The sequence below is a fragment of the Polyodon spathula genome, chromosome 4 (assembly GCF_017654505.1).
Source record: "Polyodon spathula isolate WHYD16114869_AA chromosome 4, ASM1765450v1, whole genome shotgun sequence".
NCBI classification, from domain to species: domain Eukaryota; kingdom Metazoa; phylum Chordata; class Actinopteri; order Acipenseriformes; family Polyodontidae; genus Polyodon; species Polyodon spathula.
The window spans coordinates 64213521-64357699 of NC_054537.1; the positions used below are offsets into that span (position 1 = coordinate 64213521).

The 144179-nt window shown below is 38.2% G+C and overlaps 2 protein-coding genes across 4 annotated transcripts; one reads left to right on the plus strand and one right to left on the minus strand.

Moving 5' to 3' along the window:
* Positions 1-16678: 16678 nt before the first annotated feature.
* LOC121314735 (F-box/LRR-repeat protein 2-like) lies at positions 16679-90694 on the plus strand. The gene is made up of 16 exons (XM_041248327.1): positions 16679-17116; positions 34425-34486; positions 49359-49413; positions 64795-64869; positions 71580-71674; positions 73994-74062; positions 74160-74239; positions 76357-76375; positions 76799-76925; positions 79981-80055; positions 81239-81369; positions 82562-82622; positions 82714-82758; positions 87693-87749; positions 88983-89195; positions 89368-90694. The coding sequence occupies exons 1-16, from the start codon at positions 17087-17089 to the stop codon at positions 89473-89475; spliced, it is 1302 nt and encodes a 433-aa protein (XP_041104261.1). The 5' UTR covers positions 16679-17086; the 3' UTR covers positions 89476-90694.
* A 12525-nt stretch (positions 90695-103219) lies between these two features.
* Positions 103220-134377, minus strand: LOC121314736 (transcription factor CP2-like). 3 transcript variants are annotated; one of them, XM_041248329.1, is made up of 19 exons: positions 134150-134377; positions 131318-131383; positions 131085-131215; positions 130576-130729; positions 127607-127758; positions 126996-127072; positions 126567-126672; positions 124474-124580; positions 121901-122053; positions 121411-121521; positions 115158-115255; positions 113249-113284; positions 113082-113133; positions 111898-111991; positions 108957-109047; positions 108381-108502; positions 104944-105086; positions 104495-104546; positions 103220-104262 (listed from the first exon to the last, which is right to left on the minus strand). In XM_041248329.1, the coding sequence occupies exons 2-19, from the start codon at positions 131359-131361 to the stop codon at positions 104225-104227; spliced, it is 1761 nt and encodes a 586-aa protein (XP_041104263.1). In that variant the 5' UTR covers positions 131362-131383; positions 134150-134377; the 3' UTR covers positions 103220-104224. The 3 variants fall into 3 exon arrangements, with proteins under 3 accessions (XP_041104263.1, XP_041104262.1, XP_041104264.1); XM_041248328.1 differs by having other exon boundaries at positions 113082-113136; XM_041248330.1 differs by lacking the exon at positions 113249-113284 and having other exon boundaries at positions 113082-113136.
* Positions 134378-144179: the final 9802 nt, after the last annotated feature.

Here is a 144179-nt window from a genome sequence, read left to right on the forward strand (position 1 = left end):
GAACATTTTAAAATATATTTTACTTAAAATATAAATTGTGAATAGCACTCCAGGTTTCCTCCAGGTTTTAGCTGTTACTTCTAAATATTTAGCCAATGATTTAAGAAACTATTGCAATCTAGCTATTTAAATAATCCACTAGCCATACTGATAAAAATGTGTCCTTTGTTAAAGTTTGTTATTCAGTTCCAAATTTGCTAGATTTTAAGGTAATCTTAAATTAACTTTAATATGACAGTTTAATTGGTGATGGTGTTTCTGTTTCATGATGAAACGTTAAATAAACTATTGGGTAGATAATCAGAAGTTACAAAAAGTATAGGGGGAAAAAAGGGAAAGTTGGAAAACTTTGGTGTAGGTGAAATGGACAAGGGAGGCTTTTTAACAGTGTTCGCTTGCTAGCCAAACCCCCAAGTCTCTTGTTATAAACTGCACTTCCGTTCTTCAGAAATCCAAGCACCCAGGGGCCCCTGAGTGGCACATCCGGTAAAGGCGCTCCATGCGGAATGCAGGATGCGCCCTATAGCCTGGACATCACCAGTTCCAGTCCAGGCTATTCCACTGCCAACCGTGGACGGGCGCTCCCAGTACACAATTGGCTGAGAGTCGCCCTGGGTAGGACTTAGGTCAGCCGGGATGTCCTCGGCTCACCGCACGCCAGTGACCTCTGTGGTCTGGTCGGGTGCCTGAAGGGCTTGCCTGTAAGCTGCCCAGAACTGCACTTTGTTTTCTGTACAAATTTACTTTCACGCATACAGCTGTTCTCCAGAACTGTTCCGACACACAGGCTTTCAGGACCAATGTGCCGATTACACAGGTCTTACAACAATGTTCCCTAAATATTGAAACAACAGGGCAGTTGAGCCTGAAGATTATGGGTTTTATGTTGGACCATGGGAAGGGTAGGAGTACTCATGTAAATTATAAATGTTATCTTTGTTAATGTGTGTTAATTGACCTGCATGAATGGAATGTGCTGTGTTAAAGCTAATGTTTCTCTCTCTCTCTCGAGCAGCACGCTCTGTGTAGCTGTGCTGCTAACTCTTTCTCTTTTTAGTGTGTGTGCCGACTTTGCATGCTAGTTCTCTCTCTCTCTCTTTCTCTCTCTCTCCTCTCTTCATTTACCCACTCGGTGAGGCTGCGTTGTGTTCTGATTGGTTGTTTGATTATTGTAACTGTAAAAATGGCCAATCAAGAGTGAGTTAGGGCTATAAAAAGCCACTATGAGTACAGAGCGGACGACAGTGTGAGTGGTGTTTAAGAGTTCCAGGCTAAAAGATCATCCAGAAATAAACCAATAGCAATTTTCATTTCCATTAAAAGAAAGATGCTGTTGTAGCATCTTCATTTCTTCTGCCGCTGAGAACCCTACCTGCCCTGTTACAAATTTTATAAGGTGAAATCACATGTACATGAAGAAAGTGCAAGTATTAGATGATTTAGCCCCATCCACACTGACTATACATTACAAGACCGGCCTCAAATAATAAATAACAATGACAGATGGCTTTCATCCGCTCACACACAAACACACTATATATATAAATACTACTACTACTACTACTAATACTACTAATAATAATAATAATAATAATAATAATAATAATAATAATAATAATAATAATAATAATAATAATAACAGCAGCAATTGAATACATACATAAATAAAATATACACAAGGGGTGGGCACCCCGTCACAATGGCTCAGCATTTATTGTGAAAATGACTCTCCGTTATTTGTGTGGTGCAACAATAAGCCTACTATATATTTTATTTATTTATTTGTTTATTTATTTATCTATTTGTTTATTTGGAATTTAAGTGTGCCAAGGTCCGACTGGAAATGACATTAGTAGATTCACGCGACAAATGTGTAAGGGAGGCAGCACCTGTGTTGAAAACTGGAAGAAAGTGGGCGGCAAAGAAAGCCGTGGAAGATGCAAAGGCTGTCTTTCGAATCATTGATATTATGGGGCAAGTGCAGCAGAGAAGAAGGGGTCTTGGTCTCAGTTCTGCTCCTCCTACATGGCACAAGGTAACCCCAGCTCAATGGAGGAAGCTGGTATTCAACGAGGTGCAAAAGCAGAGGATGAGGTGTGTAAAGGACGTTTCCCAGGCCAAGCAAGGAGAATGGATGAGATGGGAGAGTTAGGAACAATGCAAGATAAGCTGTCGAGATCTGTGGATAATGGAACAAAGCAGGATCAGTTTCCTCATCAGATCAGCATATGATGTTCTCCCATCACCACAGAACATAAATCTCTAGGTGGGTGAGGACCCCTTATGTCTTTTTTGTTCATCACCTGCAACATTAAGGCACATTTTGACAGGATGTAAGGTGGGTCTTAGCCAAGGACAGTTTACTTTGCACCATGAAAAGGTGCTGTGCTTGGCCTTAGCATTGAAATGCAAGCATAACATGGCCAATAAGACAATATTCCTCTGTCCAGGAGAGCAACCACCAAGAAAAGGTGTTAAAACCAAGTCTTATCCAGGACAACTGGAAGCTGCTAGAGTCTGGAAAATGCTGGCTATGTTGGTCAACGGTTTATTTTTTTCCAGCTGAGATTGCCACCACTAACCTTTGACCAGACATTGTCTTGTGGTCTGGATCAGCACGCCTTGTTTATCTGGTAGAGTTAAGAGTGCCATGGTAGGTTGTTGTGGATGAAGTGTATGAGAGGGAGAAACTTAAGTGCTCAAATAGCTGCTGAAGCGGAACAGTGAGGATGGAGAGTCCAGGTTAACCCAGTGGAGGTGGGTTGTCGAGGATGGGCTAGTCAATGAAACACACTCCACTTGAAGACCCCAACCCTACTTGAAGCTGGGACATGCCAGAACCGCACTGTCCCGAGCCCTCTTGATGTGTCGAGGGCTAGTCAATGAAACACAGAGGATGGAAGGTGCCCACTTGAAGACCCCAGAGATGTACCCTACTGTAAAGCTATGTCCAGTTGGTTGTCATGCTGATGCGCTAGAGAGACCGCACTGTGTAATTGAAATCAAATATAAGTCCCCTGTTGAATGTAAAAATCGTCATAATACTGTACCTGGGACACAAAGGGTGGTCACTCCAGTACCACTGAATGCCAATGTATTCCAGGTAGTGTGAAACAGTACATGTCTTCTCCGTTAACAAAAAAACGGTCGAAATTATCTCGTTCCATTTTTAATCTTGCTGGTTTTATGGTTTGTTTTGTATTGTTGCAACTTAGAATCAGTTAATACTTCGACAGTCCAAAAGTACGGACCAACCCCGCATTAATGTGAACCCGGTCTTTATAGGAAGTACGACAAATTTACTTACATAACTGGAAAATGCCATCAAATGCTAAAAGTCGACAGGATCATCCAGTCTCTTGTCCTTTACTAGTGCTATTGATACTCCTGGGTTCCAGCACAGGACCCAACAACCAAAAAAAAAAAAATACGACTCGAATACATTTTCCAATACAATTTCATGTTTTTTTAGGATTAAAAGAGACAACTAAATAACAATTGTATCTAAACCTCCCACTTATCCCTATGGTTCGTTATTATGTTTATGACGGTCGATATCGAACTTGGACTCAAACTGGGGTATCTTACAGTCGAGACCAATGCTGCGACCAGAATCACTTCGTTAGTGAGAGTATAGACATGACTATTTTATGACACCTTTATCTACAAGGAAGAAAGAGTTAATGTAAACCTTGTCAGATATAAGTTTCATTAAACATCAGTTTAGCCACTCATGTAACTTCTTACGTGTTACCCGGTCTAAAGGGTTTCGATAAATGAGGTCAGTTAATGTTCTCATACAACACTTCATTTATCTAAACTCTTCGTCCGGGTTATCATTTATGAAGTTTGGGACCCGAAGACGAAGAATCCTGGAGGGTTGTACTCGACACGAAGTAACCAGTGCTGAAGTAAAAAATAACCAGTTTGAGTAATGAATGAGTCAGTTGGTATTTGAATGTCTGTCCCTTTTTTTTATCGTACACTGAGCGTGAGAGAGACCTTGAACTACTTTTGAGAGGAAGTGCACTTTCTCGATGTACACAATAAACCCTTCACATAGGAACAAAGGCTTACAAACTTGTGGTCAGAAAAATAATGATCATCTTACTCTAGTCTTTACTCGTCGTCGCAGACCTAATAGTACCTTGTTCTAGTCAAAACACATAGTCGTAAAAGTTCTGTTTAATGGTTTTTAAATTCAGTCTACCCTTTTCCGGCTTATCTATGCCTTTGGCACTTTCTTTAGTTTATTAACTGTCAACAACTAGCTTATAACAAATAGTTTATGCTTATAACTAGTGCAGCAGAATAGCATCAGGAACGAGACTTTGAGTTAGGAAGCTGCAGTTAAAGCACTGTTGAGCATGTTTATTTACAAATATTGAATACACAAAACAAACAAAAAAAAAACAAAGGCACAGGGGACAAAATAAAAGGTTAAACAAAACAATACTTGCTTTTCTTTAAATTTAATGATTCTGCTTGTCCAAGCTGAGCTATGCCTTCACTGGACTTGTACATTCCAGTCCTTCCAAACTCCTCTCCCAAACAAAGGGTCTGGCTACCTTTATATACCATCTGGCTGGGGCTTGATTGACCACCAGTTATTCAATCAAGCCCCAGCCGATTTCTGCACATGGATTCTGGCAGGGATGGAATTAAACCCATCCCTGCCAAACTTAAATTCTAAACAATCTTTTTTTGCCCATATATATATATATATATATATGGGCAAAAAAAGATTGTTTAGAATATATATATACTATTTACAAGGTGGGCTTCTGCCTGTCACATTAACTTATTAACAAATTATGTTATTTTTTTTGTTAATGGTTTTCATAACATGTTTATGAACTAACAAAAAAGGTCAACTAAAACTATTCAGCAAACATCATTTTGCTACTTTGAGATATATTAATTGTTTAAGAAGTTTTCTTTTTTTGCAATGCATCTCTGGAGTAGACATTGCTACCATGTATTGTATATTACACAGCTGTCTGTCACTTCTCCACCAAAAATGGAGAATGTCATTGACTGTTTTATTATAGCATATTCATTATATTACTTGAAAAACTCTATGTTCTGTTTGCTTCTCTGAGAAACAGCCAAATACAATCTGTACATTTTATTACAAAAAAAAATCTGATACACCCTGTGCATTTGTTGCAAATATCACTTCACAATATGATGAATTGGTGCTGACCAACATGTAGTGGACTGTTTCCCTAAACCCTATGTCCCTGAACTCCCTATTGTAAAAGCACGTCAATATATAGATTTATAAATTCAGTACTCATAATCTAAAACCAGGGAACTATTGCAGCCTCTTCTGTAGACCAAGCCAAAAAGTGTGAATAATGTGCCGGGGTCTTTAATTCGATGGATTGTGCATCCAATGTAACTTTGAATTTACTCTCTTTTTTTCTCTTTGAGCCCAAGTGTGAAGCAAATTTCCAATGAGGAAAAGAGATAATGCTGTTTCAAATAGAGCCTTTATCATTGGCTTGAGACAGAGGACCTTTGTGACTTTGTCATTTTGCCATGTGACAATACCATAGACTTTGTCACAAAGGTGATTTATTTTTCTCACTTATAAAAAAGACCTCAACATTGCCAGACTTTTGTCTTTTCCTGAGTTCTTCTGATGTAGACTCTGAGGTCAAGTCAACACCATCACCTAAATAGAGCCCTTTGTGTGTCCATGTTATGAAAACTAATATAACAGTGCATAGTGTATGTTTGTCTGCTTAAGAACAGAGGCTTGTGGATAATTAATAAGCCATTAATTCTTTTCACTCCCGGCTCACAACTAAAATTAATAAGGTGTCATTTGTTCACATCTCAAAACCACCACACAATGGGCAGGATTTTCCAGTCGTAACTCAAGGGTTAATCAACAAATCGGTATGTAGCATTGATTTTGGCATTTTCAAGCAGTCGTTATGCCTATTTCATTATTAAATAATCGTGCTAATGTGATTTCTGAAATAATGTTGATTTACGAAATAATGTTAATATCTTAACAAGCAGTGCTTCTTGCGACTATTTCTTTGGTTTGTGTGGGAATTTAAAAGGAAATCCATGTTAATTGTCAGGAGTTAATTTCTACTTTGAAAAGGAAGGTTTTAATTAACACAGTTTTTCGTTAATTAAAACTCACGTGCTAGCTATGTCCCTGAAAACCCACATGCTAGATAATCGTAAATCAATATTTTATATGTGAAGTTCTAAATGAATGTACATTCTTGATGACAAAATGTACAGTTTTAAATTTTTATAAATTTATTATAAATTATACACAAAATAGATATTCCCATTATTTTTTATTTCCATTTGGCTGCTGCTCACTGATAGGGGAGCTGTCTCGCAGTATGCTAGAAGTTTCCATAGCTGCGAATTATGCTTCCATTCATTTCTCTTGATTTCGTTAACATGCATTTTGATTAATTCCCCTTATCTAGTCATTGAGAAAGGAAGTGATGTACGTGACCTGCGACAATTAAACTTTTTAACGAGAAATGCATTAATTAACTTCAAATTTCAAAGCATTAACAGATTGTTTATTAATAAATTTAGTTTGAAAATCAATTGCTACTAAAACTTTCGTAACTACAGCGAGTTTGATACAGTAACACTGTTTTTTGAAAATCTCCCCTAATTTGTCATTAGTTGGTACAATTGTCAGTGTCAGTTTGAGAAAGGTTTTGACTGAACAGCTGGTCTGAACTGAGTGCCTGTAGAGCTAGGGGGGAAGTTCTCCCAGCACCCATGCTAGTGCCACTGCCCTTCACTTTTCAGGATAAGTAAATTCACAGGCACCAACATTTAAAATAGTACATAACAAGATAAACAAATACATGTAAAATGCCAGGGATGTGGGGATATCTTTACCCATTGCTGTTTAGATTTATTAAATAGACCCCTCTTTCTCCAATCAAATTAACTTGCAACAAGATTGCATTTTAATCATGGAACTAACCCAAGGGCCATGTATGACTCCACAGTTGCAGTGGGCTGTATTTGATGGATTAACCCACCTGCAGCCCCTGTGGCAGTAATGAACCAGTTTCTTCTCATCTACATTCATCTGATGAAGGGAACTGCTTGCTGTGCAGTATTTAAAAAAAGCTTTTTTTTATGTAGTTTGTCAATAAAGAAAGTATTATTATTCTTTGAACATTTTTGTTATGTAGAACGAGAGTTTGACCTCGAAGATCATACAGTTTAACACAAACTGTCTAAAAATGTTGCACCAGAGGCACATTTTATGAATTTTAGCACTTTAATGAGACCATTAGCTGTAGTTTTTGTGGAGCCACTTTAAGGCTTTGACTCCAATGCATTTTGAACATCCCTGAAATGCTTCAAGACTCAGTTTACGGGAATGTGTTTACTGATAAACTCCTTCTGTTCAGATCAGAGCAACTGTCATCCAGATCAACACTGGGGTCAAACTCTTCTCTCTGCTATTTAACAGAACAATCAATCTATTACCCAATCTCATCTCTTTCTCTGACTGACTCACTTTGTGACCCTGAGCCAGTCACTTAACTTCCTTGTGCTCCATCCTGCAGATGAGATGTTAAATCAGTGTCCTATTGTAAGTGACTCTGCATATAATGCACAGTTCACAGCCCACCTCTGTAAAGAATTTTGTGATGGTGGTCGCTATGGAAGGCACTATATAAAAATATTATTATAATGTTAATCTGGTACTTTTCATCCTTATTAAAATGTACTGTGGTATACTAATGGAGGCCAGTGATAAGGCTACTCATGCTGAGAGGAAATAAGAAAATAGATTTATTTTTATGTCACATCTTTTGTGGCAGACCCACTTTTCCCAATTGTTTCTCAAATAACCCACCTTTAAAAAAAAAAAGAAATAAAAAGTTTTTTTCTCTTTTTGTCTTGTGAAACATTTTATATAGATATGAATCATCTTTATATAGCAGTTATTGGTACTGTCCACTTATTCAGTTAATCAAACTGATGCTTATATTAAAAAAAGCTATTAAAGTTGTATGACATATTGTAGGTCTAATTAAGTTTGAACTCTTTTTTAGCAGGGCACTCTGTCTCCATGCTAGCTCAGTACTGGCCCTGATTATGCACCATATGTCTGAATATTTGTTAGCTGACAAAAAAATATTTGCTTAAGCCTAACATAGCTGAAGACAAAGTCCAATTTTTCTTTGGTTCAGTGCACCGCCCATATACAGAGCCTGGCCAGTCTAATGTTAACGCTTTAGTTACGATACAACACTGGCATTAATGGAGTGCCAACAAAGACATTCCTTGTTAAAGGTGTTGATGCTAAAGTTTTAAAATTAATGTTCTTACCTCTGCCATTTTCACTGCTCCCCTTCTCATTGAATGCTACCCTGCCCATCACGTCTCAATATCTATGCTAAAAGTCTAACCAGGCTGCAGCTGGGTGGTGTGACATTTCCTGACTTTTATAGCTTCAGGCTGCACCATTGAACTTCATTTAATTTAGATTTTTTTTGTAAGGAATTTGCTTCATTGTGGTGGCTTCAAATTTCAACCATAATATTTTTTTTTCTAAACAAAGTTTTTTGTAATTAATTTCCTTACCTTGGTAAAACAGTACCCTGGTGAGACACAAGGTCCCTTCAACCACTTTACAGTTCTAAATTGTTCTTATTGTAACTTACATTTTTTATATTACAAATTCGTCATTTGAAGTGAACATTTAATCAACACAAAAAAATGTAAATTTGATTGTCTGTGTAACAAGATCCTCGCAACTCTCATGGTTTGTTGCCCCTTTAAAAGCAGACCCAGGAAACAGAAATGGATTTTTATGGTGCTGACGCGCACCTTTAATCAACACAAAATAAAAATAAACAAAACAAACAAACACCTAGCTCCTTCTTGGAGCACTAACTAATGCAAGCCGTTATATACCTTACACAGGACGGCTAAGCCATTTACCTGTCACCAAAACACACACAAGGTCTTCACACACTCTACCTTGTACTACGATTGTGCACACCAACAATCAGGCTCCTCACACACCAGCAGCCCCGAACAGCCTGGCTGCTCTCTATAAATACCCTGCACCTGGCTCGAATTTACAATTAACACCAGGAGCAGGGGATAACTAATAATTAAACAATACACCATCCGCATTCTCTCATGTTTTTAGCAGGGAGGATATTAACCCCCTCCCTGCTGTATTACAACTGTTAAAATATGTATTCATCGTTATGTAAATCAAATTGGTTTTCTCAATATGGGAGCCAAATTCCATATAATGGTAGCAATTTATGTACCATTGCATTAACATAGCAACAATTAATGTGTTCTGAAAAGAGCTGCAGGAGATCTTCTGCAGCCGATCACTCCCACCGGCAGAGGTGGAGAATAGGGGGCCAGTGAAATGTTCTGTCTGTGCCAGCTGCTGCGCTCCTCAAGCAAAAACAACAACAACAAAAAAACTTTATCGTTAAAAGAAAAATTGCAACAGAGGATAAATCAGATATCTTGGTACGTAATATCATTACCATACAGTACAATGAGCATGCTCATTCTTTTCTTTCTAAAGTGTAATAGTCTGAGAAAACTTTTCCAGTATGAGAAATGTCATACGGATATAATTATGATAAAGAGCAGCCACACGAAATCAATGGGATATATCTGCTGATGTCCGAATTGCAACTGTTCGGATAAAAAAAAAAATCGCTGTGTGGCACGCAAGGCATTTTGACGCCTGTATCGCTGCTATTATTTTCATGTGGAGAACTGGCATCCTCAGACGATAGAGAACTAGTACCCCCAGGCGATGGACCCTCGGGACGCGACGGCGGAGCAGGCGAAGGCGACAGGGGCTCCTCCCCTTCTGGCGGCGAAGGCGGCAATGGCTCCTCCCCTTCTGGCTGGGAAGGCAGCAGAGGCTCCTCCCCTGCTGGTGGTAAGTCGGGCTGTGGACGCACCGACTCCCCCCTCTTGGGCTGTGGACGCACTGACGCCCCCCTCTTGGGCTGTGAACACTCCTCGCTGTGAGAAAGAGGGTAAGTATCTTTATGTGTAACTGTGTTTAATTTCCGATAGTATACACAAACGAAGAGAGCCATAATTTTTTCTTACCAGGACATTGGGGGCTGCCCATAGGCTGCTGCTCTTCCTTGTAATAGTGCCTTCATCTCCTTATACATGGTTGGTGGGACAGACCGGTTCCGCTCCCGCGTTGGAGTTGCATTGCCAGTCGGGATTCGGTTCTGCACAGCACTGGTCTGACCGTAGTCCTCTTCATGTGCTGCAAAGACATGGCACCACTTACCCAGCAATACGTCCAGCTGTTGTTGCTGGTCTTCAGTCAGCCTGATAACTCCCAGCATCTGGCAGGCAGAAGCAACAACCCCAGCTAATGGTTCCACCTGATTCGAGTGCACGTCCACTTCAATTACACCAGGCCTACTTAGAGTCAGACACAACTCTTTCGCCCCCTTTATGCTAGTAGGATCTACAAAGAAAGCAGCTGCCAGGTTTTGATATCTTTTAAGCTAAACTGGGTAGCTATTTACATTCCTTACCCTCATTAGTACATGCACTTGGTTGACTAACCCTACAGTTCTGACCAGCCCCAGCTGACACCAGGAGACAAGGTAATGCTGCTGCTTCCCTCCTTAGAATTGAAACTATATGCTAAATGGCAGGAGCCATATGAAGTGATTCAGACTATAGGAAAGGTGAATTATGACAGGCAAGGGAGGCTTTATTTATAGCCCCAGGCGAAGTAAAGAATGATTTAGGCCCCTGTCCAGAGACCCCTAGCACTAAAATAATTTCGATGGGGGAACAGTTCAGATCAGCAACAAGAGCTGCGGAAGCTTATTGAGGAGCTCAGCAATGTTTTTTCTGATGTGCCTGATAGAACTAATCTTGCTGAATATGACTGTGGCAGAGCAAAGCTCTGCTCTTTAGAAATTGGCAGGGATGGGGTTAACTTCCCCTACCTGCCTGGGTTTATTATGTTCAGGTGGCTGGGGTTGATTAGTTGATTAGGTTGATTAACGATCAATCAGCGCCCAGCCACCTGATATAAAAGGAGGCCTCTGCTTCTCATTTGGGGAGAGGGAGCTGAGGAAGCAGGTTGGTTTTTTTTTGGTTGTTTGGAGAGCTTGAATCCAGTGAAGGCATTGCCCAGCCTGGAGATTGTCATTTTTGTACATTTTGCTTTTTGTCTTTCTTTGTGTTTAAATTGTTTTGTTTTGGCCCTTGTGCCCTTTCATTTTGTGTTTATTTATAATAAAATAGTTATTTTTTTGAACTGCAGTCTGTCTCTGGGCCTCTATCTACTCGCCAGCCTGCCACAATGACATTATCTCTCCCTCAGATGTCACAGTATGAGAGAGGCCTTACCAGATCCCAGAAAGTCAATGAAGTGACGTTCGCAAAGAGTTGCGGGCAATAATCGAACCTGGGGTGATTGAGCCTTCCAGGAATGAGAGGTGCAGACCAATTCTGATAGTCGCCAAAAAGGATGGAACCAATCGCTTCTGCGTTGATTATAATAAGGTAAACGCTATTGCCAAGTTTGATGCCTACCCCATGCCCTAGTCGACGTGTTTCTTGACAGACTGGGAATGGCAAGGTTCATCTCAACTTTGGACCTGACGAAGGAATACTGGCAGATACCACTGATGGTTTGTTTCACTTCATAACCATGCCAGTTGGGCTAAATGGTGTGTCTGCTGCCTTTCTGAGACTAATGGACCAGGTCTTATGCCCACATCATGAGTATGCAGCAGTGTATATTAACAACGTGGTTATTTGCAGCTCCACCTAGCGAGAGCATATGGCTAGGCTCACGGTCATCCTGCAGTCTCTAGGGGCAGCTCAGCTGACAGCCAACTTGGGAAAATGTGCACTTGCCAAATTTGAAACACAATATTTGGGATTTATTATGGGACATGGGCATGTGAAACCCGTCGCCACTAAAGTCCAGGCTTTGATGGACTTGGCAATCCCAAAAACCAAGTCCCAGGTGAGGTCTCTCTTGGGGTTGACCAGTTATTACCAAAGATTTGTCCCCAAATATGACACAGATGTCAACCCTTTAGTAAACCTCACTAAAAAGAGCAAACCAAATGTAATTAAATGGACAGGAGATGTCAGGGGGCATTTGATACCATTATGCAGAGACCCTGCCAAGTCCCTACCCTTATCACACCAGATTTTGATAAGGAATTTATCCTCTACACTAATGCTTCAGATGTTGGTCTGGGGGCAGTCTTGTCCCAGCAGTTTGACGGAATAGAATAGACATTTTAACATCACATCTTCTTACTAACAACGGTCAGAATCCTTAGCAGCAGTGAAACACATAACACTGCTATACTACAACCTGTGTGTTGCAGTGCTGTGGGCAATATGTGTTTATGTCATGCATTGTAATTCATTGATGTTGTCTATTACTTATTCTGTTAGGATCTCTTAAAGGTGGTAAACTGGTTTTATAATGGTATCCATTTTAGCTGCCCTTAGCTGCAACTGTTGTCCCTTCAGGAGGCTGTGTGGTCCAGTGGTTAAAGAGCAGGCTTGTAATCAGGTGGTACCGTGTTCAAATCCCAGCTCATTGTGTGACCCTGAGTGAGTCACTTAACCTTGTGCTCTGTCTTTGTGGTGAGACATTGTTGTAATTGACTGCTGCTGATGCATAGTTCACACACCCTAGTCTCATATCTTATAAAGCGCTTTGTGATGGTGGTCCACTATAAACAAATATATAAAGATTATTATTATTCAGACCATGTTGCACTGTCACTGAAATGCCTTTGGATATAATTTTGATGTACAGTAATTGTTAACACCCAATATGTCATGTAACCTTACATACTGTATAGCTACACTGAACAAAAATATAAACGCAACATGTAAAGTGTTGGTCCCATGTTTCATGAGATGAAATAAAAGATCCCAGAAATTTTCCATACCCACAGAAAGCTTATTTCCCTCAAATTTTGTGCACAAATTTGTTTACATCCCTGTTATTGAGCATTTCTCCTTTGCCAAGATACTCCATCCACCTGACAGGTGTGGCATATCAAGAAGCTGATTAAACAGCATGATCATTACACGGGTGCACCTTGTGCTGGGGACAATAAAAGGCCACTGTCACAGAGACGGCCGAAGTGGGCGGTGTCAGAACCAGGAAAAGGAATGAAATACACAAAACAGGACGGGTGAAATGAAATGATGATGGCGTTTGCTTGCGCCAGTGTATTGTAAAATAAAACAGTACAAAAACAGACAGAAAAACAGGACGCAGCACTTGAAGCCAAAATAAATAGACAAACAAAACGGACTAACACTTACACAAAACACGGCGAGCAGATTGACAAACAAGTATCGTGCTGGTCCCACCAGCACGCAATAGCAATTGTAATTCTAACTCTCCTACTCTCTCTCCCGTTCTCCACTCACTGAACACCCAACCGCGAGTATGTGAAAACGTGCATCTATATATACTGTTGTGCTGGGATTCAATTACTAATTAATTATTCACTTGAATCCCAGCACATGAATTAATTATGTGCAACCTCGTGCTCACATTTTAACTATGTACAATCCCGTGCCTAAATACAAATATACATTTTAAACACTCGTGTTACAGACCCATTTATATCCCGTGTACCAATGACTATACACCAACATTTAACAAACCACACGCAACATAACAGATAATATACACAGGGGCGGGCACTTTGTCACAGCCACTCTAAAATGTGTAGTTTTGTCACACAACACAATGCCACAGATGTCTCAAGTTTTGAGGGAGCGTGCAATTGGCATGCTGACTGCAGGAATGTCCACCAGAGCTGTTGCCAGAAAATTGAATGTTCATTTCTCAACCATAAGCCCCCTCCAATGTCATTTTAGAGAATTTGGCAGTACGTCCAACCGGCCTCACAACTGCAGACCACGTATAACCACGCCAGCCCAAGACTTCCACATCCGGCTTCTTTACCTGTGGGATCATCTGAGATCAGTCACTTGGACAGCTGATGAAACGATGGGTTTGCACAACAGAAGAATTTCTGCACAAACTGTCAGAAACCATCTCAGGGAAGCTCATCTGCATGCTCGTTGTCCTCACCAGGGTCTTGACCTGACTGCAGTTCGGCATCGTAACCGACTTCAGTGGGCAAATGCTCACCTTTGATGGCCACTGGCACGCTGGAGAAGTGTGCTCTTCACGGATGAATCCTGGTTTCAACTGTAACGGGCAGATGGCAGACAGCGTGTATGGCGTCGTGTGGGAGAGCAGTTTGCTGATGTAAACGTTGTGCCCCATGGTGGCAGTGGGGTTATGGTATGGGCAGGCATAAGCTACGGACAACTAACACAATTGCATTTTATCGATGGCAATTTGAATGCACAGAGATACCGTGACGAGATCTTGAGGCCCATTGTCGTGTCATTCATCTGCTGCCATCACCTCATGTTTCAGCATGATAATGCACAGCCCCATGTCGCAAGGATTTGTACACAATTCCTGGAAGCTGAAAATGTCCCAGTTCTTCCATGGCCTGCATACTCACCAGACATGTCACCCATTGAGCATGTTTGGGATGCTCTGGATCGACGTGTACGACAGTGTGTTCCAGTTCCCGACAATATCCAACAACTTCTCACAGCCATTGAAGAGGAGTGGGACAACATTCCACAGGCCACAATCAATAGCCAGATACTGGTTTTCTGATCCACGCCCCTACCTTTTTTTAAGGTATCTGTGACCAACAGATGCATATCTGTATTCCCAGTCATGTGAAATCCATAGATTAGGGCCTAATGAATGAATTTAAATTGACTGATTTCCTTATATGAACTGTAACTCAGTAAAATCTTTGAAATTGTTGCATGTTGCATTTATATTTTTGTTCAGTGTATATGCCATGACATACTGTATAGTTCAGTATACAAGAAAAAAAAGTATTATATGCAATGTAATAGTAAAATAGAAACAGCTTGTATAATAGCCAAGCAAGTTATTAGTCCATTCAACAGGAAAGCTATAAAAATATTATTTTTGGAAACCACTCAAAACATTAATGTGTCTGCCACATATAATTATCCCCTGCCTGTCTTGAGTAATGAAAGCATGCATTACAAGCCTGGTGAGTTAGATGTGTCAGGAATTTGCTGCAGACATTGGCAGCATTATTGTCTTGCTCGGGAGAAAACATAATGAGCATTATGGTAGGGTAAGAGCTATAATCGTTTCACTCTTTTTTATTTCCACATTAGTTTTTATTTAAAAAAAAGAAAGAGACTGGTACTAAAGAAAATAAAACCCCAGTGTTTTAACTGGAATACCGTTAGTTTTAATTGGACCAGTGACGATCTTTGAGGCCAGAATTGCCCTGTTTTAGACTCTTTCCCACGTCATTAAGGAGGGCAATTAAACTTCAAATCACAAACATTGCAGAGCAGAAACACTCCAGAGTCAAAGTATATTGCCATTTCAAAATCATGGATTTTTAAGAGCTTTCAATGCCTAAATTGGAGTTCAGCCAGATTGTCTGTCTGTGCTGTATGTGCAGTGTGAGATGTTTTGTGGTACTGGTATGTTAACACTGGGACATGCAGCACCATTTCCAGTCTGTCAATATGTAGGATAGCAATAAAACCTGTGCTAACATTTTAGAATTTTAAGGCAGCTGAATACCCCATGCCTAGTACTTGCATAATAATAATAATAATAATAATAATAAATAATAATAATAATAATAAATCATAGCAGTGCTACTGTGTGAATGTCTTGCTTATGAAAGAATCATCTGTAACTTCAGGCACTTAGTCTTATAAGAATAACTGAAGGAAAGACAAACGTATCTTCTAAAAATTATTTCATTAGTCTTAATGCAGATGGAAATTCCATCAATAACAACTGATGTATGCTAGTCAGAGCCAGTGGTTTGCTGGTTTTCAACTGGTCCTGCTGGTTCAGGAAACTTGAGCCCGGTTAAGGAGCTAGTTAAGCTGGTCCATGAATAAATAGGTCCATTAAAAATGAACTATTTGTTGTTTACATAAATTAATATATTGGCTGTAAACATTATATCAGATTTTATATACCTGTCAGTAATAGTAAACATTGTTTGCTTTCCCAGACAATTGTTTACTATTGCACTTTCACATTTAATTACATTTGAAAGTTCTAATACACAATGATAAGAGTAGATCAATTATACAAAACGTTATAAAGATGATACATCTCAGGTTCTACAGTCTGATTGATTCTGTAAGTAGTCTTTAAATAAATGACCAAATAAACCTTCGTGAGTATGGCCTACAATGCAAGTTATAAAACGTGTGTGTAACAAACAACAAAAAACATATATACTGAAAGCAAATTCATGTGAATGTGTACAAAACTTATTCGGTGCGAGTTTGTGTTCTTCTGAGCGCCCTTTCTTCCCTCGTGGGGACTCATCTCTAAACTCTGCCGCTTTTTGCGTATCTGTTGTCTTACATTCCGGCCTCTGCTGCACAGACTGGATCATGCTGCTGGACTAAATCAAAACAAAGCGGCCACGCGCACGTTTCCCGCAGCAATGACATCACCGCACCCCCTCCTTCTAGTCCTGCGAAACCAAAGCGAAAAGACCTGCAGCACGGCAGGGGAAGCGACGCGTCATTTGGTACTGGGCGTTGCTTATTTGTAGGGCTATGTCGCTATGCAATAGCCGCAGAAAGCACATATGCGCTAATATTTGTGTGATAAATTGAAGCAAAAGAAAAGTGTAGAGCCCGTCGCTCTTCTGCAAAATACAATAGTCTTGTGATCAGATTAGAGTAGGCGGAAGTGAGGTCAGGCAGGCAGTCTGTCTCCTCCATGTTATTGTTTTTGTGTTGTGTGATGATATAGACGGGAGACCAGAGACCCTCCTGAGTTCAAGAGCAGGCTGGGATTACATTGTTGTGTACGAGAGACAAACGGGACACACGCATAATCTGTCATTAGCGTGTGTAATTCTGTAAACTACGGAGTTCCACTAGCCTGCGAGATACGTAGAGTTGTAATTGTGCTCGTGTTCAAATAATATTCGCCATGAACGGCATCAGCAAGGGCAGGTTTGAGGTAAGTAGTGCAGTTCCTGCTCTGTATGATATTGATTGAATCACGTGTGATATGTGAATGGGGAAACTGGTGATTTTATATATATAGATAATATATATATATATATATTATATATATATATATATATATATATAGATATATAACACCACACACAATGTTCCCCCAACACCCAATCCAAAGACCACAATGTTACAGGATGCACAATGTCCTACGTATGAATGTTATAATAATAATATTATATAATAATAAATAATAAAGATTTGCGGTTCAAATTTTGAAACGCCAAGTTTAAAACTTTGGTGTGTTTTCCGCATCAAACCCACAAAAGCAAATATGTGTCCGTGTTTATAGCTGGCAGCGATAGCACTAAGTGTTACATTCGCGTTTAAGGGCTATCGCGTAAATGTAAACTCACATTTGATTATGTGCTTAATACATGACCTTATTGTGATCGAAAAAAATGTAACATCAGAAGCAATATATATATATATATATATATATATATATATATATATAGTATATATATATATATATATTCCTAAGATTACTTGTTTCGCTCCCGGATCGTTAATAAGAACAAACTAGTGAAGACATTTAGTCAATGGGTGTAGAGGCTAATTCCCAGAATTACTGAGGAAACCGAGTTTGCCAAGGCGTAGTTATGGCATGGTTAATTTGTGAGAAATTTACATCAATGGGCTAATCCCTAATAATAACAATAATCCAACCTATGTTGGTTTGGTAGCTGTACCCTTTCATCCTGTAAAGCCTAAGATATAGCTAGAGGAAATGTAACAAGCAGTCAGAGCTCAGCTTGCATGCTTTCTAACTGTGTCCAGTACCACTTTTGAATTAGGATAACTGAGTTGTCAGCTCTTTGACACTTGTCACCCTTTTAACCAGGCCCTGGCACAGAGAAGAATAATGTTGTTACAGTATTACTACTACTGAGTGTGACTAACAAAAACCAGCCTGGGCCTGCTGAGTTGAGTTTTGTTGGTTTCACCAGTTACACTCTGTGTGTATAGTTCTGAAACCTCCCCTGATCGCAGTGAACTCTGTTTGGCAGCTAAAGCAGTGTAACCAGGGTACAGAGTGCTCGCAAGCTTTTTGAAAATAGGGAGTAACCATTTAAGCCTATAGCAGGCATCAAAATTATGTGATGTTTGGGTATCCATGGTAGTGGTGTTGTTCATGAGCCTTAGATCTTCCAAAAAGAAAAATCAGAAGAGAGAAGATAAAGCAGAAAGTGAAGGCTTTGGTCAGCCAAATATGAGGCTTGTGTGGATTGTGTTTTGATTATTGTTATCAAGGACTTGGGGGGGAAAAGGGAAGTTGTCATTTTGTCATTTGTATTCCTGGTACTGTATAGTATGCGAAATACAGTATATGCCTGTTTTAAAATATTTATTGATTATACTTTTTTCAATTATTAACAAATAGTTTATGAACACATCAGGGATACATTAAGATTATCAGTTTATATAAACAAGTTCATTCAATATAAAGATTACATTTTTCAAGGTCTGGCTTTGCAGAGCAATTAAGGGACTCATTTTTGTTTTGATTGCTTAGCTATCAGCAGAGCTTTTCCAATAACACGAAGAAACGCCTTCTGCTGCAGGTTTTAGTAGGAGAATGCTGGTAATAAAGTAAGAAGGCTTCAAGGAGGGAGCATGCTTGTGTGCACACAAGCTACACGTTATTCATAGAATATAAACAAAATGGAAAACCAGTAAGGTCTGATTTCAGATAAAATACGTTGCACAAAAGGCTAAACTCATAGTATTCATGTTTTAATGTAACACTGAATCAGTTTTATGGACAACACCGCAGTTTAAACGTGTGCAGGATTTTCTGATAGTAAAACTGCCATACTAAGAAACTACTTTCTGTAGGTGTGCATAGGGTTCCTAATTAGGTTAGTTGTGCAATCAGGTCCATGCTAAATGGTTAAACTAAGGTTTTACCTCCATGGTAACCTGGATCTCCTCCAGCAGGTAATGACCTAAATGCTCAGGTGAGACTTAGTACTGTTTGGATAAACTCCTGTAATAAATCACTGCAGATCAGATTGAGCTGCCACTTGATTGCTCACTGCTGGCAACAGATTGTTTTAGTAACAAATCGTAAAAACTTTTTGGATACAGAGCAAGTAGATTTTTTTTAAAGATGCAAAAAGTAATAGATTATTGTTCCCCGTGGCTTTTATTGTGCAAGCCTCAATTAAACATTCATTAATCAATTAATTGCCCAGGTGCCATAAGCTGAACCTTAAATGATAAGCACATGCATGTTTTCAGTTGTAATTTAAAGGCTTTTATAAAGACTCACACACTTTTTTTTTTCTTTTTTTTTTTTAGTAATAAAATGTTGCATTGAATCAGTTCCTGCCTGATTGCTCTGGAAGAGTGATGGGTAACCCTGGCCTGATTTCATGAGAAGTATTTGTTGTTTTCCCAGTCCTGGTGTAGGGTCAAGGCCTTATTTGGAAGCAAGGGTTGAAAGGGTGCAGTACACTACATTATTGTTTTTAGTACACGGTGTATTAGGTAGGGGTCTTCCACTCCTCTTCATGGGAAAGGAAAACAGTCCTCCCTTTCCAAACAGTCACAGTTTGCTGACTATGCCAGCCTTGCATTTGTGGGTGCAGTATTTATAAATGTCACAGACCAGAGTTTCACCTGATCCATTGTTCAGATAGTTGTCCTGTTCTCCAACTACTGGAAAAGAGTTCAGGTTTTTTTTGTATATAATAATGCTAATACTTTTTGACACTGGGAGCGGGGTTTGCGACTACAAAAGCCTTTCATGTTTGGTACAGTATTTGTCAGTTTGTCTTCTGAAACGGCTTTGGTTTGCATTGGGAAAGCCCGTTTCAGACTGCTGGTGTGAACTGTTGATTGGATCAACCGATGTCTTCAATGTGCTGTTAACCTGTCAGCTCCAGGTACCTATACAGAGGCAGTTTTAACCTGCAGCCTGTTTTGTGCCGATTTACCTGCAGTGTAAGTAGGGGTTCCATTTTTCTGCATTTTAGAAGTACAAAGTAAAAATCAGCAACCACCTTACTAACAGTTTACAAAAAAAAGTAATAAAACACATCAAGTCCAAACGCTGCTTGAATTAAGTTATTATTATTATTGTTGTTGTTTTTATTTTTTATTTATTTATTTATTTCTTAGCAGACACCCTTATCCAGGGCGACTTACAGTTGTTACGATATGTCACAGTACAAAAAGTATCACATTATAAAATATCACATTAAAAGTTATCACATTATAAAATATCAGATTGCAGAATATTATAATGCAGATAAGAGCAATTGTGAAAGTACAATAAGACCAAATTTAAGTAAGAGCAAAATAAAGAATACATTAAAGTATAAGTAAGAGCAGTTATAACTTATAGTAAATATTTGCTGTAAGTTATAACTGAAATGCTCCATAGTCATGTGTAAATTGTATGTCAGTGCAGTTTCACTGTCAAGGCCATTCTTAGAAAAACTAACTTAGTGATGTATAATTTTATATTAATGACTTTTATTGGCAGAACTGCTGAGGTAGCCTCTGAAATCTTAGAACAGAAGCAGCTGGGATCAGGGTGGGTGGTGTGGATTAATGAACTGACCGTTCACCTCTGGGGCATATAGGTCGAATTGGTCTGGTGCACTCATTCACCATATTGCCACACAGATTTCTGCACAATCAGTCAAGACTGAAACAGAATAAGTGGTTGTTAATTCAGGGCTGAAATGTCCCTTTCAAAGTATAGTGACTTGTGAAAGATTCAAGACTGATTTTAATTCGGTTTAATTCTTCACCTATATGTTCTGCGGTTTGTAAAATTAGCAAGTAGTTCTAAAATGTTGCAGCTGAATTTTTTCTCCCATTTTAAATGTTTTGCATCAAGGTTTTTCATGCAGCTGGCAACCCCCCCCCCCCCCAGCCATGTCCTAAGAACGTACCTTGAGAGTGCCGTCACTGCGTTGCTTCAACTTTGATCTGGAGCACTCACTTCTTGCATACTAAATTACAACTGGAAACTGCAGGGTAATGCTAGCCGTCAGCCTTCTTTAGATTTACAACATGCATAAAAAAGGAAAATCAGACATTTTAAGGAAGAGGGAACCGAAAAGAATGTTGATGTAATATTTTCAATGACAGTAGCTGTGTGGGATGGTGGTTGGAATTTAAAGAATAAGGTGCTAGGAGGTTTCAAGTCCAGTATAACTATGGCAGTGGCTTGCTGGCTGTCCCTGCCACCCAGCTAAACACATTCTGATAACTTTGTTGATAGGGTTCCTAATGTTTTACAGTGGTAATAGCTAACATGATAACACTATGTAACACAATTTTTGTTCCTGGGTAGTAAGTGTTATTTCCTAATTGCTTATGCCTCAAAAGTATTGAAAATGGCTATTATTCCCCACAAACTTTGCTTTTGTGACCAGGACAGTGATATTTCAAAATATCACTATTTCCAATGGGAAAATGGGCAAATATGTGTCTTTTCGTTCACATAAAGTCAGAAAAAAACAACATATGAATCCAAACTAACATGTATTTATACTAAAGTAATACAAAAATGACTACAAAAGATTTAGAAGTGAGAAAGTTTTTTCAACAATTTCAAAGCAAGGCCTGTTAACAAGTTTCTAGTGTACAGTACATGTTTTAAAATGGAAAAATAGGTTTGGTAAAAAATACTGTAAGTTTCTTTCAAAACTCTGCATTTGAGAAGTTCTGTTGTAGCCCAAGAACCAAAATGTTATGGGGCTGTACTGTACAGTTTAAAAGGCTTCTATTGGACCTTAACACATCTTGTAATATATATATATATATCCACTCTGAAGGATGCCTCATACCTTTATGGATGTGTTATGTGAAACACCTGGTAGCTCATCCAGGTGCTGGAGCTAACGAGAATATTTCGGCAGAATGGCATCTGAAAATACTGTAAAATCATGAAGACTTTAAAACGCCTTCAGAAGTCTGTCTGGTGCCTTTTCAACTTGTTAAAGAACAGTAGCCAACCTTGATGTATTTTTGTCAGGTTTGCGTCAGGACAGTCACATGACATTAAAAAAGAAAAATAAATTACAGAAGTTGTCTTCATCGCTTTCTCACTCGGGACTAATGTAATGTGTGCATTTGCTGGTTCTCTGATTGGACTCCATTCAATGTTTAGTATCCATAGCCTGTAAAGATGTTAACAAGTGTTGTGAAACCTTACAAAGGCCACTTGCAGATCAAACATGTAAGATTCAATGTGCTTTAAAAGAAACCTGTACAGGCATTATTTTACTTTCAAATCCTAGCCTGTTAATGAGTCAGTCTGGTAGCCTCTACAGTAGCTGTGTGCTGATGCAGTATTGTGTAGTACAGAGTGCAGGGTTTGCATACTCCATTGACCCTGGTTGCAGAGAAGCTAGAATTTGTACAGCAGTCTACAAGCTTGAAATGGGTGATTGTTACAAGCTGCAACGTATCAATACCTGTCTGCTGCATCTCAGATAAACCTGCTTAAAACTGCCCTGGGAGTAATCTGCTGAAGGAGCTAGGGTTAAGCATGGAAGAAAACAGAAATACCTAAAAAATTAGCTTAGGTGTAACCAATCACCTTCAAAATCACACACCAAGTTAAGTGGTCTCCTCCTGTGTTAAATTGTAGTGATTCACATGATTTCAGGATAAATTCAGCAGTTCCTGTAGGTTCCCTCTGCTAGGTAGTGCATTTCAAAGCAGACTCAATCATGAGCACCAAGGTGCTTTCAAAAGAAAAGGGACAAAGTTGTTGAAAGGCATAGATCAAGGGGTGGGTATAAAAAAATATCAAAGGCCTTAAATATCCCTTGGAGCATGGTCAAGATGATTATTAAGAAGTGGAAGGTGTTTGGCACCACTAAGACCCTGCCTAGATCAGGCCGTCCCTCCAAGCTGGATGACCGAGCAAGAAGGAGCCTGATCACAGAGGCTACCAAGAGGCCAATGGCAACTTTGCAAGAGCTACAGGCTTTTATGTCCAAGACTTGTCAAAGTGTGCATGTGACAACAATATCCCAAGCACTCCACAAATCTGGCCTGTATGGTAGGGTGGCAAGAAGGAAGCCATTACTCAAGAAAGCCCTTGAATCCCATTTGAAGTATGCAAAAGAACAGTCGAAGCACATTTTCCATTAGGAACATTATTATAAATCGGGTTTACGTTCCTGACTCTTTTGCTAGATAATATATCTATCTACCTTTACAAAAATTAGCTGTTGTATTGTACTCATGCAAATATTTAATTCTTTACACTTAGCCCGGTGGGTACGCGCATATTACTCAGGCATCTATATGATGTGTTTAAAAATACAGACTAGGGGCTTTCCAGTGACGTATTCAGTGTGTGTATGCGGTACTACTAGCAGGAAATACGATCGCCTGAAGTTAAGCCCCTCATCATGTGACAGAGTTCACAGCTTAGGCTTCGTTTTGAGTCCATTGCTCTTATCAGACATTGTTAAGGGCAAATCAATTCGATAAAAAAAAAAAAAAGACTGAGACAGGGAGACGACGACAGGTACTGCGGTTCGGACACCTTGCATGCGCACATGACGCATCGCTCAAGTCTCGCTGTGTCATAAATGCCGTATCGATATCGTATCGAAGTCGAAGCAGAGTAGTAATGCATAAGAGTCGCAAGTGCCATGCGTCCTAACTCGAGGATCGCCTGTATATATTGTAGCGTGCATGGGGAAAGGCAGCAGCAGGGCTCTTTTGTAAAGCGGTATCGGCGTGATGCTTTAGTGCGAGAGGTGCCCTCCACCTGTGTGTGGATTGCCACGCCCTGTGTGATGCTCCTGCCTGCGGGGAACCTGGATCGAATCCTACATCCGTACGTCCATTTTAATACGTCCCTCCAAGTGTGCAGTTCTTTAAGTAAAAGACACAAATTCAGTATTGAATGTAACTGTGTACAGATTTAAAAAACAAGAACACGTTTTATGAACAATGTCACAGCTCTCAACTCCCTAAATTACTGGTGGCGCACGCACTAAACACACGCAGCTGCTGCATGCAAGCACAAGCATACTCCAGTATGCAACAGCACATTTTTCATGGAGTAAAGTTATGTAGTAAACCTGTAATATATAGTAACGGTAAACTGTTGTAGACTTTTGTGCTTTGTTTCTTTGTCTGTCAGACGTGTTCTAGAGATCATACTGAGATTTAAAAAAAATATCGGTGCACAGAAATTTACATTTTTTGTAACTACAATTGTCAGATGTGCAAGACGTTGAACAATATATGCTTTAGTAAACTAAGTTTTACGTTATTGCAATGTGCCAATAGAAGTTTAACCATTTTGTGGGTTACTGCTGTGTTTTATTAAAATATTTTTAAACTACCTACCTACCTACCCTATTTTGTTTTCCAGCTTATCCCGAACCACACAATTTTTTATTTGGCCTTTGGCATAGAGAAAACACGGGTTGTTTTTTTTTGTAATGCTATTTTGCCAAATACTGTATTACAGTACTATGTTTTACTTTCATTTTCACATTTTTCTTTGACTAGTATACATGCAGTACCATTCTTTGGTGTTTTAGACACACTTATGTTCCTGACATTATTAACATCAGGGCATTATAAATTAAGGTAATTACAAGGTAATATAACGACTCCCTCTTAGATAGGATATTTGTACCCATCCGATGGACCCCTGGAACCAATTAAATCGTATAAGACAGGCTCCAGCAGCTTTATTTATTTATTTATGTATGTATTTATTTATTTATTTGTCTGTCTTGTAAAAGTGCAGTAAATTTACATTTCAGTATCCTCTAGTACCTTTCATTTTTATTTATTTTTTTGCTGATTTGTCTACGAGGCAGTGGACACATTAAATGCATCCTGGCAAAAGTCAGAATCAAGAAAAAGAAAGTCAATGACAATTATGCATAACATAGACTTCAATTTTCAACACCCAGATTACATAGCAAGATGTGTGCTACTGCCATCTTAACACTAGATAAACTGTTGTTCTTTCAATTTTCCACATTTCATGCATGTAGTAACAAATAACAGGACTGTATAATAGTTTGATTCGGTGTAGTGAATCGTTGTAGTTGATTGTACCAGATTTAATGCCTGTTGGTTTGCCCCTGCAGCATCACTTACCCACAGGTGACTGTAAAAGAGCAGTCAGTGAAGTATGATTTCATTTTATTTATATTCAGGGTAGACTGTCTTTTATAATTCAGTGTTATATTATTTGTTTTTGTGCTTATAAAAAATAAATCATAAGCTACAATTTTACAGTTATTATAGGTAAACCTGGACGCCTTCTTAGTAGTGACTCCTAATTGGGTAAGCTAATAAATGCTGTATTTGGCAACCGATCGCATGGGGTTTTACAACCATTTGTTGCTATTCCACTTCTACAGTATGAATGGCCATTTTAATTTAACTGTAATGACACCTTAATTGTACATGTTGCTTCTCTCACTCATCATTTTTGAGTAACTTCATTAAAACTATCAGTCATCCACTTACCTTCCATGACAAAGGCGTGCAGCCAGCTTGCTTACCCTGGAGTATTTAATATTGTATCTCCCACTATTGATCTAATCCATGACTTTTCAGTCCTTAGGCACACTGCTGGTGTGTCATTTTTATACTTGGTAAGTGTCCTACTGATTTCTGGGTTATCTATGCTTGAAATGCAGTCCTGATCGCATACCACTGCAGTTATAGACAAATGCATACCAGTTACCCTGTGGAGAGCTGAGCTGTAATGTTTCCTAGAACAGCAGACAGAGAGTTAAAGCCATAAAGCCTCTCTGGGAAGTGGAGAGTTAATCTCACAAATTATTTCATTATTATTTGTATTATTTCATGTATTTTGTTAGTGGTTAGTGTTCTTAAAATCATTCTGCACATTGTCAAACACTGTTCACTTAACTTAACTACCATACTACTATGAAAGCAACACTTTATTGTTGCTGAGGCTGATTCTCTGTGCAGTATTTAGAAAGTAATTGAAACGTCTAGGCAGTTTCACGCAGTGTAGTTTTAGTTGTTGGTTTCCAGAGGTCGTAAGCATTTATTTACTGTTAGAACTGATTTAGTAGGAGACATAAATGAAGGCTTTGTTGCTGGAGCTGGCCACCCCATAGTTTTTATGATTTAAAATTACAGTAATATTACAGTTAAGTCTTTCCTCTTGGGGTTAAAGTCTTTACAATTTGGGGAATCGCCCAAAAAGCTAAAACAAATCCAAGATAAACAGCCAAGGTTCAAGAAAGATTTAGAACCACCAGGTGGTGCATGAAAAACTGTTCAAAGGCACCTGAACACAGAAGAGTTTTATGCACGTAGCCCTCGCTGCAAACCACTTTTAAAATAAAATTCATAAAACAAACTCTTCAATATGCAAAAAAATATGAACAGGAATCTGAGGTCGCCTTCAACAAAATTCTCTGGTCTGATGAGAGTCCAATGAGGGACCACAGTATGTTTGGAGGAAAAAGGGGAAAGACTTCAATGAAGAAAACTGTGTACCTACAGTTAAATATGGAGGTGGTTTGATCCTGATTTATAGGGGTGTTTTAGCAGTTCAGGGACTATTTCCAGACACATCCTCGGCTTCATAATCACACAATCAAGGCTCATTTAGTTGTAATGCATTTGTCTGCATACAAATAGTTTGGCATTGTGAATGTGAGGCTGGCAATCTAACCCAAAGTCTACTGGCTAATGGTTCCGTTGCATTTTTCAATAATGTTCAGTAGGTGTATTTTTATTTTTACTTGATTTTTTTTTAAAACTGCTTCTTACACATAAAATATAATAATGAAGCAGCGGAAATCACCCAGACTGAAGAGCCCCACAGTGATTCCAGGGTTTTGGTTTTATTCCAGGTCACATGCAGTTCGTGTGGCACTGTACAGGCAGCCTCACTGTTCAGTGCTGCTGTGCACAAAGGCACTCTCTTCAGAGTGCTCAGAAGTGGCATTTACCTGTACTAAGCAATCAGAGCTAATCAGTAGCTCTTTGACTCATAGATGATACTGTGGGTGCTTTTTCTTTTAGTTCACTGTGAAGAAAAGTAGCCTGTAAATCACACATCTAGAAGACTGCCACAACTAGGATGTGAGAAGTTATTACAAAATAACTTCAGATAACATGTTCTTGGCTTTAACTTGAAGTCATCAATGCAAGAAATGTTTGTCATGTTTGGGTTTAGCAACAGTTTCATGTGTGAAACAGCAAGTACCAATTAATTCCCCTTACGGTATGTCTGGATTTTAAAAAACGTGACCTGTCAAGTACCAATCAAAATGGTACTTCAAGTAACAGTACAGGAAGTTAGGGGTTCAAGTATGTTTTAAATTAAATTACAGTTGGCTGATTTGCCTCTGTTACGACAAGGATCTTAAAACAAAGCACCTTTTAAAGTGATTTACAGACCTACGGAAACAATGTCTTACTTGTGCTTCCCAGTCCTATTGTCTCCAGGCCATTCAATCGCACTACAAATTCTCACAGCAGCAGTGGAACAAAACTCTGCAGTTAAGGAAATCAGTCCTGAACAAGAACATGAGTATCACGATTTAGCCAACCTGCAGTAAAAGTATGACATGTCTGCTCGAGCTGAAATCTTGGAAAGGTGAAAAGGTTCTTATAAATGTAACCCATAGCTGCTCTTTCCATCACTCAGTACATACTGATATGGAGTTAGTTTGTCCACCCGACTGTCTTTCTGTGTGTTATTTTCTGCCTATACTGTATCTAGCGAACCGCTTGTCCAATTGTAATGGGGCATAAAACAAGGTACTGTGTCAATCATAATCATTCATAATCCTGGGTTCTGTCGAATCTGGCTGTCTATCTAACTGCCTTGTCAGAATTGAATGTAACTTGCTAAAGACAATCTTTTGCCCAAGTTACATTCTCGGGAAGGGGTGTAATTCTCTACATAAAAGTACAGGTACTCTGGCTCCAGAGTGGCACATCCGGTCTTGGCTCTCTACATGGAGTGTAGGATGCACCCTGTAGCTTGGACTTCGCTGGTTCAGGCTATTCCACTGCTGACCGTGGACTGGAGCTCCCAGGGGGCGTCAGACAATTGGCTGAGCGCCGCCTGAGGTGGGGGGGCTTAGGTCCGACAGGGTGTCCCCGGCTCGCCGCGCACCAGCGACCCCCGTTGTCTGGCCGAGCGCCTGCGGACTTGCCTTATAAGTCGTCTGACGCTGTAGCTCTGAGGTGGCTGCATGGTAAGTCTGCAGTGTGAAAATAAGCGGTCTGCTGACAGCACACGCTTTGGACGACAGCTTGTGTTCGTCCTCACCCTCCTGAGGCAGCGCGGGGGTGGTAGCAGTGAGCTGAGCCTAAAAATAATTGGCTATTCTAAATTGGGAAATAATAATAATAATAATAATAATAATAATAATAATAATAAAAAAAACAAAAAAAAAAGCAAAGTGCAGCCGTTACACATTGCATTTATGAATATTTTGCAGACCCTGGGTGCTCACCTACAACAGGACCTGGCCATGCTACATTGATAGCCTTGAATTAGAACATATATTCCTGTTATTTATTTGTTTTTTACTGATTACTTATCCTACAATATATTCTGTGTGCTTCTCTGTTGTGTTTCTGTGTAGATTAATTCTACCTTGATCTATTCCAGAAAAAGATTAGAATGTTTCAGGCAGAAACAGTATAAAAGCAGACATTAGTTTTTTTTGTTTTTTTTTTAAATCCCTGGTATTGTGGTTCCTGCACAATAACAAAGTGACAAATTGTACATTTTCATAAAGTAATATCATTACTGTGGCTTACGTATGCCTTTACATGCAAGTGTAAACTTATTTAATTTAAACTGTAGAAAAGAGGGCATTGTACAAAGAACATCTTTCTGTTTTGGTTTTTGTTTACAGTCCTCATAACAGAAAATACTAGGATCACAACAAAACCAAACTTTCATTATTTACCTTGCAAGTTGGGACAATGTTTGGAAAGCATAAAAGCACACCTGCATCTAATCCCAATTCTGACTTGCTTGCAAAATCGGAAGCAGCACTTTACTGTATTGATCCTGTTTTTAATTTATTTATTTATTTTCTAAATTTAGTTGTCGCCAATTTTTTACCCCAGGTTTTTTTCTCCGTATCCTTTGCTCACCGCTCGCAACCCCCCACCTGCCCGTGTCCTCTGAAATATTCTCCTGTGCTGGAGGACAACATAGATCTGGAGGCTCCACTGCAGAGCCACAGGCACCCTATTGGCACAGGGGTCGCTGATGCACGGTGACCTAAGCCCTCCCTACCTTGGCCAATTGTGTGCTGCCCCCTAGGAACTCCCGGTCACGGTCGGCTATGACATAGCCTGGACTCGAACCTGCGATCCCCTGTTTTTTTTTTATGTTAATCCCTACTGTTCCACACATCACTAAATTTTATAAATTTATGTGCAAATTCTGACAAAGAAATTGGTGCAAGACAAAGAATATTTATCAACTGTGTAATTTATGGCAGACACGTGGATTTTTGCCTTCAAACTGGTGTGCAGCAATGGTCATTCCAATATTCAGATAGTTTCTATGAATTTTAAGAAAATAATAATTACTCCCATGCCCCTGTTTTCACATCTCACTGCTGAAGTCTTCTGTTGTTGATCAGCCAATGAGCGCTGACACAAAGCAAAATGGGCAGAGATATTTAACACATGCCAAAATGAAATCTGATCAGAATGAAAGCTCGGCCAATCAACATACAGTTATTAACTTTAATGGTGGCCAATAGCAGCTAAGAGACAGAGAAGCAGTATTAGGATACAGAATACAAGCAAAATGAACTGTGCTGAATGAAAGCGCATTTGAGAAATGTTGTGCTAGTGTGAGTGAATGGAATGCAAGCACGTTGGATGAAAAGCTGATGAAATAAATCCCAGTACCCAGTACCCAGTACGGGCATTAAAATAAGACCCGGTACGGAGTACTTGTGAGTACCTGCAGAATTTCACCCCTGTTTTCGGGGTGTATGAAGGCTGTCTTTCTCCAACCGTCTGCCTGTATGTCACACTTGTATTTTGCCTAGATCTAGATAATTGCTTTTCCAGTACATACTGTACTTTAGCACATGCTTTTGTGTCAATCTGGATTATAGGACTATATGAAAGCATCTTTCTATCTTTCTGTATGTCAAACCTACAGATAGCTGTACTTTTGAATTCACAGCCTTGACATGGGAAGAATGTCCTGACGTGCTTGTCTTACATTTAGTTGACTTAAACAGACATTCCTTCATACAGTACTGTAGCAAGAGACTGGCCCACTGTCATGACCAGCGTTTCCAGTAAGGCACAGTTCAACACTTCACACCCCTTCCTTTCTGGATGAATAAAATCCCAGATAAGAAGCACAAGCTAAACAATTCCGGTCAGATTTTTTATTCGGATTTCCTGCCCCCATGAGGTGCTAGCCTGGCCGTTTCCTTGTGTCATGGTGCATTGGATCTCCTACTGTGCTGGACGTATGCCATACATTAAGTACTTTAGAAGGAAATAATTTGCTTTTGGCATTCACAAGCTGGATCCTGCTAATTTCTGTCTGATAGTAGTGTGTTGCTAATCAGTGTGGGACAGTTTCACACCCAGCACATTTGTCAATTTATTATTATATATTAATTTATATATGCATTATTTTATAGTGTTTTTTTTTTTTTTTCAGTTTAATTTTATCCAAAGCACCTCTGACTTCTCTGAAATGGGTTCAGATATGTTAATTGAAATAAGAAATGTGTACACGTAACAACCTTCACCCTTTCCAATACCAATTCTATTCAAGTTTTATCACTAGCATTTTGAACCCTATTGTAAAGTATATCTAGTGTTGCATTTAGCACAAAGGAATCGTCATATTTTTAACTTTGAAGTATACGCCAACTGCTCTCTATTGTAAATCATTAAAGGAAACTTGTTGTGTGTCGCATATCAGTCTAGAAATGATGCAAATACTTAAATAAATCACATTTTATTGAACGTGTAAAATGTCTGTCTTTTGAAGTTGAGCATGGACATTTTACAGTTATTTGTTCTTATTCAATAATTGTTGTGTTTTTAACTCTCCTCAGCCTGAGGATAAAAAGCAGTTACTGCTTCAGTTGTGGGGAATCATGCCTCTTTTTGATGTCGTAACCTGTAACCCTGCTGTGTCACAGACCTCTTTACACTGTATTTTTTAATTTTATTTAGTGATGTTGATAAGGGGTTTGTAAATTGCCATGGAGGATCAGGCCCACAGGCATCCATATAGAATTCAAGGATTGCACTATTAAGATTAGACGCTGTTTAGGGAATTGAAATAGATCCCATGAATTCTTTAATAAGACCTTTTACATTATATTCCCGGTGGTTGCATCCACCACTTCTCATGATTAAACTCATTATTATTTTGCTGAGATACCGCTGTTCAGTATTCAGTGAGAGATGAGCAAAACAAGCATGCTGCAAAGGGGAAGTTATTGCAAACAGTTTGAAAAAGGAAGCTGGCCCGTTGACCAGGTGCTACTGTAAGGAAATTAGGCTTGGTACTGTAGACCAGGACTGTACAATCATGTCCATTTAAAATGCAGTTGGAGACGGGTAGTAAAATTCCATTTTAAACTAAACCTGGTGGAACGTAGAAACATTTTACTGATTTTTTTTTTTTTTAAGTTTAATGATCTAAAGTTCTGTAATGTGTCAGCTGTACTGAATAGAATTCTTCAGTGGTTTTCAAAGTTTAGTATGTGGAACGTTTAATTACAGTATTTCATTACCTTAACTGTAGGTGTTTAAAGTTTACTGAATTGCATTAATTTAATGCTTTGTAAAGCTTTGTAATTTTGTATGCTTAATGTGATAGAATAGATCACTAGCTATATATCATCAGTAGGTACGTGTGTACTAAGTACTTGTGTGTGTTCATTTTATTCTATACATTATTAAAGGTACAGTAATTGTTATTAATACCTGTTCGATTATCCATACAAATCAATTATGTGAACTAGTATCGATCCCAATTACACAAAGGACACTTATTTAATGTAAATCCGAAAACATACTTGTCCTGGATTTGCCCATTTAAGAGATTCTGGTGGGTGTTAAACAAGCATTATTCAGTATAATTGGGCAAGGGAAAATCTGCCATTCCTATATTGTACCCAGTTTGCGAAGGAAGGTGTGAATGAGCCAGTGAGCAAGGTGGCACAACAAACCAGCTAAAAGTGGACCTAGACAGGAAGCTGCTGCTTCTGTTTGGAGAGTGGTGGTTACCATCAGAAGACCCATGTGACATTGCCAGCAAAGCCTTTGTTAGTACTGTAAATCACACTGCTTCAGTCAGATCAAGTTGGCAGATTACTGTTTGACTAAGAGAAGAAGTGGGCTGATTTTATTGCTTAGAAAGGCAACATTACAGTTTCTAAATGTTAAGCAAATGTTGACATCCATTTTAGGTCAGAATCAAGATTTATTTAATTCTCTTTGTTTGTTAATATCCACCTGTACTACTACGTCAGTGAATCTTAATAATAACCAAAAGCTGGACACTTGCTGTTTTTTAAAGGGGTACCTGTGTGTGTGTGTATGTGTGTGTGCGTGTGCGTTTTGGATATAGTACAGATGTGCGGTTTCCATGTGGTACTGTATATCCAATGGAAGCAGTTGCCATGAAAACAGAAGCATGCACCCGTGAGCCATCAAAACGTTGGAATGCTACAGTATCTTTCCAGAGAAATCAATAAGATAAACACAAGATCCATTTTTTTCTTTGCATTTTATTTAAAATTCAGATGCTTACCTTTGATACAGGCTCTCTGTCCTTGCTGTCAGGAGTCAGTATTACTTAAACAGAAGTACTCTGAGAACATGATACTAGAAACAGAATAATTGGACAGGTTTTTTTTTTCATTTTAACAACTGTTACGCTAATCGGCTCTTGCAATATTTGCAGTGCAGTGTTTGAGAATTGGGTTTATGTTTACATTTTAGTGTCATGTTGAAATATGGGATCTAGGTACATGCCCCTAACAATTCGTCCCTCCAACAATTCTTCCCTGTTACTAGGTGGACAAATTTATAAGAGTCATAATACAAAAATGATTTGGATATACTTTTAAGATGGTGTAACAATATAGAAATTGTTGATTGTTAATTTCAGCAAGCTAGTGTTGTTGATGACACGGTTCGCCTGGAGCGAGGGTTCTTTATGAATCTAACACTTCAGTACTTGAAGACAGACTGCTAGAGAAGATTGTATAGTCATGGGGTTTGTTAAAATAAGGAGTTTATTGTTTTGTGAAGTGGATTCAATTATTAAATAAATTCAGTGGTTTGAGTTTTTCCTGTGATAATCAGCAGATCCAGAGTCAAAGAACTTTAAAACTAAAACTGGAGTTTGGTGTAAGCCGTATGGTGCAGAACCACAACCCCTGTCATGTGATCTGGGTCAGTGTAGCCAAAGATATTCCATTTCACCAAGATACTCAACACTGCTTCTCTATGGGGACTTCCATTAAGCTGCGTGCAAAGGGTTATGGGATATAAAGAGAGCTCGGGAAATAGCTTTTTATTGAGAGTCAGTGACGCTGTGTCAGATTGAGCGTCTTAGAGCTGTTTTTTTTAACAATATAAAAAAGTTATGAAGTCTGTTTTTTCTCATCAGGGGTGTTTTAATGATGACATACCTTAATTGATCCGAAAAATGCACTTTCCTGAACACAGTACCAGAGATTTATTATTGCATCTGCTATGTAATCTCTACTTTCAGTGTATGCACTATCTCTGGTACTGCGTTCAGAAAAGCTTCAGGTTTTCACAGGAAAACTGATAAAAAACAAACCATCAAATTGATCTAATAAGTTAATCCAGTCTGGTTAACGATCTATATTGTTACACCATCCATTTTTAACGTAAACCCAAATTATGACTCTTAAAATATGTCCACTTAGTAGGGGGGGGGAATTGTCTATTACCCTGTAGGTTCTATACTGTATAGTGCTGGACGGACATGGATTTTTAAAAATATTCTATCAAAATGTTAACAAATTATTTGGAAAACAAAAGTTCAATGCGTACCATATTAACCAACAAAAATCTGTCGAAAGAAACTTGGTACCTTCTCAGATGGTTAAGAAAGGAGAGCAGGTTTCATTTGACTTTATGAAGCAAAATGAGTTAATTCTATAGGGTGATGCAAAACGTTTAGCCATAGCTGTAGGTACTTTATTACTATTGCATGAACTGTTAACATGGCTTCTCGCTGCTCTTTCCAGGTTTTCTCAAACAACGATGAGGCACCTATTAACAAGAAGCTTCCAAAAGAACTCCTACTTAGGTGAGTTGAGAATCCCTAAAATGCTTTGTAGAAAGAAAGATATTCCATTGGGGTTGCTCAGAAGTATTGAAACAGTGGCTTCTAGCTGTGTAGTAAAGACCCAGCTCAAGCTGCCAGATCACAGTTTAGAATGTAGAATATAGAATGCTAAGATTTTTTTTTTTATTTTTTTTTTTTGTACAAAATGTCTAGTGTAAACCTGAAATACCAAAAAAAGCTAAATGACATAGAAATGTATTCCTTACAGTATATCACTATTCAACAGCAATAGTTTCTGTACAATAAATAATTTCATGTTTATGCCATGCTTCTTCTGGACTGGAAAAACGGAAGGTGGAACAGCTTGAGGCTGCTATGGAAACGAGGCCTGAGGCCTTATGATCATGTAAATATACTGGTAATAATATTTTAAATGAAATTTTAATATATTTTCAAACAGCTTAAAAGGAGCACCAGTTTTTTCAACCTAAACATTGGTCAACCTCAGACACCCAATGTAGTTACTGCTATTTAATCTAGCCCCCCAATTTGACAACCACTTTGTTAATGGATATTCGTTACACTCTCATCCTGCAATTTTTCTTTTTTCTTTCTGGGAGGCTAATGTAAAAAAAATGGCATGAAAGACATCATTAAACCTCTAGCTGCTGTGACAGTTAGCTGGATTACACTGATTTATGCCTTGTAAGAGATTCGGGTCTTGGATTGTAGCTGGTGCTGGTGATGCCATTTAAAATGCCCAGTTTTGTTTTCTTTTTACCCAAAGTGAAGAGCCTCACAATGATTCTAGGGTTGTGGTTCTATTCCAGGTCACATGTGGTCCATGTGGCACTGTACAGGCAGCCTCACTGTTCAGTGCTGCTGTGCACAAAGACACTCTCTTCAGAGTGCTCAGAAGTGGCATTTACTGTACTGTCAGAGCTAATCAGTAGCTCACTGACCCCTAGAGGATACTCTAGATGCTTTTTTTTTTTTTTTAGTTCACTGTGATGTAGCCTGTAAATCACACTGGTAGAAGATGCATAGCGGGGATATAGTGGAGGCGTGCGTACTGTTAGCACGTGTGTGTGTGTGTGTGTGTGTGTGAGAAACAGTTTATCGACAAAGTATCTAAAAAACCCGCTGGAAATGACCTACCCAGACAAGCCTGGGTCAAGCTGAACCGACTAAGAACTGGACATGGCCGTTTCCGGGCCACCCTACACAAGTGGGGCCCCACTGATGACTCAATTTGCAAATGTGGCGACAGCAAGGAGCAGGTGGCCGACCACATTCTATACTCCTGCCCTCGCTTCAGGTGCACAGGCAACTTCACAGATTTGGATGATGCCAGCCGCGACTGGCTGAGACACCTGACTGTGACAATATAACTATGTAACTTCTGCATGTTAAGCTCATACAAATATATACACTTTACAGTTTTACAGATGAGAACATCTCATCCGGTTTTGCTTGCTAAGGATGTTCACCAGGAATAGTTATTGACAGTATCAGCGTCTGGGAGTCTTTTTGGATGCTGTCTATCTGATTTATGTGCATTACAGTCATGGTCAAAACGTGTGCATCACCTAGAATTTTAGGATTGAGACATTATAAAAAACACTAAATATAGCGTAGATTTGCAGGGTTCTTTAGATTTTGGTCTGCATTTGGACGGTAGGTTCTGGACAGATAATTGTACAGGAATGATTGGAGGTTAAAGGGTTAGGTACAGTAAAAGGCATGTGGGTTATCCCCAGATGAATCGGGAGAGATACGGAAGTCAAAACTCTGACCAGGCGGCCAGGATTCATTTACAAGGCAAAAACAAAAGGAAAAACTATGTGACACTACCGACAACAGTAGGTCACGGACAAGATAATATTAATTATGACAGAAAATACACATTTTAAAATAAAACACTGACAAATAGGACTGCAAACACTAAACAAGGAAGTCCCACCCACTGTGGGATAAAAAAATCGTTAAACTAATCCTTGCTCAGGATAATAATTAAAACCCAGGTGGATTTCAGAAGTTTGTGGTTTCTTTGGTTTGGTAGTAACAAGTTTGTTGTCCAGGCAGACCTTTTGCCAGGACATGCCTACCAGCCGGTCAAGGAACTGTAGCCGTCCAGTCTTCACCTGCGATTCCTTGTAAACAAAACTTCTGGAATGAACGAAAAGAAAATCAAACCAAACACAAAAACATTCTTATTTCATGAGCAGGGCCTTGGTCTTGCCGCAGTGCAATTGAAACTTTTATGGCTGATGCCCAGGGTACCACGTCAGTTTTTGTCTGCTTCGAAGAAAAATTCCAAGTGCTGGAGTTAAAAACAACAGCAATGTTGTTTTTGTGTTCAGACTGCAATGTCTATAAAACAAACTGCTGCTGTATTACCTAAACTTGGTTCTGTATACAATATAATAGCTCAGCCAGGTTCATTGCTCCCTTTCTGAACATTGGAATATTTACCCATATGCTGTATTTAGTTTGGTCTAAATGTGTCCTTTTATGCAGGGTAATATTTGTCTTTTTAAATCTATTTTTGGCATGAGCTCAGTTCATTTATCACAGATTACTGAGGTAGATAAGGCATTGATATAGTGTTTGGGAAAGTAATAACAGATTCAGAGCTGCAAACCTAAAGCCAGATGTAGACTCTTGGGTTAATCATTGGACCTTCAACATTGACAAAGTTACTGAAGCATTTTTCATTATCTAAAAATGTCTTTGATTTGGTGAGGCTTATCTTCTGTCCCAGTTAAATAAACACATTGAATAGTGGTTGAATACTGGGTGTGATGTCATTTAGCCTCGGGCGGGGGTCATTGAGTTCACTGTGTTTTACTCTGCTTTTCTTATTTACGCTTATGCACATTTTTCATTTTTAAAAATTATATGCTTTACTGTTTGGGTCATTACATGCCGAATGGTACAATTTCCAGCAGCTGACCCCTTTGAGATCTGCTTTGGCAAAATCATAGTTGTGGCATCCGTAAGAAACCCTGCAGTACAATCCTCTCCAGCCCCAATGGGTCCACAGACATGCCCACTATTTTGGAGTTCGGAACAGTCATTCTGCCTAGTTATCCGCAATACGCACAAGTGTTTTTTTTTATTGCTTAATTCACATTCATGTTATAGCAGCTATGATAAAAAAAAAAAAAATTAAAAAAAGGGGGGTAGGGGGGACTATTTTTATGCAATGGATTTGATTGTAGTTTTTTCATACAAAGTTTTGTCCTATGTGTGGCTTAATGACTTTTTTTTTTTTTTTTTAAGTTAGCCAGTTAAATACATGTTTACCTCAAGAAAGTACCTGTCTAGTAGTATAGTATAGGAAATCTCAACCCACTAAAAACAGCAGACTAGTAAAAGAAAATCTAGTATACTAATAGGTATACCGATGCCCATTTTAATTATTATTCAGTATAACACACTGAAAGTTCGCTTTGGATAAAGGTGTTTGCCAAATAATCAATAAAATGAATAATGTAATACTATTATCTTAGTTTAGTCTTTCTCTGCTTGCTCTGAAAGATTTACCTAAAGGCCCTTAGGTGTATGTGTTGATGTTGGCTTTACATGTTGCTTCAGGAGTATACTCGGCAACGTCTCATCTAATGTTCACCATTACATCTATAAAGATGGCAACGCTAAAGTCTCTAAGGTTTTACACATTTACCCTTTAAATGGGTTTTCCAGTCATATGGATTACGGTCAGACAAGGCGAGATTGAGCCAAACCCTCAAGACATTAAAACTGACATATTTCTGAAAACTTGATCGTTTGCTTCCTATCTTATGGAGCTGTGATATTTGCATTATTCATCTGTGGTCAAAAGGGAAATCCAGAGTTCTGAGGATCTGTGAAGAAATATTACAACCAACAAACTACCCAATTCAATCACTGTGATTCTGCAAGGCGGTTTAATGTCGGCGTACATTGTATTGGAAGTGACCAGAGCTTAATTTAATTTATAGGCTCATCCTTTTTTTTTTTTTTTTTTTTTTTTAACTCCCTCAAGATGCCATAGAACAGTAACTTCTGTCACTAGCATAATTCCAGAGAGCAAATCATAAAGGAATGCTTTGTGTGTCCTACCAGCCTGCTCAATTTTATTGATTCAAGTTCTGTTTTGTTTTTTCTTTGTTTGTTTTTTATATAATTTTGCACTAATAGGAGTATATGGTTATGAAAGGTGGTTTTCCAGTCTGCTGCATGCCTGCGCTCTGGAAAGTTCAAGGGTCAAGTTGCTTATACTTGGAGCAAAAATATAAAATAGCATGAAATAAAACTGAATACAGTGACATGTAAATTAAAAATCATAAAGCAAACATAAAGTGACATTTTTAGGTTTATACAAAAAAATATTTAAATAACTACTTGCAATCATAGCTGTCAATGCTCAGCCGTTACCATAGACACTGTCTGAAGGGAAACGGAAGCTCTGACTAGCACTTGCGCAGTGGATAATTCAGAGTCGTTTGGGAATTAAAATTGTGAAGAGGCAGAAGAGGCAGCACATAACAATTAAACAACGCTGCAAATAATTTGAGCATGAGGGGATGTATGCAGCGTATGGTGACAAAAAATGATGTGCATATTTTGCAACTGTCAGCTGGAATTTAAGTCAAAAGATACTGTCGTTAAGCATTAGCTGTTTATTCCTTTTGGGGACAATATGGCTTGTTTGCTTGTATTCTGTATTAATATGCTAATTCTTTGTTTTATTTCATGTGGTGCAACCTTTGCACTGGAGCAAATGCTGTTTTGGTTTTCAATGAAGTTACTTATCAGATTGACTGCAATTGGTAACGTGAAGAACTACTGGGCCAGTGTTAAGAAACAATTTAAAACAATGCAGGACACAGCAGAAGACATGATACCATCGTACCTGGACACATTTAAAAGGTATGGGAGGAACTGTCGAGATGAATTTAGAAATGTTCAGCATTATTATCGGATCACACAGCTGCGAAGGGGGTGGGTCCAGTGGCAGCAGGCAGGCAGACCGAAGAACGGACAGCAGGAGCAACGACAACAAAATATCTTTTAACCCCAAAGTCTCTTTTAAGAGGGACCCAAATATTTTGTGAAAAGCTGAAAGTTTAAGAGAGATTTTTTAAACTGTTTATTTTCAAAATGGGATAGGGAAACGCCGTAGTTCAGGAAGAAGGAACAGAGCGATCAGAATGGCGAGTTTTGAATTTATTTGAATACTTTTGCTTTTTTTCACTACTTTAGTTAATCATTGGTGTCCGATTCAGATTCATTTAATATCTCATATACACTTCGGTTTCCCAGAAGTTCAACATTTACATAAATCTCGTAGGTCATGTTTATTGCGATAAATTCCAATATGTCTGCTGTTTTTTGTTTTTAAATTCTAGTGTATGGATATCTGCCAGTGATTTGCCCGTTTTTGAAAAATAAAATGCCAACTCATGGTGATATGCTGTAATAGCAACACCCCCCCCCCCCACGTGACCTTTTTTGACCAATCAGGATAGAGTATTTAAAATACCCATTTTATAAATCCTGCTAACAAGCCTCCATCCTCATTCTAATCTCATTTTAAATCTCACAAGTGGGGTCTCCAATAGAAATGCAGGAATGTGCTGTCACTCAGTATTTGGGGCGGGTGAAAAGTATTCAGAACGAATCAATGATAGATACAGGGAAGGAAGGCGGGACATTGCCTTTTTTGTAGTAGGTTTTATTTTTTTAATGGGGAAAAGGTAAAGTCAGCGTGACTAGATTAAACCATTTCCAGTTTTTCCGGTGTTTGTTGGCTATCCACCGATTCATTTATTTTTGTATCTGGAGTGTTTTATCGGTTAAAACCGAAAATCAGATGCCTTAATTATATGTATTATTCTAACATTAACTTTTTCACAACACAATTGTTTTCTTTATAGCACAGGGACAAATACGCATCTTAATTAAAATGTTCACGTCACAGAATTTACAAATTAAAGTAAAACTACCATTCAAGTGAAACCACTGCATGAGACAAGCGTGAATGAAATAAAACCCAGTGTTATTGTTATAGCCTACTTCGTGTTCAGACTATCCTCTTGTGGGATCTGCTGTTTGCACAAAATCCCACCAGGAGTTTGTAGTCTCTCAGCTACTGGCACGACTACAAAAACAAATCTCAAGTTATAATTTGTTTATTATATAGGCACGCCTAATATAACATGTATGACATTGTTAAATATTCTTGATTCTCGAAGGCTTCTTTTAAAGTTTACCATCCGGTATCACAGTTAGCTAAAGTGTAAGTACAATATTTCTACAGCTGCAGAAGAGGCAACGGAATGCTTTTCCTCGTTTCCATGAAGTGACATCTTCAATTTCAAGGTGTGCTACAGTGATGGCAATAATACTATTGTATACAAGATTCTTCTGGTTTTAGTTCCAACTGAGTTACATCAGTTACTGAACTAAATGCACCTTGGTACACTTGACGTTTGCAACTGAACTGAGAACATTTTTCTTTCACGCTGAAGCAAAAATAAGCGAACTGTCGCCAGAACGGATGCAACTGTGCTGAGACTACCTCTTTCATGTGGTCTATGGACGGTTCGTTTTTATCGTTCCCAGGGACTTTTGGAGCTTTCACACCTAAGAGCAAACGTTCCAAACTAAAACGAACCGTACCGGAGTATCAGCCAAGTGTGAATGGGGCCCTTAATCTACATGTAATATGTTGAAGGTTTATGCGTTGCTCAAGTGAGATTCAAAATACTTTTATTTTATAGAAACCGAAAGTTACTGTAGCCTACTATATTTGAGTGCAGTGGGTTTTTTTATTATTATTATTTCCAAAAAATAAACAATTTTAGCAAATCATAATAAAATTTAAAAAACACCTTAGAAGCAATGTTAGACTGGGGGGTGGACAGGGTATACTTATTATTTTGGAAGGGTGGACTTAGTCCACACATTGTTTTTGGTGAAACAGCATTTTTTTGCACACTCTTCATTGTTATTTTTCTTGAATAGATGCCTATTTTATTTCTCCCAATACTTCCCGACACAACTTTTCCTTGTATTGCGTGTGAGTCTGCTCTCTGGAACACACGCAGTCACTGGAGTCTTTGTACTGAAATTGCCAAGCGGCACCGTGAACTGAAATTGACGTGACAACTGTTTTGGGCGAATAATTTTTTTGTTTGTTTGTTTTGTAAAGAATGTAATCGCATGATATTATTCACATGTAATCACATAATATTGCGGAAGTTATGTAATATCATATTGGTGTTTAATAACACAATGCACACCAATTTTACTAGGTTATAATATAAAGCATTCTGTTCTTTATTATATTACAGACATTTTGTCATGTCATTTTTTATTTGTGAACACCTATTTTGTCCGATTTGTAATTTTTTTTTTTTTTTTTTTAATCATGCATTCTATTTACTTTTTTCTTATTTAAAAAAAGGGCGCAAGTGTTTGGCTATTGTTAGTTTTTATTTGCGATCTGCAGTTCCATGGTGTTTTTTATGGCTTTTTTCTTTGAAAGAGCTTTAGGGTCCTTTTAATGAGAGAGACATCTAACAAAGATTATTATTATTATTAAATAACACTCCAATGATGGAAAGCAGGAAGGGTGTTCTTCTTTACAGTGAATATGTGACTTCAAGGCCTTGTTATCTGCCTCTTTGTGGAGGATATATCTTTGTTCTCCGTTTTTTAAATAGTCATTGTGTAATCCTAACTTTTTTTTTTTTTTTTTAAACGTTGTGCAGACATTTTATTGTAAATGTTTAAACACTTTTCTTTGGGACCAGCTATGTGAATAGTCAGATTGTTTTCCAAATGATTCATGATGTGGGCACAACAGGCATTAACATTTTTGAAAATCCAGTATTGGACCGAATATAGCCTTGCAGCTGAAAAAATATTTCTCAAGAACAGGCATGGATAAGCCTCCTAGTTTAGAGAGTGAGAGTATCCTTTTCTTTATTCTGGGCTGGGAACCTTCCATAGAAAATCTACCCAACAGTGAGACTGGCAGCATTCTACAGTTTAGCTTGTGCTACTATTAGTTCTGATTATTATACGGGTTATTGGTAACCTAAAACAGTTTCAGTCTTCACATAATGTAATTCTTTACTTGAACATTTACATTTTCCCATCCAATGAACAGTGTAATTTAATTTTTATTTTTTTATTTATTTTTTTTTTCATGGACCCAGGTTCCCCAATTATTAATATCGTCATCTTTTTAGGTGTAAAATTGACTGCACTGACACTGGAAATGTGAAAAAAATCCCCAAGGGATTTTGCACATGGACCCCACTGGGGGTCTTATAGCACCGACCCCTTGCGCAAAGGAAAATGAGCACCATTGGTCCACACTGCGTAACCTTAGTTACACTCTTAACCAGTGTAACCACACACTCTTTTCTTTAGGAGTCTAACCCTGCCTAGAAGTACACAGAAAATAAAAATCGAAAAAATAACTTATTATATTGCGAATTATACCTATAGAGCACAGAGTAAAGCACAAAACCATCTTAAGTTGTATGCATACTATTTAAAAAAGAAAGAACAACATAAAAATAGGACAAAATAGCAAGTCACAAATAAAAAAAACAACACAACAATTTGTATGAAATAAAGTAAAGAACAGAAGGCTTTCTATTATAGCCTAGTAAAACAGGTGTGTGGTGTATTTGTAAACACTGATATGCTGTTAAACAAATTTCGCTTTGTGTTTGTGTTGTATCTGTCCACCCTTCCAAAAAAGTGAGTGGACGTCGTACACCTGCGTCCATCCACCAGTCTAACACCGGTGACTAGGGTAAGAATAAACTTCAAGATCAATATAATGTGTGTGTGTGTGTGTGTGTATATATATATATATATATATATATATATATATATATATATATATATATATATATATATATATATATATATATATATATATATATATATAAAATGTAGTCGTTGCCAATGATTTTTATCCCATTTTTCTCCCCAATTTAGAATTGCCAATTGTGTTATTATTAATCTCGGTTCACCGCTGCAACCCCGCCGGCTGACGCACGCACCCTCCGAAACGTATCCCTGCCTAGCTGTCTTTTTTCGCACTGCGGATCCACAGCGAAGCCATCAGACCTATAGTGCCGGAGGACAACACAGATCTGAATGGCTCCACTGCAGACCCACAGGCACCCTATCAGCCACATGGGTCACTGGTGCACAGTGAACCGTGGATTGCCCTGCCAATGCTAACCTGGCAGCGCTCAGCCAGTTGTGTACTGCCCCCTGGGAACTCCCGGTCACAGTCGGCAATGACAGTGACGGCAATGATCTCCGGCTGTAGGATCGCCTTTACTGGATGCGCCACATGGGTGCCCTTGATCAAAATGTTTTAATGCACATTTGGGAAATCAGCCTGGTAACGGTGCCTTCTGACAGCTCAAGACATTCCACAGCTTTTTGGCCAACAATTTACAATTTTATACACCCGTTTGCACTGGATTTATCTATCGCAGGTCTTTTATTATTATTTCGTAGTTTTAAGTTTTAAATCTTTCTTCATGCTGGCAACCCTTGTTCACACAACATCTTGCATGTAGCCTATTCACATTCAGTGTTTTCCTTCATGCCCCTCTGATAGTGCTGGGCAGTAAAGAATTACATAAATTTTATTACAGAAGACCTGGTAACCAGTAACTGCAGCAGATTAGAAAATAAGGAATACTGCTGTGATTTACAAGGGCATTAGTGTGAATGCCTCATTACTGTGTGAAATGATGGATGACATCAACAGCTGACCAATACTGCTGTTTACTGCATGTGCATTACAATTGTATGGAAACTTATGGAAACTATAATAAGATCTGAAATGGCAAATTACCTATATGGTAACAGTATCCTGGGAGACAGCCAGCATGGTTTTAGGAAAGGGAGATCGTATCTAACTAACCTGCTTGATTTCTTCGAGGATGTAACCTTGACAATGGATAATTGCAAAGCATATGACATGGTTTATTTAGATTACGAGAAAGAGATTACTTCTCAAACTGAATGCAGTAGGGATTCAAGGAAATGCATGCATATGGATTAGGGAGTGGTTAACATGTAGAAAACAGAAAGTACTGATTAGAGGAGAAACCTCAAAATGGAGCGAGGTAACCAGTGGAGTACCGCAGGGATGAGTATTAGGTCCTCTACTATTCCTGATCTACATTAATAACTTAGATTCTGGTATAGTAAGCAAAGTTGTAAATTTGCAGACGAAACAAAAATAGGAAGATTGACAAATACTGATACAGCAGCAAAGGTCATCCAAAATGATCTAGACAGTATTCAGAACTGGGCAGACACATGGCAAATGACATTTAACAGAGAAAAGTGTAAGGTACTGCATGCAGGCAAAAAAATGTGCATTATAAATACCATATGGGAGATAATGAAATTGAAGAATCTATGAAAAATACCTAGGAGTTTATCTTGACTCAGGAATGTCTTCATCTAGACATTGTGAGGAAGCTATAAAAAGATGCTCGGATATATAGTGAAAAGTGTTGAATTTAAATAAAGGGAAGTAGTGTTAAAACTTTACAATGCAATGGTAAGACTTCATCTAGAATATTGCGTTCAGTTCTGGTCACCTCGCTACAAAAAGGATATTGCTGCTGTAGAAAGAGTGCAAAGAAGAGTGAACAGAATTATTCCGGGTTTAAAAGGCATGTCATATGCAGACAGGCTAAAAGAATTGAATCTATTCAGTCTTGAACAAAGAAGACTACCCGGCGATCTGATTCAAGCATTCAAAATGTTGACCCAGGGGATTTTTTCGACCTGAAAAAAGAAACAAGGACCAGGGGTCAGAACAGAAAATAGGAGGCACTTTTTTACACAGAGAATTGTGGGAGTCTGGAACCAACTCCCCAGTAATGTTGTTGAAAAGCTGACAACCTGGGATCCTTCAAGAAGCTGCATGATGAGATTCTGGGATCAATAAGTTACTAACAACCAAATGAGCAGGATGGGCCGAATGGCATCCTCAGGTTTGTAAACTTCCTTATGTTCTTAATTGGTACACCACAGTTTGTGTGTTCTGTGCTGAGTTCATAAAATAACCTGGATGTTCAAATTCTGGACCATGCTGGTCAGTTACTTCTCCATTCAAGTAGTCAAAACAAAGTCAAAATAAAACCCTAAACTCAGTCAGGCATGATCGAAAGTATACCAATATTTGCCAGTACACAAGTTTCAAGTGTATGAGAAGGTCTGACTCAAAATAAATATTGCTGCCAATTCTTCCAGCTGTAATGTAATTGTCTAAATGTTTCAAGATGTCTGGACACATCCAGAATATTTTTTATATTTCATATTCTCATGATTTGTTGACTAAAATATTTTAATCTTGATGTTGCACAAATAAAAGTGATAAATATTTTGGTGAACCAATCCTGAGTACCGATACTCTTTGTTGCATTCGTGGTTATTTTATCCAGCACCAAATTCTAGCGAGTGGCGCAAGGTGCCTGGATTTTACTGATTATTTTATAATCTCAACAAGTTTGAGTATTTATCCATAAAACTCATTATTTCAAAAACTGCACTGAAACCTGTTCAGAATGGTCATGAAAAGGTAAGGGGTGGGGGGGTTTGGGGGATGACAACTGTTAATGCCATTTGAAGCGCTTTACTCTTTTGATGTAACAGTGTTTACCAATGTCTGGTATAGACATTATACGTCTCCTGGTATTAAATTAGTTTTATCACACAAGTTGTTTTGTGCGGTAAGACATTACACTGTGGTAAGGCTGATTCAGTAGTTGTATAGTGATAATAATTGGAGGAGGACATGTAGAATTAAGCTGTGAGCAAGGGAAGACAAGGCTGCTAAACCCTGCACCTGCAACAGTACAGGAAAATTGATTGGTCAATCGGTTAGCTACACTACAGGATAGCTTCTCTGCTATAGTCCCTGTAGTATTTCCTGAAAAAAGAACGGCAAAATTGTATGTCCATGGTTGGATTAGACAAGACTCTCTTAAGTATCACAGATATCTTAACTAATGCGTTCTTCAAGTTGTTTAGCTTCTTTTTGTATACTTTACTGTTTCAGTCACTGTATCCTTGTGACTTTTTATATCTTACTTCTACAAAGGGCAGGGTGTTGCAGGAGGACAGGTTAACTTTTACACTATGGTGTACCTGATGTATTTAACGGTTGAACATGATTGTGGGAGCTCTACTGAGGCCACTTGGGCGCTTGAAACTAAACTTCGTTTTTACAAAGTTACCAGGATGTGATGGCTGAAAGAGAACATCATATATAGAGTGATGCTAAAAAAAGATGATAGCATCAGTTAAGAAAACTACGAAATACCTCATACACGTTCCAAAATACATAACCATGCCAAGCTGTTCTTTAAAGTGTTGCAGAACACCATGTTAGTGTTAGAATAAACATATCACTGTTGCCTGGAATATCTTTTTCAGAATAATTTGGATTTTATTTTCACATAGTATGGGTCATCAGTCCACTGGGGAATGTGGCTGAAGAGATTCCACAAAATGTCTTTGTATGAGCTACAGACCAGCAGAATGGTTGTAAGGGGAGCTTTTGTGTTCTTCAGTTAAAAAGATCTGTGCTTTGACCTGAGATCTGCCGTTGTGGAATCTTCCAACATTGATATATGACCCAAGTTACATGAATAATAAATGTCAAAACAATCGCAGATAAAGTGCCGGTATGTTGAAGATACTGCACAGGAAAAAAAGCAATGATAAACAATGCCTTAGTTCTTAAAGCTTTGACGTGCTCCTTAACATTGGGATGCCATGCTGGGGCGGTATTGGTTGAGCTCTGTCTTATTATTGGGTGAATTTGTGTGCCTTGGGCAATGCTGAGCCGTGCAAGTTACAGACATTCAGTAGCCAAGGCCTTGTTAGGAGTGTGTTAAGAGTGGCCCCTTTATTTGTGGATTTTAGGGGATACTATGGGCCCAATTGAGGTGGCCCTCTCTTCTCAAATGTTTATACTCTGAAGGGTTGCTTCATCTTTGCTGTATCCCATGTTGTCTGTGATGTGGCAATATATGTTTTTAACATTACTTTTGATTGTTTTGTTCTTTTTAGTCACTCAATATGGGTCATATATTAGCTGGGGAATACATTTCGCAACTAAAGAGCATTCAGCAGGAGAGGGATAATTCCCCCAATGAAGATTGCCATGAATCCAGATCATGCTCACTCCTGTAAACAGCATTGGTGCTGATTGAAATGCGTGGCTATTGTGCGAACTGAAAACAAGCATTGTAGCATATTTATATTGATGCGATACACGGACCAAGGTAAAGTAATGCATTTACTGATAGCTTTCCAGGGGGTTCTGTAACGTTTTAAGCTTGACAATGAGCATGTTTGTGGTACTCCCTCATGGCTGGTGCAGGGACTCCAGAGAGAGCTTTAGTCAGGCACCCGGATGGAGTTGAGTAGAGCCAGGATTAGTAACGGGCAGCTGTAGGGCAAAAGTTTTCTACATATCCCCATTTTGCTGATTTATGACCATGTTGTCTCGAGTCACCTTACCTCCCAACGACACTGTATCTTACATAAGTGTGTGGGTGGTTTTATAATAAATTCTTCTGGTTTTGTATTAAATTATTTTGTAAGATAAAATTAAGCAACCATCAGTACATTTGTTTCAGGTCAGATTTTCTTATAATGACTGAAAAATCTACAATAAGTCTTTATTCACTTAATGTGGAGGTGCATACAGTACATTCCTCATAAGGAAAGCAAATTGATTACCATTATGGAGTTAGTTAATGACGCATAGGAACATTTGGGAGTTTGCTGTTCTTTCCACAGGATGTCAGCAGAAAATAATGGTTATGTGATTTTATATTTTTTTTTTTTTTTTTTTTTTTTTTTTTTTTTTTTTTAAGATTTAGCCCTCAAGCAGGAGATGAGACCCAAGTCAGGGTCAATCGTGTAGATTGGGTGACTATGCCATTCCAATTGAAACAATGGAAATAACAGCTGTTTTAATTTGTGCTGATTGCTGTTCTCCACAGAGGAAAGATGTTGCTTTAACAAGCAGCACAAATTAAAGCAGCATTTTCTTCAACTGTTTCAGATAGAATGGTAAATTAGCCCACCACCAACCCTCACCTGGGTGTAACCAGCTTTCAGTGGGGAGCTCAAATAGATGAGTTTCATTATCGGTTTATGCTGCTCTAATAGCAGAAGTCATCGGATTTGACTAAAGTGGCATGTTAAATAGAGGCGCAGTAACTTGGCAACATTCATGGTTGAAGAGCAGATATTAAGTGTCTTTGTTACACATGCAGAGTGCAGAAGATGCTGGTTGAAATTAACAACACACACATATATATATAATATATAGATATATATATATATATATATTATATATATATATATATACCCTGGATGATGCTATGTGGCATGTCCCACCATTTGCCATAAATGCACCGTTCTATGGAGCAGTAATGGATGAGGTTCCTGAATGCGCTGTTTCTGCAGTACCATCAATGTTGTCTGCACCTGAAATAAATCAGAAATTCAATGATCTATACCACAGTGTTCTCTCTGTCATTAAAAGCTAATTGTTGAAATGTTTTGATACTGAGAGGTTCTCATTGCAGAGCAGTTTGATCTGTCCCATGTTTTACATCCTGGTAATTGCTGTGTAAACTGTAACAAGTTAGGGGTGTGTCCAGTTAAGTTAAAACCTGGAATGGATCCACCTACTATGCAATGGGAGTCTTATTTCCAACTACCTTGAGCTTCCTACATTGTGTCCCTTCGGTGTGCATGTTCTTTAAATTATCCCTTACTACCTAACTTGAATTAAAAGCTTGTTCACTTTTTCCCCCAACAGAATATTTTCCTATCTGGATGTGATTACCTTGTGCCGATGTGCCCAGGTGTCTAAGGTAAATTGTTTTTCTTTTGAATGTCCTGAAACTCAGTTTGTATTTTTTATATTCCTGTTTTATTACCCAACAATGAAAGCGAGTCTTCTACCTGAAGATATTGACTGCCTGCATCAGGGGTCAAATTAAAATGTACAGAATTTTAAACCGCCATCACAACAGTAAATACAGTACTTACTCCATGCCAGTGGTTCCCAACCCTGATCCTGGGGACCCCCTGTGTCTGCTGATTTTCATTCCAGCTGAGCTCTGTTACTTAACTAGACCCTTAATTGAACTGATAATTTGCTTAATTGTTCTCAGCACGTAAACAGTTGCAGAGTTCAAGTTTCTTATAAAATGTTATAGTAGTGATTGGGATATCAAATAATTCTTCCAGTCACATTACCTGATCATGCTTACAACACAGTATATATAATTAGCTTTTTTTCAGCAATTGTTTTTTTATTTTGTTTTGTTTTTGCATAGGTATGCACACGTTCTGGAAACATCAGTGAAAAAATTGGAAGCAATGTTGTTTTAACATACCATATTCTCAAACCAGATTTTTTTGGGGAAGCATTTCGCAATGCACGCATGCAAGAAAAAGAGCAATTTCTAATTCACTTTACACCACTTATTTTACACCTACTGTATAAGTTGTACTTTATTTAACATACACATATTCACATGTTTCACGTAATACTTGTCTTGGAGCATTCTACTGTTAACCATACCAAGTGCAGTTATATTAAAGATTAAATATAATTATTTCATGTATTGTAACATTGAACTCAGTGTTATGTGAAATTGGATTTGTAGTTGTTACATTTATTTAATCTAAATATTTACTGTGCATTTAATAAATTGCATTCAGTTTCAATTAAATTGAAATTGTGCTTTAGCTGTAAGACATCCCCAGTTAATCTAAAACCATCAGTTTTAAAAATGATGCCTTTATTAAATGATACATAACTTATAAAAGCTACATTCATCCTGCTATGAGTATGTGCTGGATCACCGTAAAGTACACTGTATTCAATATTCATCTTAATACAGGGGAATGTTGGCATTGGCTTTTATGGAAGGGGATGCTGGCGTATTTGTACAGTATCTTATTTGGTGTGGTTTCATTGAAAACAGAAAGTAGTTACAATTTAAAATTCTTACCTCGTATCATGAACTCCGCGCACAAAGTGAACTCCTGGGCTGGGTTGCACCAGCTGTGCGTAAGTTCTTAGCTTAGTTAAAGCATAAGTCTTTACTAACGTTGATTTTACACATTGCTAACTTTTCATGGGTTGCACCAGCTGTGATAGAACGTAAGACTAGTTGTTACTTAAAATGTACGCGTACCTTTAGGGAGCCGTAAGCTGTTCGTAGAATCAAAGTGCAACGTGACGGGGTAACTTTTGCTCTGTGAGCTTCTCTTTTGAAGATGATTTTGTTGATAGTTTTCGGCGTCGGCAAATCCTGCGACACCACATACATCATCTAAATAATTATAGGACACCCTTGTAAATCCTGTTAGATTCTAAAGTTTCTTAGATGATTTAGTAGGATAAAAAAAAAAATCTTACAGGAATAATTGTAAAGTTCCTATATGATCCGATAGGAATTTTTTTAATTTCTAAAGGATTCCTGTAACATTTCCTGTAGGATTTTTTCACCAGGGTTATATTTTAATGTAATTAAATATGTATTTATTACCCATAATGGCTCACACAGAACATTCATTAACATTATTAAAGTTATATTAATAATTTGTAAAACTTTCCTAAACTTGGTTTCATATTTCAATATTTTTTACCATATACTTAGGGCTTCTGATTTTTGGTTTTAAGGTTGTAGCCCCCGATACAAAAAAAATGAAGTCAGTGGATAGCCAGTAAACACCAGAAAAGCTGTGGAAATGGTTAATAAATTCACGTTGACATTACCCCTTTTCCAAACCTACTGTAAAAATAATATACATTTTCCAGTGCTGCTGGGCTGTGTCCCGCCTTCCTGACTTGCATCTATCCTTGGTTTGTTCTGAATACTTTAAACCTGCCCCAACTACTGAGTGACAGCACATTCCTACATTTATAGATTTAGCTTGCGAGATTTAAAATGAGATTACAATCAAGGATGGAGGCTTGTTAGCGGGATTTGAAGCTGTATCACGGTTAAGATACGGAGGGTATAAAACAAAATTATGGCGATATGTACAAAAATGCTTACGCACAAAAACCCCAGAAGACTGTGCCCGTGACCGTAGGGATTTCGTTATGGAAGACAGCAAAGGAAAGAAGGTTCAACTTAAGTGTGCAAGTACTGTCGAGTTACTATTATACATATTTTGACACACAAAAAGAAAACGCTCAAGTATTTTGGAAAGTAACCGAAAACACTAATTTTATAAAGTATATCAAAAACGAAAGCCCCGATTAAAAAAAAAAAAAAAAAAAAAAACGATTTACATAGAACTCAAAAATAGCTAAAAGTAATCACCAAAAAATACAATTTATAAAACCGGAAAAACAGAAGCCCTGCATATACTGTTTATGTATAACTATAATGACATATCTGCAATTCCCAGTACAAAATGGTCTTGAATTAGCCTTCTTGTCAGCTTGTCTGTCAGAAGTGACTGGTTCACAACACTAGGTGCCACGGTATTTATTTATTTTTAATCCTAAGAACTGGGTTTTTATAAATAACACAGGGAAGTGTGAAGGTTTAAAATGTGAAATACGAACAACGTTTACCCTTGTAGTTTTCATCTCTAAAACTCAACATTCTTAACATTCCCATGAAGTTATATGTTTATTTTGAGTAGTTTAAGGTCCTGTCGATGCATGTTTCTTCAGAGGGTTTTGATCTGAAATATACTCACTTCTAATTGGCTACCGAGCAGTGATGTCGTCACTGACGTAGTATGAACCGCTCTTAGTGATAAACTAGTAAAGTATTGTCTTAAGTACATGTGGTGCAACTGAAATAAGAGAACGCTTAGTTATAAATTAACTAATAACAACTAAGGACTTAGTAGAGACATTACCTTAAGAATGAATTTACGCATAGCTGGTGCAACCATTCCCTGGTCTCTCTGTTGTTTGGGTCAGGAGGAACAAACCAATCTCTTATCCAGAGATCATTGTAATGTAATCGCTTTGGCGCCAAAGTCAGTGTCCCTCCTTCATAAAACCACACGTCATTTTGTATCATTGTCCAAATTTCTCTTTTCTGGGTACAAAACCAAATGATTTTGGTTGTCTTACCCTAGCACACAACACACGATTTGACACAAATCGGCACACTTGACAAGCCCAGGACTGAAAGGCAGGCAGGGGGTGTTTAGTTGAAGATTGAGGTGCGCTCACAATGTTGTGTGAGGGCAAGCACCCTGCTAACACCATGCCATGATGACCACCAAAAATTCACTAATTAAAAAGACAATAAATGCTCAAAAACGTATTAACTGCTTCTCCCCCTATGCTGCCTGATACGAATTTGAAAATCTCCTTTTTCAATTGTCGCTCCCTCTGAGTAACAAATCTCTGCTTCTCAGCGAACTTATAACCAATACCAATCTTGATCTTCTCGGTCTAGCTGAAACCTGGCACTCTGTAAACGGCATGCACTCGCTGCATCTAGCCACCCCAAAAGGCTATTCCCTCTTTGACAAACTTTGCCTCGCTGGCTGAGTCGGGGGCACTGCTGTTATTGCAGAGACTGTGTTTGCTTCCTCAGTTCTTTCTTTGCCTGCCCTTTCTTAATTTGAGCATCTTGCTATCAAGTTCCCCTCTCCCATGTCCCTCACCCTTACTGTTATCTACCGTCCACCTAAGAACAACTCCGCTTTTATTGCAGAGTTTTAAGAATTACTTTCCCTCGTCTGCAATTCCACTGACAAAATTCTACTCCTAGGTGACTTCAGCATTCGTGTTGACTTGCCTTCCTCCCCTAATGACCGACTTCAACGTGCTTCTGGACTGTCTTGGACTTTCTCAATCTGTCAATGTCCTCACTAACACCCGAGGACACACCTTGGATCTGCTTAATCCAAGGGGCCTTGATGTCTCCAATCTTTCCATTTCAGATGTCTCTCTGACCATTTCCTAATATTAATCGCTGCTAATATTAATCTCCCTGCTCCTTCCTCCGCTACTGATACTATTGTCTCCTTCCATCCCAAGAATCTGCTGAACCATCTGAAACTCTCAGAATGTGTCTCTGCATCCCCTGTAACTGGTACTCTCCCGTCCTCAGTTGATGGTGCGGTGACCCTCTACAATGCCACCCTTACTCATATCATTGACACTGTTACCCCACTTACAACCAGAACCGTCAAGAAAGATCAAAACTGCCCATGGTACACCCTTGAATTTCGACTGCTTAAATCTACATGCTGTAAGTTAGAGCACAAGTGGAGGTCTTCTGGACTAACGGTTCCGCAGCCAGGATGAAGTACTTCTCTGAAATCATAACTATGGGACATGGTAAACCCAATGTTCTCTTTAAGACCATTGACCAAATCCTACATCCAGCCACTGACAGATCCAGCTCCCGTCCGTCCTCCTCTCTTACTTGTCATGCTTTCTCCTTTTTCTTTCTGAACAAAATCTACAACATCTATTCTATGCTCGCCCACCACAAACCCAGTTTGCTACTTGACCATCTTGACGATCCTCCAGTTGCCCATCCTGCCCTCTCCTCTTTCTCCACTCTCTCCATTGCTGATTTTTCCAGCTTACTGTTGAAATCAACTACTGCCACATTCCCCTTGGATCCCTGGCCGCCTAATCTTGTCTGTCTCTGTGCTTCTGATCTTGCTCCCTCCATTATGCACACTCTCAACCTGTCCCTGGACTGTGGCTCGGTTCCTGCTGTCCTCAAGCTTACCCGAGATATGCCGGTACTCAAAAAACCCTCCTTTGACCCAGCTGACTTATCTAATTTGCATCCCATCTCCAATCTCCCTTTTCTCTCAAAAACTCTCGAAATGGCTGTAGCCAGTCAGTTGGTGGAACATCTCATGGACAACAGTCTGCTTGAATCTCTACAGTCTGGTTTCCGGCTGCATCACAGTACTGAAACTGCTCTGCTCGGATTGTGAATCCTGCTCAGTGCTGATGCTGGTCCTCCCTCTGTGCTTGTCCTCCTTGACCTAATATCCGTTCTTACCTATCTGGACATTTGCAGTCTGTTTTCTGTGCTGGACGCAGTGGTGTTGTAAACCCAGTCACTTGTGGTGTCCCCCAAGGATCTGTTCTTTGGCCCCTTCTTTTCAATATCTACATGCTTCCCTTGGGTCACCTCATCCGTCAGCACAGCCTTATGTTTAACTCCTATGCTGACGACACCCAGCTCTACCTCTAACTCGACCCTGGTAGCCCCTCTGCCATGGTCCAGCTCTCAGCTTGCATTCAAGACATCAAGGCCTGGATGTCTGCCAGTTTTCTTCACTGAACACTAGCAAATCTGAACTCCTTTTACTAGAATCTAAAACTCAACTTAAGAATCTAAATACAGTTGCCCTGAACCTCGGAAACTGTCTATTGCTGCCTTCCCCCATAGTACGAAGCCTTGGTGTACTTCTTGACAGCAACCTCTTCTTTGATGCCCACTCTTCCGTGGTCAAATCTTCCTTCTACCATCTTTGAAACATCTCCAAAGTCCATCCCTACCTTTCCCTCCCGGATGTGGAGATACTGCAGCTAGTTCAGAGTGCCACTGCCAGGATCTTTACCAGATGTAAAGAGCTTGATCACAACCCCCCAAAGCTATTCACAGTAAAAATAAGTATACAATATAAAAATAAAAACATCAATACTACAACAACTTAACAAAACCAAAACAGCATTTCATATTTAAAACAATCCAATACACAGTACAGCAATATAACAGAGCTTGTAAACACGGATACACAAAACACTCCCAATCTACAAATAGGCCTTTGTGTAAAAATGTGTTTTAAGTTTAGTTAATTTTATTTAATTAATCAGCATTACGAATTTCGAAAGGGAGTATTCCACAACGCAGGTGCATAATGACTAAAAGCTCGTCCACTGTACATTCTCTTACTGAACCTGCTGTTCCTGTAATTCTCTTTGGACGTCCACTTCTTTCAAGCATTTCAGTTGAATTGGTTCTGTGGTGGTACTTGATTATTGTTCAGATTATGGATTTTGGTTTTCCATATTTCTTTCATATGTTGGAAAAAATTACCTCTTTTTCTGGCTATTGACTTTATAATACAACTTATAAAGTCAATAGCCAGAACCCCCAAAACAGTCTACTACATACTGATGTTATAGTAATCTGTTAAATTAAACTGTTTTAATTTGTGAAAAACTGTGTAACCAACTTCTGTCTGATCACCTGTCCACCTTGAAGTCTTTCATTTACTGGAGACAGTGGAGTGGTTTCATCAGGTGCATCTGCTTCAAAATCACGAAGCCTGGCTCATCTACTAAAATTATGCAAAACTGCACCTGCCACTATTATACAGCTAACTGAGCATATGCATTGCGAATGGATGTAAAAACAGGCACAGGCATGGTGTCAGGAATGTGAATGCTTTCAGTATATTCCCTCATAAAGTGACTGTAAAAAAGTTAAGTTTTCAAAAGAGACTATAAAGGACTATGATGAGCTCAAATTAATACAGTATTTTTTAAAGGTTTGTCTAATGAATTCTGCACAGTTTTCAAGTAGGCTCAAATTACCCATAGATGTGTGAGGAGACTATGAATGAATAAAGTTTTCAGAATGAATATGGTCAGTTGTCTGCTGTACATTAGTTCCAATTCATTCCTGAAAGAAAAAGTGAAATCTTGTGAATGTGCATGGTTTACTATACATTTAAATAAAATACATTATAAAACAGATGGTTTTGTGTTGTCTTATTCAAGTAAAATAATTAATTTTTGGTCTGAATTAAGTAAAGCCTCAAAACAGTAGATTATTAGGACTGTAGCTTGGTGCATGTTACCAGAACTATAATATTTTATAACAAGAATTGGGATCACAGATCACCAAACCATTTGAGCGTATACTCTGTTTAAGTGTGTAAATATTTGTGAAAAGTAAGTGTGACAAATTGGCTGAGTGGATGCAGGTGCAGGTGCAGGGGAGCAGTTTCGAAGCAGGTTGAAAGCAGGTTGACGGCTGCAGAAGAAACTAAACTTCAAAAAAAAAAAAACCCTCAACATGGTCTTCAAGCCAGTAATCTGTGACACCTGCTTGATGTGGGAAATCCGAGAAAACCCAGCGGAGCTAAACCAAGTGTGCGTAAAGTGCCGCGCGATCCAGGATTTGCATAAACTAGTAAGCATGCTAGAAATGGAGCTGGAAGAAGTGAGACAGCAACAAGATCTTGAGGAACTGGCACACCCACAATTCATGGAAGTCTGCATCACCCCTAACAGACTGAAAGCCACCAGGGAGATAGAAGGTCAGAACAGCTGGGTTCAGGTGGGCAGAAGCAGGGAAAAAAAGAAACTTCGTCAAACACCACCAGAAATCAAAACAACCAACAGATTTGAGTCACTTCAGAATTGTGATGAGCAGAACCAACAACAAGAGAATGAAAGGAACAACATCCAGGACCCTATTGACAGTGGTGACCAGACAGTAAAAAGAAGGGAGGTCATGATTGTTGGGGACTCCATATTGAGAAACACAGCAAGTTCAGTTCGCAGTTTGGACCCCCTTACTACAACAGTGTGCTGCCTTCCGGGAGCCTCGGTCAAGCACATCACTGAAAACGTGGACAGGCTCCTAGAACGAACAGGAGACGACCCGGTAGTAGTCGTCCACATCGGTACAAACAACATTGGAAGAGACAGACCAAAATCCCTGCAAAACAAATTCAGAGAGCTAGGAAGGAAATTAAAAGAGAAAACCAAAACTGTGGTATTTTCTGGTATACTACCGGCACCTTGCAAAGGACCATATGGACAGCTGGAAATAATAAATCAAAACCAATGGTTGAAGACGTGGTGCACACGGGAAGGCTTCACCTATCTTGATCATTGGACCACTTTCTACAACGAGGACTATCTGTATAGATGGGATGGACTGCATTTAAATAACAAGGGAACTAGTCTACTTGGAGAAAAGATCCTCGAGCAGGTTCGGAAGCATTTAAACTAGAAAGGAAGGGGGGAGAAATCAACAAAAAAACAGAAGGGAGACCGCATCAAAACAAGAACAACAACTCAGGTAAGACAACCATTAAATGTATTTATCTAAATGCTAGAAGTATCAGAAACAAAATTCTAGAACTTGAAGCTACTGCACTAACAGGTAACTATGATGTGATAGGTGTTACAGAAACGTGGTTATCTGAGAGTGATGGGGACGAATATAATATTTGTGGGTATACACTGTATAGGAAAGACAGGCAGGACAGAAGAGGAGGAGGGGTAGCGCTATACATAAGAAACAGTCTTGAAGCCCAGGTGTTAAACCTGGACAAAGAAAATAAAACCGAATCAATATGGGTCAGAATAACAGACAAAAATTCAAAAGGCATAATAATAGGAGCATGCTATAGACCGCCAGATTCAGACGGTGAGCAAAATAATCTGTTATACAATGACATTAGAAATGTGTGTAGCAAAGGAGAAGCCATACTAATGGGGGATTTCAACTTCCCCCAAATAAAATGGGAAAACCCGGTGGGTAGCGCGAAGGATGAAATAGAAATGGTGGAAATGACAAATGACTGCTTCCTAACACAATTTGTGAAGGCACCCACTAGAGGGGAGGCATGCCTTGATTTAGTCTTTTCAAATAACGAAGATAGAATAACTAAAACAGAGGTCAGAGAACCACTGGCAAACTCAGACCACAACATGGTCTCATTTGAAGTGTTTTTTAAATCCTCAAAAGTAAAGACTAAAGCTAAGGTTTACAATTTTAGAAAAGCAAACTATGAAGGTATGAAACAGAGACTAACAGAAGTAGATTGGAGTAAAATAGAGAAAACACCCACAGAAGAAGGATGGTTGTTCTTCAAAAATGTAGTACTAGAGGCGCAAAACAATTATATCCCTAAAGTAGACAAATCTAAATGTAAAACTAAATTGCCAAAATGGTTTAATAGATCAATTAAAAAAAATATTCAGCGAAAAAAGGCACTTTACAGAGCATTAAAAAAGGACCAAAAAGAAAGTACGCAGAAAGAGTACACAGAACTGCAAACGCAAGTCAAAAAGGAAGTTAGAAAGGCCAAGAGAGAAATAGAAATGAACATTGCTAAGGGAGCTAAAACCAATTCCAAAATGTTTTTCCAATATTACAACAGCAAGAGAACATTCAAAGAGGAGATTAAATGTTTAAGAGATACAAATGGCAAAATCGTAGAGGAAGAAAAAAAAATAGCAAATATGTTAAATGATTACTTTTCACAAGTTTTTACAAAGGAAGATACTGACAACATGCCCCACATGTCATCCAGTTCCTATCCAGTTTTAAATAACTTTAGCATAACTGAGGCAGAAGTGTTAAAGGGACTAGGAGCTCTTAAAATAAACAAATCCCCTGGGCCGGATGAGATCCTCCCAGTAGTACTCAAAGAAATGAAAGAAGTAATTTACAAACCGCTAACCAAGATCATGCAGCAGTCTCTTGACACAGGGGTGGTACCGACAGACTGGAAAATTGCAAACGTAATACCGATCCACAAAAAGGGAAACAAAACTGAACCAGGTAACTACAGACCAGTAAGCCTGACTTCTATTATATGCAAACTTATGGAAACTATAATAAGATCCAAAATGGAAAATTACCTATATGGTAACAGGGTACTGGGAGACAGTCAACATGGTTTTAGGAAAGGGAGATCGTGCCTAACTAACTTGCTTGATTTTTTTGAGGATGCAACATCGATAATGGATAATTGCAAAGCATATGACATGGTTTATTTAGATTTCCAGAAAGCTTTTGACAAAGTCCCGCACAAAAGATTAATTCTCAAACTGAACGCAGTTGGGATTCAAGGAAACACATGTACATGGATTAGGGAGTGGTTAACATGTAGAAAACAGAAAGTACTGATTAGAGGAAAAACCTCAGAATGGAGTGTGGTAACCAGCGGTGTACCACAGGGATCAGTATTAGGTCCTCTGCTATTCCTAATCTACATTAATGATTTAGATTCTGGTATAGTAAGCAAACTTGTTAAATTTGCAGACGACACAAAAGTAGGAGGAGTGGCAAACACTGTTGCAGCAGCAAAGGTCATTCAAAATGATCTAGACAAGATTCAGAACTGGGCAGATACATGGCAAATGACATTTAATAGAGAAAAGTGTAAGGTACTGCACGCAGGAAATAAAAATGTACATTATAAATATCATATGGGAGATATTGAAATTGGAGAAGGAATCTATGAAAAAGACCTAGGAGTTTTTGTTGACTCAGAAATGTCTTCATCTAGGCAATGTGGGGAAGCTATAAAAAAGGCTAACAAGATACTCGGATACATTGTGAAAAGTGTTGAATTTAAATCAAGGGAAGTAATGTTAAAACTGTACAATGCACTTGTAAGACCTCATCTTGAATATTGTGTGCAGTTCTGGTCACCTCGCTATAAAAAAGATATTGCTGCTCTAGAAAGAGTGCAAAGAAGAGCGACCAGAATTATTCCGGGCTTAAAAGGCATGTCATATGCAGACAGGCTAAAAGAATTGAATCTGTTCAGTCTTGAACAAAGAAGACTACGTGGCGACCTAATTCAAGCATTCAAAATTCTAAAAGGTATTGACAGTGTCGACGCAAGGGACTTTTTCAGCCTGAAAAAAGAAACAAGGACCAGGGGTCACAAATGGAGTTTAGAAAAAGGGGCATTCAGAACAGAAAATAGGAGGCACTTTTTTACACAGAGAATTGTGAGGGTCTGGAATCAACTCCCCAGTAATGTTGTTGAAGCTGACACCCTGGGATCCTTCAAGAAGCTGCTTGATGAGATTTTGGGATCAATAAGCTACTAACAACCAAACGAGCAAGATGGGCCGAATGGCCTCCTCTCGTTTGTAAACTTTCTTATGTTCTTATGATGCAGTGCGGTAATGAAACAGACAGAGAGGATTAATCCGGTTTGGAAAAGGGGTTTTCCTTTTTGTATCCACGTCTGGTGACAAATAACAATAAACAATAACAATAAACCACACGTATCCACCCCACAATTATACACACAGGGTCACCAGTCCTGGGTGTGTGCAGTAGTGCTCGTGGTGGGTGATACAGGTTATATTTGTGACAGTAGTGCAGTGCTGTTCCAGCTTTAGTGCTGGCCCTCGGCAACGGCTCCTGAATCATGTTGGCCATCTAGTGTAGTGTTACAAACAAACAAAAAACACTCACGATACTGCTTTCTCTGTTAACGGGGTCTCTCAGTTTAAATTACAAAACCAAATGCGAAAGAACAGATTATGATTCTCCGTCCCCTTTTATGCTGTCAGTCATGACCCCTTGGTAAACGAGTACAACCGCGTCTCCAATCTGCGGCTGACACGTCGTTTCCCTTCCGGGTCAGTGCGTTATTGCAACGGAGTCTCGCCCCCTTCCTGGCTGACCGACTTCCCTTGAACCCTGGCAAAGAACTGTCAGACCAGCCCGTCCAAGGAACTCTGTTCTTGCTGCTTAGCTTCCTCACAGGTCGGGAGGGAGATTTACAACCAAGAATCATTTCTGTCACAGTAAGTTACACACTTAACTGGGTTAGACTGTAACACATGGAACAATCATGGTATTTCTTTAATATATTGGAGTGAAGGGAACAGGTAATGGTTACACTCTTTTGTACCAACTGAATTTTGAGAGGAAACATGTTTCGGCGGTGCTTTAAACTGACTTTTAAAAAGGTACCAGAATGTGATGACTGAAATCTAAACAAGAAGAATGCATTAGGTACCCCTGTGATATTGCAAACCCAAACCATGTTGCTGTTTGAGTTCTGTTGTCTCAGCTTTGGGGATTTGCACAAAATCCACTCTCACAACCAGCTCTGAAATACAAAATGCACATACTCAAAGCTGTAGTGTGTTGGTCTGTTGCTGAGCATTTTATGGTTGCTGTGTTTACCAGTCACTACACCTTGTTCTGTCACTTACTTTCAGAAGCAACATTATTTTCCCGCTTACCTAAAACCTTATCTTACACCCTTTATTTCAATGTGTGGGAAAAAGATTTATAATGTAATTTTTTTTTTTTTTAAATTGGTAAGGAATATAATATTATTGTTTCTTTATTTGTATTAGTGCAGTATCGGTACAGTTTTTTAAACTTTTTTTAGCGACTTGGAAAGGGAAAGCACAAGAGACTGAGAAAGGAAGATTTACAGAAAGCTGTGAAAACTGTAACAGCCTCTAGTACAAGTGGGAGGAGACTCATTGAATACAGTAACTACATCAAGAGTAGCAACTTCTTGGTCTATAATATTATTAATGCAGGAGTAAATGGCTGCAAAAGAGACTTTTGTTGGATTTCTGTCAGGTGGAAAGTAAGGAAAGAGATGTTTATTGTAAGAGCAGGTTTTATACAGTAGTTCAAAGTAACAGTTAAAATGTAAGGCTGTAGTAAATGTTGCAAGTCAGAATTAAGTATGTACAGTATTTATTCAAAGTACTCATGACTTCAAGGTAATGTTGCATTTTACTCACCTAAAATACATTTTACTCGCATATGGGTAGATGTACTAAAGTGTTGTGGCTGTTGCAATAGTTGCAAACGAGTTGGAAGTCTAGGGTGAAATGCACTGAACAAGCACAATGCTTTGTGGCAGCAATTTTTTCTTTGCGGTTCAACCTTAGATGAATATGTAATTTCATCATTCATCATATGGGCGTTCCTGCATAAATTCACAAAAAGGGGGTGGAGGTAGTTTCACACCCTCCTTTGCACTATTATAATGAGATGTAGTGAAGCTGCCAGCAGTTGTGACACTTACAATTGCATCAGTTTTTTAAGAACTTTTGAAAGCATGTTTTAAACAGTCACAATTTTGTTGCTGGCATTTCCCAGTCTGCTTTTTCTCATGCATTTTTGAGGCAAACCCTAAATAATATGTTTCCCTAAAAACAGGGTGAACTTATAAGGGTTTCCTCAACGTACTGGGAGCAACAGACTGCACACATGTGCCGCTAACCCCTGCAGCTCATTCTGAACATCTGTATAGGAATAGGAAACACGACTATTCTAGTAATGTGCAGGTGGTTTGTAATTGTGCACAGTTTAGCACTGCACCACTGACTAACTTAAATAATGTATTTAAGTATGTTTGCCTTGCGACTGGCCCGTCATATTACATCTACCCCATAGTGACTAAATTGGAGAGTAAATTACTCAATGACCCAAAACCTTATCTGGAGCAATGGTTGTGAACATCAAGTCTGGAGAAAAACGCAAACAACCCCAGGGTATACATGATGCACATGTTGGAATGTATGTCCTCTGTGATGAAACTTGCTACAGACATTCTTCAGCACTTGAGCATATCAGAATCTGGACAAAAATGTACATTTCTGGATTTTTTTTATGTCAGTTGATAGTTAATAATATGCTCTGTATTGAAAAATAATACATTGATGCCTGACTACAGTAGTGTCTTATGTGCACATGTTGGAACATTTGTTAGCCAATGAGATTGCTTCCTTTAGTCTTGCCATTTTAACGTGAGCTACAGTACATTTTCATTATATATTACTGATAAACCATTATAAAAACATTCCGTTTTTATAACAAGATTCGGCCAACCAGTTGTGGGACTTAAGGCAAAACTCTGAAGCCATTTACATGCAACTAAATATTTTGTTCAGTTGTGTCGAACGACTTCATGTCAGATAGCTGTCAGTGGCACAGTATCGAGCTGTAGGATTGGTACGGGTGAAGCCAGACAGATTTTAGTTTTGATTTCAGTTCGAGCTGCTCCATTCCTTCAAGGCACTTGCGGTGAAAGCAGTTTACATCTATAGTCCGAGTGAGCAGGGCACAAACTATTACAGTAGATAAGCAGGGCTTTGCAGTGTGTAGAAACCGTCACACACTAAACGTGGCTTTATCAATCTTAATTACTGTACCTGCAAAAGACCAGATGCACAGTTTGCATGAGATTGCGTGCGCCCAGCAAAATATGTTTTGGGTGGTTTCTGGAGAAAATGACAAAGAAATTGAAACACTCTTTTTATTTTCCTTCTGTGAATTGAAGGTAGAGTTAAAAAAAAATATGTCTTTTATTGTTATTATTTATTTATTTGACAGGTGTCTTTATCCAAGGTGTCTTACAGGTGTTACAGGGTAGTAAAGGGTTACGAAGCAAGCTTGATATTTAAATAGTGTAGTTTTCAGTAAGTGCAAATAATACTACTAAAATACAATATTAACGAGGATGCAACAAGTTAGGATTACAGTAAGTTATATCTACAATGATATAGTAGTGCAAGGATAGTGTATTAGCTGAGGATCCACTAACGTGGTGCATAGGTCAGGCAAGTCCAGTGCATAATAGGAGCAATAGAGTAGGGATCTACAAATGCGGTCTTGAGGAGACAATGGAAGGCAGTGAGAGACAAAGCGGTCCTGAAGTTCTCTGGTAGCTGCTTCCACCACAGAGGGGCTAGGGAAGAGAAGGAGAGGGCATGGAAGGATGGAGAGTGTAGGGAAGACATGACCAGACAGCCAGTAGAGGAGTAGAGGGGGTGTAGGGAGTCACGAGGGATTGGAGGCAGGAGGGGGCAGCGTGATGAAGAGAGCCTTAGACAAGCTGGTATATACTGTGCATAATAAAAGTGTTTAAGACATCTGAGCAGACAGGCTCCCAAGTGAGGTTAATGTTCATATTGTTTTTTAAACCATGATTTTCAGGTCTGTGCTATTTAATGTTGGCATGGCAGCAATCTTATGTGGCAAAGTCATTGCCTAAGGTCACATTTTCTAAAACTGACTGCCCAGACAACATTCATTATGCTAACTCAATTGCAGAAACCGTTTTTGTGGTGTAAAATGCAGAAAAAATATAATTCTGGATTAATTGGATTGTGTTGCCTATTGTTCAGGGGACAGTTATCTATTCAACAAAACTATGAAGTTTAGTAAACGTGTCCAATCAGTCATAAAACGCCTAGTCGGTCATCATTCATCAAAAAAAGCTTGAGTTGCTTAAAACAGGCAACAAATGCCCCAATTGGGTTATAATTCAAGAGTAAGTGTAATAAATTTTCCTTGTAAAGTAACATGTGGCTTTTGCATTGTGAATTTATAACTGTATGAATTGACTTAACATATGGACTTCCAGGAGCTGCATGAGAATCTGAAAAACAAATGCAGCGATAAACTTAACTTCCAGTATTAATCATTGATTTCACTACACTACAGGATTAACTAACATATTTGTGTGTTTATTAATTACAGGCGTGGAATGTCTTGGCATTGGATGGAAGTAACTGGCAAAAAATAGACTTGTTCAACTTTCAGACGGATATAGAGGTAAGTTTTGCAAGGACATTTTTTCAGTCAATTAAACTTTATTTTGCTCTTTTTAAACTGTCAGCTACCTACAACTGCTAAAAGTGGGTGTGGATGTTAGGGCTGCTCTGATTTAATAGATTAAAGAGTTGATCACAGATTAATTTCATTTAATTTAATCATGCAGAATTTTATTTTTGTGTATAAAATCAACCAATAGAAGAACTGCATTTTCCCGCGGCAGTCCAATCATTAGTGAGTGGAGGCGGGTGTGGCAGGCTGGCGAGTGGAAAGAGGCCCAGAGACAGACTGCAGTTCAAAAAATAACTATTTTATTATAAATAAACACAAAAATGAAAGGGCACAAGGGCCAAAACAAAGCAATTTAAACACAAAGAAAGACAAAAAGCAAAACTTACAAAAATAACAATTTCCAGGCTGGGCAATGCCTTCACTGGATTCAAACTTTCCAAACAACCAAAAAAAAACAACCTGCTTCCTCAGCTCCCTCTCCCAAATGAGAAGCAGAGGCCTCCTTTTATGTCAGGTGGCTGGGCACTGATTGATCGTTAATTAACCTAATCAACTAATCAACCCCAGCCACCTGAACATAATAAACCCAGGCAGGTAGGGGAAGTTAACCCCATCCCTGACAATTTAAAAAGGGCAGAGCTTTGCTCTGCCACAGCGGGACATACATTTTTAGCAGGTTTAAAAAATGGGAGAGTCAGAGATCTGCCCCAAATATATTTTTATATATAGCCCGTCACGCCAAGGCATCCCAGACTGCTGTGCAAAGTTAAAAACTAAACAAAATAGCTCATGTGTACAGTACACTCCAGTTACAACCTATTATTTAAAAGCACATTCAAAAAAGTATGTTTTCAATTTAGGTTTAAAAGAATGCAGTGTTTCAGCCTGCCTAATGGTAATCGAAATAGAGTTCCACAACCCAGGAGCACAACAGCAAAAAACTGTTTTAAGATGACTTTTTGGAACAACTAAGAGTTCTGCATTTTCTGATCTCAAAGAATGACTAGGAATGTACAGAGTTAGTAGTTCTTGGAGATAGGGTGGCCCTAATCCATAAAGAGCCATATAAGTTATTACAGCAACTTGTAAAATCAGTTCACTAGCTCACTTGGTACCAATGTAAGGACCTAAGCACTGGAGTGATGTGTTGAATAACAGGTATGGGCAGTCTGGCAGCTGCGTTCTTCTGAGTTTAGTGGCAGGTATCCCAACAACAAAGAATTGCAATAATCACGACGAGAAGTTATAAATGCATGTAGCAACATCCAATACAGATTTTAATTTGGTAACATTTTTCAAATGATAAAAAGCTATTCTGATCACAGAATTAATATGTAAATCAAAAGACAGGTGTCCAAACATGAGTGAGTAGAGGCGGGACATAATTGGGAGTTTAACCAATGGGAATGTCAAAGATCCCTGCCCTGGTTTTACAACTGTCCAGTCATTTAGTGAGCATAGGCGGGACATAAATATTCAAGGTTAGGGTGTAAAAATAGCTGAATTTCATGCAATATTGCTAATTTTAGAGACCGTTATTGAGAACTTCAAAGTAATATTTTGAATTGCTTTTTACAAATAAAAAAAAAGTCATAATACAACAGAGACATTGTTGTCGATTTGGTTACGAATCAATTTTCAAGAAGAACTTTCTCAGAAAAAATGAAATTATCGCCACTTCCAAAATTCAGATTATGAAAGGTATCCATGGCTTACCGGTAGCTGTCAATTAAAACAAGTACTATACTGCTGGAGTTGTAGTTTGCTCAGTACAGGAACGGCGATATGGAACAGCACTGGATACAGCAATCTAGGATGTCTTTCGAAGTCAGCATGAAAACATGAGCTTTACCAAAGTCACTTGTGAGCCACTGTTACACTCAAAACTTTGGACAAACACAGATTTATGTTCCCAACTGGATGAGCAGAAGCGTATGGATACAATACATCACAATGATCAAGTAAGAAAAAATCGTGAGGTTCTTAAATGCTTGATTGATTTTGTTGTTTACCTTGGCAAGTAAGAACTGGCATTGAGAGGGCACTGTGAAGGCACCAGTTCCTCAAATAGAGGTAATTTTGTGGATTTACTTTCTCTGATTTCTGACTATGACAGCATGTTAACCAGTCACTTGTCATTACCCACAGTATTCTCGGGTACCTCTGGCAAGATTCCGAACAGCTGAATCTCTTTGGTGCCTCAGGTTCTGTTAAGAAGTACAGGAAGGAAGCCAAGTACATCGTTATAATGGTAGATTAAACAACTGATGTTGGAAACGCAGCTCAGCTGTCTTGTGTTTTCAGATATCTGATTCACAGTGGCACAAAAGAACGGTTACTCTGTGAAAATGTGATGCATCTTTTTTTCTGTTTTTCTGCCTATGGCTTAGGTACATTGATGATGTCTTTGTAATGTGGTTGGAATCAACTACTCAGCTTGATCAATTAATTCTGCAAATAGTCATTCAAAATTTAAATATGAATCTGATCTAGATAGAATACATTTTTCAGACTTAGAAATATTTAACGGTAAAACAGCACTTTACAAATTATTGTATTCAATAAACGAATGGATCGGAATTTGTTACTCTTGGCAAAAAGTCAGCATCCTCACTCACTGATAAGAAATTTGCCGAAAGGTCAATTATTACTGGTAAGAAGAATCTGTAGAACAGAGTCACAATCTGAAATTAAATCTGAAGAAATGCACCCAAGATTTATTACCTGAGGATAGGACGACCCTATTCTTAAAGAAACAACATATAAAGCTAAAGATTGTGACCAAGAGATATTTCTTAAATTTAAATTTAATTATTTGTCTAACGATATAAAGGGGATATTTTTCAAACATTGGCAGGTACTAAAAAGTGATAATTCCTTGAATTCGATAACAGATAAACTGCCCTGTATTGCTTTTAAACGTGCAAAAAACATTAAAGACAAATTGGTTCATTTATTTAGTCCAGAAGTAGAGAAAGCAATTACATGGTTATCTAATCCACCGGATGGTACTTTTAAATGTGGACATTGTATCCACTGCTCAAATACTGTAAATACTAAACTATTAATCACCCAAGATCTGGTAAAAATATACAAATTCAAGGTTTCATTAACTGTAATACAGTAGAAGTAATTTATATGTTTACTTGTCAAACTAAAAGAGCCTTCAAAATAAGGGTCTCTGAATATAAAGCAGCAATTAGGAACCAAAATCAAGAATATGCATTAGCCCAACACTATGAAAAAGCTGGTCACGGATCATCTCCACACTCATTATGATTTGTGGGGGTGGAGAAAGTAACTCTACCAGCTCCAGGTGCGAATTTGATACTTTTGTTACTATGGAGAGAAGCATACTGGATATTTGCCCTCCAAACATTAGAACCAATTGATCTCAATGACAGAGTCAATTTCATTACATTATGTTGAAATATCTTCAATGCTGATAGTTTCTGTTGTATGGAGCTGTGGTATACTGTTGATTGACATAATATGAAGTCATGATCGAATTTCGATATGTCAATTGCATTATGCTGAATCAATTATTATATTTTATTTAATAAAATCTAAAAATGTACACTCTACATTTTGTGGCAGATTGCTGCTGAACATATATAGCATGCTAGTGTAATATGACAATTGCATGATGTTGAATCAACTATAATGTTTAATAATATATAGAGATTAATAGATGGGCTTCAGTGAGTTACAGGAAAATAATTCCATATAGGGTTTATGTGAAGTCCTGAAGCCCATCTGTTATTTTTTATAATACATGGATGTTAGTATCATTAATAATAAAAAAAGACAGTAAACTGGTGTTAAGGTTCAAATTGCAAGTGGATTTAATTAATAATAACATAAATTAAAGTTAATATTAAAGAATCTTAAATATAATTTTATTTTTGATAATTCAGGAATGTTGAATTAAACTGGGTAGATAATGAACTGCAAAAAATAACATTTTTTAGGAAAAGATGTTTCAATGGGGTATGCTGTCAGAGTCGAAGATCGTTGTTCTCGCTCGCTTGTTTGGTGCTCCCGTTGGTGAAGGATGATTGCAAATCTTCACAAAGACAGTATTTGTTTGAAGTGCCTGAGAACAGAAATTGTGGGTGTAGTAGAGTGATTGAAATTGAATCATTGACAGGAATGTCTTTAATATCCTGTTTCTCTCCAGTTTCTCTGAGATATGAATGTACCAGCTTTACATCAATTTATTATTTACTTTTTTTTTATGTATTCTCATTTTGTTGATTAGTGAACATTTCTCTACTGTGGGTGTTGTCGAGTGATTGAAAACGAAACATTCTGTGTTTGAATTGAAAGGAGTCTCGAGGAGTCGAATGGATCAGAGTTCAAGTATATTTTCCTCTAGAGGAAATATAACATTTTGACATCACTACTGTGATATTATGACATTTTTGTTTGCTTTGAATGGCTCAGGATGCAAATGTAGCCTTCATCCATATATATATATATATATATATATATATATATATATATATATATATATATATATATATATATATATATATTAATAGAATATATATATATTATATATATATATATATATATATATATATATATATATATATGTATATATATATATATATATATATATATATATATATATATATATATATATATATATATATATATATATTCTACAAAATTAATTAAAAATAAAAACTGAAATAACTTGGCTTGGTAAGTGTCCACCCTCCTTTTAATAGAAATACTAAATTAGCTCAGGTGTAGCCAATCGCCTTGAAAATCACACGCCAAGTTAAGTGGCCTCCACCTATGTTAAACTGTAGTAATTCACATGATTTCAGGCAGAATTAAGCAGTTCCTGTAGGTTCCCTCTGCTGGGTAGTGCTTTTCAAAGCAAAGACTCAACCATGAGCACCAAGGCGCTTTCAAAAGAACTCCGGGACAAAGTTGTTGAAAGGCACAGATAAGGGGATGGGTATAAAAAATATATCAAAGGCCTTGAATATCCCTTGGAGCACGGTCAAGACGATTATTAAGAAGTGGATGGTGTATGGCACCGCCAAGACCCTGCCTTGATGAGGCCATCCCTCCAAACTGGATGACCGAGCAAGAAGGATAATGATTAGAGAGGCTACCAAGAGGCCAATGGCAACTTTGCAAGAGCTACAGGCTTTTATGTCCAAGACTTGTCAAAGTGTGCATGTGACAACAATATCCCAAGCACTCCACAAATCTGGCCTGTATGGTAGGGTGGCAAGAAGGAAGATGTTACTCAAGAAAGCCCACCTTGAATCCCATTTTGAAGTATGCAAAAAAACACTCAGGAGATTCTGTAGCCATGTGGCAAAATGTTTTGTGGTCTGATGAAACTAAAATTGAACTTTTTGGTCTAAATGCAAAGCATTATGTTTGGCGCAAACCCAACACAGCACATCACCCAAAGAACACCATCCCTACCATGAAGCATGGTGGTGGCAGCATCATGTTATGAGGATGTTTCTCATCAGCAGGGACTGGGGCACTTGTCAGGATAGAAGGGAAAATGAATGGAGCAAAGTACAGAGAAGTCTTTGAGGAAAACCTGCTGCCCTCTGCAAGAAAGCTGAAATTGGGATGGAAGTTCACCTTTCAGCATGACAACAACCCAAAGCACACAGCCAAAGCTACACTGGAGTGGCTAAGGAACAAAAAGGTAAATGTCCTTGAGTGGCCCAGTCAGAGCCCCAACCTAAATCCAATTGGAAATTTGTGGCATGACTTGAAGATTGTTGTCCATCAACACTCCCCAGTGAACTTGACAGAGCTTGAACAGTTTTGTAAAGAAGAATGGTCAAATATTGCCAAATCTAGGTGTGCAAAGTTGGTAGAGACCTATCCCAACAGACTCACAGTTGTAATTGCATCCAAAGGTGCTTCCACCAAGTATTAACAGTGTGATTCGCCTGGTCCATCCATAATTAGATTTGAATGAATGGAAGATAGATTACAACATGAGTAAAAACTCTAAATGTTGAAAAACAAAAAAGTTAACAGGTGATATAATGAAATAATATTATATTAATGAAATAAAACCTTCTCTCACCAGTAGCCTAGTCCACGTTTTTGGACAGACATGCTCATCATGTAACACAAAGACTAAACTATTGCAAATCCAGTTGTTTCTGATAGGGAAGTCCAATTTTATCTGACAGTGTTATCGGAAGCGCAGACGGGAAAGGGTGAAAAATGTGACTGTCTTGAGACTGGGAAGTAGATTAAGAAATACCATGCAGAAAGTATTCTGTTTTGACAATGGAAATTAAGACGAGGCAATAATCAAATGAGAGACTGTGGACCGCAAAAGAAAGCCTCAGAACTAGATTACAGAACATCTACAGTAAGGTGATTACTACCTAGATTATCATTAGCACGGTGAAAACCAAAGGACGCGTTGGGTCTTTTTTGTCATACTTTCACTTCAAAGAATCAAACAATTCAAATTAGTTTATTTTCTGTACTTCCATAGATCTCACCGTAGGTGAAAGATATCTCAAGCATGTTCGGTCATAAAAAATAATAAAGAATATGTAGAGAAACCACTGTCCAGATGTGGTGGATTTTATTAATGATGTGTCCCGATTTTCCCCTGTGCTGTGATAATCAGGCCTGACTTTTATTAAGGTGTGTGTGTGTCTCTGCTAGTCTGTCCTCTCTCCCGGCAGGGTCGTGTGGTGGAGAACATCTCAAAGCGTTGTGGAGGGTTCCTACGGCAGCTTAGTCTCAGGGGGTGTCTCAGTGTGGGGGATGCAGCGATGAGGTCAGTAAAGGGCTGCACTGTGTGGAATGCCAGATAAATCCCCTTTCCATAACACAAGTCCAGAGTACCCCCCCTTAGCCTGTTTGCATTAATCACAGGCAATGAATACCTTATATGTGGAGTATTTTCAGTGCTAAATTTGTTGACCAAATTCACACCTATTTTAGTTTAGTTTTAACATATGTATGTCTGGGTTTTATGTAATTGATCTAAGTAGTTTTTATTATTTGTTATAAATTAGCGATTTAGCAGATGCTTTTAAAGTGACTCGCATAGATTAAGGGGAGTGAACAATGCATCACAACTGCTGCTGCAGAGTCGCTTACAATAAGACTTTGGTTTTACGTCTCATCTGAGGGACGGAGCACAAGGTGGTTAAGTGACTTACTCAGGGTCACACAGTGTTGAGCTGGGATTGAACTGGGATCATCCTGGTAACAAGCCTGTTTCTTTAACCACTGGACCACCAAGCATCCGGGGGTCACGAATGGAGATTAGATAAATGGGGCATTCAGAACAGAAAATAAGAGGCACTTTTTTACACAGAGTTGTGAGGGTCTGGAACCAACTCCCCGATAATGTTGTTGAAGCTGTCACCCTGGGATCCTTCAAGAAGCTGCTTGATGCGATTCAGGAAACAATAAGCTACTAATGACCAAACTAGAAAAATGGGCAGAATGGCCTCCTGTTGTTTGTAAACTTTATTTTGTTCTTACCTGTTCATTAATAAATTAAAGGCCCATATACAGTGTTTGAAAATATATATGCTGCTGAGTTTATTTTTTATTTATTTTTTGGATGGGTGGATGGGGGGGGGGGGGTGTTGAGTTAGAAAGCTGTATATGTTTACCATGATTTCAATTTAACATTAAATCCACAATTAGTGAAATAATTTAATTATTGATGCAGGTTATGACCTATAGATCAGAAGATATGGTGGCCCTGAAGTGCAAAACTCAAATACAAATCGAAAAAAAAAATACAAATCAAAAACACAAATTCAAATAAAAAAAATTCAAATACAAAAATACAAGTCGAAAAACGCATGCAGATCAAAAAACACAAATGCAAATCGAAAAATACAAATTGAAAAACAGAAATACTAATCGATAAACAAATGCAAATCGAAAAACAGAAATACAAATAACTGAAAACAAAAGCACGAAACACATACAAAAACAGAAAACACAAATACAAAAAGTACAGTAATAGTGATTAAAAACTAATATTTTAGACAACATTTTTTTTTTTAAGTTTGGCTTCGATGCCTGTGAATTTCTAGTTTTCAAATAGCATCATAAAAAATGTTTTACGTGATGTGGTTAGTGCAACTTTAACATGCGAAGATCAAAGTTTGTATTTCATCAGACTTCGGGTAAATACATGTGCTAGTAGATCTACAGTACTGTAAAGTTAATCTTTCGCACGGCCATCATTGCGATACCAATGGTATATGTATTAAGCTAGAAATTCACAGGCATCAAAGCCAAACTTTTGAGCTACAAAAACATTTTATGTCTTGCCAAAATAGTAGCTTGTAACCACTATTACTGTACACAAACTCATTTACGATAAACACACTTACCGTTGCGATACCAATTATAACACTGTCAGAAATATACCACGTCCAACCCATCTTATAACATTTACTCTTTCAAATAAACTTGCTAAATTTTGAACGTGAGGTTCTTAAGAACTGTGTTGTCACTGTTTGCGCCCCGGCACCACGGTGCTAATTTTCATACATTTAAATGAAATTAGCTTTGCAGGTCGAATTCATTTTTAAGCATGCCTTTTGTAAAAAGAACTGCAACAAGATATTTGGTTTTAAAATATAACAAAAAGCTTTATATATCAACTTAAGATGTAATCCCAGTCTACTTGATGCATTTTGTAATGCAGAATTATCACAAAACGCAAGAGACCAAGCTTTTACTTCCATAAAGTTCAGTTAATGGCTGTTTTTACAACAGAAAAAAAAAATAGCCATACCTTTATTTTCCCTATGATACAATAGATTAAATTGCTGTCATGGAAAAGCAAAAAAATTCATAAAAAATGTAGTTTTAATGCAGTATTTCTACGGATAAATGAATGCATTTAAGAACTACGTCAAATATTGAAACACCTTTTAATAGCTTATTTTTTAATATCTACCGTTACTTACTGATTCGGACACAAATGACATGAAATGGTAACAAATATTTCAAGAGTCTTCTACAGTGTTACAAGATGATGAATGTAGAAACATTCGCTATCACACCCAAAATCAAATGTTTTGACGATGTGACAAGGCAGGCTTGCTTTCTGTTTTTGCAGGACGTTTGCACAGAACTGCAGAAACATTGAAAATTTAAACCTTAACGGTTGCACAAAGATCACTGACAGGTAAGTGTTGTCTGAATGGAGTGTTTTTGAAATAGTGGTGGGCTGGGGATCCACAGGAGTCATAGTAACATCTGTGTATCTGTCTCTCTTGTTCCAGCACATGTATTAGCCTTAGCAAATTCTGTTCCAAACTGAAATTTTTGGACTTAACATCGTGTGTGACTCTAACTGAACATCGTTGTTGACTCTAACAAAGGCTTTCCAATTTCCTGTAAGTTAAGACTTTCCAATTCTCTAGAATATTATTATATTATTATTATTATTATTATTATTATTATTATTATTATTATTATTATTATTCTTGAGGTATTTTAATTTTGTTCTCTGAGGTATTTTTTTGTTAGTCAGCACCCGTTTATATGCCATTCATCAATCCATCTCTAATTTCGCCGTCGGTCAGCGCTGTAACAGATTGATTCTATTGTAAAGTACTGCATAGAACCGTCACGAGTGCTTTCTGACTCGGTCTGCTTTTTTTTTTTTTTTTGGTTGTAGTAGCACTAAACTGCTTGTTATAAACTCTGTTATCCATCCAAGAAATGCGCCTGGGTTAAAAACAAACAGGAAGCGACGGGAATGCACGTCAGTAACTACCGAACTATACATATCCTACTCATATGTGTGTTTTGTTGCTTTATTTTACTAGTTTGTTGGTTTTATTAGTTAAAAAGCTGTTCAAAACCTTTTTTATTATTTGATAACCTACTGAACAAAGTTACAAGTTGCTGTATCATTATCTGTATTGCTTTAGAAAAAGTAAAAGCAACTGCTAGCTGCCAGTACTACTTCTATTATACATCTGCGCTTTACTCTATGATAGTCTTTTTATATATACAGTACACCCTCGCTATAACGACCTTCATTCAAACGAACGAAAATAGATAATATTGTTACATATGTGAGGTCTGTGACGTGAAGGAACGCTTAGAGTAGGAGAGGCTGTGTATCACATTGGTCAAACAGCCTATGGGTGACAGGCACAGAACACAGAAGCTGTTGGTGTTTGGCTGCGTAGTGGGAGGAGGCGAGACTTCCAGTGACGGGGAGTGTTTGCTGTTGTGATGAAGCAGAGAGAGAAGCGAATAAACAGAAATAGAATTAAAAAAAAAGGTCAGATTGACTTTGCAACAGTTCATGTCATGTTTAATAAAAGTTTAACTTCAAATCGGGATTTGTGCTTTTTGTACTGCGTTTTAATTCTTTAACGAATTGGATAAAGCAAAGGCAGAATACTGCATACATGAGACGAACAGATACATGTAATTAATTCTACATGTATTCACAATCTTATCTCATTCACTTACTCCAACAGTTTATCGTTCATTTTGATTGTCCTTTCCCTATAACGAACCCCTCGATATAACAAATATACAGGGTTCGTTATAGCGCGGCTGTACTGTATTGTTTTTCATTATTGTACAGTTCAGTGTTGCAAGCTGTCTATATGATTTCATTTGAATGTGTTTTTCACTGCTTGTTGAGATGCCTTTTATATTCTGAACAGTACAGAACTATACTGTGAATGTTTTTTGTTTTTCCAGTGCTGCAAGTCAAATTACAGTATAAACTGCATGCATGTTATTGTAAATTAAATTGTTATACAAAACCTGTGTGATTTTAGTGGTGATTTCTGGAGTAATGGTGTTGGATATTTTTATTTATTTATTTGCTTTTTTCTGGTTCAGCATCTTGGACTAGTGGATGTTTCATAAACCGTCACTCATTTACCTGTCAGGGGAACCTGATGTGAAACTCTGGATAAACACTGGATAAACTGTATGTGTAGTCCTTGCTGAGAGGGGTTGCATATGCAAAACCTTTTCAATTGAATTTGCCTGGATTTTTAACATCCCTTGCTTATCTTAAAAAGGGTAGAATGGGCCATTTCACATTAGATTGGACCTCAGTTAGTGACAGACAGGATTCAGAACCTCACAACGCACCCAAACAGCATGCTGAAAGGAGGGAAGCGTGCCCCCTACTGGTCATTCAGATAACACCACCGCATTTTGCACCACCTAGAGAGGTGATGACTAACCAGGCCCAGCATACTGTTGCTTCTTATGTACAAATCAGGAGCGCCCTGCTAGTGGGTATATCTGGTAAACCTTAGTAGATGTCAGGATGAAAGTGCTGTATATACATATATTACAGGTATAGATCATGACTTTTGGATGATACTGTATTGAAATTCACAATAATTTGTATGTAATTCCTAGTTATGAGATTACTTTAGATTCCTCAGCAGATAACACATTAGCTATCAAGTATTCCCTCCAAATTTATACACAGAGTCTGTTTTAAGAGTCTTATGTAAATCATAGCTAGATAACTCTGTTATAACTATAGAAGGGTTGGGAAGCTAGGATCACAAAATTTGCAAGTAATAGAAATAGTTGAAGAATATCACAGCCAATTGCAATATGTGTTAAAGAATTGTGTTAGTTTTGTTCAAATTTGAAATACAAATACCAATGCGGACTACCTCTCTGTGCCTGGATTGTAATTTTCAGAACCGTATTTTAAAGTGTTTGAATGTGGTGAGTGTAATATTCTATTTTACCTCAAGAAATATAAGTAATTTCACACCATGGTAATTGTAAGTTCAAAATGGTGAGACTCAGATGGTGAAGCAGGGCAGATTCTGAAGTGTTGGAAGATGTCTGTTTTGTTTTTTTTTCTTTATTTTGTGATTACAAAATCTGGGGGATAATTGCTATAATTTTTTCACTTCAGTGAGGGCTGCAGAAATCTGGAGCACCTGAACATTTCTTGGTGTGATCAAATGACTAAGGATGGTATTGAAGCTCTGGTGAGAGGATGTGGCGGTCTAAGAGCTTTATTTCTTAGAGGCTGCACACAGGTTGGTGAGGAATACCATTCCTATTTCAGAGCTAATTGCAATCTGTAGACTGTGCTTCATATGGCTCCATGCAGAATGGCTGCAATGTAACATTCCCATCATCCCTTTTGATGTACTTCATAGTAATGAGAACAAAGAGAATATTTGGAGAGGTAGATCACACTTTCGCTCTTAGAATCTGCAGCAACATTCTCACTCACTGACAATGAGAGCCTGTGTGGTGCTACATTGAATTAAAAAGCCACAAGACCCCTATACACCCGGTGAAAGCACGCCTCCTGATGTGTGATGTACATTTTGTTTGTTTAACACTGAGAACACGATTGATAAAAACTAATTTATCTTGCAAAAGTCAACATAATACTTTTGTTTACAGTACTCTCTGGGGAGTTAATGCTATGTATTTAGTGATTTAGCAACACAAGACCTGCATATTTATTTTACATACTTGGTGATTAATAAACAACACACCATATGGCTCTAACACAGTATGTGGTAATTCTCTGATTCCAGTTAAAGATGCTGCATGTGATGTTTGCAAATTCTGTCATAATATTAAGGGTGTTTTAAACATTTAAATGGTGAAAGGAAATAAAAATACTAAACAGCTGTGCAGTTACTTTGCATATCATCTGACCAAACATGTCCTGTTTTATGGAGGTCTTGCATTGATTTGACCATTTAATGTATCTTGAGGGATTAATACTGCATGTGAAGATGTGTGTCAGATTTGAAAAAACACAAAATATAAAGATGACTATAATACATACTAAATCAAGCCTCCTTTTTCATAAAAAAAATGTGTATAGTAGTTTTAACGCTCAACTACCCAGTTTAATCTGTTAAACATATATTTGCAGCCTTTTCTAATACAATATTGTCCTGTAATTCGGCAGATGTTCCCGCCTGCGGTTTGTGCTCTGTGTAATGTGGCAGTGTTTTTGCACAGGCACAGTGAGCGCTTTTATTGAACTGACAGCCTGCCACAGGAACATAGTATTAATGAGATTTCAGCAGCGCACAATATATTTATATATATATGGTGCCTTGCAAAAGTATTCAGACCCCTGACCAATTCTCTCATATTACTGAATTACAAATGTTACATTTAAATTTGTTCTGTTTGATTTTTTTTTTTTTTTTTTTTTTTAAACACTGAAACTCAAAATCAATTATTGTAAGGTGACATTGGTTTTATGTTGGGAAATATTTTTAAGAAAAATAAAAAACTGAAATATCTTGCTTGCATAAGTATTCAACCCCTGTGCTGTGGAAGCTCCCAGTTTGCACCGATGAAAGCAATTGCCCTAACGAGGACACAATTACCTTACCATTGGCCTCCACCTGTGAGCCATTAAAGTTGCTGTCACATTTTCTGGATAAAAACCCCACTGTTGAAGGATCATTGGTAAGGCTGTGAATCTGAAGGAAATTGAAGACCAAAGAGCATTCTACAGAAGTTAGAGATAAAGTAATACAAATGCATAGATTAGGGAAAGGGTACAAAATAATATCCAAATGTTTGGATATCCCAGTGAGCACAGTTGGATCAATAATCAGGAAGTGGAAGCTGCATCACACCACCCAGGCACTGCCAAGAAAAGGCCGTCCCTCAAAACTAAGCACTCAAACAAGTAGGAGACTTGTGAGAGAAGCCACAGAGAGGCCAACAATCACTTTGAAGGAGCTACAGAGTTCAGTGGCTGGGAGTGGAGTAATGGTGCACAAGTCAACCATATCAGAGCTCTGCATAACACTGGCCTGTATGGGAGGGTGGCAAGAAAGAAGCCGTTACTCAAAAAGTACCATCTGAAAGCACATCTGGAGTTTGCCAGAAAGCATGAGAGTGACCCAGCTGCGATGTGGGAAAAGGTTTTGTGGTCAGATGAGACTAAGATTTAGCTTTTTGGCCAAAACTCAAAGCGCTATGTGTGGCGCAAACCTAACACTGCCCACGCCTCAAGACACACCATCCCTACAGTGAAGTATGGTGGTGGCAGCATCATGCTGTGGGGATAGTTCTCATCAGCAGGGACTGGGCATCTTGTTACAATTGAAGGAAGAATGGATGGAGCAAAATACAGGAAAATACTACAAGAGAATCTGCTTCAGTCCGCTAAAAAACTGAAGCTTGGAAGGAAATTCACCTTTCAGCAGGACACTGATCCCAAGCACAAGGCCAAAGCAACATTGGAGTGGCTCAAGAACAAAAAGGTGAATGTCCTTCAGTGACCCAGTCAAAGTCCTGATCTCAATCCCATTGAGAATCTGCGGCACTATTTGAAAATTGTGGTCCACAAGCATCGTCCAACCAACCTGTACAACCTGGAGCAAATCTGCCAAGAAGAATGGGCCAAAATCACTCCGACACTGTGTGCAAAGCTGGTACATACTTACCCCAAAAGACTTAAAGCTGTTATTGCAACGAAAGGTGGCTCTACCAAATATTAATGTGTGGGGGTTGAATACTTATGCAAGCAAGATATTTCAGTTTTTTATTTTTCTTAAAAATATCTCCCAACATAAAACCAATGTCACCTTACAATAATTGATTTTGAGTTTCAGTGTTTTTAAAAAAAAATATCGAACAGAACGAAATTTCAATGTACCATTTGTAATTCAGTAATATGAGAGAATTGGTCAGGGGTCTGAATACTTTTGCAAGGCACTGTGTGTATATATATATATATATATATATATATATATATATATATATATATATATATATATATATATATATATATATATATAAAAATACTAATTAAAAATTTTGGAAATTGCCAAAATAAGTTATCAGAGCAGCCAAGTATTCCTTTAAGTCTCAAAAACGGCTTATAATGCCCTGGGAGTTGGGTTTGGGGATGTGGTTTGCATAGCTTGGTGTGTGGTTGTCATCCATGGGGTGTCCCCCACACCCCGTGAACCCAGCCACTCTCTGCTGCCAGGCCGGGGTGATTGAGCAGGTTGTGGAGGGTGGGTAGATAAAGCAGGAACAGCATCAGTGAAATACAAAATGACACAAACTGTTTTGATTTTCTTTTCCCCTGGTTTGCAGCTCGATGATGAAGCACTGAAGCACCTTCACAAGCACTGTCCAGAACTCATGACAATCAACATGCAGTCTTGTACAGTAAGCAACGTTTGGCTTTATTTTACACTTAAATACGGGCATAAGCCTGTGTCTTTTTGGGACTACTTACCTTGGAACTCGGAGAAATGAATGGATCAATGCATTGAGGATGCAAGCTTGCTGGTGGATGACAGATTTTGGAATATATAATGCACACCCTGTGTATAGTGAGCATGCCTGCACAGGCTTGGGTTTATATTCCTCCTCTTAGAATAATACACTTCTCTTAGAAAATACCCTTTAAAAAACACCATAGTATACTATAAAAACTAGCATCTATTTATCACCAACAATTCATCACCAGCAGTTTGTCACCAGATAGAAGTCATCACCAGCGACAATTCATCACGGAGGGTACATTGTCATATCCACAGCTGTTTAAAACGCTACAGGTGAGAATGACTGGTGCGGCGCTTGTAACCCTATCCCTAATCGGCGAGTTATTGTCCTTGATGATTTGTCGCTGGTGGTGAATTGTTGGTGATGAAAAGGGCATAACAAATTGACAGGATACCATAAAAATACTGTTGTCTTAGTATAATGAGCACCTGTACAACACTCCCAACCTTTATATAACTTGCAGAAATTCTCCCAAAATTACAAAAATGGGTATGCGTTATTTTTTGCAAATTACGCTATAAAGTTTAAACAGATACAGGCAATAATAGACATATAAAGGATCAATATTTTATTGTTCATGTGATATTTGTGATTGATTGAGATCAAACAGACGTAAACAGATTTTACTTTCAATGCTATACAAATACAAAATTTTCCTCCTCACTGAGAGCCATGCCTTGGAGACCTGGGTTTGGATCCAGATAAGGTCACAAGTGAAATGTGTGTGGTGGTTTAGGGGTTAATTTTGATCAACCCCTACCCCGCGGGGCTGAAGCCCCCCCCTGATTGTATTTTGTCTCGGTATTCCCCCTAAAAATAGGTGCTTGATGTAATCCAAGAGGATTTATCAGCGTTAAAAAATCCAGCTGAGACTTGTCCCGATGGGATATCCCCACACAATGTGTCATAGCTGGCAGTGCTGGCTAGGGATTAGGCTTAAGAATTTCTCATTCAAGAATACCTCTTCTGACCATTCCATCTGTTTTTTTGTGTGTATTTTAATGTTTAAACTAAAATCTAATAGTATTTTGTAACACATTTGTATTCCTTTTACAATTTGTAGCTGGTCTCAGATGAAGGATTAGTAAGTTTATGCAGAGGATGTCATAAACTTGAAATTCTGTGTCTCTCCGGGTGTTCAAACATCACTGATGCTTCCCTGACAGCCCTTGGGTTCAACTGCCCCAGGCTCAAGTGAGTACTCTCCAGGACGGTACAGGATATGTGTCACAGTCTAAAATGGTTCAGACTTCTTACAAACTTCCACCTGGGCTAACAGTTATTGCCTTATCTCGAAGAAACCCCAGCCTACATTTATTCAAAGCCACCAGACACTGGAGCTCTAGGTAAGGATCCTGGCTAGGGCATCCCTTTATTTTAGCAGGTGTGCCTCTGCTGTAATTGAGCTCTGTATAGATGTAGAGGGGAATGAGTCATCTTGTACACCTGTGTATCATCTGAGTTGCCAGTCACCTACGAGCATGAAGCTTTGAAGCAGTGTAGTTTAAATGTTGAAATCTGTCTGGACCAGTGAGTATGAATTTGAGGGATTGCTGGAACACTGACAACAGCTGTCATGTCTCCTGTCCCTTGTCAAGAAATATCAAGCAGAACATCCTTTGCTTTCTTCTTTTTGGCTGAATAATGTATCTTTTTATTGTGAGAACTATACTGCAGGAAAAATTGCTTTATAAACAAATAAATAAAGGATATGAAATCTCTCAAGGGAGGTGGAATAGTTAGCACAGTCTAAAGAGATAGCACATCCCACACCATAAAACAGGTTCATTACACAAGTTCACACTTCCCAAAGCTGTAGTGTGTTGCTCGTTACCAGGTTTCCTTAATCAAATAAAGCCAGCAGTGCACTTTGTGTACTTCAACAATATTAAAGGAATAAAGGCAGAAACTTAATGCTGTTTGATGAAACAGCTGACCAGAGAGTGTGAAAGGGAGTTTGGGAGAGATCAGGGCTTCTCACTGCATTGACATGATGGCCTGGAAAATGTCCCTTAATTTAAGAGCAGCTTTGTATATCAATAATTCCATTGTCTAAATACAAATACACTCTCAAAATCCAAAGCCTGGTTTATTAGACAGCAACCTCACACGTCTTGGGTGTTCTTGCTTACATCAGTTCACACTGTAGCTATCAGAAAGGAATGATTTACATTGGTTCAATCAATGACATCACAATAGCAGTGAGCTGTAATTCAGATATGATCAGACAATAAAGAATAATTAGGACAACATAACAAAGTTTAAAAAGTAACCACCACTGTTAATATTGTTTCTTTAGGAAACCTCAATCTCAAGTCAGGACATTGGAAATAGGCTTGCTTTTTTTGTGTTGTTTTTTTTATTTCTTTTTTATTTCTTTTTTTAGAATTCTTGAGGGTGCAAGATGTTCCCATTTGACAGATGCTGGTTTCACAGTTTTAGCCAGGGTAAGTTCCATTTTTGTGCTGCAGTGCACACATTATGGTTTATATTAAAATGACAAGTTACTAACCAGCCAGTATATGTGTTTTGTTTCAGAATTGTCATGAGCTGGAGAAGATGGATTTAGAAGAATGTATTCTGGTGAGAAGTAATACAAGAATATATGTAAAAGAAAAGGATTTGGTTCGAAAACTATTAAACGGTTTCTAACAGAAAACACTAAACATAATGACACATCGCGTGCTATGTGCCTAGTAGATAGTGTTAGTAGCTGTGCATTGTGTAGAGCCCTGTGGTGTGTTTTTTTTTTTTTTTTTTTAATTTAGTCTCCAATTATTTTTATAATTTTCTCCCTATTTGGCATATCCAATTATTTTTTAGGCTCAACTCACCGCTAGCACCCCATTGCTGACTTGGGAGGGGTGAAGACAAATACACGATGCCCTCCGAATCGCGTGCCATCAGCCGACCACTTCTTTGACACACTGCAGGCCCACTGTGCAGCCACCTCAGAGCTGTAGCGTCGGAGGGCAACGCAGCTCTGGGCAGCTTACAGGCAAGCCCGCAGGCGCCTGGCCAGACCACGGGGGTTGCTGGTGCGCAGTGAACCGAGGACACCCTGGTCAACCTAAGCCCTCCCCCTGCTCCCCCCCCCCCCCCCCCCCCCCGGGCAGCACTCTGCCAATTGTGCGCCGCCCCATGGGAGCTCCCATCCTCGCTCTGCAATGGAATAGCCTGGACTCAAACCGGCGACGTCGAGGCTATAGGGCGCATTCTGCACTCCACGCGGATGCGCCACTCAGGAGACCCGAGCCCCGTGCTTTTCGCAAATACAAAATAGCACGAAATAAATTGAAATGCAACATATAAAACAAAAAAAATTATTATAAAGCAAACATAGAATTACATTTTTAAATTGGGAGGTTTATACTAAAGGTACTTTAAGTACTTGCAATCGTAAGTGTCAATAAATACTTGCCATAGACACGGTCTGAAGGCAAAAGGAAGATGTATAAATTGAAGCGAGTTGTTTGGGAATTCAAATTGTTATGGAAGAGACGTTTGTTTCTAAAATGCCTACACCGCTGCAGAGAATTTGAGCATGAGGGGATGTATGCAGCTGATGGTGACAAAATAATGATATGCAGATTTTGTATCTGTCGGCTGGAATGGGAGTCAAAAGATACTGTTATTAAGCATTAGCTGTTTATAACTTTTATAACTTGTTTTCTTGTATTTTGTATTAGTATGCTAATTCTTTGTTTTATTTAAAGTGGTGCAAACACTGCACTGGAGTAAATGCTGTTTTGGTTTTGAATAAATGAATCTGCTTTGCTTAGTGTTTAAATGCTGAGAAACTGAAAGCTTATTGTATCCTGGAGACCTGCTTCAGTGCAATGGGATTGAAATACAATTCCTACCGTTTTTATTTATTTATTTATTTTTTTAAATGTGTAGATTGCTGTGTGTGCAATTATTATGACAGCCCCACAATAGCAGAGAAGTGTGTGTGTGTGTGTGTGTGTGTGTGTATATATATAATATAGATTGTGTGTGCATGTTATCTTATATTTTTATAGAGGACATGGGCAGTATTTACTATAAAAGGCAGTTAATTAAAATGAGTGGAGGGCAGTACGTTACCATTATTGCTGTTAATGAGAAATTATGGTAACTATTTTTCGGAGTGAGGTCTGTTTGTTAAAATGTAAAAAGAAAAGCAGGTAATGTTTAATAAAAAAAATGTATGTCGTTAAAACATGATGTATACTATTATTGATCTACATCTATTTGAGTTGTTTTATTAATGTATATCTGTAGTAAAACAAAATTTGTGAAAAATAAACAAAAAAATTCTAAAAAAAAAATAAAATGAATTTCATGGAGCTGTTAGCCAGAAAGGGTTAATTCAGAGATTTGTAGAAGTTTGAAAGGTGCTTTTATATCTGTTTCTGAGCAAGAACCCAAACACTGAATGCAGTGCACAGTGAGTTATTCTGTAGCGTTGAACCTCATACACACTTATTAATTCAAGTGTTGTTTTTCAATCACTGTTGTTATTATTAGGCTACCAAGATTTTTTGCCACAGAATTCACCAAAACACGCCCCAAACATCAAACTGCTTCTCTTTGCAAACCGTTTAACCAATTAACTCCTAACTTGGTAGACATCATCTTGGGGACAGTGGAATTCAAATAGGGCAAGTAGGGTGTTCTTGCGCAAAACAAGATGGTGGCCAGACCTACGTTTCGTTCTTAAATTTAAAACCGCTTCAGTTGAACGTGGTTTAGTTGATTAACTCCAAAGTTGAGCATCATCCCTGTGTCAATACAATTGACTTTTTCAAAAATGGCATTTGTGCATAAAGCAAGATGGCCTCCTGATCCATTTCTTTAAAAACCTTTCAAAATCATCTTCTTGGGAAGCGGTGAACCCACTTCAAGTTTGCAAAGCAGAAATTGCTGCGATAAATTTTACTATCAAAATGGCTACCACCAAATTCACCAGAACGTGCCCCAAACATCAAACTGCTTCTGTTTGCAAACCATTTAACCAACTAACTCTTAACTTGGTAGGCATCATCCTGGGGACAACAGAATTCAAATAGGAAAAAATGGTGTTCTATGGTAAAACAAGATGGCCACCAGACCTACATTTTCTTCTTAAATTTAAAACTGCTTCAGTTGAAAAATTGTTTATTTGATTTACTCCAAAGTACAGTCTAATTTTTCAGAAATAAGAACATAAGAACATAAGAAAGTTTACAAACGAGAGGAGGCCATTCGGCCCATCTTGCTCGTTTGGTTGTTAGTAGCTTATTGATCCCAGAATCTCATCAAGCAGCTTCTTGAAGGATCCCAGGGTGTCAGCTTCAACAACATTACTGGGGAGTTGATTCCAGACCCTCACAATTCTCTGTGTAAAAAAGTGCCTCCTATTTTCTGTTCTGAATGCCCCTTTGTCTAATCTCCACTTGTTTGTTTTTTCAGGCTGAAAAAGTCCCTTGGGTCGACACTGTCAATGCCTTTTAGAATTTTGAATGCTTGAATTAGGTCGCCACGTAGTCTTCTTTGTTCAAGACTGAACAGATTCAATTCTTTTAGCCTGTCTGCATATGACATGCCTTTTAAGCCCGGAATAATTCTGGTCGCTCTTCTTTGCACTCTTTCTAGAGCAGTAATATCTTTTTTATAGCGAGGTGACCAGAACTGCACACAATATTCAAGATGAGGTCTTACAAGTGCATTGTACAGTTTTAACATTACTTCCCTTGATTTAAATTCAACACTTTTCACAATGTATCCGAGCATCTTGTTAGCCTTTTTTATAGCTTCCCCACATTGTCTAGATGAAGACATTTCTGAGTCGACAAAAACTCCTAGGTCTTTTTCATAGATTCCTTCTCCAATTTCAGTATCTCCCATATGATATTTATAATGTACATTTTTATTTCCTGTGTGCAGTACCTTAAACTTTTCTCTATTAAATGTTATTTGCCATGTGTCTGCCCAGTTCTGAATCTTGTCTAGATCATTTTGAATGACCTTTGCTGCTGCAACAGTGTTTGCCACTCCTCCTATTTTTGTGTCGTCTGCAAATTTAACAAGTTTCCTTACCCAGAATCTAAATCATTAATGTAGATTAGGAATAGCAGAGGACCTAATACTGATCCCTGTGGTACACCGCTGGTTACCACACTCCATTCTGAGGTTTCTCCTCTAATCAGTACTTTCTGTTTTCTACATGTTAACCACTCCCTAATCCATGTACATGTGTTTCCTTGAATCCCAACTGCGTTCAGTTTGAGAATTAATCTTTTGTGCGGGACTGTCAAAAGCTTTCTGGAAATCAAAATAAACCATGTCATATGCTTTGCAATTATCCATTATCGATGTTGCATCCTCCAAAAAATCAAGCAAGTTAGTTAGACACGATCTCCCTTTCCTAAAACCATGTTGACTGTCTCCCAGGACCCTGTTACCATATAGGTAATTTTCCATTTTGGATCTTATTATAGTTTCCATAAGTTTGCATATAATAGAAGTCAGGCTTACTGGTCTGTAGTTACCTGGTTCAGTTTTGTTTCCCTTTTTGTGGATCGGTATTACGTTTGCAATTTTCCAGTCTGTCGGTACCACCCCTGTGTCAAGAGACTGCTGCATTTAATCTTGGTTAGCGGTTTGTAAATGACTTCTTTCATTTCTTTGAGTACTACTGGGAGGATCTCATCCGGCCCAGGGTATTTGTTTATTTTAAGAGCTCCTAGTCCCTTTAACACTTCTGCCTCAGTTATGCTAAAGTTATTTAAAACTGGATAGGAACTGGATGACATGTGGGGCATGTTGTCAGTATCTTCCTTTGTAAAAGTAATCATTTAATATATTTGCTATTTTTTTTCTTCATCTACGATTTTGCCATTTGTATCTCTCTTGCTGTTGTAATATTGGAAAAACATTTTGGAATTGGTTTTAGCTCCCTTAGCAATGTTCATTTCTATTTCTGTCTTGGCCTTTCTAACTTCCTTTTTGACTTGCGTTTGCAGTTCTGTGTACTCTTTCTGCGTACTTTCTTTTGGTGTTTGTGTGTAAACCAATATGGCCACCTGACACATTTCTTTAAAAAAAACTTCTGAAATCTTCAGTCAAATGTAAAACTAGTTCCTTACAAAGTGCAGATAGGTTAGTGGTTACTATGAAACATGTGCTCTATCCAAAAATAATCTTGATCGTGACCTTTGACCTCTCCTTAAGGTTAAATGTAAACTCCTTATAGTGTGTAAATAGGGTGATTGTTACTATGGTGTTTAAAGTTATAAAGCATCGTGAAATAATGAACTAATGTAGTATTTTGAACTGAAACTGCTCCGTAAAACTGATCTGTTGCTGACACTTGTGCTGCAATGCTACAGCTTGCCAAAATTTCCAACTGGTACTGAGCTTCGAAGCTGTAAAACAGTTCTAGTTATTGATTATTATTATTATTATTATTATTATTATTATTATTAGCATGCTACCTGGTTGGAGATGCTTGTTTTTCTAATACAGGGCTTCTCCCTCTCATCTCTCGTCCACAGGTCACTGATAACACTCTTGTCCAGCTCTCTATTCACTGTCCTAGACTCCAGGCTCTGGTGAGTTTTCTCTCTGCTCATATTTTTGTCAACTTCCTGTATTTGATTGACAATTTCATTAAATAATTGAAGCCATCAAGTACTTGATTCAACAAATATGAAATAAACTGGGCTTTTACCATAAAAGGGACCCACCTTTAAACGTGTAAATGCCTCTGTTTAGTTTACTAGTTATAAACATTTAGAAAATCTATCCGCTACAAACGAACATTAAGCAGCTGACATTGCAGTCGCCTACTGACTGACTGGCACTCCTGTTCATTATTAAAAAACCTACCTTTTTTTCCAGCAAAGACGGGCTGTAGATTTGTTTTTCTTTACATACCGGTACTTGTGTGCCAGCGCTGGTATACTATTGCTTGTTAAGAAACTAGAGAGTCAACAATGCACGTAATAGGACTTGGCTTCGGCTTCCTGCCAAAGGAATGTTGTAAAGTGTACATTTCCTTACCTGTTTATCACTATGTAGTGTCAACATTTTAAAATATATTTCCTCACTACTGGAACAAGAGACAATAAAGAAAAAAAAAGCAGTTGACATTCAATTAAGAGTTGTTGTTTATGTACAACAACAGACCTCCAACCTTATATCACTAATAATACTAAATGAATGCTATCTGTTCAGAAGCACATGTGGCAAATCACTTTTACTTATGTATTTATTTGTTTCCTAACTTACTGTAGTAAATGTAATGTTTAACATCCAATTGAAAATGTGTGTGTGTGTGTGTGTGTGTGTGTGTGTATGTATGTGTGTGTGTGTATATATATATATATATATATATAAAAAATGGCCAAAACAAAAGGTTAAACAAAACTAAACAAAACCATACAGGCTGGACATTCACCTTCACTGTAAAGTTTGCAAAACAGTACAAAAATGACAGCACAAACACTCATCCCAAATTCCTCCAACAAACAGAGGATTTCTCCTTCCTTTTAGACTTGTGGCCACTCCCCAATTATCACTGAATTACCTAGCTGGGGAATGGCCACACCTGTGATTGCTGGCAGGGACAGATTCAACCCCATCTCTGCCAACCTTACAGTCCGACACACACACACACTATAAACGTTAAGGGCTTTCGCTGTACCACAGTACTGTACCAGTATTTGAACATTTCATTTTACTGCAGGTAATATACACATTGGCAGTCTTATCTGGGTGGGCTACTTTGATGCATGGAGCACGTCTTTTTTGAATGCATTTTAAAGTAAGCCACTGTGTTTCAGAGTCTATCTCACTGTGAGCTTATCACGGATGACGGGATCCGTCACCTCAGTAACAGCGCCTGTGGACACGAGCGGCTGCAGGTGGTGGAGCTGGACAACTGTCCTCTGATCACTGACCTCACCCTGGAGCACCTGAAGAGCTGCCCCAATCTGGAGAGGATTGAGCTGTACGACTGCCAGCAGGTCACCCGCTTGGGAATCAAGAGGATCCGGGTAAGGGGACAGGCTTCACCAAGGCATTGAGTAAGACTTCTGGTCAAAACATTTCTCATTGATCTTTGAGTATTTCAAAATTGTACACATTGGGTGTTTAGCAGTTATGGATATTTTACCAGAGCTGTCCAACCTTTTGTTTTCTTTTTTTTTTTTTTTTTTTTTTTTGCAGGCACACCTGCCGGAGATCAAGGTTCATGCCTACTTTGCCCCTGTCACCCCCCCTCCCTCGGTGGGCGGCAGCGGCCAGCGCCTCTGCAGATGCTGCATCATTCTTTGACAGTGGACTCCTTGGAGCAGATCTGTGTAAAACATATACTGTTAGTGTGAATGATGATCATTATAACGCTGATAATCTGAAAGCTCCCAGATCTGGGGAGGGGGAGGATTGAAGGCTCCCACATCTGAGGGGAAAGGAGGAGGAGAAAACCCTCGCAGAGGTATCGCAATGAGTCCTGGACCGTTTTGAGGTCACTACGATGTGCTGCATATGGAAGGGGGGGTGGGGGGAGACCATAGCAGACGGAAAAGATAGAGAGCAACTCTGTGTGGAGGAGAAAACAAATAAGCAATTTCTCATTGTTTATCGGCCAATGCTTCCATTTCAATAAGTCTGTACTTAACTTAAGTCCAAGTACCCCTTTGTGTTATTGTGTCCCTTAAGGTAATGTAACAATAATGTGGTACTATTGGCAGCAGCACAGCGCTGAACAGGACGAATGCAGTGTGGTGTGTGATACATTTTACATGTATTGGTTAAATATGGGTGGGATGGATCGAGATTTCTGGGAGCAAGGCAAAAGTAACAGGTCTAAGAAATAAGTTACCCAAATAGCTCTGTGATTACATTTCTTTATATATATATATATATATATATATATATATATATATATATATATATATATATATATATATATATACATGTGAGGCTGCGTTTTTTTATAACACAACATGCATTTTCAATATTAATACCTGGAATAAAGCTTAAGTGAAATATTAGTATTTTATTTGTCAAATAAATTACCAGTTTAATATATAACAAAAAGAATAATCACAGAATGATAAAACTGGCAACTGATGTTATTCTTTATGAAACCGGACCAGTGATGCATATGCGCATATATATATTAGGGCTGTCAATTAATCATAGTTAACATCTATGATTTAACATATACATTTCTTGGGATAATTTTTTTAACGCACATTAATCATACTCTTGTTTTGTCCCTCTTGGAATACCGTAATTCATTTCACCATTTTACTGCATGCCAGGATTGAATGAGTGTAGTCATCGTTTGAATATAAAATTAGTCACGGAACCGCATTATGTAGCAAAGCGATCAAACTGAAGGACTTGTGAATAGGATGTTTATTTTATTTTGTTTACTCTCTGACGGTTCATTGACTAGAAAGAGGGTTACTCCTACTGTCAAAGTGAGTTCCAGTATCACATCTAGTCTGCTGTACCAACTACCACCTGTGTGCTAAACATGCTTTCGTTTCTCAAAATACACTAGTAGTTTTTCTGCTACAGACAACAGCAATATAACGACAAATGAAACCTGTCAGTTTCGACAGAGTACTCTTAGAAATTCCAGATCGCTGCAAACCCATGAATCACGCTAAGTATGATACTATAAGTGTAACCCGTGCTGCTGGATAGGTAGTGACTGCAGTCGCGTTAACATTGCAGCTTTGTTTTATTTCAATAAGCACATTTAATTTTAAACAATATTATTAACAATTATGGAGGATAAAACTGTTGCTATGTGAATATTTCGTTTTATTTATGCAATTTCAAGTAATTAGTAAACGAGAATATATTATTATTATTATTATTATTGTTATTATTATTTAAACGGCAAGGAAAAACATCAGTTTATGAGGAAAGGAAACTGATAATTGTAAATGCAGTAAGGTGAGTAATAAACTGACTCCATTGGGATTTAGCAGTTGGTTCAAACAGTTTAACAACAATGCTGGACTGTAAATAGATATAAAACTATAAATGTTATTAGTATTAGCATCAGTAATAAAACAAACTTCAGTGAGATTGTTGCAGTAATTGTGTCAATTAAATATGCGATTAAAACTAAGATTAACTGAGATTCATTTTTTTTTATCTCAAGAGTAATCGCAATTTATTTAATTGCTTGGCTGCCCTAGTGTGTGTGTGTGTGTGTGTGTGTGTGTGTGTGTGTGTGTATATGTTGTGATATATATGTATATATATATATATATATATATATATATATATATAAAATATCGCTTAATTACTAAGATTTCTCACTCTTAATCAACTAAAGAGTTGATCACAGATTATTATTATTATTTATTTATTTTTTACAATTTAACCATGCAGAATTTTATTTTTGTATATAAAATAAAATCAGCCAATAGAAGATCTTGCATTTTCTCTGCGGCTGTCCAGTCATAAGTGAACGGAGGTGGGACATAAATAGTTGAAGGTCTTTAGTAGGTTTTAACCAATGGGAGAGTCAAAGATCTGCTCCTTGTTATACAGGTGTCCATCATGAGTGAGCAGAGACAGGACATAATTGGGAGTTTAACCAATGGGAAAGTCAAAGATCTACCCAGGTTTTACAGCTGCCCAGTGATTAGTGAGCAAAGGCGGGACATAAATATGCTAGGGTAAGGTGAAGGAATTGCTGAATTCCGCATGATGTTACTTATTATAGAAACCATTATTGAGAATTATATTGAGAACTTCAAAGTATAAGACAACTGAGACATTTGTTGTCAATTTGGTTACAAATTAGTTTTCAAGAAGAACTTTCTCAGAAAAAATGGAGGTGTACACCACAAATCCCAAACTGACACAGGAAGAGAATGGATCTACTCACCACTTCCAACATTCAAATTATGAAAGGTATCCATGGCTTATCGGTAGCTGCCAATTAAAAAGTATACTGCTATAGCTGTATGTTGTTCAGTACAGGAAAGACAATAGGGAAAGGCACTGGCTACAGCAATCTAGGATGTCTAACAAAGTCGGCACAAAAACATGAGCGTTCCCAAAGTCTCTTGTGAGCCACTGTTACACTCAAAACTTTTGGACAAACCCGTATTTATATTTAACTAGATGAGCAGAAGCGTAGGGATACAATACATCAGAATGATCAAGTAAGAAAAAATCGTGATTCTGTTGTTACCTTGGCAAGCAAGCACTGACAATCCTCAAATAGAGGTAATTTTGTTGAATTACCTTCTCTGATTTCTGACTATGACAGCATGTTAAGCAATCACTTGTCAATACCCACAGTATTCTCAGGTACCTGTAACAAGATTCCGAACTGCTGAATGTATTCGGTGCATCAGGTTCTGCTAGATGCAGAAGTACAGGAAAGACGCCTGTATGTAAGTAAGAAGTATGTAGGTATAATGGTAGATTAAACAATCTTGGAAACGCAGCTCAACAGTCTTGTGTTTTCAGGTATGTGACTCACAGTGGCCCAAAAGAACGGTTGTTCTGTGAAAATGTTACATTTCCTAATAATAATAATAATAATAATAATAATAATAATAATAATAATGTTTTTAAATCCAAATTCCCATTGGGATTATTATTTTTTTTTTTTTTTAGATTCTATTGATTTGTTTTGTATTACTGTGCAGGACAGCCGCTATAATATCGTTACCTTATTAAAAATGTGCACACATTAATCTACCAATTTAAAAATGTTAATCGATTGACAGCCCTAATATATATTGTGACAGATAGACAGTTATTGCAGGGGGCAATAACTCCTCTTGGAGTATTAAAATAAACTTTTTTTTTTTTTTTTTAAATAAGACCTTAAGCTACAGTGGCTTGCGAAAGTATTGACCCCCCTTGGCATTTTTCCTATTTTGTTGCCTTACAACCTGGAATTAAAATGGATTTTTTGGGGGTTTGTATCATTTGATTTACACAACATGCCTACCACTTTGAAGATGCAAAATATTTTTTATTGTGAAACAAACAAGAAATAAGACAAAAAAACAGAAAACTTGAGCGTGCATAAGTGGATGGCTAAGCCGTTTGCTGGTTGCAAAATACTTACACCAATTTAAAGAATATGTTAAGTTTCACTCAGTACCTGACTTTAGCCCACACAGAACTCTGGCTTTCACACAGACAACCTCCCTAAACATTTCTGACCTGCTTTTTTTCATACCTGCCTGCTAATCACCTTAAGCCAGGTGAAACTCCTCATGGCTCACTTCTGTGGCATTCTGGGAGATTAAGTTTTTTTTTAGCCCTTCCTGGACTACATTTTTCTCTTGTCCTCCCCCTAGTCTGCCAATGTATATTACCCTGTTGGAAATGTTTAGAGGTGAAGAACGGCCAAATATTTTTTATATTAGTGTGTGTGTGTCAATTTGCCTGCAACCATTAGGATGTTTAAACAAGCATATATTTAAATAATCATGGCACACTACAGTATATTCATATTTTTGTAGGTTTTTTTTTTTTATATACACCTTAATGAAGTAGAGGTAAACAGCAGTGCTCCTTGTAACAGCCCTAGACTTGGGCTTCAGCTGTACCCTATACAGAACTGTATTATTCCAGACCTTAATTAAGCAACATTTCCACAAAACTGAGAATATTTTACATTAGTCTTTAGGAAATACGACAAGAATGCTGACAAGTTTTCACACTGTTTAAACAAACTGGTAAGTATGTAAAGAAGTCGCTATTCAGCAAACAGTGTTGCACATTACTGCAGTAAAAGACTCTTCTGCACCCAAATAGAAACAGTTATTTTCTTAAATGATTGCTTCTATTAAGCTGGGGTTATGGTTTTTGCATCTGTGTTTCATCACTAGTAGACCAAGGTCAGCCTTTCTGTTTTAGTTTTCATTTTGAACCTCAGATATTACAAAGACAGTCGGGTGTGGAATGATAAGGAATTGCAGGTGTGCTGCTCTGTTGGACACCTGGCTACTTGAAGTGTATTAATCCATGTGTTACTGCTATGCAGTCTGATAGATAAAGACTAACCGTACTTTTCTGCAGCTCGTGAAAACTTTAAAGTTACTAAAGTTACTTTAATAATCTTTAAAAACATGCCTTCATTGAAATGCAAAAGTGATTTTAAAATGCATAATTTAATTGCATGTTCTTAAATTTAAATCTTGTGACTGATCGACTTATCAACACTAATGTACTGTAAGGGTGGTTAAATACTGTAGCCCTTTGCACTAACAACTTTTGTGGTCATATCTGCTTAGGTAATCTGTTTCTTTGTTAGCAAAGAACTGTTGTTTTTTTTGTTTTTTACCTCTGTTTCTTTCCCTGAAAGAATACCTGTACAAATCGCTAAACTCCCAAATACCTTGGGCAGATAGTACTTGATTAAATATGAAAATAATGTATGCCAGCATTACTGATGCTTACAGAGTGCTAACACTGAGAGTGCATTTTGCTCCTTTTCATCGATACTAATGCTCTCTGTAGGAAAGTGATTTAACATAACCTTTTATGTTAAAAATAAGGTAATCGATAGTCAAATTGCTCTGGCTGTTACTATAATAGAAAGTTAATTGAATAAATATTGTTATCGTAAACGATTTGTGTTTTATATGTACTCCTTTTAATCTTTTTTAAAGCTGCACTTCTTTTTTCACATTGGTTTTATTCACTATGGGGAAGAGGGTGGATCTGATATAAAGAAGCCTGATAGTAGCATTTTAGTTTACAGGTGCCTTTGCAATCCACTGCTGCATAGGATTGCTTGTGTTTTGCAATCTCCATGGGTGATTCTGGACAGCCTCCTTATTGCAGATTTTCACCCTTAACTGTCTCCTGCCCAAATTAGATAGACAGTAGACAGTAATCATTGGGAAATGATCACACATCAGTCATATATTTTGACAAAAAATCTGAGTAAAACAGGGAATTTTTGGTTTTGTCTGGTAGACAAAATACATTTAAAGGAGAAAATCCATATTACTGCTCCAAAATGCAAACAGTTTGAGTGAACCAGTGAGATGGAAATTCACAATAAAGTTAGCACGGACTAGGACTGGGATTTCTTGTGACCGATGGTTTGGAGTATTGACACAGAAATGCTGATGAGATGAAGGGTCAAAAAAAAGCTGAGCCTTGGTCTAATTTAAAACAAGGAAAAGTATAATGAGAATCAGGCATCCTAATGTGTGTGCCAGTGTATTGACAATAAAGACACAGTGTACCTACAAGTTTATACAGTCAGCACTCGGATATTCGACACTCACATTGTACCATCCTTGTATTAAGAAACAAACCAATCCCCATACATACACACACACACACACACACACACACACACACACACCATACAGTGGCTCTCAAAAGTATCCCCCCCCCCCCCCCCCCCCCCCCTTTGGACTTTTCCACATTTAATTGTTTTACAACATGGAATCAAAATGGATTTAATTAGGAGTTCTTGCTATTGATCAACACAAAAAAGTCTGTAATGTCAAAGTGAAAAATCTAATCTACAAATTGTTCTAAATTAATTACAAATACAAAACAGAAAATAATTGATTGCATAAGTATTCACCCACTTGAGTCAATATTTGGTAGAGGCACCTTTGGCAACAATTACAGTCTATTTGAATAAGTCTCTGCCACTTTTTGCCCATTCTTCTTTGCAAAATTGCTCAAGCTCCGTCAAGTTGGATGGGGACCTTTGATGAACAGCAATTTTCAACTCTTTCCACATATTCTCAATTGGATTGAGGTCCGGGCTTTGACTGCGCCACTCCAGGACATTGACCTTTTTGTTTTTAAGCCACTCTAGTGTGGCTTTGGCTGTATGTTTGGGGTCATTGTCCTGCTGGAAGATGAATCTTCTCCCATGTCCCAGGTCTCTTGCAGACTTCAGCAAGTTTTCCTCCAGGATTTCTCTGTACTTTGCTGCATCCATTTTGCCCTCTGTCTTCACGAGCTTTCCAGGTCCTGACACAGAGAAGCATCCCCACACAACATGATGTTGCCACCACCATGCTTCATGGTCGAGATGGTGTTCTCAGGATGATGTGCGACGTTAGGCTTGCGCCAAACATAGCGCTTAATGTTGAAGCTCTATTTTGGTCTCATCAGGCCATAGAATCTTCCTCCACTTGGTCTCAGAATCTCCCACATGCCTTCTGACAAACTCTATCCGGGATTTGATGTGAGTTTTTTTTTTTTTTTTTTTTTCAACAATGGCTTTCTTTCTGCCATTCTCCCATAAAGGCCAGTTTTGTGAAGCACCCGGGCTATTTTTGCCATATGCACAGTGTCTCCTAGCTCAGCCGTGGAAGACTGTAACTCCATTAGAGTTGCCACAGGCCTCTTGGTGGCCTCCCTGACTAGTGCCCTTCTCGCCCGGATACTCATTTTTGAGGACGGCCTGTTCTAGACAGATTCACAGTTGTGCCATATTCTCTCAATTTCTTAATAATGGACTTTACTGTACTCCGGAGGATAGTCAATGCCTTGGAAATGTTCTTATATCCTACCCCTGATTGGTGCTTTTGAAGAACCTTATTCCGGATTTGCTTTGAATGTTCCTTCGTTTTCATGATGTAGTTTATGTTAGGAAATGTACTAACCAGCTGTGGGACCTCCCAGAGACAGGTGTATTTAACCTGAAATCATGTGAAACACCTTAATTGCACACAGGTGGACTCCATTCCACTAATTATGTGGCCTCTAAAGACAATTGGTTGCACCAGAGCTTATTTAGGTGTGTCATACCAAAGGGGGTGAACACTTATGCAATTAATTATTTTTTATATTTGTAATTAATTTAGAACAATTTGTAGATTTGATTTTTCACTTTGACATTATGGACTTTTTTGTGTTGATCATTGGCAAAAACTCCTAATTAAATCAATTTTGATTCCATTTCGTAACACAATAAAATGTGGAAAAGTCCAAGGGGGGTGAATACTTTTGAGAGCCACTGTATGTAACAGATTAATGCACTTACCCGTCACACACGATTTCCTACTCCGTCACCAGTTTTCTGATACAAAGCCCATCTCTTCAGTGTTTTTATATATATATATATATATATATATATATATATATATATATATCCTGCAATTTTGAATACTGACTTTGGAAACTGTTTTTTAATCTTTTGCTAAATTCCATTGCCTTTTAACGTTTTACGCAGTTCTGTGCATGGATAACATTTTGATTTCATTTTGCTGTTGGGTCGTTAATGGGAAATTTTACATGCTGCTGCAATACGTACCAGATTTAAAAGTATGTATCGTATTACAGCCGTCTCTTTTGGCAAGTGAATCATATCATTGTGAATTAAAATACTTTAAAAATATAAAGTACAATACTGTTATATACTATTGAAAATATAGTACTGTACCAACAAAACCAACTGCAGTACATCTACATAGAAGCCTACACAGTATTTTCGGCTCTGTATTTTTGACATTGTATCTTTTTTGTATTGGAACGGACCAAAATGAATTAATCAGGTTTATGAAATGTTTAATCGGTATGCATTTTGATTTTGTTGCATTCTATGTTGGGCAAAGTTGGCCCTTTTCTGCTCCCTCGTTGGTGATACAATATAATGTTGTGCTGCGGATTCGATTGCAGACTTCTGATAGAACTGATAGCACTTCAGTTTGATATTGGAACAAGATCAGTTAGGAGTTTTAAAGTCTGGTTTCATGCTGCCGATGTGGCATCAGTGTGAAACAATCTGGTTTTAAATTCAGTAATATACGGTTCCTAGACTGTCCTGATTTAGTAAAAGACTATTATGAGCTGTCTCTGTTTGACCAATTTGCCAATTCCTCACATTCGTTCTTCAACTATTTGCGACTGAAAGATAAAAAAAAAAAAAAGAACTCATGCTCGCTCAAGTTTACTTTGGAAAGCTAACTTTCCATAACAACACACTGACCAGCCATCTCCAAGCAACACTCTGAAAATGTTTTGCTACAAGTACAGCTTGTAATATGATACAGTGCATATGGAATGCAAGCAACAATCAATATGGGACTACATCTTTTAGAATGTTTCACGGTATGATTTTTATTTATTTATTTTTTTAATTATCAGTGTTATGACATGTTTGTGCCTAAGACTGTGATGGAAAAACCCTGTGCTCCACTAATACTCTCCAATTGACAGCCTACACAAACTGTTGACAGTTTTAACTGTTAATGTATCTGTTTTAAAATAAAATAAAAATCACTTATCTGTTGTAGTGATGGTTGTCTGGTTCATTGTGTATTAACTGATGTACACTGCAAAAGAAAATACTATCCGATTTAAACTTGGTTATAGTGGCAGAACGTTATGTTATTACCATAACCCTGATTCCCTGAAATAGAAATGTAACCATTACCAAAGGGGCTATATCTGTTACAGTCCAAATTACCTGAGCACTTATACCAAAGCTGCTCCTTTAAGAGCCCTGTCTGCGTCAGGCGTTGACTCCAACCCCAGGAGACATCAACGGCTGTCACATGGGGATCAGCACCATTTTTTCTTAAGGCTTGCTGCGTTGGAGCGAACGCAGCAACCTCGAAGGGTAATGGTTACTATTTCAGGAAATCAGGGTTATGATAATAACCTAACATTCCCTTTCAAGTACGAAATGTAATCATGACCTAAATAGTCTATACCAGGGGTCTCTGACCCTGGTCCTGGAAAGCCCCTATCCAGCAGGTTTTATAGGTGTCTTTACATTATCAGTGGCTAAAGATCTGGAACACCTGTTAACCTTGACTAATTAAGCCAATAATTGGTTCAATTAAGTAATAAAGATTGGTTGAAATGAAAACGAGTAGCCACAGTAGCTCTCCAGGACCAGGGCCGGAGACCCCTGGTCTAAACCAAAGCTGCTCAGCTGAGCCTGTGGTGCAGTCATGCCCCACCCCTGAGGGCATAAACTGACAGCGTTCACAGACCTCAGTGCCATTTTTCCTTTCAAGAACTGACCTGAGGAGCCTATCAGATAAGTACTTGCTTCTTGTATAATTTTCACTAATTATTGTGTTTTACATAATATATGCAATAATTTATTTACACTGTAAATAAATTATCTGTCCTCAGATGCAGCAAGGGACAGAGTGTCCCCCTGCGCTGGCCCTGGGTCAGCCAGTGTTAGCTGAACCAAAAGGACTGGAGCAACCGAGGAGGGGGGGGGGGGCTCGCAATAACTCTGTGAAAAGGGACTGCTGTTGGGCTATAACTTCGTAAAGCTTCTCCACTTGCCCTAAAATTCGGTCACTACCATCAGAATGCCTGCTTCTGTCCCTCTTTCTGGGCAGAGGAGAGAGAGCTTTCCGAGCCAGAGGATAAAGAGGAGGATGATCTAGAGGAACACAGGCTTTAGTCCTTTAGGACTCTAATGACCGCACTGCAGGGGACAAATGGGGCGAGTCTGGATGCTGCGTCAGTGTCAGGGAGGCAGAGTGACCCCTTGAACAGCAGGCCAGTATGCTTTCCAATGTCCTCTTAAGAAAATTAACAGATGATGCACAACAGTTGCATTCTTTAATTGCTCCTTCCCAGGCAGTAGATGTTGGTCTTCTGCCAGAATGTTTCTTTTGCAAGCAGCACAAGGATGAAACCTAGGCATGGTGCAAGGTTAGAATAAACAGTTCAGTGGTGCAATAGATATGCACGCAAAAAACACACAACAACACTGACTGGAGTGTGAGAACTGTTGTGCACGAGAATGGAGCACTGGTAACGGTCTTGGTGCCAAACTCTGGTACTGTAGGAGTGACTGAACCAAGTCACTGGTACAGGCCCCCGTACCGAACTGAGTCACTGGTACGGACTGTGATACCACGAGAAGAGGTGTGCAGGTGAAGACCTGAGAGAGCCACTAGCAGAGGTGTGCAGGTGAAGACCTGAGAGAGCCACTAGCAACTGCAAGCATGCACTGTTAAACAGACAGCGGCTGCAGATAGCCTGCTAACTAGAATAATCTAGTAGCCTTAATTAGCAGTGACTCTAAAGCAGATACAACTACGACATGAAACGCTTAGAATAAATTCTGGTCGAAAAAGCTCCTGCCAAATCAACGGCAGAGTGTAGCTAAAAGCCCTCAACACTGACAGTGTCTCTGTGACTCAAAGCTGGCTGGAAAAAAAACATATCTAGCGCAGGATAGCGTCTGTGGTACAGGGAAACAGACTGTGTGCGCTCGATTCTGAAAGAAAAATAGAAAATCATTAAAACTTGCTGTAATTATATATAAATATATGAAAAGGTGCTAGCAGAAAAAAGTCAAGCCGCAAAGGAGAGCGTGAACTTAGAAAGGGACTGAATCCCGAGGGAGAGCTGTCTGCATCGCACAGCACACAAGGCCATAGTGGAACTTAATCAGAACCTAGAATTATAAGCTTTATACTAACGCAAAATTATTTTAGAATTGAAATGAGAGAGAAAGTGAAATATCAACTCATCTCCATTATTTTGACTGGTCAGACTCCTTTTAATGCACATTTTTTTCACAAGACGTAAACATGCTGCAAAGGAAGACTACGATAGTACAGACAATGGGGGTGTGTGACCATTAGCCTGTTGTTTACCAGGGCAATATAAAAAGCAATGTGTATTAATACATGTGTAGGTAACATCATAGCTGTGTAAGTACAGTACATGTGTACGTATATATATACAGTCTACAGTGTATATATATATATATATATATATTATATATATATATATATATATATATATATATATATATATATATATATATATACACACACACACACACACACACACGTCAGTATTTAAAATTGACTTCTCTTATTTTGACACCACCCCTGATAAAATAATTATGTCCAGCGGAGGAACAGTTTGGGGGTTGTCTGTATAAATCCTACGTTGTTGCTCAGTGTGGAAAGAGAGAGAAGGGAGAGATAGACATGAATCCAAGTGTGAAAGTGTTGGGAGTTACTGAGACCTGTAGACTTTTCACCTGCCAATACAAATATTATTTGGTTTTGTTTATTTTCAACCTGTAAATTAGTTGTTTTCTAACCAGATGGCTCCTGAAATAAAAAAACATGTTTTGCATTTACGCTTGTTAATAAAAACACTGTTCTGCATTTACTTTTGTTTCTGACTGCTTCCTGCAATTACACCAACCTCTTGGTCAAGCAACCCTACAAAGACCTTGTCGTTGGTACCTCTTATCAAAGACACTGGACCTTGTCGTGTTACCTCTCACAGACAATGCGGAAAAATGTTTAAATCATGTACCAGGAAAGTTTGACAAGGAGTTCAGTAAGAGAGGCACAAAATTTTAAGTTTAAAAAAAAAACAAAAAAAACAAACAAGACAGTTTTACAAAGTGATTTATATTGTTTAAATCTCAGGAAAGTTTGAAGTGTGTACATATCAACATTTAATAATGCACAAGAGGAGCACAAATGCATTGTATCTTCATTTACACACCATTGTCGTATCAGAGCAACAACTTTGTATCACGCCAAAAAGCATACTAAAGGAACTCAGTTAAGGTGATAGGCTACAGAATTACATTCCACTGTCTTCAATTTGTGATAAAAATTTAGTTAAAAAAAATCTAAAAGGATGCTGTCTCCTTTTTATCAGCATTTTTCATTACTGCCCATCATAAATTAAGCAATTAGCTCTTGTAAATCGCAAACATTAATAAAAAAAGGCATTTTATCATTACACAATTCCATTAACTGTAGCAGATCACCTTACATTGAGGTTGATAGAACATATAAAAAACAAACTGAATTATGTAATGCTTTTTCAAAATCGTAAAGCAGTATGGTAGACCACAAGCTACAGTGAACATACCATTTTCATTGTTATCTGCTGATTTTGGAGCCGTTATCCAACCAAGAAAGAAAATGGCAGGCAGTTTTTTTTTTTTTTTTTTTTTTTTTTTAACTGTATGCAACGTCAATTTACAAAAGATTTTTCAACCGAACATTTGTGTCTTTGCCAGAAGAGCAGAAATATTTGGTTGTTTCCCCATTCTTTCATTTGCTTTTGACTCCCTACACAAAAATACATTTTTGTAAAAAGTCAGTGCAAGATAAGGAATATTTCATTATTAAAACTAAAGATTCTGTCTATTGAGACTAGCCAAAACGTATTGTCAGAAAACATGAAACAGCAAGTTTGACATGGTCATTTAAATTAAATTTGAACATTCGAGAAGACATAAGCCGATGAATACAAAAAAAAAAAAAAAAAAAACAATGAAGTCGATATGCGAAGAAAAACATGACTACAAACAAAACAGAATTAAAAGAAAATACATACATTTTCAGAATTATCCCTCACAAATACTCGTTACAAAATTTATGCTGGCTGTTTACAAAAATAATGGGGCTATTATACATTTTATTTAAAATCGCTAATCAGTAATTTGTTGCAAAAGACTTGTGGGCAGGGGTCGGTGCTAAATTGTACGCCACTAAACAAAGGTGCATTTTGAGTTTGTTCAGTGGATTCAAGTTGAGAAAGCCCATGTTACTTTTAATTTAAAACAATGATAGAAAAACTACCAGCAGGGGTGGGATGAAGCTGAAACCATGCTGTCTCCACTGTGCCACTGCTTTAGGAAATAATTACTGAATACACTATGTAACACAATTTTTGTTCCTGGGTAGTAAGTGTTATTTCCTAATTGCTTATGCCTCAAAAGTATAGAAAATGGCTATTATTCCTCACAAACTTTGCTTTTGTGACTAGGACAGTGATATTTCAAAATATCAAAACACTATTTCCAATGGGAAAACGGGCAAATGTGTGTCTTTTCGTTCACATAAAGTCAGAAAGTGTTTTGTAACACTTATTTTTATAAAACTTTTTTTTTGTATTACTTTAGTATAAATACATGTTAATTTGGATTCATATGTTGTTTTTTTCTGACTTTATGTGAACAAAAAGACAAACATTTGCCTGTTTTCCCATTGGAAATAGTGATATTTTGAAATATCACTGTCCTGGTCACAAAAGCAAAGTTTGTGAGGAATAATAGCCATTTTCTATACTTTTGAGGCATAAGCAATTAGGAAATAACACTTACTACCCAGGAACAAAAAAAAAATTTGTTACACTGTGATATCAGTCTAATTAAATGGCCCCAACAAGAAAACAGTACACCCACCACCTCTGCAGTAGCTGTATGGATATGCATTTCCATGTAAAGCATAAATAAAATCCTGGCTGTAAGAGCTGGTTCATTTTATAAAACTTCTATGCTATCCTTTTCATTCCCTTAACAACATCACCCCAGAGGCTGCTAAGTGACTACTAGCATCACTGTAATACAGCCTGCAAAGCGGGCCTTTGGGCGACTGTGCAAACAGGCAGGGGAAGGCAGCATTTTGAAGAGAGAGAGAGAGAATACTGTAAAACATGAAATGTTTGCTGGCACTAAATATATTCACTAATTTAGCTTTTATTAAAATTAGCAAAACATACATGCCACATAATTTTCATAATTACTCAACTCAGTTTATATACAGTATATGTATAGTTTACATGCATAAACATGTGTTGCTGTAAATGTCCACAGTGAGACATTCACAAAAGTTGCAGATATTTCAGTATTACAGTATTCTTATTTTACAGTATTTCAGTTTTACAGTATTCTTTTCCATATTGAGGCTTCTTCAGGTGTGTACGCCACATCTTTTACAATAGAAGTCAAAATATAATACCTGCAAGTGAAACATTTCACTCCATACTTCTAGCAAGATAAGGAACCAACCACCCGTGCAAAAACTCATATATACAGGCATTTACTTGCTTTCAAAAAATGAAAGGCTGAGTGAGTGTTAAGGATTATGCCGCAGGAGACGGGAGATTCGAGACAGTGGCTTATCTGTTGACTTTTATTTAATATCTTTCTGTTTTCAATATGAAACATTCTTATACACTATAAATCAGATTCGAACATCAGCTTGGATTTGCTCAATGCTTCTTTTAAAAGGCTGTTTTTGCACATTTTCTTTTAAATTATTTCTTCCTGTTGAAATACCAGTCCAACGTTAGCTGGCATGCTTCACTTCAATATCACGTGATGACCTTCACTGTTTTCTGCTGTAAAGGGGACACACACACACAATAAAGTAATGTTAACAAATCAATCAAAAGTAAGAGGGCAAATTAGGATTGTTTGGGCGAACAAGTTGGTTTTTTTTTGCAGTCTCTCTTTTGTTGCCATTAAAAACATGTGGTAACTTAACAAGAAAGTCAAATGCATTATTTAAAAGTCTCCAACTGAAGTTTATAGTCTACTTGTGAAAGATTATACTCTGAAATAAATATTTACCTTTCACTGTGTTGATTAAAAAACAGCTTTCATCTTGAAAGTTGTACACCATCTGGAAAGAGAACATTTAAATGATGCAAGTTCTCCTGCAGTGGATATTATTTTTCAGATTTGCACACATCAATTTTAATAAATACAAAAATTACAGAGACGAGAGTGTTATATGATACAGCTCCCCTTGCGCATTAAAAACGGACACTGAATAAAATTTTGTAACGCTTATTTTTATAAAACTTTTTTTTTTTTTTTTTTTTATGCACATTTTAAGCTCTGTAGTAGCTGTCAGTTAAACGTTACATTTTAACCAGGTACAGTTACAGGTCGTGCTTTGTGAGCTAAAAATAGTTTCCTTTGGGTCTAAAAAGGTACCAGATCATTAAATCCAATATTCCCTTATAGAAAAATCTCTGTAATGGATTTAACAACAACACAAAAACACATGACTGTACCTGATCACTGACGAGTATATGTATGCCCGTTGGACCCTGTCTATAAACCTGATTAATCTGATTTAAGGAGATATTAAAAACTGAGGCAATCTTCCTGGTTAGCTCTGTTGCAGTCATCTCCTCCAAGTAGAGAGCATGATACACTGAAATAAAATAAAAAAGAGGTTTTAAAACAACCAACGAGGTAAAAGGATTATTATAGGAATGGCAGTGAAAGCAGCTGGATGAAGACCACCACACATGACAGTCAGGCTGAGACTGTTCTGATTGGCAGGAGAAATTCAGGTCAGGGTTGAGGTGCACTCTCAAAGCAATGTCAAAAGGAGAGAAATGTTGCGTAGAAAGTAGCAGTGATATTGTCTGTCACAAGCACCATGGACTAAAAATGAGAGCAAAAATTAAAATAAAAAAATCCCTTCCCTGTTTTTATTTCGTTTTCATAATATCCTTAAATGTCAACTGAACTATTGATAATTACTTTACACAAATAAAAAGCAGCACCCTCTGGTGGATGAAGTGCAGTTGTCATGTCCAACAACGGGCTAACAGCAGTTTATATCAGTTAAATTGTTTTCATTTGAACAGGTGAGAAATTCTTCTATTCCCCCACGAACACTTTGTGCTGGTTCCACTATTTGATCAATTAGTTTAACAATATAGTGGTTATTGAACACCTGTTTCCTTTTTAGGCTATTTCTATTATTTACTGGACTGCTGCTTCCAACACAGCACATACAGTATTTGTGGTAGTGCTGGGACAAATATCCAACTATTCGAATGAACATTTCTTGTCATGTATTTGAAAGTTAAAATCCACATCCTCCTGAAATTATTTACAGTACACCCTCGCTACAACGCCCTTCATTATAACGACCTGGACCCCAAATAAAAGCAAAACAAAAAAAGATAATAACATAACGTATGCGAGTTCTGTCGAGGGAAGGAACGCTTAGCGTAGGAGGGGCTGTGTATCACATCAGTCAAACAGCCTATGGGCAACAGGCACAGACCACAGTTGCTGCTGATGATTGGTCCTGGAGTGGGACTAGGCAGGACTAACTGCAGCTAAAGACCAGTGACAGTGGGAGTGTTTGTTGTTGTGGTGAAGCAGAGAGAAAAGCGAATAAACAGAGACAGAACAGCTCCACTCTGAAATTCCTTTTAAAAATTAATTACTTTTAGCGCTTAGGTCGTGGCCCACAGCGACCTGTTAATTGTTAGTTAACAATTGGCAGATTGTCTTTGATCATTTATTAGTGAAATAAATAACAAATTTGAAGACAAGACTAACTTTTCATGTCGGATTGATTTGGAATAAAACCTCAGGGTTTGGGGTTCTTGCATGCGGATTAAGATTTGGTGCACTTTGAAACCATCCATGTCAGACTGACTTTGAATAAAAATGTAGCTTCAATTCAGGATTCTTGCTTTTTGTACTGCGTTTGCTTTATACAATTTGTTAAATAATTAAAAAAGACAGAATACTGCATACAAACAAACAAGTATATGTAACTCTACTTTTATTCACAATAATATAATTTCATTAACTTACTCCAACAGGTTACACTGTGTAATAATTTTTTTTTTTTTTTTGGTTCCTAGGTAGTAAGTGTTATTTCCTGATTGCTTATGCCTCAAAAGTATAGAAAATGGCTATTATTCCCCACAAACTTTGCTTTTGTGACCAGGACAGTGATATTTTGAAATGTACCTATTTTCCAGAACATTCCAGATAGATTCAGTGCTGAGTAAACTTGGAGTAACTTCTAGAACTTTCTAGAACTTTCCAGTAATATAAATAGTAGTATAAATACAGGGGCCTTAAGCCCACCAGTTCAGTTTAGTTCCAGCTGCCTAAATGGATACATATCTGCATTTTTCTGAGATGGCATCAAGAGGCTGCAATGGTGGCATTCCTGATGGGTCTCCAAGGCGGTTTTACCAAGTTTCCCTGCTATCTTTGCCTTTGGGACAGCAGGGACACCAAGGCGCACTACCACAGGCGGGACTGGCCACAGCGGACCGAGTTCTCTGTGGGGAGGAACAACGTCAAGTGGGAGCCACTGGGGGACCCCCTGAAGGTGCTGATGCCACCACTGCACATCAAATTGGGCCTTATGAAACAATTTGTCAGAGCTCTAGATAAGGAGTCGGCAGCCTTCAAGTACCTTCAAGACTTCTTCCCTAAGCTGTCTGAGGCAAAGGTCAAAGCCAGTGTCTTCGTTGGACCACAGATAAAGAAGATCCTGGAGTGCAATGAATTCCCCAAGCAGCTCACTAGTAAGGAGAAAGCGGCTTGGAACAGCTTTGTCGCAGTGGTTCGGGGCTTCCTGGGCAATCACAAGGCCGAAAACTATGTGGAGCTGGTTGAGACTCTGGTGAAGAACTACGGCACAATGGGCTGTAGGATGTCCTCAAAATCTATATCCTTGATGCTCATCTTAGTAAATTCAAGGAGAACATGGGAGCGTACTCGGAGGAGCAAGGCGAGCGCTTCCACCAGGATATACTGGACTTTGAACGCCGCTACCAAGGACAGTATAACGAGAACATGATGGGAGACTACATTTGGGGGCTGATTCGTGAAAGTGATTTACAGTATAATCGTAAATCTCGAAAACTACTCACTTCTAAATCTTTTGTACTCATTTTTGTATTACTTTAGTATAAATACATGTTAATTTGGATTCATACGTTGTTTTTTTCTGACTTTATGTGAACAAAAAGACCGTTTTCTCACTGGAAATAGGTAAATTTCAAAATATCACTGTCCTGGTCACAAAAGCAAAGTTTGTGGGGAATAATAGCCATTTTCTATACTTTTGAGGCATAAGCAATTAGGAAATAACACTTACTACCCAGGAACAAAAATTGTGTTACATAGTGTTGTCGTTCATTTTGCTGAACGAACCCCTGATATAACAAACAAAATGCTTGGACCCCAGCAGGTTCGTTACAGCGAGGGTGTACTGTAATTGACAGAAATTCAAAACATGTACCAAAACGTGTTTTGCTATGCATCTATTTACCACCTTGCTAGAATTTGCTAAAAGTTTTTTTTTTATTTTATTGTACAATGGCCCCTTTTCCATGTTTATTTTATTTGAGGTGTTTATTCAAGTTATGGACAGTTTTCACTCGTTCAGCTAAAAAGAAAATGAATTAATGATGCTATCGCTATATGGAAATGTTTTTTTACACACAAGAAAAAAATATTTAACTTAAACTACTTTGTTTTGTAGTTAATTCAGTGGGGTAAAGGAAGGCCTCACAACCAATTCTTCTGGGATATTTTCTTAATTGAACAGGGTTACATATAATGGCTTTGATTATGTTTAACAAATTAACAAATATTCAAATGCTTGCCTAAATTTTGAATGGATATCCGAACATGGAAATACCACGCCCCAGCACTAATTCATGGAATCACAACCTACCATATATTGCACTATTGTTGTGTTCTCCAGTCTCAGTCTCTTGCTGGTTTTCCAGCTGTGAAAGAGTTTCTGGCTGCGTTGCTTCCTGACAGACATAGATAGTCAAGCGTGGCCTAACAGACCTGCAAGGAACAAAGCAAACTTGAGCACTAGAAGGGGAAAAAAAACTATACAAAACCAAAACACACAAAACACAACCACACAGCACAATGTACAAAATAGCTCAATACTAATGGGATGCTCCAAGCTAATAGCCAAAACTTTTGTTGACAGTTTAATAGTTTCCCTCTTTTTTTAATTTTGCTATTAAATGTGTCTTCAGACACCCCGACATCAACACCCATAATCTAAAAAACAGTAAAGAAAAACAGACCCCTCCCCCATTGCATGACACTGGGGAGATTAAGCTTAATTAACCCTGCCACTACCAATAATCAACAAGCAGGCTCTGTCTCACTTAAATCGGTCTCCATGCACCACAACCGCAGATTCTGAATGCAAATGCCACATCCTATCAGGGCAATGTTAGTCAAAGTGTTTATAGCAATGGATAACAAAATACAGCTTTTGCATTACCTTAATTTAAGTGAATTAAACAGTCGAATTCCATTAGCTGGGCCACAAATTTGAACCAGATCCTCTCGCGTCAGCTTAAGTAAATCAGAACCTGACCAATGCAAGCAAAATTAAATTAGATTTCACATCAACATTTCATTTTCAGTTACATTTCAATGTAGGTTAAAAGCTACACCCCCTTCAAAAAAAATACAAAATCTGAATTGTGACTGCAGGTATGTTAGCCCATACAACAAAACATTGCCTAACCAAAAACAGTGAATTCTTTGTTATTTAGTCTTTTTTTAAGCCAAGAACTAGACAAGTATTAATGTGCCAAGTTAACTCTTGTTATTATTCCCATATATTGGTAAATGGTATTATCAGGCAACGGACTGTTTACACCACCGTGTATTTCAGACTCCACCATGACTGACTCCACTTGAGAGAAAGAGTCATAAATCAACTTATGGGGCTTGAAGCGAGAATAACCAAAAAAACACCCCTGAAGGCCTATTTAGAAAATTTTGTTTCTAATTTTTCAAACCGATAAACCTGGGTTTTGGCAATATATTTTAAATAATGTTAATCGTGCTCTACTCTCTTTGTACATAGAGAAAATGGCCGGCAGTGTGCAAAGACATTCCTACCAATCAATCAATTTTTTGTGGACCTACGTAATAAAATACACTTGTAGAATGACGTGACTGGGGTGGGCTGAAAAAAAAAAAAAAAAAAAAAAAAAACTGTAGTGTGGTAGACACGAAGACGGTAAAACGAAATCTGTTACTTCTCACAATTCTCAGATTCATGCATCCATAGTTCTATGTTGCCTGAATCATAAATGTGGACACCCTTACTTCAACACAGTAAGTTAACCTTTGATACAGCCAAGTTGTGAATCACTCTATAGAATTAACTAATTTAGCTTCAGGAACCCAAATGAATCATGACAAATAATGTTGCGTTAACCTATTGTAACCCTAAAATGAAACACTGTACTACTATTATGGCTGCCGGTAGACACTTGCAATATCACTTTGTAGTTTCTTTGATTACATGATGTTAAACAAAATATCAAAATTATGTTCCTATATTTTCTTTTTAACTATGTCTCAATCCTAAAATTATATGTGATGCAAAACTTTTGGCCATTGGTGTATGTATTAGTGAAACGTACCTGCAATTTATTATAGAAACTGACACTTGATGTGTTTGAGTGGTGTTTATTTTTAATAAACAAAAATAACCAATTTTTCCAAATAATAAAAACCAACCCAATGAACTAAAAAAAAAAAATAGTAATTGAAAAATTCAAGTTGCAATACAATAAAAAATAAGCAAAAAAAGCCTGAAAGCAATATAGGGTTAACCACATCCTTCTGCCACGGTGAAAAGTATACCTATTTGAGGTCTGACCGACACTGACTGGACTTTCGGTTTCTTGTATCAGGACAAATATCCAACAAAAGTGTAATGTATTATCTAAAAACAGCTGAGAGTCTGAAGATTATTAAGAGAATAACTTTTTCTCTCGACGAACTATAACTAGGGCTTCTAATTTTCGGTTTTAACCAATAACCAACTTACTGCTGGACAATGCACCACCACCACCATTGCCACTGCCGGAGTATCACACACTGAGAGCTGCATTGCTGCTGCCAGCACTACCACTACCGCCATGTCCGGGGTACGCTGCCAGCGTTCCCACTGGAAGCATTTCCACTGCCAGAATTGGCTTTGCTGGAGGAGCCAGTTTTATAGCTGTCATCACTGCCACTGACAGCATTTCCAATGCCAAATTTGCCTTTGCTGGAGGAGCCAGCCTTGCCACCGATAGCATTTCCGCTGCAGGAGTTGCCACTAGCAGCATTTCCACTGCCAGGACTGCCCCAGCTGGAGGAGCTAGCTTTGCCAATTTCAGGCCATGTGGGCTGTGCACAAGGGGCGATATGTGTGACTGGGTACACCCTGCTCCTGTGAGCACTTTGTGTTATTATTATTTAAATGTATGTAGGTATTGGTGCACGGGGTGTCGTGTTATTAAGTGTTTAATATGTATGTATTTGTGCAGGGTTAATTGTCCTCCCTGTCAAAGCAGTTCACATGCAGACTGTGCCTGGTCCTGACTGAATGATTAATCAAGCAGTCGAGTCCAGGCACAGCTGCATAAGAGAGGCAGAAACCTCTCACTCTGGGTTGGGTGTTCAGAGCTGGAATGTGAGTTACAGAGAACTAAAAGAAATAGAACAATTGCTTCTCATGCTGGTGTAAAACACTTGTTTTATTTAATGTTTGTCTGTTTTGGCCATTGTGCCGTTTTGTTTGTGAAAGTCTTTTGTTTTGTTTTATAATAAATCTGCGCATCAGCGCTTCATATCCCGTAGTACTGTGTACGTCTCTCTTCCTGGTCTGACATCACCACAAGTTATCCTGTTCACAGTTATGTAAAGTAATTTAGTATCCACAGTAACTCTGAGCTTTAAAATCATGGTATACAGTGATCAAAACTGAAAGCTAAGATACTGAAATGCTGCACCTCATAATCTCTATTGGCCTGGGGATTTAGTGAAATGCATTTTGATTGGAGAGTCATCCCTTTATCCTATGAATATCTCACTACAGTTAATATTTTTGGTAATTTATTTTTGGGTTTATGAACACTATGTACAATTTAGTATGATTTCTGGTAAGCTTGTATTTATGATCTCCCGACAGAAAACAAAAGACCGAAATTCACTCGTCTAGTTTTCTGTCTATCTAATTTTACTTTAACTTTGAAAATATAGAAAACCATCCGATTGGTAGTTGAAGCCAACGGTTGTTTAAAAAGGCTTACAATAGGTGTCTAACGTCACCACTGTATCAACGATTTCTAGACGCGCCGAAGCAGAAGGGTTAAATTAATGACAAACGAGGTCCCCAAAACATCTAGCCGATACATGTGGTTAGAGAGACTTACCTGAGAAGTTTGATAATATTTGTGCGAATGCAGAAAACCTATTCTTGTGAAGCCATTGCTGCGCCTCCTGTATAGAAGCAGTTGGGCCAATTTGCTAAGGCAGAATGAAAAAAAATTAACGAATCTCTCCAGAAACCATAACCAAGGAATTGTACAAAAGCTCATTAGCAGCACAAAGAAAACATATTTATTGCACTATTACAAGATAATATTGCATTATTTAGCAATAATTATTGCTTTATGAGATAATAGTGTTATTTAGCAATAATTATTGCATTATTATGAGACAATATTGCGTTATTTCACAATAAATAGATAGTTTTGGCAATTCCCACCATTCATGTCACTATTCCCACTCAGTCTCTTCATTTTGTTTTAAAATTGGTTGCCTGTCGTTGCAAGGAGGAGGTCCCTGTTTCTACCTTTTCGTCTCTTCAAAAACTATAATATAGAGTTGAACCCGTTTTATACACAGGCATAATTTGTGACATAAAGAGGGTCACGATATAAACCGGGCTTCACGTTTGCCTATGACAGCACATTACGAGTGCGAAAAAGAATGAAAAGATAAGACTGTTAATTTGCCCACGCAGCTTTTGACAGGCTGTACAAAATGTCAGTTTATTAGCCAAGAAGATTATTGGTTATTTAGTTGCATCGGTAATTAATTATATCCTGTGGTTACTTAGTAAAGCCCAGCCACGTACTATTTGACAGGCTGCACAAAACTTGACAATAAGCGGGTTTGTGAGATGATATTAAGAGGTAAGAACCTATGGTGCATGGAGGTTTTGAAAAATCGTCATAATAAACAGGGCATGATATTAAGCGAGGTGATATAAAATGGGTTCATCTGTACATTATAGAACACTCCAAATGTGTCGTCCCCTGTCCAGTCTCCCAAACAAAACCAGGCATTCTGACTTACACAAAGTGACACCACTGCAAATGATTTTTTTCACATTTTGGGAACTGTAACAGAGACAGTTCACAGCTTCTCACTGCTCAGCTGCACTTCTACCACACTCCGATGTAAACCATCGGGTAATAATGTAATTATTGAAAAATAATGCAGTATTAATGCAATCAATTTTTTTTTTATCTATGGCGCTAATGAGCTTTCGTAAAATTGCACTCCACTTGGTTTTTGTTTGTATTATTACTTATTTACTTTAAACACTTACTTCAATAGCCACGTTGGCTAGAACATCTCCCTGATGATTTGGTGACGAGGAACTGCTATAAAAATAAACAAAAATGAATTAAAAAGCAAAGGAGTCAAGTGCTGTTTTAAGATAAACTAAAAAAGCTGCTGATACTTTGCCACCCGTCTGCTACGTAGTCAACTAACCTTGTGCTGCTCAGTTCCAAACTTGAATGTCCTCGCCTGAGAAATAAGAAATAAAAATCTAGAGGAAATATATAGGGGTGCAACAATTAAATCGATGCATCAATTATTGATCATCTGTGCTTAAATTTCCAGAGCTTCAATTACAAATTGGTGAATTGATGCATCAAATTACAACCCAGTATGAAGTCTCCTGTTGCCGGTTAGCCTGAGTGTATGAGAGTGCGCTTCTTTTATAATGTTTAAGGGACATCTGATGCTGTCGCATGCATACTCTTTTCAGTTGTTAAAAACTCAAGTCCTTTGTATTTCTTTTTTTATAATCTGAAGTGTTCTAATTTGAATCCAAGTTGTGTTTTTGTTTAAATATTATGTGTTTTATATTGTGTTTTATTGGATCTTCTGTTAAAAAAAACAAAACAACTAATGCTTGTTATTTATGTTGAAAAATAAAACACTAATGCATCGATTATCGCTGATAATAATGGTATATAAAATGATTGTTACAAGGACTTTCAATGTAAAAAAAAAAAAAAATATATATATATATATATATATATATATATATATATATATATATATATATATATATATATATATATAGGGTGCTGTCCAGCTTTCATTAAGCATAGCATATGCTGATTGCACTCCAATTCCTCATACTGCTTCTATAAGCTGCTATTGGCCTGCACTAACATCAGATAATCACTATATTCTGATTTGCCAAGCTTTCTAAATTACCAGATTTTATTTTGGCATGCATCACTAATCACCGCCCATTTCGCTTTGTGTCAGTGTTCATTGGTTGTTCAACGTGCGATGGAGTAACTACTTGAATATTCGAACAAACATTGCTGCACATAAATTAAAAAGAAAAAAAATCCATGTCTGTGTCTTCCATCAATTTCGTAATTTTGTCTTGCACCAATTTACCACCTTGCCAGAATTTGTGCGTCACTTTCTAAAATGGTAAGTGATGTGTGGGATGAACATAAAGAAACAGGATCAACAAAGTGCCTCTTCAGATTTGGCAAGCGAGTCAGAACCGGCGGGGATACATATGAAGGTACACTACTCTAAAATGCTACACGCTTTCCTCACACTGGCCCAATCTGCAAGTTAAATATTATAGTGACCGACTTTTTGTTTTGATCCTATTTTCTGATATGAGGAGAGTAATAAACGGAAACCGAAACACCCCCTTTTCCACATTCATTTTCTGAACATTTTAAGTTCAAATTGAGTACAGCAAAAAAAAAAAAAAAAAAAAAAAAAGCACAAGTAAGCCTGAGTCATGCTATTACTTTATGAAAGCGTGTCGTTTGCCACTTTGTCTATTGTGAAGGAACTACAATGGCAGGAATTAAAACAAAACAATTTCTACTTTTGTAACTTGTCTTGCCAAAATACACACAAGAAAAAAATGTATCTATCCTCTGCTTTACAGTTCATTCTGAAGGACAAAGTAAGGCCTTCAGAACGTATTCTGGAATATTAAGGCATTGCATACAATTTGATGATTGCAAATCATTCTACTTTTGTTAGATTTAGCTGGGAACTGTGCATCATGTGATTGAAACAGGAACGTGAAAGTAGTTTTTGCATTTATTTAACTTCAATACGTCAGTTATATTCTTTAGGTGAGGTACTGATTTATATATACTTTTTTTAATTATTCAAAACACCTGACACTGTCTCCAGTACCTTATTAAAAGGGCCGGTGAATTAAGATCCAGTACAGAGTCGAGGGGGGCTGCTGTATTTTTTTAAATGAGAAACACTGACTATTATAGAAATAAATTTGTTTCTACAATTGGAAAGCTTGTCTCAAGCTTGTCTTGTCTAAGCTTCCTGAACAATAAAAGTCCAGCCCACCCCCTACCCTTCTGAATACAAATTGAAGCTCTGTTACCTGTCTGGAACAGTGAAAGTGCTGTGCACTGTAGAGGTAAATGTAGGAGCAGATGTTGGCGTGGTATTCACATAGGCGTTGTCTGGCCAAGGAGAACACTGCAATTAAAAAGAAAAATAAGTTAGTTAAAAGGTTTAAAAAATAAAAAGCAGAAATATTTTAAGCCATATATGGATCATTGTGCTCCAGAACATGGCTTTCACTGTAAAGGCGAAGGCTGAACCATCAATTAACAATACGCAAGAAACTAATTATCAATGCTAACAGTAGCTGTAGAAACTGACTTTCCACATAATGCAGCAAACATATACACATATACAGTATGTATGGTAAAAATGTCTCAGTCTTGGGAATCCCCCAGTAGCATTCACAGAGTATAAATTGCCCATAGATATGTTAAACTGGGATGAGCAGGGCAGTTGATTCTGACCCCCATTAGTCCCTGGTTGTGCAGAAGCAAAGGCAGCATCAACACTAATCTGAGAATGAGAATAGACCAATACCACAGACCTATTTTCTCAGACATGGGTAATGTAATTCATTCTTTTAAAAAGCTGTTTTTAAGCAATGTTTGCCATAAAATGTTTTGTTGGAACTTTCAGTTGTACATTACTTACTCCTTAAAAGGCCAGCTCTCTTGACCATTTCCCTCATTCCCTTTGGAAGTTGTAACAGGGATTCCACAGTACTTTTAATGGGAACACTGGTAAAACAAACCTGTTTTCTGGTCCCTGTAAGTTAGTCAGAATAAGAGTGGACTGTATAATAAAAATGTATTATATAGTATGCATACTAATATTTGCCTTTTGCAGATGTTAAATCAAGGCACACTTATGCTATAAATCTAAGTATTTATTACATACATGAACCTAAATGCAAATGAGACAAAGCACTGTTTCACCTGCATGTCCCTACGCTCACAATGAAGGATTCACTGCAGCTGTACTCTCCCCCTTGTAGCATATGAAGTCATTTTTTAATACCTAAATACACCTGACTAGTATCACATCAACTACTCAGGATAAAAGCATTTTGAAATCATTCAGCCAGTAATCAATATATGAAAAGTAGGAGTTTTAACCTCAACATTTTCTGTTGCTCGAATAATCATCCGATCTACAATCGACTAGTTACACCTGTGCGCTAGTAATATGAAATTGTATTGACAATTACAAGTAATCACTTTGTGAAGTAATCTGACATTTTCTTTTGAGCTGTATAGCCAGCTTGCATTTCTTTCAGCCAAATGTATGTCTAAAAAAAAGGGATTAAAAATACATCAAAAGCGCATACGTTACTTTACATTACCAGTTGCACGAACACCTAGAATAATGTATTTAACAGATCAGTTTCTTTCAATTCGAATGACAACCATTACCGAATGGGAAGAGCCTCTCTGACCGTCAATCAAGCTGCCCTATCAGGGCCCTGTTGTGAGAGGGAAGTCCTGCCCACCTTCTGCTGAAGAGGGATGTCCTCACAGTAGCACACCGCCATTTTCTCTCTCATCTCTCTGAGACTGGTCGTACATTGCTTTTGCTTTTACGTACCGAATTTGGCTAATTTGTTGGATTTATCCAAAAATTAAAGATTAATGCACAGTAAAAATCGCACTCAAGTGTGTCTAAAAGAGTGCCCTTGCTTTATTCTCACGTCAGTTTTCTGGCTAGAGCTGGTTTCAACCCCTCTGAAGAGATTAGCGAGCGGCCAATCACTAATCTCTTCGCTAATCTCATAGCTGCGCTTGCCCTCGGCGACCACGGTGATTGAATCGGCTGCATACCCCGGCATCGACCGCGGTTTTTCCCACTGATCGCATGGTTGAGAAAACAGTGACTACACAGTCCCGATTGACTTGGCACCGGTGCAAACATCTTCAGCCTCGCCTACAGCTCGGCCCAGACCGCGGTACACGTCGGCATTGAACTCGGCGCAGATCGACTTGACTCGGCTCCGCCCACTAAGCGCCGCCCACGCGGCACCGACAGTACTTTTCTCGTCTCGAAATGATTGAGCACTTGGGAACTGCTTCGAGGCCATCTAAAGCCGGGCACCGACGCCGATCGACTCGGCTCCGTCCACTTGGCACCGACCGTGCGCACCTCGACGTCGACATCGGCACCGAAAAAAGAAAAAAAAACACATCTGCAGGCTGCTCATTGAGCACAGCAATTTAAAACAAAACAAAAAAAAAACAAAACAACTGCAAACATGTCAGTGCAGTTGACTGGGTTTTCAGCTGGCTTCCACCAGTGTGACCGGTGCTCAGCTAAGCTGCCCAGGCAGGACGAACATAGATCCTGCACCAGGTGCCTAGGGCCAGAGCACGCGGTCAAGGCACTGGCAGGTGAGCTGGACTGCTCTCCATGTTGGAAGTTCTCGAGGAGAACTAAGCAACGGAGAGCAGCCCTATCCCCAGCAGAGTCTCTCTCCTCCAACCAGAGGAGAATGAGATCAATGGTCCAAGAGCCTCCGCAGAGGTCATCCAGCTACAGTGACCAGGGAGCTCTCACGCTCATCTGGGTCACCCTCGCCTACCGCACCACCAGTACAGAGGCGCAGACACCTCTCAAGGGAGGCAAGTCGGTCACCACCAAGGCGGTACCACTCAAGGGGACACTCACCAGGGGACATGCGGTCGCTGCGCAGGCACGGCTCCCCTTCCCCAAGGGACAGATGGTCGAGGCTCAGACACCACTCACCTTCTCCACGCAGGCGCAGACGTGCACCGTCACAGTCGCCTCGAAGGCGCCTAAGCTCGGCCGAGTGGCGCTTCATGGAGCTGGCAGAGACTGTAAGGGCTCAGCAGACCATGCTGGAGACCCTATTGAAATCTCAGGGCAGGCTGCCTCCTACCACCGGGCAGCTCCAGCCCCCAGTCTCATTCCCCATTCCCTCTGCCTAGACCCCCTAGCCCAGGCGAGCTATCCTTGTCCGCATCCAGATCGAACATCTCAGACCCAGCTGCCTCCATCGGGCAAGGCCATGGTGAGAGGCTCTGTAATGCCCTTGCCACACGTGTTGCAGAGGGAGGAGTTCTGGGCTCTAATGCAGGGTGCAGCTGCAGCCACGGACGCTCCCTGACCGGCAGAACAAGAGGGAAAGGGGAACCGCTTCTACCAGCAGAAAGGGCACTCCTATGCCAGAACTTCCTGGAACTGGTGCGCTCCTCCTGGAGCAACCCAGCATCTGCACCCTCAGCCTCCAGAACAGCAGAGTCTCTGCTTCTTACTGCACAAGCCCTAAGAAGCGGGCCTACTCATACTCCCCACTATTGGGGACATGGTCAAGGTTTTGGTGAAAAGGTTCCACCTTCACCAAGGAGAATAAAGATCCAACCTGTCTGTCCAAGCCTTGCAGAACGACAGATGCGATGCTCAAAAAAGCTTTCGCATCGGCAGCGCTGTCAGCCCTGCCACACTGGTGCTCTACCAGAATCAGTTGGCAGAGAGGATGCACGTGAGGGCTACACAGGCAGACAAGGGGGAGCTCAAGACGATGGCTAAGGCAATGACCGACCTAACAGGGGAGTTAGGTCAGGCATCAGGGAGGTCGCTGGCGGCCGCCCGTCGGCATTTGTGGCTGACACAAGCCAAGGTCATGGAGACCGAGAAGGTGGTGCTACTGGATGGCCCCATTACAACAGGGCAGACTTTTGAGGCGACCACTGACGTAAGCCTTGAGAGGTCCCACAAGGCCATGGAGGTCGCCTCCAAGTTTTCATGCCTTCCAGTTTACCGTCAGCACCCAAAGTGGCACGGGCAGCCTGCCGGCGTGAAAGGGTCTGAACATCGCCCTCCACCCCAGAATAGACAAGCAGGCAGAGGCAGGCCCAGGGAGACCGAGGCCAGGGCCTAACAAAGACCCACCCCATCCCAAGCCCAAGGAAGTCCGCCCCAGAGGGGCCCCGGCTGCCACCAAACCTCCCCACAACTGGACTGACCAACGGCAATGGTTCACATCGATCGACCTGCAAGATGCCTACTTTCACATCCCGATCTGTCCCGCGCACAGAAAATATCTGCGCTTCGCCTTTCAAGGCAACGTGTACGAATTCTGCATGCTGCCATTTGGCCTCTCGCTGGCGCCTGCACATTTTCAAAGTGCATCGATGCAGCAATGGCTTCACTCAGGCTGCAGGGTATTCAGATCCTAAACTATCTGGACGATTGGTTGATTTGCGCGCAGTCAAAAGCATGCGCAGAGGTGCACACAAAACAGGTCATAGATCATGTGGCAAAGTTGGGGCTCTCAATACAACAACAGAAGAGCAACTTCGTACTGTCTCAGTCCACAGTGTTCCTGGGGATCAAACTGAATTCTGTGAGCATGCTTGCCTCACTGTCGGAAGACAGGATTCGGTCACTGGAGACCACACTCTCTCTATTCAGAGAGGACACTCTCCTACAGGTCAAACTATATCAAAGGTTGTTGGGGCCCTTATGGCAGCCGCCTCGAGAATCCTTCCACTAGGGCTGCTGAGAATGCGCCCACTTCAAGCCTGGGTGAATACGCTCAAGGTGCACCCGGTTCGAGATCGGTACCGCCTGGTGCGAGTGTCCGGACAATGCCGGAAGACACTGGAGTCGTGGCTCAGTCCCGGCAATCTGCACCTCGGATCTCCCCTCGGATTCCCTCGCAGAAGGGAAGTGATCACTACAGACGCAAGCTCTGGGATACTTTTGAAGATACGATCTGATCCAAGGCTTTCACAACGAACAAAACAAATGCTTCTGCCGGCAACAATGGCTCTCGCTATATTATAATTACTATTATGATGTTATTCACATTTTTTGTTTGTCGTGTGAAAACTGTGGCTGCCTTTTTTCTAGAAGGCTGACGGAAAGGCATGAGGTAGCAATGGGCGCAGATCACATAAGAAAAAACTAGGCCTGACAGTTTGTGGATACGGTAAGTGAACCAGTGGAGTCAGTAATTACGAATGCTTTGTGAGAGTCGAGGTTCCATACTTTGATTTTAGACGAAAGTCTAGATCTAGCAACAGAGAAGCAACTGCTGCTTTTCGTAAAATATATGTTACAAGTTTATTTAACTTGTACTCCTTGTCCTACATCATTTAATTATAACAATATATACTTTTAAGAATTAACAATATGTCAGCAGCAACTCAGCAGTAAATACAGAAATCTTATGCATAGAAGGATGGTTGTAATGTAGCGCCTGACAAATCGGTTTTCCTTACTAAGAGATGTAGATACATTGTGATATTTTAGTTAGGTCATACCTTTAATGTGATCATGTGAAAACTGAAAAGCTAGTAATAGCTAATAAATAATAATGGCTAGCCTGTGTGGGGTTATTATGTGGTTATATCAGTTCTATATAACAGCCTTTGTTCTTATTTAAGTGTGGTATAATAATAAATCCAACTATGTAGTAATATCTCCAAGTAAAATATATTTTAGTTGGCTACATTACACTTTTGAGTACATTAGAGTGGTTTTATTGGACTGCTATGCTTTTTAGTAAGAACCTAATAAGTTTCTCAAGATGGTAGAAGCCAGAGCAGATGCCGGTGTTTTATACAATAGTATATAGCAATGCAATACAGACCACCAGTTAAGCATGTAGTCTATACCTATGATGCAGTTATGATAGGATCTCAGACTGGTTTCATGAAGGTAAATATATGCTACATAATTGTATATTTATTACATAGTAAGAGGATGATTGAGAATCAGAGGCAGAGCCAGGATAAATGTCTTGTAGATGTTTAAATGTAATGCAAATTCTAAAATTGTTGAGAATATTGTGCTGGAATATTGTTTCAAAATTGTATAAGGCAACAAAAATAATAAATTAAAAGAGTTAATGCGTGGCCGATGGTTTCTCACTGATAATGTACCCTTTCTCAGTCAAAACGGCAAGTTTCTCAGTATCTAAAAATCTTAGAGGGAATGCTGGTTGAGAGATAGAACAAGCCTATTATTTAGCACACTCAATGATGGTGCATCTTCATTCAGTCTGCAGTCCAACACTATTCTATTGCAGATTTAGAATTTTAAATATAAACTGTTGTACTTTACAACTGTACACTTTACTGCAGTTTTATAACAGTCGCTCTTTCAAAAGCATGACAGCAATTTAGTTTGTAGATTTATATGTTGATGTTTTACTGGAAAGTATTTATATAAAATACCCTACCATTTACTCCAGCTTATGCTCATGAAATCAGCAGTAGCTCAATCCATGTAGGGGTACTCAATTTGCCCTAGTGGTTGCTCATCTTTACCTCTGCCAGGAAGGTGGTGTCATATGAAGGCTGGTACTTTTCTTTCTCCTGCTGGGTCCTTTTCTCCATCTTCTCTCGGTCAGTCTTCTGCTTTCTGTCTGCTCCCTTTGGCTACAGAGTTACGCATTCAGATTCAGCAACAGGAGAAAGACACATTCTGTGTACAGTACAGAACGCTACACTACTACAACGACAACTGCGACTACTACCACATCTTCAAAATGATCAGGGTAAGCAGTGTGTATTACATCATCTTAAATTTGCTTATATGCAGCAAAATTTAAAAAATAGAACCAGAACGCAACAATCAGGAACGGGAGCAAAATGTCAGTTCCAGTATGCTATTTACTAGCTAGGAAGGGCTAAAGCACAAAGCATTTATGTGACTCATCAAAAATGTATCTGCTCTGTCTATGTTCTACGGTAGTAAAGAATTCACTGCGTTTCAGTGCAGAGCACAGTCACAGTCACATCTGCCATCTGCCATTACCTTGAAGACCTTGATTTGGCAGCTGGCTGAATGGAGGTGATCAGTGTATTCTCCATTCTCATTCTGATTGAAAGTGTCGATCTGAATTCTGAACGGAACACCCTTCTCACCACCGTGCTTCCTAGGAGTAAATTCTGTGCTGATGCAATGTACCTAAGAAAAAGAATATATATATATATATATATATATATATATATATATATATATATATATATATATATATATATATATATATATATAGTGCCTATGGAAAGTTTACACCCCCTTTCAAATTTTTCACCTTTTATTGCCTTATATCCTGGAATTCAAATGTATTAAAATAGTTTGTTGTTTTTTTTTCATTTATCTACACATCCTACCCCACAACTTCCAAGTGAAAAAAATAGTCTAGAAATTTCTAGAAAACTAATTAAAAATAAAAAATGAAACAGGTTGGTTGGATAAGTGTCCACCCCCCTTGTAATAGCAATCCTAAATTAGTTCAGGTGTAACCAATTGCCTTCAAAATCACACACCAAGTTAAGTGGCATCCACTTGTGTTAAATTGTAGCGATTCACATGACTTCAGGATAAATTCAGCAGTTCCTGTAGGTCCCCTCTGCTGGGTAGTGCATTTCAAAGCAAAGACTCAACCATGAGTACCAAGGAACTTTCAAAGAACTCTGGGACAAAGCTGTTGAAAGGCACAAATCAGGGGATGGGTATAAAAAAATATCAAAGTGCCTTGAATATCCCTTGGAGCATGGTCAAGACGATTATTAAGTGGAAGATGTATGGCACCACCAAGACCCTGGCCAATGACAACTTTGCAAGAGCTACAAACTTTTATCGACAAGACTGGTCAAAGTGTGCATGTGACAACAATATCCCAAGCACTCCACAAATCTGGCCTGTTTTTTACTCAAGAAAGCCTACCTTGAATCCTGTTTGAAGTATGCAAAAAATTCTGTAGTCATGTGGCAAAAAGTTCTTTCATCTGATGAAACTAAAATAGAACTTTTTGGCCTAAATGCAAAGCATTATGTTTGATGCAAACCCAACACAGCGCATAACCCAAGGAACACCATCCCTACTGTGAAGCACGGTGGTGTCAGCATCATGTTATGGGGATGTTTCTTGTCAGTATCACTTGTCAGGATAGAAGGGAAAATGAATGGAGCAAAGTACAGAGAAGTCTTTGAGGAAAACCTACTGCCCTGTGCAAGAAAGCTAAAACTGGGACAGAAGTTCACCTTTCAGAATGACAACGACCCAAAGTACACAGCCAAAGCTACACTGGAGTGGCTAAGGAACAAAAATGTAAATGTCCTTGAGTGGCACAGTCAGAGCCCAGACCTAAAACCAATAAAAAATTTGTGGCATGATTTGGAGATTGCTGTCCATCAACGCTCCTCAAGAAACTTGACAGAGCTTGAACAGTTTGTAAAGAAGAATGGTCAAATGTTGCCAAATCTAGGTGTGCAAAGTTGGTAGAGACCTATCCCAACAGACTCACAGCTGTAATTGCTGCCAAAGGTGCTTCCACCAAGTATTAACTCAGGGGTGTGGAGATCTTTTAGTTTTGTATTTTTAATATATAATCTTTTTCTCAAAAAAAACCTTTTTCCCCTTAACAGTGTAGAATATGGTGTGATGATAAGTTGAAAAAAAATCCTCATTTAAATGCATGAAACTCTAAGGCAGTGACACAACTAAATGTGAAAAAAGCTTAAGGTGGTGTAGACTTTCTATAGGCACCATATATATATATATATATATATATATATATATATATATATATATATATATATATATATATATATATATATATATATACACATACACACACACACACACACACACACACACACCTGTAGTCAATAGTTTGCATAGCCCAATGGAAATTTCTAATTTCTAGAAATTTTGATGTTGAAGAATTGTCCGAAATCTCTAAAGAATCATGCTAAAAGCTCATTGATAAATATCCTAATCGTTTAAAAGAGGTTATTATTGCTAAAAGGTGCCTCAACTAGCTATTAATGTCATTTTCCTTGTCAGGGTATGAATACTTTTGAATTAGCATTTTGGGTGGTTTGATAAAAAAAATTGCTGAAATAAATAATTGTAGAAATCTACTTCTTGTAACTTTTTCCTCCTTCACAAAAAGAAAATGTTTGCAGCAAAAGATTTTTCCTAAAATTCTTTGTTTTTCAAGAAATTTCTAGAAATTACACATTTCCATTGGGGTATGTAAACTTTTGACTACAACTGTATATATAAATATAAAAGCTGTATTAAAAAAAAGACTGAACTTGGTCAAAGTTGGCCAATCGGATTACTGTCAGACAGATGACAGTATGTCAATGCAGTAGATGGTGCTGCATCTTCGAAAAGATTCAAAACAGGTTTTGCAGCTCCGTCGACCACGTGTGTGTCACCCGCCCCCCCCAACCCCCCCCCCCCCCCCCCCCCCCCCCCCCCCCCCCCCCCCGTGTCCCCCCTTCACCCGTCCCACCCTTGGGGGAACGTGTGTTATAAGCATGTCAAGAATTACAACATGAATACACACACTCTAATTTCCAAATCATTTTTACCTGGACAAAAACTGAAGCGCGCTTTGTAACGTCCCACAGAAATTCAGCTGCATTGAGCTGGTTTGGGTTTGTCCTTGGGTCAATAATTCCAACAGACATTGGGATATCTGTCAAAAACAGAGATCTGCACTGGGCTTAGAAAGCAATGCAACACATTTGTAAAGGACCACACACAGGTATGGCAGCTGGTAGATCTGGTACAGTTGTAATAACTGGCACAAACTCAGTATTTAGCAAATGATCCACATAAGCAGGTCACTGTTACCAACATTCAGAGCACATAGAAAAAAAAAAAGAGCATAGAAGCTCATGTGCACAAAATTGGACAAGCAGTTCCTAAGATGCTACTTTTAATCAAGCTTCAGTATGTTGAAAGAGTTGGTCACTGTTACCTAAAACTAGGGGCAGTACAATTGATACAATGAACTGAATGAACAAAAAAAAACGATATACCACCACCAAAATAAGCTATCTACTAAGCTTATCTAATCTGGGGAGTGGGCACATGGTACAAGGAAGTGAGAACAAGATGAACCCTTCTGACCCTGCTGTGACTGCTCATCAGTAGGCTCCATTTTTTTCACGGTAAAAAATGGCTTCTTTCACAGATTAGAAACATATGTAAAAATAACATCAGACACATGAAATGTCCCCTTCTTGTACTGGGAAAGAAGTCGTTGGCAAAAATATTCCCGATCTTTGATGCAGCTGGTGTCTTTTTCGTGGAAGACATTTTAAAGAAATTGTGCAGCTCTATGCAGTGTATACTCAATCACCTACTGGAAGCTAAATAAATCGGCTGTCAGGTTCCTCAATGCAGTGCAACAGGCAGCGTATATTTATTTTTAAGCGATAAACCGATAATTAGTAGCATATCGGAATGGGCATCGATATAAGATAAAATTACACAGCAGGCTATCGGCTGTTTTTGTTGTTTTATCCATTATGCGCACTGGTATTTACTGTATGTTTTAACTTCTCACCTCATACAGTAAAATGCAACGTTTTGTTCGGCATGAGCCCACGCACTGTCGCAAGATTAGTGAGACAAGAATTTTCCCTGCCGTCATATGCAACACACACGTTGCCGTTTTCCACATTTGGCTGAAGCTTATATACAGGGGTTAACATAACTGGTACGCAGGTACACATGCAGACCAATAAAGAAAAACACAGGCTTCCATATTGTACTTTAGGACTAAAATGGGTACTGTCATTACATTTTTAACAGGAAAGCATGGAAATCCAGGAAACGTATGGATTATTCCAGGAGAGGTGGGGTCTCTGGGCTTTGTCAACGACCCCACCCCCCGGATAGCTTGCTTGCTCGGTTTACAAGGGAAACAGCAAAAAAAAAAAAAAGGTATATATACACATCTTAATTTTGGTGCGTACCAAACCATTTCTGCTGACACTCCTAATGCTAAAAGTTATGTGAACTCCTGTTTATGCAGCATAAATTAGTCAATCAAGTAGCTGATTAGAACTTCACTATCTTTTAACACCCTTGGTATTTATTTTTTTAAAATAAATGCAGTGAACAGACCTGTTAATTGTTGTCATCTGTAATTATAAACAGTTTAATTATATGCCTTGTTTCAGTTGTATGAATTGGAATACATGCACTACTGTACATATGCGTTATTACTATCGGTACTGGACGATATTGGGTGGGTAATCATCAGCTATTGGCCAAGAAAATTAATCGGTGCACCCCTAATTATTTACACTACTCTTTCAGAAATGAAAATTCTCTCGGGGAACTACATATTACGTGGCAATGGGTAAATTTCACTAAAATCGTGAAATCTGTGATAACCGTGAAAAAGATACAGCCTTACTTATTAGGCTCTCGAGGTGTAAAGACTGGGCTCTACTTTATATATCTAAGCAGATGTGCCTTTGGCCTGCTTAACAAGCTTTAGTAATGTTGAAAAGGGGGGTCAATAATTCAACTCTTGGGAATCTCACCAGTGAGATTAAAAAGTGTTACAAGTCAACGTAATTGGCTATATTTTAAAATAAAGTCAAGTAGATAACCCTCAACGGTTTAATGAATACCGCTCTTCAATGTTCTGTAACATTTTACATACCAACATCCAGCAGCCTGTCTCCGGGGCGATTCCACCTCCAGCCCTCCAGCTGCTGATGCTCCACATACTGAAGCCTCCTGTCATGGAACACCACTCTCACTATGCTCTAGCAGGGTGACAAAGGTAAAAGCACATCAACTAATCACAAAATCGAGGATTGGGTTGATGTACTCTGGAGGTACATTAAACAGACAGGTGCCACAATCCATTCTTAGATTCAGATACTTCAATTACTAGTATAACACAGTAACCAAGTTTTACCACTCATGGACATGTTCTTCAGATGTATGCACATCTCCACTATATTCCTGTTTCCAGGGAAACACACCACCAGCGGGGGGAACTAGCTGGTTAATTAGCACTGAGCAAGTTCAGCCACAACTCACCCGCTTTTAGTACCAAAATGGTTAATTAAGAAAGTGGTCATACCTTCACTGTTTTACTGTTCACTTCAGGCAGTTCTCCCATCTTTCTGTTATCCAACATTCGGATTTCATAGGACTGACCTTTTGGGGGTGAGCGGGGCATAAGTTTAATATAAGATTATATATAAAAAAAGAGTGGATACTGTTGGTTGTTAAACAATCAATTAAGAAATACATTTCTGTCCCTGCTTTGCATTAATTTACATGTGTACTGATTACTTACATCTGCTTCATCAAAGGAATTACAAGGTTATTTGTTCTGCAAACTGAAACATGTTTAAAAACACAAGTGCAGACAAGTGTGCGTGTGTTGGAATTTCAATTCTAAAATGTACAAACACATTTAATAGGAGCTGTCAATACAAAAATAAATAAATACACACACACAAACAAGCATGCTTTTACCATATTACACAACCTCAAATGTATTTTTTTGTACACAATTAGAAGTCACAAGTTTTTTGGATTATCCTGTTCATCACGGGTTGGTTGTGGAGAGGATAAAACTTAAAGATTGTGTTCACTAATCAAATGCATGTAATCTCAAGCGCCAATTGTAGTTTTCTAACAGTTTAATTCCAATCTCACAGCACAGAGAATAGAAGAGGTGGTTACCTTGGTTCAGGTATGTGAGGGTCTCATCGTGCAGTTTGATTGCTGGCGAGGTGGAAGCACACAGAACATACTGGAATGGAGGGTTTTTGGTCTCGCTGTCTGGGGGGAGGCTTGAATCTTCCTGCTTGAAAATGGGCAGTGCCAAGACATCACTTGGGGGAAGCAGACAGCAGCTGGTTAGAGGCCAAATCTGTGAGGATCTAGTTGTAGGCAGCAAAGCCAGTACCTACCAAATAAAGTTGCAGTCGTGGATTCCTATACTGAAAACATTCTTGACTACTTTAAACTTAAACACTACAGTTACATTTTCATTTTTAATCATGCTTACTTTCATCTGCACAAATTTACACATTCGTGATTGTGTCAGAAGAAGGCTGCAGAGCTAGGCTACATGTTATTTTGTTAGTGGTAGCAGAATGTAACACTGGACACCAAGCTGAGTTTTAGGATTTCTATAAATATGCAGTTTAGACAACAAAAGTAATAAATTGCCAAGAATATTATATGTGCTTTACTAAAGTTAGAGACTTGTTACAGCAAGCGTTTAATCCAAATTTAACAAATAGATACAGTATAAAATGCCATTATAGCACATGTACTGTAACAGTATGATTGGCATTAAACATGATACAGTAATTGAAAATATGTAAAGAGCTGTTGGTCTCAGGTGTTTAATTTTTGTGTCAATCACCAGCTGAGTCTGCTAAAACTGAGAAAAGACTGTTTTTGACTTTCAAAAGCCAAACCTCAACAGGATATCGTCACAACCAAGGCTGTTACTGGCAGGAAGGAGGAAAGAGAGGATGAAAAGCTACAGGTTCAACATGTACCTTCACTGAACCCTCGCTGTCTAACAAACAATTCAGCTCCCTTTATACAGTATACATGTGGCTGGAGCTTGAGCGACCATCAATTAGTCAATCAAGACCCAGCCACTGCCCACGTGTGAATCTGGCAGGGATGGCATTAACCCTATCCCTGCCAAACTTAAATTCATAATAATTAATTTACACATGCTATTTACCTGCATGGATACTGCCCTGTCAGAGTGTGCAACTGAATGTAAGGAGATTTATTTATTTATTTATTTTTGCTTACAGGAACATAAACACAAAAAAATAGGCCTACAGCTATGGCCAAAAGTTTTGCATCACCCTACAGAATGAACTAATAAACAGATCTAAATTATGTTCATAATATTTTTTTTTTTTAATTATTACTATGTCTCAATCTAGGTGATGACAAACTTGTGGCCATAGCTGTAAGTGTGAAAGGTCTAAAGTAAATCACTACCTTAAGCAACCGGAATCTGTTTGATGGGCTGGAAAAACAGCTCCTACAGTACAATTAACAGACTATTATGAACAAAAGCATATATCTGGGAACAATGTCATGTTCTAATCCTGTGTCTTTGAGCAAGGCATGTTACTGTGTTCATTAATCGTTAAAGAAGTGGAAACACAGATTTGAAAAATTTGAAAAGTAAAAGTTGCTGCTACTTCTTGGTACAAAATCACTTCCTGTGCTGTATCTCAGATTCTAGCCAATGGACAACTGGAATCAGGGCTTGTGACCTATCACACACACACAATGTGAACAGTTACCAGGAAAAAAGTTTTGTTTGCTTTCGGTCCTCAAATCTATACAAAATCTGAATAACAGTACAAAAAATAAAAAATACACATGAAAAGGGGATTACTGATGATCCTGCTAATACAAATAAAGAGGTAAGAAGGTAATTAGCACTCCTTTGATTTCTCAAGCTGATTGTGTATAAACCCACCATTACTATGGACTAGTTTTATCCTGTCTTCTGGGAGAATGATAAGTCATATATTTTATGTAACAAGAGGCTGTGTGAGGGGGTAAAGTAAGCTAGCAGGAGACAGACAGGAAATACTTATGTTAACCAACTCTGATGTCGTAACAGCAGTGCATATGCAGACTCATTTCATAATGAGACAGTTTTCTTGCATCAAGTGCTGATTTGGACATAAGGCACTCTACGGACATGTCTAAATGAATGCTGGTGTTGATATTTAGTTGGGATTTGGTTTTGTTTAATCAATAAACATTCTCCATTCAACACTCATTTATTCTCTGGAGAATTACTATTAATTCAGCCCAATAAGGAGAGCCTGTGAAGGAACAGGCAGAACAAGCCATTTTAGGAGTGTTTCTGTAAATTATTTGTTAAATTAATACAACACATGTAGCTCATACAGATTGTCATTCAGCCATCTTCCTAAATGGAAACAGCACGTTTGAAGGGGGCAAGTAATTTAAACATGTCCCAACATCAGGGAATCAAACCTGAATACCCTAATGAAACCTGAATTTAAGATCAAAATGTGTACATTATATCAGACAGGTGATAATGGACAGGTGGAACACTATTAAGAATAGTCGGATTACAGCAAGATCACTGAAACTCCTGCTACTTAAAGTAAATATGCTCCATTTGGCAGGACCTCAGCTGTATATGTCTTACTTAGGGATGCAAGTTGGACAGGATTGTGTTTTTTTTTTTTTTTTGTTTGTTTGTTTTTTAATCAACCCCTTTAGCTGTTTTTGACAACCAATCGAAATGGACCTTTTAAAACCAAAAACCTAGCATACCATTATTATGCATGTCATGTTTTTTGTGAACTGCAATTATTTAATCAACATGTTGGCCTCAAAGTGACAGATGTTTTGGGGCATTTCAAAATACTTTCTAGATTCATATCAGCAAAAACCTGAACAGTTGACACAGTTCGTTTCCCAAACTGTTGTTCACACATCATCATCTCGGACCCAGTGTGAGAACAGCCTAAATTCGATAAAACATGGAGTTTCACATGTGTGCGGTGTTCACACTGGTTCCAGAGAGTTTGGTCCGCACACAGTACGTTTTCTGTGAACGAAACGGACCAGTGTGAATGCAGCCTAACACTTTTGGAATATTATATGCATAATATGTTGCTAACCTCATACTGTAGGCGCCGGCGCCCAGTTCTTGCCCGATTCCAGAGAGACTGGCATCGAAGTCATGCACCAGCCCCGACTCGACAGAGCTATCATCCATCTTCAGCACCCAAGCCATGTTTTCAATTGGACGACCCAAGTTAAGCTTTTCTCTCTCTAGCTCCAGTTTTATAGTTTGCAGGAGGAGTTAAGTAAAACAAATTAGGGGAACGATAAGTCCGACACTGTAGTAGAGTCTCTAACAGATGTAACTTTAGTCATTAACATAATTCTGTCAATTATTAATGGACAAGTATTTCAATGTATTTTTTGTTTGTTTTAATAAAAGTCGAAGTTAACAATAACATATTAAAAACATCCCTTCTACCCTGCGTTACTAGAGATTATGTACAGTGCACAGCCTAAATTAAATATAACTGCGGTATTTTGCACTGGTGTTGGTGCTGTAATAGTCTGTATTAACACGTACAGTCAAATGTTTGTGTACGGAACAACGACTAAACAAACGCACCAATTTCTACCAACAATTTCCTGTCAGTATCTTTCGCTAGTTGCTCCTTGCTCCGTCTCCACTCCGAAACCGATCTCACTTTCTCATTGCGAGTTCGGTCGAAGGATTGTGGCGCCGTGGGACAGTTTAACCTGAGAAATTAAAAATAAAAATAAACAGCCAGCAAAGTGATTACTTTCTCCGCTAGGGCAATCGCCACGGCTTCTCACACTTCCGGGACAAAACCTTCCTACCTGCACCCGTCGCGGGGGGAGGAGTCAACTGGAATGGGATCCATCCAGGGTGCGCTTCACCGGTGCCTGTCAAATCCAAACAGCCAATAGAAGATTTTTGTGTGCAGCAATTGTACATTGATTGGCCAGAAACGTAGGACAAGCAGTTGTAAGATGAGAGTGAACCAATCAAGCTGAGCGTGGTGCGGTTCTTTCCCCATTGGGTAGAGCTTTAGGGACGTGCTCAATGGGAGTATTTACAAAAAAAAAGTTACGCCCAGTGCCAGGTAGGGCGTGAAAAGGCATCTTTTCCGCTTGGATTAATTTGTTACGGCACTCTGGTTTCTGTCGTTTTTAACCGTATTGTTGTGTTTTTGGTCAAAATGACTCGATACTGTTTTGCATTGACCTTCAAATTTAAGTTAAATGTTACTTTTTACCACATTAATTTTGTGACTTTGCCTAGGTTGGGGTCACGAATTTATAAACAGAAAATAATAACTTTGAGATCTTGTAGACAAGCAATGTCTCGGGTCAATATGAGTCCAGTGTATTTATCTATGTATCTTTGTATGCCTGTATTCGTTTATTTGTCAGAAGCCTTATTTTTATAAAATAATAATGATTCATGTGGAGATGTTAAAACAAATGAATACATAAATGCACTGGGTAATAAAAAATACAGTAAACTGAAACAGGATAAAGCAGAACAACCCCTTTTTATGCACAGTATATGTATACCCTCCAACATCTGAGAGATGAAAATAGGTACACTCGGGTGAAAGTAACGGTCTGTTACTACTTACCAGAAAGAATTTCAGCTAGTATGCAGTATGCTGCCGAGAAAACATTGTGTTATTAGTTTTAACGATGTAATATATTGATCCATAGTATGTATATGTTTGCATCACATCTTGTTGCAGATTAGGCCTATTAAAATTGTCATGTTTTTAGAAAGTAGTTTCAGCTGCCATCCACATGGTGTTGCAAAAGATGCAGATGTAACTTCAACTTCAAACTTCAGTGTAAAAATGTAAACACCACCAAGCTACATATATTGAGTTTTAAGCTTTAAACGTACAATCAGGTAAGAACTCAAATGTATTTTGAAAATATTGTTTGGTAAAACGTGGCCTAGAGTTTTTGAAATATTGACAAACTTTCATGAATATAATTCAAATAGAGATGTAAGAGTCTGTGTGATTTATGTCACTATGTAGTGTATATTTAAGCAATATATACTGATTCATTTAGTATAACAATTGTGTAAAAAGTGCATTTTATTGATATCTATATTTCTTTGCACAATGTAACATTGTTTTTGTAAAACCTTTTGTATAAAAACAACAAGCTTAAAAGTCATTTTGCTGTACTGTTTTAAGTGTACTGTTTCAATTTAATATGAAAAGTGAAACTGTACATAGACCGTTAGAAATCACCAGTGTGTGATGACATTAGTTTGAAATAGCCCCGCTACAATACACCCCCACTTCCAACCTAGCTATTACTCCACTGGAATGTTGGAAAGTTCACTGTGGTCACTTAAATAGTAAGTAGTGGGGTTCTTAAAAATATATAAAACTGTATAAATAAATCACCTGTATTTTTTCTTTTCATTTTTAACAGCCTGACAACGTTCTACACTTATAACTTTAAAGTCTGTTTCACAGCTGCTTTCAAAATGGCCACTCTAGTGCACTGGTAGTGTAAGGATTATTACCCACATTGCCAAACAGGTACAGTAACACAGCAATAATGATATATGATATGGTACAGAACAGAAAAGCCATATCACGTGTTATGTTTCTTGCTTTGTTTTTTCGCTCTTTCTGAGATGATTTAGCAGGCAGATCTCAAAACCCAGTGCACTAGAATGGACATTTTGAAAATAACTTTGTATAACGCTATATTTTTCAGAACCCTGCTACCTACTCTTTAACTATATAACCAAAGTTGCCTGTATAGGCTAGGCAAGTCCATCTGAAACGTAACAAAAAAAATAAATAATAATAATTAAATTCAATAACCTTAGTCAGGTTTGTAGACGTGCGTCTTATATAAAGTTAATAATAATAATAATAATAATAATAATAATAATAATAATAATAATAATAATAATAATAATAATATAGGTTTATTTTTGCCAGTCTTACTTGACTTGAAAAACGTCTTAAATGGCGTAAGCAAATTCCTACTTGGTTTGATTGAACGAGCACAAAAAGCTTAATATGAAATCTGAAAATAAAGTCTAATAAAGAACGACACGTTTTTAATAATAAAACCATTCTAGCTTACATCACTAGTAAAACCATGATTTTGTTATTTTGAAATACGACTGCTTGAGCGCCCAGGGATACTGAGTCAATGGAGAGATGGCATGCAGATATGGCTACTAGGTTCTGTCACGTCTGCTGCGGTTCGCAGATTTTCACGTACTCTTTTTATTCGGTCTTATTTATTTTCTATTTACTCTGCACACACTCTTAACTCAGGGGAGACGTTAGGAGGACAGAGATGTTATAAACTCCTAGTGGTTTATGTTCGAGCACTGGACGAGCTGTATGTATGTCCATATAACCTCTATTTAATCAGGAAAGAAAGGCACTCAAGACTCGTTCATTTGAAGTTTTACGAATCAGAGCAATGCTCTTTCGTTTTATTAAAATGCTTTTAATATTGGAAAGGTAGGTTGATCAGACCACTGAATTCCAATACACGCAATCTACAAGCACCCACTTCTATATTTCAGTTTCATTCAATATAACACTCTCTTAAAACCAAAACATAGTTTCAAAACCTTATAGCAATACAATCAATTCATGTGAGATTTAACAATGATAGTAATATGCTTACCTCCTATTATAAGGAAAAGTAGTGTGAACAAAGGAATCAGAATTGTGTTGTGGAGATCTGCAAATGATGGACCACATCACTCTGCCAAGCTGAGTCTTGACTGTGGTGCCCCTTTGCGAAAAGTGTGAGGTTTTATAGAATTTGTCTCCATAAGAATACATGGAGAATCTTTATCAAGTCCAATTCTTATCTCTTTGGCACACAACAGCCTAAAAATTTAGATCCTTATGTCAGTAACTTTTCAAGATATGACACCTGGTCCACACATCCGATCATGATCTCATCCGCTCATTTCTCGACCCCTCCTTTATCTAAAAAGTTAGGTGAAACATAGTTCACTGGATTCTTGTTGTCCTCACAGGACCCTTGCTGTTCCTTTATTTTATATGTGCGGACAAAGAGAATAATATTATTTTGAATATATGAATGTTGTTTAAAATATATACAACACTATTAGTTATGATTATATTGATTATATGTATTAATGTCTAAGTATATATTCCCTCATGCCATTCTATTCTTCAAATTAGTTTTCCTTCTCTCTTTACAGGCGTGTGCTTAACAGATATTATAGGGAACTTCCATCTTATGTTTTTTAATATAGAGTTTCTCTTCATGGATAATCTATTTGTTTTTTATTTAAGTGTAAGATTGTAATGTCTCTGTCCTATGAGTTTCCTAACAGCACGAATTCAGCTGAACTGCGGACGACCTCCTATTTTTTTCAGCTGCACAAAAACCATCTAAGACCAGTTTGCTAGTTGTGCACTTAGTTTTCCAATTTCCAGCGATAAATAAGGTTTTTTTCCAATTTTTCTATGGTGAGAAGACACTCTAACCTTGACGCTGTTTGATAAGAGAACTCCGCTCTTCGTGCCAACTATCCCTTCACTTTCTGGCACGGCTTCAAGACAGACTCACAGCAAGTTATAAAGTTTTTACTTTCTTAAAACCCATCTTCTTTTTCTTAAAATTACTTTTTTATATTTCAATATCATAGTAAGCACATCAGGCATTTCATTCCATTCATCTTCCCCATTCCCCAACTTCTCAATATAGGAATAGAAGAGATGAACTAAGAGAAACCCCGTAGTTGTTTAAATGTGAAACAGTTTTATGCATTTTATCATAACAGGCAGTGTTTAAGCATGTGTGCGCATTTTATGCTATTGTTCATACTACTTCTTAAGGCAAGCATACTATACAAAATCCTACTTCATCCTACTTCACAAAGTAAAAAAGTGCTACAGAAACCTGCCTTTTAATTCTGGGAATCAAGCCCATCTTGATAAGAAACGGCTCAAAGACTGGCCACTGCCCAAAAGCTGGCTATGTATTAAATTATACCAGTTTCTTACTACATCATTTTATACCACTTTCTTACTGCATCATTTTATACCTAAAGAATGCATGATTTTCACAATTATTGATTAGAGCAGCATTAAACATTACATTTGATTACACATTTACATAATTTTCCAAACTAAAGATTATACAAACACTACAAAAGATTATAACACATATTATTGCATTAATACATTTCATTTTAAATTCTCCAATCCATGTCTAGGATTTCAGCTCGCTCCCAGCAAAACTCCACTTCGGTCTCAGGTTCAACTCGGGCAGGCTCAGCGAACATGACAATAGGCTCTCGAATCCATCTCAAAGCCTTGACTTTGTACCTACAAGACACTTGTACATGCTTAGCAGGGACACCTTCCTCACATTCTAATTTTCTCAGATAGGCCCATTTTACTAAGTGACCCTTTCACAACTCATGCATTCAATCCTCTTAATATCTTTTTGGGTTTACATTTAAATGAGAGAAAGAGAACCCCTCTGAATCATTACATTCAAACAGAAACCTACAGTGTCTTGCTACATGACTGCAGGCTGGACATGGCTTAGGCCGACCATGAATGAATCACCTCTGCATCTATCACATCCACACATTCAGAGGCGAGGATTAGTTCTCATGTCATTACTCAGAACCAGCTCTGCGCCTTCCACAAGCATTCTAGAGCTATACATATTTCTTGTATTCATTTCCTTTTGTTCACACAGAGACACTTTGCTAGGGATGCCATTCATCCAGAATACAGTAGGGGGCCAAAACTCACTGTTATTCATATTTTCTGGTATCCAATTATTGTTCTGCCTCACATCATCAGTGGGAAAACTCAATACAAATGAATCTGAATCAGTTGATGAACCAAGAGCCTTAGCTACTGAGATTCTCCATACAAACGGATTCAATGTTTTACTGACCAGCCTAGCTAATTCAGCGTTACTTGCGACATTTCCCCCTCCTGGTTCCTCAAATGAATCAGATTCAAATGAAGATTCTGGGTCCTCATAAAGTACCTGAACAGAGGAAAGCCGAGGTGCAGTATAACAGTATTGTTTAAATGGGTTATAAAAATCCTCATTAGTTTACTTGCATTTTTCAAACATTAACACGTTTCCAAAATCCTTACTGCTTTATGAAATGGATATTTATCATTCTCCACACAAACACACACAAATATATTTCTTTCTATACCATAAGGTCTACTGGAAAGGTATTTAAAGATCATCCTATATAAATGAATTGCCATTAAATATTATGACATAAGAAACATGTTCAGCAAATTTCAATGCTTATGCTATGAGTCTTTGTTTTATTTATTTTATTATTTTATAATTTTATTTGTATTTTTATTACTATTTTTATTATAATCTGGGAAAACAGCTTGTAACAGAGAAAAAAACAGCTTGCTTCTCGATCAATGACCTGTTCGGTTATTTATTTGCAAGGTCTCTATTGAAATATGAAGTCTTTATTTTGTCTTATTACAAGCAGATATATCTGTTAGAATTAATATATCTCCCAGACTTGAATATAATTCAAAGTGTCTTTAAAATGTTAAAAATGTTCTCAAAATGATGTTACAAAAACCCATAGGTCTTAACAAAGTATATATAATTACTAAAACCAAGACAGGCTCAACTGTCCTTGAAGTTATTTTTATTTCAAACCTATAATATTTCATTGCTTACAAGCATACTCCACTGGCTGCTTTCACTGTACCTAAGGAGTTCATCTGGCTTCCAGCTGGCTTGCTTATCAGTGTTGCTATGGTTTCCAAGCAAGTTTTACTCCCTCTTTTCAATCCTGGCCACAGACTAAAAAAAAAAAAAGTTAGTACATATACATTTGACGCACAGAGACTAAATTCCTTATCTCCTTCATTTGTCAAAATGCCAAGAATACATCAAAACTGAATTTAAGAAAGTGTTAAAAGGAAAAATATTGATTGTACTTTCCCCTTTTCTTTTTTTTTTTAAATAGTTTTGCAATACAGAAGCTGCTTGCTGTATTTCCAGAGGTGTATATTAACACACTTTCCCAATAAACAGTCATAAGCATGTTTGTATTTTCCAAATTGCTCTCTTAAATCTCTTGTTATTTTCCTTTGCATGGTTTTGCTTTCCTTATCAAGACAATAACTCTGTTACATTCCTTTTATGAAAGCAGAATATAAAAGTTTCAGTTTTATTTTAATGATAGCCAAATGTATCCATTAAAATAATTACATGTATAGTAGAAAAGGTTTTACTTTCATGACTATTAACATACTATTAACATTACTATTCAAAGTAATCTGTCAAAGTAAAATAATCTGTTATACAATGACATTAGAAATGCGTGTAGCAAAGGAGAAGCCATACTAATGGGGGATTTCAACTTCCCCCATATAAAATGGTGGGTAGCACGAAGGATGAAATAGAAATGGTGGAAATGACAAATGACTGCTTCCTAACACAATTTGTCAAGGCACCCACTAGAGGGGAGGCATGCCTTGATTTAGTCTTTTCAAATAACGAAGACAGAATAACTAAAACAGAGGTCAGAGAACCACTGGCAAACTCAGACCACAACATGTTCTCATTTGAAGTGTTTTTTAAAACCCCAAAAGTAATGACTAAAGCTGAGGTTTACAATTTTAGAAAAGCAAACTATGAAGGTATGAAACAGAGACTAACAGAAGTAGATTGGAGTAAAATAGAGAAAACACCCACAGAAGAAGGATGGTTGTTCTTCAAAAATGTAGTACTAGAGGCGCAAAACAATTACATCCCTAAAGTAGACAAATCTAAATGTAAAACTAAATTGTCAAAATGGTTTAATAGATCAATTAAAAAAAATATTCAGCGAAAAAAGGCACTTTATAGAGCATTAAAAAAGGACCAAAAAGAAAGTACGCAGAAAGAGTACACAGAACTGCAAACACAAGTCAAAAAGGAAGTTAGAAAGGCCAAGACAGAAATAGAAATGAACATTGCTAAGGGAGCTAAAACCAATTCCAAAATGTTTTTCCAATATTACAACAGCAAGAGAACATTCAAAGAGGAGATTAAATGTTTAAGAGATACAAATGGCAAAATCGTAGATGAAGAAAAAAAAAATAGCAAATATATTAAATGATTACTTTTCACAAGTTTTTACAAAGGAAGATACTGACAACATGCCCCACATGTCATCCAGTTCCTATCCAGTTTTAAATAACTTTAGCATAACTGAGGCAGAAGTGTTAAAGGGACTAGGAGCTCTAAAAATAAACAAATCCCCTGGGCCGGATGAGATCCTCCCAGTAGTACTCAAAGAAATGAAAGAAGTCATTTACAAACCGCTAACCAAGATCATGCAGCAGTCTCTTGACACAGGGGTGGTACCGACAGACTGGAAAATTGCAAACGTAATACCGATCCACAAAAAGGGAAACAAAAACTGAACCAGGTAACTACAGACCAGTAAGCCTGACTTCTATTATATGCAAACTTATGGAAACTATAATAAGATCCAAAATGGAAAATTACCTATATGGTAACAGGGTCCTGGGAGACAGTCAACATGGTTTTAGGAAAGGGAGATCGTGTCTAACTAACTTGCTTGATTTTTTTGAGGATGCAACATCGATAATGGATAATTGCAAAGCATATGACATGGTTTATTTAGATTTCCAGAAAGCTTTTGACAAAGTCCCGCACAAAAGATTAATTCTCAAACTGAACGCAGTTGGGATTCAAGGAAGCACATGTACATGGATTAGGGAGTGGTTAACATGTAGAAAACAGAAAGTACTGATTAGAGGAAAAACCACAGAATGGAGTGTGGTAACCGGTGGTGTACCACAGGGATCAGTATTAGGTCCTCTGCTATTCCTAATCTACATTAATGATTTAGATTCTGGTATAGTAAGCAAACTTGTTAAATTTGCAGACGACACAAAAGTAGGAGGAGTGGCAAACACTGTTGCAGCAGCAAAGGTCATTCAAAATGATCTAGACAAGATTCAGAACTGGGCAGACACATGGCAAATGACATTTAATAGAGAAAAGTTTAAGGTACTGCACGCAGGAAATAAAAATGTACATTATAAATATAATATGGGAGATACTGAAATTGGAGAAGGAATCTATGAAAAAGACCTAGGAGTTTTTGTTGACTCAGAAATGTCTTCATCTAGACAATGTGTATAGCTATAAAAAAAGGCTAACAAGATGCTCAGATACATTGTGAAAAGTGTTGAATTTAAATCAAGGCAAGTAATGTTAAAACTGTACAATGCACTAGTAAGACCTCATCTTGAGTATTGTGTGCAGTTCTGGTCACCTCGCTATAAAAAAGATATTGCTGCTCTAGAAAGAGTGCAAAGAAGAGCGTCCAGAATGCAGACAGGCTAAAACAATTGAATCTGTTCAGTCTTGAACAAAGAAGACTACGTGGCGACCTAATTCAAGCATTCAAAATTCTAAAAGGCATTGACAGTGTCGACCCAAGGGACTTTTTCAGCCTGAAAAAAGAAACAAGGACCAGGGGTCACAAATGTAGATTAGACAAAGGGGCATTCAGAACAGAAAATAGGAGGCACTTTTTTACACAGAGAATTGTGAGGGTCTGGAATCAACTCCCCAGTAATGTTGTTGAAGCTGACACCCGGGGATACTTCAAGAAGCTGCTTGATGAGATTCTGGGATCAATAAGCTACTAACAACCAAACGAGCAAGATGGGCCGAATGGCCTCCTCTCGTTTGTAAACTTTCTTATGTTCTTAAGTTGTTGTTTTTTATTTATTTATTTATTTATTTTCAATTCATGTAATAAAATAAAACCATGTCAGGCTTAACTTATAACCATTACAGAATTACTAGTAAACTGCAATAACACTTTTTTTTTTTTTTTTTTAATTGTTAACAGAATTTCATTTATTTAAATTATACTCTAGTTAAATAGTATAATGCATTCTTTCTTTTCCTAAATTATCTTAACCAAATTAATAATATGTTTTTAATTTTTCATGCAATTTATAATCCAAATATTTATTTTTGATTCTTAAAAAACAATTACTTCATTCATGAAAATATTTTCAATATAATATTTCCAGGTACAGTTCTTAATTTGTTCCATTTGCACAGTGACTTTACCAAACAGAAGCCTCTCTCTCTTACCTCTACCTGCCTGCATGTAACACCAAAGTACTGGCAAAGTAACACATTGTATTTGCTGTTCTCATATTATCTTCAGTAGTTTTCAACTGTTTTTTATGTTTTTGGTATCTCCTACTTTTAGGAGTGGTTCTACAAAATTCATCATTGCTTTTCACCAAGGGCTATTCCCTTTCAAGCTGAGCACAGGTTCCACTGTCCTGATTGTGTTGTAGACAGAGCAAACATCCTCTGCTGATCTCCACAGTTTCAGCGTGCAGTTCAGGACACCAACATTCACATAACTGACTTAAGATTCCCCTGCATGCAATATGATCTGCATCTGCTCCTTAGTGAGCTGCTAGTAATATAATCTTTCAGCTTGCTTCAGGAGGCACTATCTTTTTGCTTGTTTCAAACAGTTTGTATAAGATCCCCTGTTCCAGCTGATATCTGTCTCCATCAAGTGGGTATTCAGACAACAGCTGGCTTTCAGTGAGCAAACTAATCAGCCTTGCTGCTGATGCTAGGAAAGTCAAAATTTAATAACCTTGTACTGCTTCGTATGCCAATTCATCAGCGTGATTATTTCCAATTATTGTTACTTCCTTCCCCCTCTGGTGACCTGATGCATGCTGTACACTGATTCTATTACTCCTTAATGCCTCAATAACTTTCATATACTGGCATGTGTTATAGGTTTTCCCTTATGGTCGGAGTAACCATTCTCCTTCCATGCTAGAGAGTGAATATTGAATGCGTGGGTGCAATAACTCGAGTCTGTAATTAACTCGGCATGGTCTCGCTGGGCATTCCCAGTTTTTGAGCCATTTCAAGTCCCTTCAATAGGGCTTTCACTTCTGCTATTTGAGCAGATCGACCTGCTACCACTTCAAAGTGGTATTGCGTTTCTTTATAAATTCCATTTTGCTTTTTCCCGATGGATATTCCTATTCCACAAACTGGATTGCCCTCAATTTTTTGACAGGAACCATCTGAGAAAATCAACCAGTCAGGTACAAGCGGCTGTCCTGCTGGGGCAGTTTGTTCCTCCCATTCTTCAAACGGCGGAAGATGGTGGAATTTACTGCGGTCAGAGGCTAACTCAGATGCAGTGGTAAAGATTATTCTTGGGTCAGCTAGCAAAGTGACCCATCTGTCCCACCGTAATTTAAGCGATTTCATGTTAATCAGTGATCCTTTTGTTAGGGTGGGCAACCCTGGGATATCATTGAAAACTTCAATAAGATCATCCTGAGCTAAGTTGAACAAGGACAGTGCTACTTTTGTGAGAGCGGTCAACATTCTCTCTTCATAACAAAACTGCTGTTCTGTGTAGGTGAAATTGAAATCCGAATTTTTTTATTGGCATTTCATCCCCTTTATTTTTCACCACTACTACTGCAGCTTGTTCACTGATGTGGAAGTGGGCTTCTAGCACGGAACCACTCACACGAGTGGTGATATCCTGCGCTTGTATTAGAGTTTTAAGCTGTATTAGCCTAAGCTCATCTTCCTCTGTCCACGCAATCCATTTACCCTCAGCGTTGCACTGGGAAAATGTTTTTATACAAGGGAGCTGCCAGTACTGAGTATCCTGGTACAGTATTCCTTGCATAATTAAACAAACCCATCACTGCTTGGAGTTGCTTCACTGTTTTCGTTTTCATTTTCAGGGAAGAGATACTGCTAACCTTTTCTTTGTAAACTGTACTCAGATTCATACCCTAATCCTTAATCTAATTTAATTTAATTTGATTCTAATTATTTAATTGAATTATTTATTTTCATTTAATTGTATTTAATTTAATGTCATTATTTACTTTATTTTTTCTCTGTATTTTATTAATTTCAATATTTTAAATAATCTTCTACCTTATCTATCACAATTTCAGCTGCTTCTGCTGCTAATGGGTTAAAAATTAAACGTCTGCTATGTCTTTCATTATGTTACTTTAGATCTGCTCTCTGTGAATTCCTGCTCCCTGAGCTCTCCAAGACCCCCTCCTCATTATACTTACGTGTTGGTGCAGTCTGTGAGTTCCCTCTCTCCTTGCAGGTTACCGCCCCTCTGGATGAACTAAACATTCCTTACTTGCATTACAAGCAGAGGCTGTATCAAGGCTGCTAGCACTGCTTCAATTAATTTTTCACTGAATTCAGCATTCCCTTCTATAGGACTACATGAATCATAGCAAATGCATGTAACAAACTAGCTGCAGTTAAATCCATTCCTCATTTCCAATTTTACTTTTTTTTTTTTAACCTATTAAGGCAAGTAACAGCTTTCTTCCACATACTTATTTTTATTAGCAGTCTTCCCCTACTTCTGACTCAGAGGAGAACAGCTGAGACTCCATCTCATCCTGTTCTTCCTCCACTGAAGCGCTTTCCAGATTATCCTCAATATTCATTTCTCTGTTTAAATCATCTATACTCTGAGACAATCTGTCCATGATTGCGTTAGCCCTTTCTTCCACAAAGTTATTTATTTAAAGGAGATTTTCTATTTCTCTCCCTGTAGATGCCATTCAGAGTAGCCCGATTTTCTATTATTTATAATAGCCTTTTCAACGTCCTCTTATTTGCTAGACTTTATTTTACCGGAAGGTTTGTGCACGATTTGACATCACCGCATGTTCAGGCGAAGCATGACGTCGGGTTTCCGGATTTAAATGCCCATACGCAATTTACCTTACAAAATTACGATATGGAATTAAAATGTTTAAACTATTTTAATATTCGTTTTAAAATGTTAAACTATTTTAATTATTATCGGTCGATTATATTTAGTACGCGCTAGTGCTTTCTAGATTAAGGTTATTTTAATGGTCATTATTATGGATCATTACACGAGCTCGCCCCACGGTCGGGCGCCAAATGTCACGTCTGCTGCGTTTCGCAGATTTTCATGTACTCTTTTTATTCGGTCTTATTTATTTTCTATTTACTCTGCACACGCTCTTAACTCAGGGGAGACGTTAGGAGGACAGAGATGTTATAAACTCCTAGTGGTTTATGTTCGAGCACTGGACGAGCTGTATGTATGTCCATATAACCTCTATTTAATCAGAAAGAAAGGCACTCAAGACTCGTTCATTTGAAGTTTTACGAATCAGAGCAATGCTCTTTCGCTTTATTAAAATGCTTTTAATATTGGAAAGGTAGGTTGATCAGACCACCAAATTCCAACACATGCGGTCTACAAGCACCCACTTCTATATTTCAGTTTCATTCAATATAACACTCTCTTAAAACCAAAACATAGTTTCAAAACCTTATAGCAATGCAACCAATACATGTGAGATATAACAATGTTAGTAATATGCTTACCTCCTATTATAAGGAAAAGTAGCGTGAGCAAAGGAATCAGAATTGTGTTGTGGAGATCTGCAAATGATGGACCACATCACTCTGCCAAGCTGAGTCTTGACTGTGGTGGCCCCTTGCGAAAGGTGTGAGGTTTTATAGAATTTATCTCCATAGGAATACATGGAGAATCTTTATCAAGTCCAATTCTTATCTCTTTGGCACACAACAGCCTAAAAATTTAGATCCTTAT

Coding starts and splice junctions, on each gene's coding strand:
- LOC121314735 (XM_041248327.1), top strand. CDS start 17,087: ATGAACGGCATCAGCAAGGGCAGGTTTGAG. Junction 64,870..71,579: donor ACTTTCAGACGGATATAGAG/GTAAGTTTTGCA, acceptor CTCTCCCGGCAG/GGTCGTGTGGTGGAGAACAT. Junction 82,759..87,692: donor ATTTAGAAGAATGTATTCTG/GTGAGAAGTAAT, acceptor TCTCGTCCACAG/GTCACTGATAACACTCTTGT.
- LOC121314736 (XM_041248328.1), bottom strand. CDS start 131,361: ATGGATCCCATTCCAGTTGACTCCTCCCCCCGCGACGGGTGCAG. Junction 122,054..124,473: donor GCGCTTCAGTTTTTGTCCAG/GTAAAAATGATT, acceptor TCTTTTTCTTAG/GTACATTGCATCAGCACAGA. Junction 109,048..111,897: donor AATATTATCAAACTTCTCAG/GTAAGTCTCTCT, acceptor TGCATTGGTCAG/GTTCTGATTTACTTAAGCTG.